General features: G+C 40.3%; 2 protein-coding genes across 2 annotated transcripts; both read left to right on the top strand.

Annotated features, from left to right (window-relative positions):
* The first annotated feature begins 20,001 nt into the window (after positions 1 to 20,001).
* TMEFF1 (transmembrane protein with EGF like and two follistatin like domains 1) lies at positions 20,002 to 110,785 on the top strand. Its single transcript, XM_061163533.1, has 10 exons — positions 20,002 to 20,191; positions 45,686 to 45,795; positions 54,964 to 55,093; positions 59,769 to 59,795; positions 61,944 to 62,040; positions 79,698 to 79,846; positions 81,581 to 81,646; positions 95,464 to 95,587; positions 105,559 to 105,717; positions 109,671 to 110,785. Exons 1-10 carry the CDS (start codon positions 20,002 to 20,004, stop codon positions 109,753 to 109,755), a joined length of 1,137 nt encoding a protein of 378 aa, XP_061019516.1. The 3' UTR covers positions 109,756 to 110,785.
* Positions 110,024 to 120,882, top strand: CAVIN4 (caveolae associated protein 4). The gene is made up of 3 exons (XM_061163534.1): positions 110,024 to 110,110; positions 111,259 to 111,708; positions 118,501 to 120,882. The coding sequence occupies exons 2-3, from the start codon at positions 111,301 to 111,303 to the stop codon at positions 119,176 to 119,178; spliced, it is 1,086 nt and encodes a 361-aa protein (XP_061019517.1). The 5' UTR covers positions 110,024 to 110,110; positions 111,259 to 111,300; the 3' UTR covers positions 119,179 to 120,882.
* The last annotated feature ends 4,108 nt before the right edge of the window (positions 120,883 to 124,990 follow it).

The raw sequence follows: 124,990 nt of genomic DNA, 5'->3' as shown, positions 1-124,990 counted from the left end.
GTCTAGATGATGATCAGACCACCTCCTTGACTATGATGCGGTCTGCACAGTCTTGGACAACGGCTGCTAACCTCGTAATTGTCTGTAGGACCTGAGTCGACAGGGAGCGTTTACTACAGTGGCTAAGCTTCCTTTCTTTCATAATTTTGGAATTTGGGTCTCAGGGTCTGTAAATTCAGTCAAGTACATATATGCTCATATATGCAGATGCACTGCATAAAACTTAAATGGGTATCAATTTATTATATGCACTGATCATATTTTAAATACCTTAGAGGAACCAGTTATTGAAGAGAACCCATGAAGACTAGTCTTTCAAAGGAAGGATGCTTTTGTAAGGATTTGTGTTCTTAGTTTTTTACCAAATGGACCCTTTAGAGAAGCAGCATCTGGAAAAAGTCTCAAGCTTCATGGATTTATGGGAGACAAATTAGGCCAGGGAATGGCAGGTCCTCAACACAGATGTGAACTGACAAAAGTTTGATTTGCTTCATCTATTGGTCCACTTGGAAATCTCCTTAATATGCCGATTCTGGCATGCGGCTTGAGACTGTGCATTTCTTACAAGCTCCCAGGTTATGCCAGTTCTGCTTGTCTGGTAACCATGATTCTGTGCAGCAAGGTTTTAGAAGACCCTGGTCTTAAAAAAAAAAAGCACCACCATTGGCTGAGGTCCCTTTTAGTATACAGCATTGTGCCATATATTATTATTCTCTCAGAATTTGCCACCTAATTTGTTCCACAAATAACAATGTGGAACAACACAAAAAGAGCTCACACATATAATGGAACTGTAAAAGCATCGAACTAATTCCTAACTGAACAAATAAAGGATAATTAAACCAGCAGGCTAAAGCACGTGTTCTACTGTTAATGGTATTTATGAGTTTATAACAGTTTTCAACCTTGAGTTGCATTAGAAACAGTGTTTTATAAAAAAATTTGTCTCAACGGGTTCCATTCCCGGGAGATTCAGTTTATCTGGTTTGAGGCCTGGTCTTCTATATTTTGGGAAGCTTTGCAAAGGATGATGATGCCCGATTGAGACTGAGACCCACTGGTCTACGAAGAGTTAAGAAACGTGTATCATTTGGTTCTTAGTCCTGTGAAGTCCAGCAGGAGTGAGGAAATAATGCTCAGAAGAAACACTTGCACCAGGCTGAAAGCTAGTGAATGGCAAAACAGGACCTCAGTGCTCGGTGTCTTGACTTGAAAACAAATAGCCCCACCTGCCTGCTCCCACCCCATCCCTCAAAAGCTCTGTCATGGATTTGCTTTATCCTGAGAGCCAGATGACATCTACAGCTTACTTGTAATGCCTCCACTTATGAACAGGTATATCCCAACATGTTCCACTTTTGAGCAGTTCTTTACCTGAGGTGGAAATGCAATAAACATCTCTTGGCAGGTGCTGTAGAGATTTGACAGGTTAATACTAATACATCCCCTGCCCTGCCAAATCGTGGACATAGCCCAGTAGGAGAGCTTGTACACAGCTGTTACGTATTTGATCAGTGCACGTCTTTTAGAGCATTTGTACTCAGCAGAGAGTGAAAAAGCTTGAAGGAAGGCCGCCTGGAGGAGGTAGCATTTGAGCTAAATCTTTAGAGTTGGTATTTTGGTAGGTGGAGATTCAGAAAGGAGAGGAAATTCACTAGATCTAAGATCCTGTTGAAGATTCCTGCAATGAGACATGTAATTGGGAGGACGTGGGGTAATTTCCAAATTCGGCAGTAACATGATCAAAACAGTGCTCCAGGAGGAAGATTAGAAGAGGGAACTGAGCTTAGAGAAGACAAGTCCAGAAGACAAGGGAGGAGGGTTTGGCTCTAGTTAGGATGAGATGATAGGAGGACCTAGAGTGCACCTACAGTGCAAAATGAGGGAGACCCATGTGAGGGGCAGGAGAGGGCTCACTCAGGCTTCACAGCAGATTTCTTTTGTTGAAGCGGATGACCAAGGTTTTGAAGTCGATGCCTGAAAGAATGATGCTGATGGAAATAAAGAAAAGATGCGTCTGGCTGACAGTGTCCTAGGAGAGGCCAGGACACAAACGAGTGCAGTTGCTGCCACTCAGCCTGGAACACCAGCTCCTCCTCCCGTCTCCTCTTTGGCGGTCACCTCTTTGCTCTGACTTCTGCCACTTCAGCTGCCCGTGCTGCCTCTTGCACCTGTTCAGCTGACATTGTAACCCCTCCCCGCTGGGTCCTCATCGTCCGACTCATTTGATGCTGTCTCTGCCATCAGTACCTCCCCTGCAGCTAGTGCATCTCTTATAAAATCTGCCTATAACTTTACAGTCAGCTCTCTGTATCTGCAATTCTGCATCTGGGGATTCAACCAACCGCAGATGGTGTCGTACTATGGTACCCAGCTATTGAAAACAAGTTGAGTGTGAGTGAACCTGCGCCGTTCAAACCTGTGTTGTTCAAGGGTCAACTGATTTCTTTGATCTTGGGCTTCAGTTCTCTCCTAGTTGGCACCCACAAATTTCAGGGTATTTTTTAAGTGTCCCTTGTTGTGTAAAGATGTGCTGACTGAGAGGCTAATTCCCACGTATGCCCATTACAGCCCCTTTACAATAATCAAACATAGAATCCTACCTTAGTTTGCATTAAAAATTAGGAAGCATTTTAGGAGCTTTTCAGGGAGAATCTTAAAATACATTGTTTTTATTTATTTATTTATTTTTAAGACAAGAGCCAACAGAAGGCAAGAGGCATGGTGGGGCAGTGTATTTGAGTTGTCAACAGCTTCTGCAGTGTCAGGTCGATTACATCAGCACTTGGCCTGGGCCAGGGGAGAGGAACGGTTCTGCCTCCCGGGAATGTCAGAAGGACCTGATAATTATATTTGGCAAAGCCATGAAGAGTGACTCTGTAATGTCATTGCAAAGAATTACTCTTTTAATAGCATCTCTAGATGTCCGAGCTGTCCAAATGGAATAGCTCACTTCTTTTCTGCTGCCGCTATCCTTTCTGTTGAGCTGTTTCCCAGCTGATCCTCTTCTTCTTCCTTGCCCTTTTCTATCTTCTGCCTTCCCAGCCCTATTTCTGCAGCCCCTCCGTCTGCACCCACGACAGTTTCCACTGACCCCTGTTTTAGAGTTGGAGTCACCTGTGAATGTGTGTGAGGGAGATACTTGCCAACACCCAGCATATTGAACATGTGGTATCAACAGGGTGAAGTGTGTAGCTTTAGCCTAGCCGTAATATCGACCATCTGCTTCCTTGCGGCATCCGCTCCTTCTGTGTTGGTGGAACTCAGATGTCACGGGAAAGGTCACCAGTGATTCATGACTGCAACAAATTCTTTTCCTAATTGTGCCATATGTTATGCCCTTCAACACAACTTACTAATCTCTGCCTCAGTTTCTCCATCTGTGACAGTGGTGTAATACTTATCTACCTCCCTTGAATGTTGTAAAGATTAGTCTCTGTGAGTAAAGCACTTTTGAAATAAAGAGTGATGTAAAGCGTTTTAACATTATTGTTGTCATTGTGACATGGATTCAACCCTGTAGAGATGCTACTCTGTAGGGGAAGAATCCCAAGGATACCATGCTTTAGGAATACCCACTAGAGAAAAGTTCCATAACAGATACCAGAGTGATTTTGGGGGGTATGTGAAAAATTTCACATTTCTTTAAACAGAGCTTTGGTTCATTTAAAATGAGATTTTATTATAGAAGAGTGATTTATGTAAGATTTTTAAAGAACATATCTATTGAACCTCTATTACCCAATATAATAATAGGGTTTGCAAGCTGATTATTAACCTAACAGTGCAGTTTATCATCATTAGGTGGAAAACTTCTATTTCTACATTCTCCAGATGCCCAGATTTTGTGCGTGAAGGTTTTTGACTGTCGCCACTGATTAGGGTAGACAGAATGGGGTTCCTGCTACTTATGAGTGAGGGGAACAACAGCTCCAGTTCCACTTGAAAAATATTTTCACAGCACTGCCAGTGTGGAGGGGAAGACTCACCATGTGTGTTCATCAGAGTGGGGGGTTCTCTAGCCATAAATTTGAGTTCCCTGTCATAACTCCCGGTAGCTGTCAAGAGATTTAATTAGGTTCTGGTCTGAGTTTTCTCTTTTATGGGTTTGTTGGGAGAAAAAAGTTACAAACCCCGCTGTTTAAGAAATTGGCTGATTTTAATCAAAAGAACCTGTTATAATGGAACTACTATAAGCAGCAGAAGTTAAGGTCCAAGGAAATCCCTGGTGGTCCAGTGGTTAGGATTCTACACTTCACTGCCTGGCACCTAGGCTTGATCCCTAGTGAAGGAACTAAGATCCCATAGGCTGTGCAGTGCAGAAAAAAGAAAAAACAAAAAGTTAAGGTTCCAGTTCTTTTTTCCCTCATCATCTGGTTTAGCTTCTAGAGCAACCAAGAAGGAAACTCAGACTGGTGCTCTGCTGGTGAGGTGCGTGTGGTTCTAGATTTCTATCCTTGAGCCTCAGAGAGTTTTTGGGGTGGGCTGGTGTTACACGTTCTGTAGGAATGGAAGGTGGTCACTCTAGTCACTCAGAAGTCTGGGGGCACTGCTGGGGTTGCTTGGAGCCCCAAGCTGCAGGGGTAGGAGCTGTCCAGGGGAAGCCCTTCTCATGGTGACAGCAGAAGGACGAGAGGGCAAGCCCACCTGGGAAAGCACATTTCAAGTGTCAGTGTGATAGCTGCCAATATCTCCTTGGCCAAGGCAAGTCATGTGATTGAGCCAAAAGACAGGGGGAGGGAAGCAGACGCCTCTTAAGCAGGTGAGGGGAGGATTCCCTGGTGGCTGAGATGATAAGGAATATGCCTGCAATGCAGGCAACCCAGGTTCAATCCCTGGGTCAAGAAGATCCCCTGGAGAAGAGAATGACAACCCACTCCATATTCTTGCCTGGAGAATTCCACGGACAGAGGAGCCTGGTGGGCTAAAGCCCACAGGGTTGCAGAGAGTCAGACATGACTGAGCAACTAAGCATGAAGCTGGTGAGGGGCCGCTGCTGCTGCTAAGTCGCTTCAGTCGTGTCCAACTCTGCGAGACCCCATAGACGGCAGCCCACCAGGCTCCCCCATCCCTGGGATTCTCCAGGCAAGAACACTGGTGACACAATACGCAGTGACACCAGTGGGGAGGCTATGAGTGGAATGCCAAGGAGTTGAGATTAGATGATGAACTGAGAACAGAGAATTTAGGGGGGAAATGCATCCCAGTTCCTTCTTCTTTTCCTTTTTTGGAGGGAGAGGCTTTAAAATAGGGTGGCTCAGATGGTAAAGTGTCTGCCTGGAATGTGGGAGACCCGGGTTCAACCTCTGGGTTGGGAAGATCCCGTGGAGAAGGAAATGGCAACCCACTCCAGTACTCTTGCCTGGAAAATTCCACGGACTGAGGAGCCTGGTAGGCTACAGTCCTTGGGGTGGCAAAGAGTTGGACACAACTGAGCAACTTTACTTACTTAATAATAGAATACATATCCTAGGGCTGTTGGATTAAATGAGTACTTGTATGTATTTAGAACAAAGCTTGGCACACAGACACTCTAAGTTTTAGTTGTTATTATTATTATTTTTTTTCCTCTTAAGGTCAGATGGCTTCTAAATTGGGCCAGAGAGATTTGAACCCAAGTGGCCTGGCTCTGGAGCTCATGCTTATAAGAATCAGAATACAGTCTTTCTATTCAGAGCCTGCATTCAAGTCTTTGCTTTACAAAGAACATGGCCTCCCGAATATGAGACCATCATCTGTAAAATACCTACTTCCCAAGATTGCCAAAATGATTACATGAGAATATAAAAATGAAAGGGCCACACAAACTACACAATGCCCCACCCCACCCCGCAAACCCTGCGCCTTTCTTCTGATATTCTGTGTCATAGAACAATCCAAGACTCTCTTCTTCCATCACGAAACTTCATCTTAATTTCTCCCTCCAGCCTTCCCACTCTGTGACAATCCCCGAACACACTCATCACCTCTCGGTTTCAGAGCCAGGCTCTGAGAAATTACTTCTGTTGATCCCTCTACCTGGAATGCTGTCAGCCTTTCTACAACCTCTCCCTATCACTTGCTGAAGTGTTACCCATCCTTCAAGGTCAAGTGACACCAGGACGCACTCCTGCAACCTGGGCTCTGGACCCACTCATCACTCTCTGGATTAGTATAATTCCCCTGTGTGTAAAATAAGGGTGTTGGAGGAGAGGATCTCTAAATTCCCTTCCCTTGTTCTAATTCATCTGATTCTGAAGTTAAACTGATCTTTTCAAGTTACTACATGTAGCACAAGTTTTCAATTTACCGTTCTCCTTAAAAGATAATGTGTATATGTGTAGGCGTGCAAAATTGCTTCAGTTGTATCCAACTCTTTGCGACCCTATGGACCGTAGCCTGGTAGGCTCCTCTGTCCATGGGATTCTCCAGGCAAGAACACTGAAGTGGATTGCCATGCCCTCCTCCAGGGGATCTTCCCCAGGCAGGAATCGAACCCGTGTCTCTTATGTCTCCTGCACTGGGAGACAGGTTCTTTACCACTAGGGCCACTTGGGATGCCCAATGTGTACGTAAATGGAATTCAGATCATCCATCCAAGTGGGTCAACTTCAAAGTTGAAAGTGCTATTTGTGAAAGTTATTGAATTAGCATAATGATTATACTTAAACTGTTTCTAAAATAAACCAAATACAAGCAATACAAGAATTTCTATATAAGGCGTACATAAAGGTTGTTGGTTCCCAAAATGTAATTTTCCCAATAAGATGTAATTAGCTGCTGTTTACTTTAGCTCTTTTAAATTGCCACTTCTATAGATTATAGAATCCTTCTATTTTACAAATTGCCCTGTTCTAAGGCAGTAATGTACCCAGAGTGTGTAGATTTTTGTATATGCTTTTAACACTTCATCAGTTGCTTTCAGTAGATGATATCTGTTGTGAACATCCAGGGCTGCCTGGAAACCTACTTCAAAGGATGGAAGTTAGCATTTGCTGAATATCTTTTATGGTCCCTAAGCATGTTAATATATTATTTTATTCTTAAAATACTCTGTAGGAGTAGGAATATTATCCATATTTTAAAGATAATGAAATGAAGTTTAGAGAGGTTAAGTGTCATTCAAAGTCAGATACCAAAAGTTTTACAGATGGTTACACAACAGTGTGAATGTACTTTACATCACTGAACTTTACACTTAAAAATGGCGAAGATGGTAACTTTTATGGTATTTTACTGCAATAAAAAATTGCATATTTAGCTCAACTAGATTTAGATCCTGAGTTAGTATGATTTGATTAGTCTGTTTATGGCTGGTTATGTTTATCAACATCTGTTAGGAATCTGTTAGCCAGAAACAAAATGAAGCAGAGAGAAGAGCTACACGAGATTAAAGGGAACAGCGGTGGCAAAGGTGGTACCCAGTTCTTCTGACAGCAAGCTGAGAATCAGTGACCAAGGCGAAAGAGAGGTCACACATCTGTCTTGTGGTGCTTCTCAAATGTTAACGTGCATTAGAATCACCTGGGCATCTTGTTGAAAATGTAGATTCCGATTCAGTCAGTCTGGAGTAGAGCCAGATTTTGCATTCCCAACAAGCTTCCAGGGGCTAGTGATGTTGCCAATCTATGGGCCAAACATTGAGTAGCAAGGATTTTAGATCACAGTAATTTCCATGGCAGGCTTCCCTGGTGGCTCAGTGGTAAAGAATCCGCCTGCCAATACAGGAGACACAGGTTCTACCCCTGGGTTGGGAAGATCCCCTGGAGAAGGAAATGGCAACCCCCTCCAGTTTTCTTGCCGGGAAAATCCCACGGACAGAGGAGCCTGTGGGGCTATTGACCATGTGGTCACAAAGAGTTGGACATGACTGAGCGACTCAACAACAACTACATCCTTGATGGCTTCCTAAGTGTTTCAGATCTCTTGCATCAGAGAATCTGGTGTGCTTCCCCAAAGCAAGTTCTGGACCAGTACCCAGACCTACTGAAATCGGAATCTCTGAGGGCAAGACTGGGAATCCATGCTTTTAACAAGCTTCCCTGTTGCTTGGTAGGTGTAATAAAGCTCAAGAACCATTGCTAACAGAACATCACAATAGTATGACTTCCATTCCTATTTCCAGTTTATAAAGTCTTTTCCTATCCTGTTTCTCCTATGCCTGGACCACAGGATGACAAAAGCAATATTATTACCCCTGCTTTGCAGATGAGGAAACAGACACCTCCACAGGTTAAGTGCTAGACACAAAGGTCTTCAACTCCCAGAGAGTTTTCTTTTTGTTATTTTGTGGCCCTCTCTCCCATTTTACCATATATTCACTTATACTCCTACACAAATTAGAAATTCTTTTATGTCTAAAAAGCTTTGCAGAGCATTTTTCTTGCTATGATGCTTTTCAAGATTTCTATCTAATTTAGCATACTAAGAAGCACAAAAAGCTATCCAAGGTCATGGCAAAAAAAATATGTTTGAAGTAATGAAATAAATTGCATTGAATTTTTTAAAAATCCTTTTTTTAATCCCTCACCTAGATTCACCAATTGTTAATAGTTTGCTTTTCTCGCTCTTTGAACCACTTGAAAATTGCAGACTTTGACACTTCCCCATTTAATTCTTCAGCGTGCTCCTACATCCACAATTCCATTATTACATGGAAGAAAATTAATATTAACTTAGTAATATCTTCTGAGTTACTACATAATATCTATATGTAGTCTACATTCACATTTCTCTAGTTGTCTTAAGAATGTCTTTTATTGCTGTTTATTTTCTCAGATCCAATCAAGGTTTATTGCATTTGGTTGTTTTGTGTCTTTAGCCTAATTTAATTTAGAAGAAACCTCTTTCCTTTATTATTTCTCCTGACATTAAATTCCTTTTAAAGTCCAGGCCTCATCAATGTGCCCCATGTTCTGGATTTATTTGATTACTTCCTCGTGATTAGATTCAGGTTAAACTTCTTTGGCAAGACTATCTTATAGATAATGTCACCTATCTCTCATTACATCCTTTCCAGAGCTGTGTGGTCAAAAGCCGCCCCACTGTTGGTGAGGCTAAATTTTATCACCTGGCAAAGGCAGCATCTACTATATTTTTCCATTATAAAGTTATCTCCTTTTGTTTATAGTTAATAAGTTATCTGTGGGGTGATATTTTAAGACTGCGTGAATATCCTGTCCCCTACAACCTTTCACCACAGTTTTAGCATCCGTTGGTGATCATTACTCAAATCAGTTATTTCATGGTGATTGCAAAATGGTGATTAAATCACTCTTGACCATTTGCCAGCATTTGAAATGGCAACCCACTCCAGTATTCTTGCCTGGAGAATCCCAGGGACAGCGGAGCCTGGCAGGCTACAGTCCATGGGGTAGAAAAGAGTCAGACACAACTGATTGACTATCACTTTCATTTCTATAGAATAGAAGGCATGCTAGATTGGAGAGAATCTGAATTTAGGTTACCTCGAGTCATACTGACTCGAGGGTCCACTTTGCCCAAACTTTCTTAAGAGACCATTTCCCTTAGAACTCTCATAAGTCAGTTTAAAGAAAAAGTAACTTTTTATGTAAGACTGAGAGGATGCAACTGATCACAGTAAAGATGGTGATGCAGACTGGAGTGGAGCAGCCTAGAGGGAGCTGATGGAGATTACCGTGGGGCCAAAGGTGCCTTCGGCTACCTTTGGATGCAGCAGTGCCCCCCACCCCCCTCCCCCCAAATCTCAGGCTGCACCTGCCCCCTTTCTTTTCAGAGAGACACTGAAGCCAAGATTCAGGATGTTCCTCTGTGTCTCAATACCATATCTGCGACCCCCATGTCACCCTCCACTCTTCTATCTTGTTTCAGAGAAGAAAGTGTCTTCCTCAAAAGTCAGTCCCTCCATCTGCGCTTTGAATTCCACACCTCCTTGTATTCTCAAGAAACTTACACTCCTGATTATCCTTTTTCCTGTGTTGTACAGTCAACTCCCCCACCCCAGGATCTTTGTCATTGTTTTCAGTATTTTACAGTCTCATCTCAAAAAGTCTCTCCTCCACCCAGTCACCTCTAGCTCTGTTTCTCTTCTTCTCTTCACAGTCAAGCTGTCCAAACGTTCTGTTTCTACTTCCTACTTCCTACTCATTTCTCAGAAGGCTCCAATCTGGATCCTGCCCCTACAATTTCACCAAATGGCTCTTGCTTAGATCACTGATGACTTCAAGTGACTATATCCATTGGACACTATTCAGGACTCATTTTGCTTGACCTTTCAGCAGCATTTGACTAGGTGGGCACGTCCTCCATCTTGAAACATTTTGTTCCTTGGTCACTGTGACCCTGTTCTTTCCTGGTTTCCTTCTAATTTTCTGGCAGTTCTTTCACAGTTCCCATCATTGGAGATCCTCAGGGATTCAGCCTAGACCCTCTTCTTTCTTTCTTTTTTTTTTAAATTAATTTTTAATGGAGTCTATAGTTGCTTTGTGACCCCATGGACTGTAGCCTGCCGGGCTCCTCTGCCCATGGGATTTTCCAGGCAAGAATACTTGAGTGGATTGCCATTTCCTTCTCCAGGGGATCTTCCCAACCCAGGGTTTGAACCTGGGTCTCCCGTGCTGCAGGCAGTCTCTTTACTTTCTGAGCCACCAGGGAAGCCTTGTAGCCTTTCCTTTCTCCAGGGGATCTTTCCAACCCAGGCATGGAACCCAGGTCTCTGGCACTGCAGGCGTGTTCTTTACCAACTGAGCTACCAGGGAAGGCCAATAATACTGGGGTGGGTAGCCTGTCCCTTCTCCAGCGGATCTTCCCGACCCAGGAATCAAACCGGAGTCTCCTGCATTGCAGGCGGATTCTTTACCAACTGAGCTATCAGAGAAGCCCTCTTTTTTTTTTTTTAATTAACTTTTATTGGAGTATATAGTTGCTTTACAACGTTGTGTTAGTTTCTGCTATAGAGCAAAGTGAATCAGCTACATGTATACATAAATCCCCTGATTTTTGGATTTCCTTCCTATTTCGGTCACCATAGAACATTGAGTAGATTTCCCTAGCCTGGGCCCTCTTCTAATTTTATAGTAAGTTTACCTTTGAACAACATGGGGGCTAGGGAGACTAACCCCCCTCACAGTTGAAAATCTGAATATAACTTTACAGTTGGCCCTCTGTATCCACAGCTCTGCGTTTAAGGAGTCAACCAACCTTTTACAGTGTAGTACGTGGTGGCTCAGAGGTTAAAGCATCTACCTCCAATGCAGGAGACCCGGGTTCGATCCCTGGGTAGGGAAGATCCCCTGGAGAAGGAAATGGTAACCCACTCCAGTATTCTTGCCTGGAGAATCCCATGAACGAAGGAGCCTGGTAGGCTACAGTCCACGGGGTCACAAAGAGTCGGAAATGACTGAGCGACTTCACTTTCACCATAGTACCATTTTATTAAAAAAAAAAAAACAACTGAGCGGACTCTTGTAGTTCAAAACCATGTTTTTCAAGGGTCAACTGTATCTTATACACTTTTAAGATGTCACACCGACTTCCATGACTTCAATAAATTTTTATTTGATGTCTTCCATACTTATGCGTTCCGTGTAAATCTCTCAGGAGCAACAGACTTATAAATCCAACTGGTACTCGATGTCCTAGTGATAGATACCTCACTGGCCCCTCAAACTCAATGTGCCTACAACTGAGCCCATCATCCTCTCTCCAAACCTGCTTCTTCTTCAGAGTTGGCCATTTTAGTAAATATCCTTGAACCTAGGGATAACCATGGCTTGACACTTTCTCTCCTTCACTCCCACGTCTAGTAAGTCACCAAATTCTGTTGATTTTACCCCCTTAAGCTAATTCCTTAATTAGGATAATTTACTTATCCTCATCTTCCCTAGTTTCAAGCCACCATGATCCCTTACCTAGACTACTGCAATTTTTCTCCTGTGGTTTTCTTGGGTACATTTTGCCTTTCCAATCCATATGCACACTACAGCCCAAGCTATTTTTCAACAGTGTCATTGAGATATAATTAACATACCTTACGGTTCATGCAGATAACCAAGTACTCATTTTTTGAAACCGAAGTATAGTTGATTTACAATGTTTCATAACCAAGTAATCTTTTAAAGACATAAATCTGAGCAGGATATTCTCCATTGGTAATCATAGGATCAAATATGAATCCTTACTCTGGCTTAAAAGGCCCTATGTGGTCTGGTCTCTAACTTCATCCTTTGTGTCATTTGCCTCCTCAGTCTTCAGGCTTCAACCACAGCTGTCTTTTCTGTTTCTTAAACGTGCCATATTCTTATCATTTACAGGTTGAACGTCCTTCAGAGAATACCGTCCCCTCTCTACTCCCTTTTAGCTCTTCATCAGTCTTCCAGGATTGGCTTAAATATCACTTCTTGGGGGAAGCTTTCCTTATACTAGTACCCAACCCCTTGGAGTTAGGGTCCCTGACTGATGCTTTCACACATCCTTCACAACATCCTTCATTATTGAAATTTGCCATCTAAAATCTGACTTCCTGTTAGACAGTAAGACCAGGACTGTGTCTATCTGGTTTACCTCTGCCTCCTCACTGCCTACCATGGCTGCTTGGCATGTAACGGGCAATCTCTCCATATTGTTGGATGGATGTTGGATGAATGGCATTACGTGTCCTTGCTCTCCATGCCCTACTCTGACCCCTGCTCCCACTGTTGTTGAAATCACCACTATCAGAGCTGCCCAAGGTCTCACCACTCTTGTTCTGCTTTGAGAGAAACAGCTTTAGTGTGTGGTCTTGCTGTTTTGCCTTTACAACTCCCGTCAGTAGGAGCCCAGACCAGGAGCCGAATCTAACTATGTTGATCCTGACGATGAGTTCCAAGGCCATCAGACTGTAGGGAGTAATTTTCAACTGGTTGCCAAGGGAGAACGAGAAAGAAAATCACTGACTTCATTCAAGCTCACATGTACATGTACTGCTGAGTTGCTCTATACAGTGATGTGTGCATGGATACACACATGTAAATGTGCGTGTGCAAACACAGGGTCCAGCTGTCACACTCAAATATGCAAGCATACACATTCCCAGAGGCAACCTTATATATACTCATTCCCTACATATGCACACAGAGAGTAAAAGGACATATGCTTGGCACTTATGCATATATACAGAGGCAAGCTGATATACACTCATTACATATATACACATAGCAAATGGCATATGCTCAGTACATATGTGTACATACAGAATCAAGCTGACATACTTAAACATACACAGTGGTAAAAGAGAATTATTTAGCTCCATTTGACTCACTCTAATTCCTCCATGTACTTAACTCCTTGCCTTACTTCTCTTTCATGAGTCTTAAGCCCAGTGGATGCTCTTCTCAAGTTTCCAGGCTCTTGTCCCTTCCCTTTGACCCACATGGCTAATTATCACAACCTTCCCTTCTAGTAGCTGGGCTGCCCCTGCCAGTCACCCGGCTGCCCTCTTGCAGGGCTCTCTAGCAGCCAGCCAGATCAGATGAGCTCTTTAGACTGCCAACTTTAAGGGTGACCATAGGCTTTGGAGTCAGACAGACCTCAGTTTGAGTCCCAAGTCCTACTGCCCACTAGCTGTGTGACCTTGGGCAAATAATTAATTTCTCCAAACCTCAGTTTTTTCATCTACAGAATGAGAATAATAAAAGCACCTTCCCCATTAGGTTTTTGGGAGTGTTACATTAGATAATACATGTGGAGCTCTTAGCCTAGAATGTAAATGCAGTTAATGGCTACTGCCACTGATAATAGCTAACATTTATTTGCTTATTATGCCATTACTACCTCTACCCAATTATTTATTAAATATTTACAATGTACTAAACATTGTTCTAAGCACTTTATCTATGCAAACCCATTTTATCCTTACCACAAGCCTATGAAGTAACTAAAAAATTTATTTCCGTGTTACAGATTATGAAACTGAGGCCCAGAGAATTGAAGTAACTTGCCCAAGGTCATTAAGCTTCCAAGCGGCAGAGTTGAGATGCAAAACCAGGCGGTTTGGTTTCAGAGCTTACACTCTTACTTACTATGCTATAACTCTTACTACAATTTATGGGTGACTGTCCGAGAAGCTATTTTTTTTGGTACAATCCTTTTATGAGTTAAACCTTTGGAGAAATTTTTGAATTGCAGCTGAAAATTTCCATTTGCCGAAAGATGAAGAAAATCTGCATTCTGTATTCAGAGCAATCATTCAGAGCACCTGAATGACAAGAAGACCTTCAGGACATACCCAGAGGTGGCTCCTCAGTCTCTTTACCCACTCAGAGGGACTGTTTGGGCGAGGAGCCTTTCAAATATACACAATTACAGCGGTGAAGCCTGTTCTCAAGGCAGAGTGACGCTACATCTGTGGATTCCCACAGCACTTTTTGTTCAAATATCTGTAACCCCGGCCTCCTTGGCTTCTGTCCATCTACAGAACTGAGGGCCATTAAGGCCATGTGGGTAACAAGAATGGTACCTTCAACTGGAGTTGTAATTATGAGCAATGTAATCACAATAATCACTGCTTATGATGACAAGAAGCCCTAACAAAAGTCTCCTGATGCCTGGCAGGGGGCCCAGGATGGCTTGTGCATACCTTTGTACACCCTGCAGTATTAGTGGTGCCAATCTTTGTGCCATCTTTTATCAGGTGATGATGCTTCTCCACCTGTTCATGCTTGTGATGTGATGGGGCTTTGGAGTCAGAGGGGCCAGGTGACTCCAATGTCCTAGCTTTGTGGTTTAGGTAGGTTACTTAACCTCATGAGCCTCAGTTTCCTCATCTATAAAATGGAAATAATACCTACCAACAGGGTAGATGGGAAAATTAGTGACAAGTAATAGGAAGTGCCTGGAAGTACCTGGGATGTAGCAGGTCTTCAGAGAATTATAGTTATTATTGTTATGGCTCAATCCAACAATTATTCTCTTCCACCAATGATATTATATCATATAGGTCTCTGCACTCGACTATAAGTTCCTTGAGAAGCAGTGACTTTGTTTCGTTCACTACCGTTTCTCAGCATCTAGAACAGTGTGTAATTTATAGTAGGTGCTCAGTAAATATTTGTTGAAGTTTACAACCAGTTCATCTTGTTCTCTGTCCCCACTATGCTGGCTGGCATTCAGATGAATTCACAGGCCCTTGTTCTGATTTTTCTTCTGCCTGGAACATTCCCCTCTTCACCTAGTTAACTCATCCTCCTGATCTAAGCACGAGTACAATTCTTTCAGAGAAACCCCTGACTTTCCTTTCCATAGCCTCTGTCAATACTGTTGCAATTTTAGTTTTATTTGTATAACTGTTTAATATTTGATTGTAAACTTCATAAGGAGAGGGACCTTATCAGTTGTACTCATCACTGTACATTTTCAGGGACCAGGAGTAGACCTTCAGTATAAATTTGCTGAATGAATGGATGACTTCCATTGTTGTTGGTTTTGTTTTTGACTGTACTGTGCAGTTTGTGGGTTCTCATTTCCCCCACCAGAGATTGAACCTGGTCCATGGCGGTGATAGCCCGAAATTCTAACCACTAGGCCACTAGGGAACTCCCTACTCTTTTCATTTTTTAAAAATACTCCTCTGTCCAGGAAGTGGTGTCCAATTTCTCGAGTTGGGTCAGAGGTCAATCCCAGGCTTGCATTGGTGCTATGCATGTCATTCCAGCGTTTTTGAACTGAACTCAAGTACTATGATTCTTTCTTACCAAGGCCAATTTGTCAGTCCCAGAGTTCTCATTACCGCTTATCGGGGCTTTATTATGCGGCTAGACCCTCTAGCAGGGGGTCTAGAAAAGTCAGAATTTTGGCTGGGTTGGGAGTGTGAAGTAGGATTTGCCATTTATTCCTCTTTCCCCCATCCCCCTCTATTTCTATCTAGCGTTTATCATACTGAGTTGTAATGATTAATTTTTTAGATATATCACCCTCTCATCCCCTAGCAAGGCAGGACTATCTCTTGCTTCCAGAGGCTTGAAAGAATGCAATGAGATTTCTTGAAGGAATGCAATGTTTTCCATGAATGAAGTTTTATTGAGGACAAAAATCAACTAAAAGGAGAGGGCATTACCTCTGTTTCTTTTTTTCCCTAAAAACCTGAGTCAATAAGTCTCTTTTTGTTTAATTTGGGTTCCGTTTTCTGTGACTTGGAACTGAAAACATTCTGATAGAGCATAATCCATGGTGTTCAGGTATAGAGTCTCTGACAGATCCTTGTTAAAAAATGTTTATTCCATAGTAACTCCTTCTTACCTCCCTAAGAAGAACAGACTTCTCTACCTCTTTGTCTCTGGGCTCAGCTATGAGACTTGTTTTAGCCAGTGGCATCATAGCAGACATGTACAAGAGGGGTGTGAAAAGTGTTTGCACAGTTGGTTATGCCCCTTGTACCTCTGCCACCTCCATAAAAACAGGTTCCCTCAGGTTCTGCCCCTTCAGCTGGGGCCCCAAAGTGCATATGCCTCGAGAAGATCAGAACTCAACCTGCACACAGGAGCCAAGCCCAGTTGAACCTGCAGTTTGGAGCCCAGCCAAGCTTATGGTCAACCCCCAGACCTATGAGAAATGTGTTTACTATGGCGCGTTGCTGCCATTTTGTAGTTGTTATGGAGCAATCACTGATTGATAGGCCAGGGGTTTCCAAACTGACAGTGTATGTGAATTACTTAGACGACTTTAAAGTAAATAAGGGATACTTGAGCTTCCCCCAGAATTCCTGGAGTCGTATTCAGAAATCTATATTCTTTTAAAACTTACTGGGTGATGTAAAAATATATATATATATTTGACTGCTTTGGGTCTTAGTTGCGGCATGCAGTAAGCAGGCTGAGTTGCTCTGCAGCATATGGGATCCCAGTTCCAAGACCAGGGATTGAATCTGCACCCTCCCCACACCCCCCACCTTCAGTGGGTTTCTAACCACTGAACCACCAGGGAAGTTTCCTCTGGGTGGTTTTTATGTAGTGAGTTCCCCACTCTTTTGCTGTCTGAGTAGGTCACCAAAGTTAAAGCATGTGATGGGGATTCTATTAGATGACCACTAAGATTTTTTTAACTTAAAAAATTTATTGGGGTATAGTTGATTTATGTGTTTCAAGTATATAACAGAGATTCAGAATTTTTATAGATTATATTTCATTTAAAGTTATTATAAAATGTTGGCTGTATTCCCTGTGCTGTTCAATATATCCTTGTAGCTTATTTATTTTATACATGGAAGTTTGTACCTCTTAAGATCTTTTTTCCTGAGACTGAATGATTGAAGTCAGAGGACTCCTGTTTCTGAAGTACAGTCCTTTTCAATTTGAAAACTTCTGAGAAATCTGTGTTAAATTTTTTTTACCTAATTTGGAGAAAGATGCAGAAATAAATGATCTGTGATTTCTGGCCATAGGGTTTTTGGTTTTATTTAAGGGTTGTCTCCTCGTAGTATTTCTTCCTGGACTATGGTTAGCAGTCAAATGAAAATTAAAAGCAGAAGACTGGCGTTCGGAGAGCCAAAACACATGGCAGGAAAAAAATCACTGGGGAGGTCATGTTTAATGGAGAAGCTGTTGAAGGAATGGTCTGAGAAGGAGCCTTTAGCTGTGGCTTGGCAGTCAGGAACCTGAGATCACACCTAATGCAGAAGCTAGTTGAATTTCAGCTGTAATAACTGCCATGCCACAGCCCAGTTTAGGTTTGAGGCAATCTTAGTAAAATGTTTCAAATGTGAATTTATATAAAAAGCATGATGAAAATATAATTTAAAAGAAAATAGCTTTCTAAAGTTTTAACAAAAATTTTCATTGAAAAAAACTCAAAAAACAAAGAAAAGTATAAAGGACAGGGGTCTTACTGATAAGCTTACTTTTTAGAGATAACCACTGCTAATATATCACTATATTCTTCTGATCTTTTTTCCTATGGATATGTACACACACATGTCTATTTCATAAAAATAAGATTTTCTTACACATACTCACTGGTATCCTTTTTTCCATTTCAGTAAACACTAACCTAATCATTGCTAAAGCTGCATAATACTCCATTGCAAAAAGAGGTACCATACTTTAGTTCCCACAGATGGACATTTAGATGATATTTACTATTATAAAAAGGCTGTGATGGATATTCATATAGACATTTTGTGCTATTGTCCAATTATTTCTTTAGGATACATTCCAATTCTTGGAATTGCTAGATTAAAGGATAAATGTTTTAAAGGTTTCTGATACACAGTTGAATTGCTCACCTCAAACTTAAATTAATAAAGCAAGGTTTTGTCATTTCTTTTGGGCTTCCCCTGTGGCCCAGATGGGTAAAGAATCCGCCTGCAATTCCGGAGGCCAGAATTCAATCCCTGGGTTGGGAAGATCCTCTAGAGAAGGGAAGGGCGATCCACTCCAGTATTCTGGCCTGGAGAATTCCATGGACTGTATAGTCCATGGGGTAGCAAAGAGTTGGACACGACTGAGCAGCTTTCACTTTGTCATTTCTTTTATCTCTTTTAGTCATCAACAGGAAAAGAAAGCTTGTCGGTTTAATCTGCCTTTTACTACTGCTGGGTTTAAATATCTTTTTTATATTTATTGTCTGTATTTAAATAATGTGAATAAGACGTTAGCGCCCCATTTTTATTTTTTTTTACTCTATCAACCTTTTATTCCTAATTTATATTGTGTTGTCTCCTATTTACATTGAAGAAATTATCCCTAGTGTGGTTTTGCCCGTGGCAGCTTTCCACACATTAAAAAATTTTACGAGTCAAATTCATCAGTTTTTCAACGAGATTTATAAATTCCTTCTGAGGTGAGAGGCAGCATAATAGAATGAAAAAAGTAGAGGAATTTCAAACAGTTCAGTCCATCATTTTATTGCTGTGGCTGGGTCTCACTCATTTCGCAGTGTGGTAGGAGGAGCACTGGGTTGGGAGTCGGATCACTTTTCCTCTCTGGCTCCCAACTTCCTCCTCTGTAGAAGAGGGATGAGAGTGAAAACTCCTTTGTAGGGCCGTCAGAAAGAACTGGAGGGAATTTGTCCAGGCCTTGTACGTATGAAAATTCTATCCAAATATTAGCTATTCTTAGTGGGAGAGGGCAATACAGAATTCTAAAAACTATTTTAAATTCAGTTGGTGTTTGTGGGAACAGGGTAAGGGTGAGGATCCCGGTAATTCAGCCATTTACCCCCATCTCTAAGAACGACAAAGCTGGAGTCGGAACGTGAGTTCTAATTCTGGGGTCCTGCCCGTCTTCCTCGTAGGTGACCTTGGACAAGTCACCTTCACTTCTCCGCGGCTGTTTCTTCACCTAGGAAATAGCTATCTAATAGCCCACCTGCCCTTTTCCCGGCCAAACTGCTGGGCCAAGGAAACGCTTCAAAAACGCTCACAAAAGGGCGGCAAAAACGTCTGTCAGGGTAACGCCCTCGGAGCCTGCTCGGCGCCCGCGGGCCCCGGGCGGCTGGACCGAAGGGCGGCCGCGCCCCCGAACCCCCGCCAGGGCCCCCGCCCCGCCGCAGGAACAATAGCTCCCCCGGAGGCGGCGCCGGCCGCGGGCGGGGGCGGAGCTGCGGGCGCGGGCGCTGGGGGTGTGCGCGGGGCGGGGTCGCAGCCACCCCTCCCGCCGGCGGCTCTGTCACGCGCCCCGCACCGGGCGGGCCGGGGTCTTTGTGACGCGGCGGCGACGGCCGCGGACACAAAGGGAAGGCGAGGAGTCGAGCGAGGGGCTGGGCCTGACCCTGCCCCGCGACCCCCGCCCGCCGCGCGCGCGCGCGCGCCCGCTCGTGCCCCGGCTTCGGTCTCCCCGCGCGGGCTCGCACGCTCGCGCGCACTCGCCGCGACCCTCCGACTCCGTCCCGAGCGCGGCTGGCCCGGGCCTGGCGGGCGCTGCGGGTGGGGCGGGGATGCTGAGGGGCCGCTCCCCGGCGCAGCGGCGCGGCTGCTAGGAGGCGCCGAGGCCGCGGCGGGGCTCCCGGCGCGCGGCTGGATGCCCCGGGCCTGCGGCTCCCTGCGCTTCCCGCCGTCCAGGGGCGCCAGCCATGGGCGCCGTGGCCGCTGAGGCGCCGCTCCGGCTGCCGGCCGCGCCCCCGCTCGCCTTCTGCTGCTACACGTCGGTGCTTCTGCTCTTCGCCTTCTCTCTGCCCGGGAGCCGCGCGTCCAACCAGCCCCCGGGTGGCGGCGGCGGCGGGGACTGTCCCGGCGGCAGAGGCAAGAGCATCAACTGCTCAGGTAGGATCGGCCGGAGCGCGCCTCTGCCGCCCCTCCTTCCTTCGCCCCCGCGCCTCCTCCCGCCTGGTCCCCGCGACGCGGCCCGGCCAGGCCGGGGCGTGGGGGGTCCCGGGAGCCGGGCCGAGCGTGAGCGAGGGCTCCGGGCGGGGCGCGAGCGCGCGATGCGGGCTTGGGGACCCGCGTGGGGCCGGGGAGTGGCCGTGCGTGCGTCCGTGTGTGCCAAGTGGCTGGGCGCGGGCGGCCGGGCGTGTGCGGAGGGGAGGAGGCCGGGCCGGCGAGTGGGAGGCAGCCGGCCGGGGCTCCCGGTGTGGTCGTGGGTGTGCACGCGGGAGCGCATGTTTGTGTTGTGGAGGCTCAGGGGAGGGAAGGGGCGGCCCGAGGCAGGGCTTCTCTGTTGCTTGTGTGACGACGAGGGGCCAGGGGAGTGACCGTGCGCTGGGGAGGTTCCTTCTTGGGGGGCACTGGGGTCTCTGAGGGGTCGTGTGGGGAAGGGGAGAGGCTGGCCCAGAGGTCGCAGGTCGGCGGTGGAGCGTGACTGTGGTGTGTCTTTTGGGTTGAGAGGTGGGCGCTCCGGGCTCGGAGTGACCCCGGGTCTGTGCATATGAGCCGGGCAAGTCCTGGGGCCATGGAAGTGACCCTCTGTTGTGTGCGATGTGCTGGGTGAAGCTCAGGGATGTGCCGGGGTATACATTGAGGAGGAAGGAAGGGGGTCCTGGTGTAAACCCCGTGTGTGTGGATTCAGAGGGAGGTTAGCTAGGGAATCATCATCCTGTGTAGGATGTGGGTAACAGAAAGAGGTAATTAGGTCTGTGCCTCTGTGTAGAAAGGTGTGCCCCGGCTTAAGGTGTGTGAAGAGCGAACCGGTTCCGAGGGAACGGTCCCGTGCGTGCGTTGGGCTGTTTTGCAGGAGGGCTTGGAGATTGGCAGCCATGGGAGCGAGGGACTGACCTCTCCCCTCTCTGCAAGGCCGCCTGCCCCCCACAGCTGTTGCAGACAAAGAGCTTGCTGGGGCCGTGATGGACTGCGGAGGAGGGGATCCTGGCGGTAAAGTTCCCTCTTCTTTCTCGACGGGTCCCAGAGGAGCCCTGGAGCGAGGAGAGGCTTCCAGGTCTCATTTAGGGGTGCCTAGGTCCTCCTGGAGCTGGCCTGGCAGATGCTGGTGATCATAAGCCACAGCCTGGCTAACTTGCCCTTCTATCAGTTCTCATTTTCCACTTGCGTTCTTTGAATCAAGGGTGGGAGAAGAGGCTTGGAGGTCGGGGGTGGGGCTGAAGAGAGAATGGACATCAGGTCACAGAGAATCCTTTGGTTAACCTGCCAGACAACCTTTGTACCCAAAGGGCTCTTGAAGGGGCATTGTTTCTGAGGGGAGTGAGGGAGCAAGGGAGCACAGATGTTTATACTACCCTAAATCAAGAAAACCTTTGGCCTGCTGTTTAGGTTTGAAGGTCTAAAATCTTTTAGTAATTTTCATAATGGCATATTTTATGATGGGGGAGGGGTTATGAGCACAGTAAACAATAGCATGTCCATTAAAAGCTTTTCCATCCGTGTAATAACTTTTACTTTATTTTTCTAATGTTAAGTGGAATATGGGATAATGCTTTAATACATAATCACACTTTAATGGTTAAGAATAAAAGTCATTAGTATGTTAGCATGCCCTTTTGTAACAAATATTGGCTATCAAACTTGTAAGTGATCACACCATGTCAAAATATTTTATGGGATAATGTGCTGTGGTTATTTGTTCTTGCTGAGCTAATTTGTCCTTAGCACAATAAAGTGTGTATTGATGGATGTTTTTTGGGTATGCTTGCTAATTCTGGTGGATAGTAGAAGTTTTAAAAAAAAGACACAGAGGGCTGAAAACCCAGATGGTGTAGAAAAAAAGGAACAATTTGGGGATTGTGGCCCTTGCTAGGCCACTATAGGATTTGGAGCAAGTTACTTAATTTTCTTAATTTCCTCTTTTATTAAAGGAATTTGGATTTAATAATATCTGAGCCTTATTTCAAGGGTATATTGATATTTCGATATGTATACAAATAAATTAAGCTTATTAAAGAAAATGTTTCTAATGCTAAGATATACTTGAATAACTCTGGGTCTAAAACTAAGAGTTTTAACTAAATGGTGTTTGTAGATTCTTGTCGTAAATGTTCCTAGGATGAAGATCTGGGAGTAATTCACATGGAAAATGAATTTTTTAGAGTTGATTAATTAGAGAGCTGTAGTACTGCAGTTTGGACATTTGTTGTTGCGGCCATTTAGTTCCTAGGTCTTGTCTGACTCTTTTGTGACTCCATGGGATCTCCCAGGCAGGAATACTGGAGTGGGTTACCATTTCCTTCTCTATGGGATCTTCCTGACCCAGGGATCAAACCCGTGTCTCCTTCATTGGCTGGCTGATTTTTTTACCACTGATCCACTAGGGAAGTCCAGTTTGGACATTCTGTTCAGTTCAGTCACTCAGTCGTGTCTTGACTCTTTGCAACCCTATTTTTGGACTGCAGCACGCCAGACATCCCTGTCCATCACTAACTCCCAGAGTTTACTCAAACTCATGTCCATTGAGTTGGTGATGCCATACAACCATCTCATCCTCTGTTGTCCCCTTCTCCTCCAGTCTTCAATCTTTGCCAGCTTCAGGGTCTTTTCCTGATGTCAACTCTTCGCATGAGGTGGCCAAAGTGTTGGAGTTGCAGCTTCAGCATCAGTCCTTCCAGTATTCAGGACTAATTTCCTTTAGGATGGACTGGTTGGATCTCTTTGCAGTGCAAGGGACTCTTAAGAGTTTTCTCCAACACCACAATTCTGAAGCATCAGTTCTTTGGCGCTCGGCTTTCTTTATAGTCCAATTCTCACATCCATACGTGACTACTGAAAAAACCAGAGCTTTGACTAGATGGACCTTTGTTGGCAAAGTAATGTCTCTGCTTTTTAATATGCTCTCTAGGTTGATCATAGCTTTTCTTCCAGGGAGCAAGCATTTTTTAATTTCATGGCTGCAGTCACCATCTGCAGTGTTTTTGGAACCCCCGAAAATAAAGTCTGTCACTGTTTCCAGTCAAACTACTGCACAATTGCACTCATCTCACATACTAGCAAAGTAATGCTCAAAATTTTTCAAGCCAGGCTTCAATAGTATGTGAACTGTGAACTTCCAGATGTTCAAGCTGGATTTAGAAAAGGCAGAGGAATCAGAGATCAAATTGCTGATATCCGTTGGATCATCGAGAAAGCAAGAGAGTTCCAGAAAAACATCTGCTTTATTGACTATGCCAAAGCCTTTGACTGTGTGGATTACAACAAACTGGAAAATTCTTAAAGAGATGTGAATACCAGACCACCTGACCCACCTCCTGAGAAATGTGTATGCAGATCAAGAAGCAACAGTTAGAACTGGACATGGAACAAAAGACTGGTTCCAAATGGGGAAAGGAATACATCAAGGCTGTATATTGTCACCTTGCTTATTTAACTTACATGCAGAGTACATCATGAGAAACGCTGGGCTGGGTGAAGCACTAGTTGGAATCAAGATTGCCGGGAGAAATATCAATAACCTCAGATATGCAGATGACACCGCCCTTACGGCAGAAAGTGAAGAAGAACTAAAGAGCCTCTTGGTGAAAGTGAAAGAGGAAAGTGAAAGTGTTGGTTTAAAGCTCAACATTCAGAAAACTAAGATCATGGCATCTGGTACCATCACTTCATGGGAAATAGATGGGGAAACAGTGGAAACAGTGGCAGACTTTATGTTTTGGGGGGCCCCAAAATCACTGCAGGTGGTTGCAGCCATGAAACTATAAAAGATGCTTGTTCCTTAGAAGAAAAGTTATGACCAACCTAGACAGCATGCTAAAAAGCAGAGACATTACTTTGCCAACAAAGGTCCGTCTAGTCAAAGCTATGGTTTTTCCAGTAGTTATGTATGATGTGAGAGTTGGTCTATGAAGAAAGCTGAGTGCTGAAGGATTGATGCTTTTGAACTGTGGTGTTGGGGAAGACTCTTGAGAGTCCCTTGGACAGCAAGGAGATCTAACCAGTCCATCCTAAAGGAGATCTATCCTGAATTTCATTGGAAGACCTGATGCTGAAGCTGAAACTCCAGTACTTTGGCCACCTGATGTGAAGAAGCGGCTCATTTGAAAAGACCCTGATGCTGGCAAAGATTGAAGATGGGAGGAGAACGGGACAAGAGAGGATGAGATGGTTGTATGGCATCACTTACTCAAGGGACATGAGTTTGAGTAAACTCCCGGAGTTGGTGATGGACAGGGAGGCTCTCATGCTGCAGTCCATGGGATTGCAAAGAGTTGGACACGACTGAGCGACTGAACTGAACTGTTTCCACTGTTTCCCCATCTATTTGCCATGAAGTGATGGAACCAGATGCCATGATCTTAGTTTTCTGAATATTGAGTTTTAAGCCAACCTTTTAACTCTCCTTTTCCACTTTCATCAAGAGGCTCTTTGGTTCTTCTTTGCTTTCTGCCATAAGGGTGGTGTCATCTGCATATCTGAGGTTACCGATATTTCTCCCAGCAATCTTGATTCCAGCATGTGCTTCATCCAGTGCAGCATTTCTCATGATGTATGCATCTATTAATGCAGTGTGAGGTTGTGCATTGATTTTTTTTTTTTTAGTAGCTTTTATTACCTAGGCATTTCCCACACAAACTGGTTTACTCCTTTACATGTTTGAGTTTTAAAATCTAAATACCAGCCTTGACTGCCTGTTAATTCTCATCTTAGGTTTTTGACCATTGTTTCAACCTATTCTGACCTTTCTGAAAACTGATTCTGTCAGGCTATGTGAGTTGGCTCACTCACAGTCCTGTGGCCCTTGTAAATGTAAGGAGAAAGTCTGCGGCTTCATTAAATTAATCATAGTTGTTTAGATCATGAAAAAGTATTGAATTCTGTGATATTTTACTGTGACTTCTTTCCAAATTGGTTGATGTTGATACATTAATCAGCCGGATGTTCAACCAGCTATGTATCTTCCTAGTTGTATATAACAGATTTTTGAGCTTCTGCTGTTCAACATTTTCCCAATTTGTTCACCAGTGTATCATTAAAAGATTCTGTCAGATTGTCTTGTTAGAATCAGTATATATATATCTGTACCATCCCTTTTCCATTTTTAGTAGTCGTATCAAAAAGCAAATGTCCTATAGTCAGCCTTAATTGAGAGCCCATGGTGGCTTTTTCTTTTTATTGTGTTAAAAAACTTATTGACCCATTCTAGAGCTTTTCAGTGGATATGTGGCAGCTTTACCTATGGATGTTTTTTCTGGGTTTGGTTTTTCTTTTTTGAAAACTGAGAATGCATTCTTTCCTTTCTGGTCTTCTGGCATCTTGTCAAGATAGCTTAGATAATCAGTAGTCAGATCTTAAAAGTTTTTTTTCAGCATTATGGAATGTGATTTGTTTGGATCAGAAGCAGATTCCTTTGAACTAGCTCACTATTCCATTACTGTCTGCTTTCCTTGCCGCTTCCCTTAGATGTTAGCTCCATTTTATCAGGGTCTGCCTTCCCAGTTTTTGAAGGTCATGTTCTTTGGTGAAGATTACTGAAGCAGAGAAGAAAGTGAAAGCGTCTGCATGTGCCTGTCGCCTCTTGATGTTACATCTTTCCTAAGCAATGAGCCCTTTGTTTATCTCTTCTTGTTCAGAACAACCCCCCACCCCCTTTTTTTTTTAAAGTTGTTCTCTTGTCTAAGCTTTCTACTCATTCTAGACTTTATACTTATCGATTGTTATCTTGTTTGTGCTTGCTATTTTTGATAATTTTTACTTATTTTTGGCCGCACTGGGTCTTGCTTGTTGCGCAGGCTTTTCTCTCGTTGTGGTGAGCTGTGGCTACTCACTGGTTGTGGCCTCTTACTGTGCTGACTTCTCTTGTTGCAGAGCACAGGCGCTGAGGTGTGCAGGCTTCAGTGGTTGCAGCTTGTGGGTTCAGTAGTTGCAGCTTCCTGGCTCTAGCACCGATTCAGTAGTTGTGGCGCACGGGCTTACTTGCTCCACAGCGTGTGGGATCTTCCCGGATCAGGAATTGAACCTGTGTTTCCTGTGTTAGCAGGCAGATTCTTTACCACTGAGCCACCAGGGAAGCCCTGTACTTATTATTTTAAAAAAATCTACCTTACCAGAGAGGTTTCATGTTCATGCAAAGAGAAAAATGTTTGGAAATACATGATTTATGTGAAGAAAAATTAACCTTGAGCCCAGGAGACCAGGTGACCTTAGCCATGCTGCCTTTTTTTTATTTGTAATGTGAAGATAATGATAACAGTCCTTTTTGGCTCTAGGGTGTTAGAGAAGAACAAATGAGGCTAAACATGTGAGACATTGCTATTTTAGGGAATGGGGTTAAAGAGAAAGAAAACGTTTAAAGAGATCAGCAAGCTGCATTGGCGAGAGATGTAAGGTGGAGAATTTGAGGTAGGTTTTTAAAATGTCGCAGAAATTAGAAGTGGATTCTCTGGATTGTGGTGTGGTTAAGAATGATATAAATGGATGATATAAACTTCATATTAAGAGAAGTTTCTCATTGAGAAATTAAGGAAACAATCCCATTTACCATCACATCAAAAATAATAAAAATACCTAGGAATAAATCTACCTAAGGAGACAAAAGACCTGTATTTCAAAACTCTAAGATGCTAATGAAAGAAATTGAACATGGCACAAACAGAGGGAAAGATAGTGTTCTTGGATTGGAAGAATCAATGTTGTTAAAATGACCATACTACCCAAGGCAATCTGCTGTCAAATTACCAATGGTATTTTTCACAAAAATGGAACAAAAATTTAAAAAGTCTATATGGAAGGACTTCCCTCGTGGTCCAGTGGTTGGGAATCTGCTTGCCAGTGCATGGGACACATGTTTAATCCCTGGTCTGGAACTGAAATCCCAGGTCCCTCGGGGCAGCTGAGCCCTTTGCACCTTAGACCCTGTGCTCCACAATAGGAGAAGCCACTACTGTGAGTAGCTTGTGCTTGCCCCAACTAGAGCAAGCCTGAGCACAGCGGTGAAGAGCCTGGAGGTTATAAGGACAACCCAGCACAGCCAAAAATAAATAAATAAATACATAAATACATAAATAAATAGGTGTTTAAAAAAATCTGTATGGAAACATAAAAAACCCCCAATAGCCAAAACAATGTTGAGAAACTGCGGGGGTGGAGAAAACCAGCTCCCTGACTTCAGACTGTATTACAAAGCTACAGTAATCAAAACTGTATGCTACTGGCACAAAAACAGACGTAGAGATACATGGAATAGGATAGAAAGCCCCAAAATAAACCCACACACTTACCGTCAAATAATCTAGGACAAAGGAGGCGAGAATATGCAGTGGAGAAGAGACAGTCATCTTCAGTAAGTGGTGCTGGGGAAACTGGACAGCTACATGGAAAAGAATGAAACTAGAGGGAATGTCCTGGTTTGTCCAGTGGTTAGGACTTGGCGCTTTAACTGCCAGGTCCTGGGTTTGATCCCTAGTCAGGGAACTAAGATCCTGCAAGATGATCTGCAGTGCTGCAAAAAAATAAATAAAAGAATGAAATTAGAACATTCTCTAATAACCATATACAAATTAAAAATGGATTAAAGACCTAAATGTAAGAGCAGATACTTTGATACTTATAGAGGAAAACATCAGCAGAACACTCTTTGACATAAATTGCAGCAGTGTTTTTTTGGATCCATCTCCTAGAGTAATGGAAATAAAAGCAAAAATAAACAAATAGGAACTAAGTGCCTTGTTAGTGGCAATTCAGGATTTTGGGGAATAAAAAGTGAGTTTTTTTGTAATTGGTATATTATTTTGATCAGGACACTTCTAAATCCCTGGTATGTAATATGTGAGTGTTGAACCTTGATTTAGTACCTGCTTAGTATGGTTTAATATACTAGATATTAAGGGAAATAGATTAGAGGTCATCCCTGCCTTCAAAGGCCTTATATTCCAACAGAAGTCGTTGGTTAACCTCTTAAAAATATATGCAGGAAATGTTTAGTACATCTGGGCTTTCTCCCCCTTTCCCCCACTCCCTCAATAATAAGCATTTATTGAACACTGACAGCAATGGAGTTTTTTAAAGGTGTACAGTTAAGGTGATTTTAAGTATAGTTACAAAGTCATACAACCATCACCACTATCTAATTCCAGAACATTTCACTCCCCCCAAATCCTGTACTTATTAACAGTGATTCCATATTCCTCTTCACCCGCCCTCCCCCAGTCCTTAACAACTACTAATCTTTCTGACCTTATGGATCTGCCTGTTTTGAACATTGCATGTAAAGGGAATCATATAGTATGTGGCCTTTTGTGATAGACTTCTTTCACTTAGCATGATTTTTTCAGGAGTCATCCATGTATCAGAACTTTATTCCCTTTTTATGGCTGAGTATATCCGTAGTACGGATATATGTGGCACCTTTTTGCTTTTCCATTAGCTAATGGACAGTGGGCTGTTTCCACATTTTGGCTGTTATGAATAATGCTGCTGTGAACATACATATGCAAGTGTTTTTTTGTGGACCTGTGTTTTCAATTCTCGTTTAACGTTTTGAGAAACTTGCAAACTGTTTCCCAAAGCAGCTGCAACCATTGGTAGATTTTCGTCAACAATATACAAGGGTTCCAATTTCTCCACATCCTCTCCAACACTTGTTACTATCTTTTTGATTATAGTTGTTCTAGTTGGAGTCCTAGTTGAAGTTGTGGATCAGTGAGGTTTTGATTTGTGTTTCCCTAATGACATCGAGCACATTTTTATGTGTTTAACGGCCATTTAGGTATTTTGTTTGGAGGAATGTCTCTTCAGATCCTTTGTTGGGCTTGATTTTAACCTTCTGTATTAAACATTCCCTTAGTGAACCGTATTATCCAAATCATACAGCATACAGATGCTCCAGTGGTCGTTTTGCTCTGATTTGTCTGTGTATTGTTTGATTTCTCTGCTTACCAAGAATCAGTTGTATTTGTTGTCAAGTTTATTTATACCAGTGGTATAATAAATATTACTCAATTAATAGGCACAGACGATACAGCAGTGAACAAAACAAATAAATATTAATAAATATTCAAATAGATGAAATGTGAATGCAAAAAGCAGCTGTTTTTATGAATTGCTTTGGAAAGACTTGATAAAGACATGAAGCTGAAAGAATTGCCTTTCAGTGAATTAAATTGTGGTCAGTTCAACCAAAACAGATTGGGGAAACCTTAAAAACCTGGGAGGATTCTACTCCTAGAAAACTTTGCAGATGTTTTTTAAGTCTTGTTCTGCTGTGAAAGGGAGGAGAATGGACATTGTAGATAATGGATTATGATTGTGGTTTTTCCAAGGAAGTGGGGAGTTGCATTTGGCAAACCCATACTCAAAGAAAAGGTCTTGATGCTATGATATATGGGGAAATGAATGTCTATTTATACGTTTGAAGTTTAAAATGGTTGTATATGTATATGCCATTTAAAAAATGATTCCTTGCTCTACCTGACTTTTATGGTTAATTGATCAGTGAAGGTTTCCACTATATGAGGTGTGCCCTAAGGAAGATATTGATACAGTATTAAGGGAATGAATAATTCCTATTTCTGGGAATCAAAAAATAATTCCTGTTTTCCCGAATAAGTGGCTCTTGAACTGGGCTTTACGGGCAGAGTAGAATGTCAGCCTGAAACACCAGCCACACTTTTGCCTGAGGCCTTTGTTGTTGACATTCCTTTTGCTTGGGACCTTCTTGTCCCAGTTATTTATCCCTTAGCTCCTTCTCATCTTCAACCTCACTTTCAAAATGATGCCTTAAAATTGCAACCTTTTCTACCTCCCACCCCTTCTTTGCCTTCTCATACCGGAATCCTCCTTTGTGCTTTTTTTCCTGTCTCCTAAGCACCTTTTTCTCTGAGACCTAATATGAAAAATTGTGTCAATCGCTCCGTTGTGTCCCACTCTTTGTGTGACCCCCGTGGATTGTAGCCCACTAGGCTCCTCTCTTCATGGAATTCTCCAGGCAAGAATACTGGCTTGTGTAGCCATTCCCTTCTCTAGGGGATCTTCCCAACCCAGGGATAGAACCCAGGTCTCCTGCATTGCAGGCAGATTCTTTACTGTCTGAGCCATGAGGGAGCCTGTGACCTATTATACATGTTATTCTCTGACGACTCTATGTAGATCCATGAGGGCAGGGATTTTTGTGTTTTTTTTTTTTTTTGGTTCACCACTGCATCACCTGTGCCTCGAACTATGTCTGACACAAAATTAGGTGCCCATCCTATATTTATTTGTGGAGTTAATGACTGAATGAACGTAGAACCTGAGGAGAGTTGGAAAGAGTGTTCGCTAGGCCTTTGGAATGGCACTGGAATCCAGCTACCAAGATGGGGCAGTGAGGGGACTATTTGGGGATACTGGGCTGTGGGGATGAAGGCAGGAGATGAGTCTGACACAGTTGCCCCTGTATTAGAGGAAGGCCTTGAAGGCTGAACTGAAGGTTTGACACTTGCTCTGAAGAGAAAGGAAAGCTTTTAAAGGATTTGAGTGACATTGTGGTTTTAGAAAACAAAGTCTGGAATTGAAAGAGAAGAGTCAGGGGGTGTGGTGAAAGATGACAGTGGAAATGGGGAGAACTCAGAGGATTTGTTTGGCTGCTCTTTATTTTTAGAAATTGCATTGGTTGTTAACCATTGAAGATCTTGAGGTGTCACTTAAAAATCTGGATTTTGGTCTGCTTTTTCTAAACTTATCAGGGCTTCCCTAGTGGCTCAGTTGGTAAAGAATCAACCTGGAATGCAGGAGATCCTGCTTCGATTCCTGCGTCGGGAAGCTCCGCTGGAGAAGGGATAGGCTACCCTCTGCAGTATTCTTGGGCTTCCTTTGTGGCTCAACTGGTAAAGAATCTGTGTGCAATGCAGGAGACCTGGGTTCAATCCCTGGGTTGGGAAGATCCCCTGGAGAAGGGAAAGGCTACCTACTCCAGTATTCTGGTCTGGAGAGTTCATGGACTGTATAGTCCATGGGGTCACAAAGAGTCCTGACACAACTGAGCAACTTTCACTTTCACTTTTTGAACTTGGAGGTATTGATAACATTAGGCTCTTTCCACGTGGCAAAAATTCTCCAGAGTTGTCTAATGGGGCATCAGCCCTTCAGCTTGTTAGACCCGACCCAGTCATCCTTTCACTGATCTTTTTCTCCGTTAGCTTCTAGATCACCTCCTATAGGAGGCAGGATGAATTGTGATGCTCTTGATACGGGGTGGAGAACCTGTTTGGAGGAGTGTCAAATTAGTGTGTAATCCTTCCTTCATTGCTGTTGCTCACAACCACCAAGTTGAATGTAAATCCTTTTTTCTGCAGTTTCCGGCCTTTCCAATCTGATCCCCTCTCCTGCCCGTAACTCCTTGCAACTTCTGCTTTATTCTTTCCTTTCCCTTCTTAAATCTTGCCTTGAATCCGCCTCCTACCTCTTCTATTTGAAAGCTACCCTACTATCATCTCTGACTGTTTACCAATTTCCTTGAAGTGTTCTCTAATGATATTTTTATCATATTTAGTTTTCCTTTATCAATTTTATATCTTAGTTTTAGCACTTCCTCTTTTTTACCTTTCCCTTTTTTTCTCTTCTAAATTCTTGAGGAAGAAACAAAACTTTGTTTCTATTTCCTTAAGACCACAGGCTTTTATGATAAACGTCCTCTCATCCTTGTTGTATAGCTTAGGAATTTAGATGTTACTGATAGATTGTGTTGTGGTTTTGCGTTGTAGCCTAGGAATGTGTTATGTAACTTTAGGTTTTCATATAAGAACTAGGTGGGGAATTCCCTGGTGGTCCAGTGTTAGGAGTCTATGCTTTCGGTGCTAAGAGCATGGCCTCAGTCCCTGAGAGCAAGGTCTGAGAGCAGGGTCTCGCAAGCAGACACAGCAAGGCCAAAACAACCAACCAGCCAAGCTAGAAATTAGGTGTGTCTCTGCATTCGAGTGTGAGAACACGTTTTGTGAATGATACTTATACTTCAGAAAAGAAAGTTTTATTTCCTTAGCTTCTTAGTCCCCTGTTATGTAGCTATTAATTTTGGTTAAAGTTTAAAACATTTTCTGAATTTCAAACTCAGTCATGTCCGACTCTTTGCAACCCCATGGACTGTAGCCCACCAGGCTCCTCTGTCCAACGGGGTTCTCCAGACAAGAATACTGAAGTGGGTTATCATGCCCTCCTCCAGGGGATCTTCTCAACCCAGGGATCGAACCCAGGTCTCCCTCATTGCAAGCGGATTCTTTACCATCTGAGCCACAAGGGAAGCCTGATATTTTATCTATATCTGTCTAAATCTTTCTTTTCTGAACCTGACTCTGCCAAGTTGGCCCCTACCAAAGGAAATGGTTTAATTTATGCTTTATATCAGTTTTATTCTTTTAGTACTTTATGTTGTCATCTATTCTAAATGAAACATTGAAGCCTCCAGTTATAATCAAAGTTTATTTTTGTGTCATTTTTGTATATTTTTGTTATGCTATTTGGGACATATACATTGAATAGCTTTTGTTTAATTTTTTTGTTGTAATTTTTATTTTTGTGTAAGGTAGATTTAAAGAATCTCCTGAACTCATAATATTGCCTATTTGGTTTTGGATTTGTGTTTGTCTTTTAAGTGTTGGGATTCATTTCACAGTGTAGATATAGACCATTCTGCTTTCATAGCCCATTTACATTAAGTGAAGTAATTATGATATTTGTGATGCCCTCTAGTATTGTGATTATCTTTTAAGATGTAAAATCCGGTTGTTTTTAGTATAACTGCAAAGTTGTGCAGCCGTCACCATGGTCAATTTTGGAACATTTTTGTCTTTTCCAAAGAAACCTCATGTTCTTTAGCAATCACTCCCCAAACGCCTCTCCCACAGCCCTAAGTTTAAGTTTAGTCGCTCAGTCTTGTCCGACTCTTTGCGACCCCATTGATTGTAGACTACCAGGCTCCTCCATCCATAGGATTTTCCAGGCAAGAGTACTGGAATGGGTTGCCATTTCCTTCTCCAGAGGATCTTCCCGACCTAGGGATCGAACCCGGGTCTCTCACATTGTAGACAGACACTTTACCGTCTGAGCCACCAGAGAAAGCCACGAATCTGTCTTTTGCTGTAGATTTAACAGTTTTGGACATTGCATATAAGTGGAATCATACAATATGTGGCGTTTTGTCATTGGCTTCTTTCACTTAGCATACTGTTTTCAAGATTCATCCATGTTGTGGCATGGATCAGAATGTCATTGATTTTTATGACCAAATACTATTCCATTGTATGGATAATACCATGTTTTGTTTATCCATTCATCAGCTGATGAACATTTGACTTGTTTCCACTTTCTAGCTATTACGAATAATGCTGCTATAAACATTCATGTACAAGCTTTCCTGTGGACAGATGTTTTCAATTTTCTTGGGTATATACCTAGGAGTATTAATAGAATTACTGGGTCACATGGTAAGTCTATGCTTAATATTTTGAGGAACTGCCAAGCTGTTTTCCAAAGTGCTGCATCATTTTACATTTTCAGCAGCAATGTCTGAGGATTCCAATTTCTCTACATTCTGACCAACACTTGTCATTGTCTTTATTATAACCAACCATCTTTTAAGTTCATATATATTATCCCTCATTTCCTTATGCATGTGATTTCCTTCGGTTTAGTTCAGTTGCTCAGTTGTGTCCGACTCTTTGTGACCCCATGGACTGCAGCATGCCAGGCCTCCATGTCCATTGCCAACTCCTGGAGTTTACTCAAACTCATGTCCCTTGAGTCGGTGATGCCATCCAACCATCTCGTCCTCTGTCGTCCCCTTCTCCTCCTGCCTTCAATCTTTCCCAGCATCAGGGTCTTTTCAAATGAGTCAGTGCTTTGCATCAGGTGGCCAAAGTATTGGAGTTTCGGCCTCAGCCTCAGTCCTTCCAAAAAATATTCAGGACATATTACCTTCAGGATGGACTGGCTGGATCTCCTTGCAGTCCAAGGGACTCTCAAGAGTCTTTTCCAACACCACAGTTCAAAAGCATCAATTCTTCGGCATTCAGATTTCTTTATAGTCCAACTCTCACATCCATACATGACTACTGGAAAAACCATAGCTTTGACTAGACAGACCTTTGATGGCAAAGTAGTGTCTCTGCTTTTTAATATGCTGTCTAGGTTGGTCATAACTTTTCTTCCAAGGAGTAAGTGTCTTTTAATTTCATGGCTGCAGTCACCATCTGTGGTGATTTTGGAGCCCCCCCGCCCCCCAAAATAAAGTCTGCCACTGTTTCCACTGTTTCCCCATCTATTTGTCATGAAGTGATGGGACCAGATGCCATGATCTTAGTTTTCTGAATGTTGAGTTTTAAGCCAACTTTTTCACTCTCCTTTTTCACTTTCATCAAGAGGCTCTTTAGTTCTTTGCTTTCTGCCATAAGGGTGGTATCATCTGCATATCTGAGGTTATTGATATTTCTCCCAGCAATCTTGATTCCAGGTTGTGCTTTATCCAGCCCAGTGTTTCTCATGATGTAGTCTGCATAGAAGTTAAATAAGCACCGTGACAGTATACAGCCTTGACATACTCCTTTCCCTATTTGGAACCAGTCTTTTGTTCCATGTCCAGTTCTAACTGTTGCTTCTTGATCTGCATACAGATTTCCCAGGAGGCGGGTCAGGTGGTCTGGTATTCCCATCTCTTTCACAATTTTCCAGCGTTTGTTGTAATCCACACAGTCAAAGGCTTTGGCATAGTCAATAAAGCAGAAGTAGATATTTTTCTGGAACTCTCTTACTTTAGTGATGATCCAAGGGATGCTGGCAGTTTGATCTCTGGTTCCTCTGCCTTTTCTAAAACCAGCTTGAACATCTGGAAGTTCACAGTTCATGTACTATTGAAGCCTGGCTTTGAGAATTTTGAGCATTACTTTACTAGCATGTGAGATGAGTGCAGCTGTGCAGTTGTTTGAACATTCTTTGGCATTGCCTTTCTTTGGGATTGGAATGAAAACTGACCTTTTCCAGTCCTGTGGCTACTGCTGAGTTTTCCAAATTTGCTGACATATTGAGTTCAGCACTTTCACAGCATCATCTTTTAGGATTTGAAATGCTCAACTGGAATTCCATCACCTACATTAGCTTTGTTCATAGTCATGCTTCCTGAGGCCCACTTGACTTCACATTCCAGGATATGTGGCTTTAGGTGAGTGATCACACCATTGTGATTATCTGGGTCGTGAAGATCTTTTTTGTATAGTTCTGTGTATTCTTGCCAGCTCTTCTTAATATCTTCTGCTTCCGTTAGGTCCATACCATTTCTGTCCTTTATTGAGCCCATCTTTGCATGAAATGTTCCCTTGGTATCTCTAATTTTCTTGAAGAGATCTCTAGACTTTCTTTAGTAGCATGTAAATTTCAGTTTTTATAAAAGCAGGTTTGGGAGATAACACCAACCCATTTACCTTCCCCTGCTCTCCCTCCCCTTTTTCTTGAATTGTTAGAAACATTGTTTTAACAGAACTGTTTTCATTATTCCTACTATTAGTTCCTTATTAGCTTCTCTCATGGGAGAACTGAAACGTTTAGCAGTTGGCATACTACTCTTCTTACACACTGTGAAATTCTGTGTTTAATTCTTAAAACTCTCCCACTATTTGCTTTTACTTTATTAGATGATTTACTGTTAATCTTTTGTTACTCTTTGAATCTATTCCTTTTTTACAAGTGTCATGTATTTTTCATGGCTCAGTAGTTTCATCATTTTTTGATAAGTCATTTCAGGTTCTAAAGTTCTTAACATATTCTTCTGCCTTCAGAAACTTTGGCAGGTATTATGTTCTCAACCATGACTCCATTCCTCCCATTTTTTTGTGCAAATACTCTCTGAGTCTTTTCCATGATTAAAAAAAGGAAAAGGAAAAAACCCCACACCTTTTTTTCTTTATTATAAAAGTAGTATTTGTTTGATGGAAGAAATTTGAGGAATATGATAAAAAGTACAGAGACATCTGTGATGATTGTCATTCTCCTCTTAATGTATCTTGTTAATGTTTGTGCTGAAATTATTTCATTTATGCCAAAAAAGTTTGAACTTTTTTCTTTTTTTTAAAAAAATATTTATTTTTATTTGGCTGCATAGGCTCTTAGTTGTGGCATGTGGGGTCTAGTTCCCTGACCAGGGATCGAACTCCGGCCCCCTGTATTGGGAGTGCAGTCTTAGCCACTGGACCACCAGGGAATCCCCTGAACTTTTTTCTCGATGTTAATGTTTGCTTTGGCATATTCTGTTTAACCGGGAGTCACTACTGTTCACAGATCAGATCTTTTGGAATTTTAAATTCAGCTTATTTTTTTGTCAGCTTTTGTATAATATTATTTTACAAGTGAATCTAAACTGATGATATTTCTGTTTCAGTTCTGTTGTTCATGGCCTTGTTGTATATTTAGCATCTCTATTGTTCACATGTCAGCTCAGTCTTTATTATTTTTTTTCATAGATTTTTTTCTCTCTCTAAAGTGGTTTGAGATGTTTCTTAGGCTGTGCAATTATATTTACTATTGTTTCCTTCAAGGTCAGACCATAAGTGCTTCCTGAGTTAGTGAAAGTCACTCAGTCGTGTCTGACTCTTTGCGACCCCATGGACTATACAGTCCATGGAATTCTCCAGGCCTGAATACTGGAGTGGGTAGTGTTTCCCTTCTCCAGGGGATCTTCACAACCCAGGGGTCGAACCCAGGCCTCCCACATAGCAGCCGGATTCTTTACCAGCTGAGCCACAAGGAAAGCCCGAGAATACAGGAGTGGGTAGCCTATCCCTTCTTCAGCGGATCTTCCTGACCCAGGAATTGATCTGGGGTCTCCTGCATTGCAGGTGGATTCTTTACCAACTGAGCTATGAGGGAAGCAAGTGCTTCCTAATTACCATTTAATTAAACTTAGTTTTTTAAAAAAGATTATTCACTGTTTTATAAAATGGGGTTTAAGGTTGGGGTTGTGTCAAAGTTTTGGTTTTGATGGTTTTACCCAATGGGGAAAAGTATCCTTGATAGTTTCCAGTGGTCTTTTGTAAAGATGTCTTTTAATCTTTTTTATCCTGCGAGGGATTATTATACCCATTTTTCCTCTAGGGAACTGGGGTTTCTCAGATTTAGTGCCTGGCCAATTTCGTGTAGTTACTTAATCGAATACTTAAAACTCCACATCTGGAACTCTTTCTGTTAATAATAATGTCCAGAGTTTGTGAAGTCCTTTTAAAATAGTTAAAATAGGCTCTTCAGTGATAACTTGCAGGTTCTTTTGTAGGTTTTTGTCTTTGTGGGTGACATCTGGGTTCTGGCTACCTCCCATTCCATTTGGTATTGCAGACACTAAGGAATAGTGGTTAGAAATAGAACTAGAAATGGGAATTACCTGGTGGTCCAGTAGTTAAGACTCAGTGCTTTTACTGCTTTGGGCCCAGGTTTGATCTCTCATAGTGAAACTAAAATCCCAGAAGCTATGCGGAGTAACAACAACAACAACAAAAGGAAATAGAAATAGAAGGGTGTTTTCTTGTGTTTAGATTTATTTGTTGATATTTCAAAATTTTTGATGTAGGAAATATACTGAATATACTTTCAAAAGTTAAAAATACTTACATAAACATGTATGCATTGCAAAATATAAATTACATTATAACTATATGGTTTTACTATATGGAAAATACAGAACTATATGGAAAATACAGAACAAGGTTACACGTAGTTCTACTATTAATTATATAGTTTTATAACCTTCTTTTTGCACTACACAATGGATCTCAGTCCTTCCATATCAGTATATGTATTTCTGTCACATACTTTCATGACTGCATAGTATTTCATCAATAATTTATGTAATTAATTCCCAACGGGTGGACACTTAGGTTGTTTTCCACTTTGCTATTATATAAAAAAGCTGACGTTATCAGTCTTGCAGGTACACTTTAGTATGTTTTGTCTTCTATCCCTATCATAATTTCCTAATAATAGAGTTGTGGGGTTAAGACATATAGACAGTTTAAATTTCCATATATATTGCTACATTTTCCTATGAGAGGTTCTGCCAGTTTATACTCTTAAAGCTGGTTTGAATGCTCATTTCCCCCATCTTCTCCAGAGCCTGGTGTTAATAAACAAACCAGCAAACACTTAACATAGCACTTCCGATGTGTCATGCACTGCTGAGTGCTCTTCCCGTCTTAATTTAATCCTTCATCAGCTTTATGAGTTGGGTGCTGTTGTTGTCCCCATTTTACAGATGAGGGAATGGAGGCTCAGAGTGGTAAATTACTAAGGTGTTATGTACCTGATAAGTGACAGAGGTAAGATGCTGATGTAGGAGGTCTGATTCTAGGGTCTGCCTGTTAAACAGCAAGTTATATTGCTCGTTCATCTTTTTAAAAATTTAGGTGACATGATTATTTTATCCGATTTTTGAAGTTTTTTATTCTTTATTGAGCTGTAATCCACATAACATAAAGGTCAGCATTTTAAAGTATACAACTCAGTGGTTTTTAATATATTTAGTGTGTTATGCAACCATCACTACTACTTACAATATAATTGCAAAGTGTTTCCATCGCTCCCAAAAGAATTTCCATACCTGTTAACAGCCCCAATACTCCTCTGTCCTTGTCCCCTGGCAGCTGTATGGAGGCTTCAGTTTGTGGATCTGTGAGAGGGAAGCACCCAGGTTTGCCAAGTTAGTCAAAAACAGGAGTAAGGGAGAGAGTGTCCAAATTTGAGATCTTTGGTAGGGCTAGAAAGACCCTGGGTACCATTAATACCGAGCTTGAGATCTGGGTATTTCTTTCTTATCCTGGAATAGGTTGTCCTCCCCATCACCTTGCCTGAAGCATCCTGACATACAGGCCTTTAGAACTGAAATAGGCAGCAGGGAATGACTGTAGGTGTTTGATTGGAGGACTGACATGATCAGAATGGCGTTTAACAAAGGGTGGTTTGGCAGTTGTGTGCAGAATTGGATGAAAAACATCAGAGTCAGATGAATTGTGTGGCACATGTGAATTTCTTTCATTTTATATAGCATAGAGATCTTTAGTCATCTCTTCTGTGAATACTGTTTAATATTAATGTAAACTGCTTTTGGTTTTATATCATGAAATATTGAGCACAGTTTATTTTCCCCCAATATCTTTGTAGCAGAAGATAACTAATGTAATATTGTTAATTTAGTAAACAAGTTGAGGAGAATTTAATTACTAGTTCATCTCACTTGCTGAGACTGAAGTCAACATTTACTAGATAGATCTGTTGTTTCAGTTTTCAATGACTTGTGTCATTCCAGGTATCTCTAAGGTTGGTCTGGGAAAGAAAAGGAAGTGAATCTTTATTGTATACCTTCTTGTTCTAGGCACTGTTGCTTTTTAATGCATTATCTCGTCTAATCATTACAACATCTAGGGAAGGTGATGTTACTCTAATATGTGAAGAACTAGCCTGTGAACCTGGCCTATATTGGCCCTCAAAATCATGCTTTGTCCTTTGTATGGCATACTGTCTGGGGTTGTTTGAAATCACATTGACTCTTTTCTCCCGTGCTTAATTGTGTCCAGCTCTTTGCGACCGCATGGACTGTAGCCAGCCAGGCTCCTTTGTGCATGGAACTTTCCAGGCAATACTGGAGTGGGTTGCCATTTCCTTTTCCAGGGAATCCTCCTGACCCAGGGATTGAACCTACATCTCTTGCATCTCCTGCATTGGCAGGCAGATTCTTTTTTAGATGAGCCACCAGAGAAGCCCCCCCTTCTTTAAATATAACTGGTATAAAAACTTGAAAAGAGAAAAAAAAATCCATATTCCACTGGTGCAAACACAGTTGGATTTTCCTATATGTTTTTTTATACATTATATTGGTGTATGTATAGCTTTATCTTCTACCTTACTTAACATTCATCAGCATATTTCCATATTGTTATGTAATATACACAACCTTTTAAATAGCTGTGTAATATTCCATGGCTGTGTCACACTATTTTCTGATGTGGGATATTTTAAGCGTTTAAATATTCTTAATATTTCCACTGTTTTCAGCGTAGAGATTGTGGAACTGTCATGTAGACAGTTGGACAGTGTCATGAACAAACAGGGCATCTTTTGGGAGTGAAACCATCCAGCAGGGGTCATGTCAGGTTGGATTGGGGTGTAGGTTTTCCTAAATACTATTAGCATCTAGGTAATGAGAATAAACCCACTGAAATTTTCAGTGAACGAAAATTTCAGTGAAATTTTCTTAAGAACATGGTACAAAGTTTGAACATGTCCTGAAAGACATTCAATAAGGAATCACCTAGAGATAAACTGAATATTTCCACATGTTGTAAAGTACTTAAAGAATACTTATCATTAAATCCTATTTAAGTATTAATTTATAGGACTTTGCTCAGCAGTGCTCTGAAGACTGGAAATAGCACTGGCAAAAGCAGATGAGATGGCTTTAATAAGGTTGGGGAAAACCAGCTCTGAAGACTTGAGTCATGGGAGTGGAAGAGAGTGCTGAGAGAAGAAGTAAGATGAGATACTACACTGGGATGGCTAAGGACAGAATATTTTTATACATAGTAGGAGCCCTCTTGTCTGAGTGCCGTAAGATTCTGGTAGTTGATTAATCAAGAAAGTTTTTAAAGTGAGGAGTCACAAAATGATTTGTAAATGTATGTAGCATTTTAACTTAAAAATATATATATTTATTAAACAATATTTTGAAAGAGAGCCCAGAGTTTTTCTTTGAGAATAACTGGAGTTTCCCGTTTCTTTAATAAACCACATTCATAATGCATTGAGTACACATTCCAATTTTAATGTCTTTAAAAAGGAATTTAAAGACTTGCAGATACAAAAACCTAGATTTTTATCTTGCCTTCACCTAAGGCAACAGCTGTTTTTAAAAAGGAACCTGTCCTAAGTCTTTCTGTAGCATCCAATTTTGTTTTCATAGAAAATTTATTTTCTTTCTTATGAAGAGTTAAAACCACATAATTACAGTAATGAATACAGTTGGTATACACAGACTGGATAACATACATAACTGACTCTTGAAGCACAAGAGCAACTCTCCTGGTTGGAGCTCAAGTACTCATGAATGTTCTAGAGAGTGACCTCGTAGCCTTGAAGATTCACTGAGCCATGGGCATTGGTTGGCATGTTTTACAGACAAAAGCACAGTTTGGTTAATCTGGAGCGTTGATTAAGTCGGGGATAAATTCTAAGAGTGACGTGGATTGAGCAGTAGGAGAGGGAAAAAGGAGTGACTGAGAAGTGGTCAGAGAGTTAGTTGGAGGAATAATTAAGATTACCAGGTTGGAATGGGGGAGGCCAGGTGTGTCAGCTCCAGTAGAGAGGTCAAGAAAAGAGCTGGATGACTTAAAAAGAAAGGTGTGGGATCTTTAGAATAGAGTGATTTTGACCTTTGATAGAATTTTGATATGAAAGGGGAAAGAAGCCAGGCTGCTGAGAGGGTAAGACATTCTTAAAGGAGGACACCCACTCTGAGCCTCCTGTTGCAGTGAAAAATAACTGTAGTAATGTGCAGAGACTTTGCAGATTGCTGCTGTTTGACTCATTTTCTTTATAATGATTGTGTTGGAGAATTAAACATGAAGCCTTTTATTTCATCTTTTACAGTGGATCTCGCCTGGTGGTGAATTTGTTCCCTAGGAGATGTTTTGTAGTGTTGAGACATTTTTGGTTGTTACAGCTGGTCCTACTGGCTTCTAGTGGGTGGAGGTCAGGGATGTTGCTGAGCATCCTGCAGTGAACAGGGTAACCCCCTGCAACAAAGAACTATCTAACCCAAAATGTCAGTAGTGCTGAGATGGAGAAACCCTCAATTCTGTCATAACGTCTTGCAAAGTTAATTCACTTTTTGGCTCCCATAATTACTAGCTAACTCATAACATCCCCCAGTTACCTTCTGTTTAATTGGAATGGTGGTAGGAAAGTCGCATCATTCTGGAATGCTAATGGATCTCATTTTGAACTGCAGCCTGAACCTAGTTAGTGGTGCCAAAAGTTGGGGGTTCTGGCAGTTCACGTTCATAGTAAGTAGGATTTCTTCCCTTATGGTATATTGTTTCCCAGCCTTGGAATGTTGATGAAAATCGAGACAAGTTTTACATTTAGAGAATTATATGATGGGCACATTTGCAACTAGAACTAAATATTTCTGTTTGAAATCCACTCTTCTGAGTGAATCTGTGTGTAAAATATTTCTGTTTGGAGAACTGATTTTTGGCCTTAGAAATGACTCATCCTTTCTGCTGAATTCCCACTTGGGGCTCAGAAAGGCAGGTGTGTTATCGTTATCGTTGATAGGTAATAGAGTGCCCTCCTGATGCCTGGTACTGAACAGAATACTTGAAATAACATTTAGAAGATGACCCCAGTTCAGAATTCCTTCTGTACTGATCTTGCATTAAGGTAGTAGTTCTCAAATTTGTGAGGAGTTGGGGCACTGGAAAGTCATGATACTCTTGATAAACTAATTTTTATCAAACTATGATGTAGCACCCAATTATTTAAGACTTTGCCTGGACTTCTCCTGTCCAACCAAGACATTGTTTATCAGGCTGAGCTTTTCTGTTTTACCTTGTAGTTTAGTTGCTAAGTTGTGTCCGACTTTTGTGACCCCATGGACTGTAGCCTGCCAGGCTGCTCTGTCAATGGGATTCTCCATTGACAGTTCTCCATTGGCAGGAATACTGGAGTGGGTTGCCATTTCCTTCTCCAGGGGATCTTCCCCACCTAGGAATTGAACCCAGGTCTCCTGCACTGTAGGTAGATTCTTTACCAACTGAGCTACGAGGGAAGCTTCACCTTAGTATGAATGATTATTCTCCCAAGGTGTTCTTTGGTCCGTCATGCAAACAGATGCGTGTGAAAATCTTTGTGGCAGGGAGGGTTTAGGCTCTTGATTGCAGTTCCATTGTGCTTTTAAAATACAACAGTTGAAATACTACAACTCAAAAGAATCTGAAGCCAAGATAGCAAGTCTTAAAGCATGATCCTGACCCATGGACAAAATAAAAATTTATTTATCATTTGATATGTCTGATTTCATTGGAACCCAGTGTGAACTTTAAAGCCACAAAGAAAAGTAAGAGAAATACACTAAAATTTATTTTTCAAATCATGCAATTCTTTTTATTTCTATGGTCCCTAAAATTGATTAAGCCTGTGGTTGAGCAGAGATGTCATGCTTTCTTATCTTCTTTTCCAGAGCAGTTCTTAATGAATATTTAGTTATGTTCCTTGGGTTCTAATGTGTACATAAGACAGTAACTGGAACCTGGAGATCTTGTGCGAGTTCCCTGCAGGAATATAGGTAGACAGAAAAAAACACCCCCCCCCCGCCCCAATTAGTATTGAGCCTCAGGAGCTAGTGTGAGTGTTTAAGGGGGGACAGGGAAGAATGAGTGAAAATTGGAAGATGAGGAAAACCAAGAACATAAAGCCTCCAGAGCCAAGGTGAAAGGAATCGAAGGATGATCATCTCTGCCTTGAATACTATGTGAAACATTGAGAGCGACAAAACAACTGCATTAGTTTCCTGTAGTTTTTGTTTCTGCTCATCTTCTAAAAAAATTTTTTTTACACATATGCTTGAACTTTAGAGCAATCCAATTCTGTGCACCACCCTAAATCCATTTAAGGAAAAGAAAAAAAAATTTTTTTGTAACCTATAGTTACATAGACATGCCTACTTTAGTGCAATGCTTAGTTCAGGGTGGTTACTCCAATAAGTACCCTGACTGTCCACTCCTTGGGTGTTTAGGTACTAGACTGTCAGTTCCTCAGAGGGTCAGCTGGGAGTGGGAGACCTGAGACACATGGCAGAGACATATTACAGAGCACTGAGGACAGTGGGGGCAGAGAGCGGCGGTGATGGTCAGCCAGGACGCGTTGCACTAGATAGAGAAATAGGGCCGCCTCCAGTCAGTCCACTGAGGCCTGCTTTGAAATCTAGAAGTAGAAAACAACCAGGGGTGAGGGACTGCAGGAGAAATGCTAGAGGAGAGATGCTTGCCAAGACCTCATCTCCATCTAGAGCTGCGGGCGGTCTTGTGCTCTTCCCAGAGCATCTCAGCTATTGAGCCACAGAGTCGGGAGCTAACTTGGGCTTCTCTGCTTCCAGACTCATGAATTCACCTCTTCACTGGGATGAGTTGTCTTTTTTTTTTTTTAAATAATGTTTGTTTATTTTTGGCTTTGTTGGATCTTCGTTGCTGTGTGGACTTTTCTCGAGTGGTCGTGAACTGGGGCTACTGTCTAGTTGTGGTATGTAGGCATCTCACTGTGTGGCTTCTCCTGTTGGGGAGCGCAGGCTCTAGGGGGTGCAAGCTTCAGCAGCTGCAGCGCACAGACTCTGTTGTGGTTCCCGGGCTCTGGAGCGCACAGACTCAGTAGTTGTGGCACACGGGCTCACTTGCTCTGCCGCACGTGGGATCTTCCTGGATCAGGGATCGAACCTGTGTCTCCTGCATTGGCAGGCGGATTCTTCACCACTGAGCCGTCAGGGAGGCCCTGGGATGAGTTTTTAAACAACCATTTGTTAATTGTTTATGTAAGTGCATTTGTTGTTGTAGCTCTCATTCCCAGTAGGGAGGATATGAAAATTGGCTTTGTAGTGGTTTTCACCCAGTTTCATGTGATTGGCAGCTTTTCTCTAACCTGGAAGCAATTTATTAGGTTTCCTAGAGAGATTATTTTGATCGTTCCAGAATAAGACTGACAGTCTTGGAACAAGCACAGAATGACTGCAGAATACTAGTATTGTTGATAGGCTCTGCTTCCTGTGGTAGTAAAATTACATCAATCATTTAAATATCTTAAATCTATGAAGATTTTGAACCTCTTTCTTTTCATGTAAATGCCCCATATATACCTATGGTGTGAAATACCGTATATATCTATTGTGTGAAATTCAAGCTTACTTTTATCATTCTTTTGTAATTGAAACTGTTTATCTGTCTAGAGTGATTAATGATCATCCAAAACTTATTCTGGGTATCAAAAAAGTCAAGATTTTTTTTTTTCAGTTATTCTTATTGGCTGCCCTTAAAAGTAACTCAGTCACTAGAAAAATAATCTAAATTATTAAGATAATAATAGTAAAAGGACTGTCTTAAGCTCTTGGCAGGCAAAATAAAAAAATTCTGTGGATTTCCCTTTTGAGAATTATGTGAAATCCTGAAATTTTGAGCTTTATTTTGCTTTGCTTTATGTGATTTTAGGCGCATTACCATGCACAGCTTTCTTTGGGGAATCTCGAACAGTTTGTGTCCTGTAGAACTTAATTTTTGTATGTTGTGACTTATACTTGTCCTTAAGGTATAAGGATTTTTTTTCTCTCATTTGTATATGCACATTTCGATAAAAGGGACACACACATATGTATATGAAACAATTTTTCCTCTTTTACAGAATTAAATGTGAGGGAATCTGATCTAAGAGTTTGTGATGAATCATCATGTAAATATGGAGGAGTCTGTAAAGAAGATGGAGATGGTTTGAAATGTGCATGTCAGTTTCAGGTAAGGAAATCAAACCTCTTTTCAAGACTTTTAACATTTGTCATATTTTGTAATTCTACATTTTTTTAAATTAAAAAACGTATTAAAACACCTTGAACCCTGCAAGAAATTTGGGTTCACAGCCCACTGATTCTTTCTTGTCAAATGAAACGCTACTGTTTGTACCTTCCATTCTTTTCTTGAATTATAAGGACAGACTGGCTCTCATAGGATGTGAAAATGCCTTGAAAAAAAATATTAAAAAGGTTTTATTCAAATGTAAGGTATAATTGTCACTGAAACGTACAGATTGCAGTTCAGTTCAGTTCAGTTGCTCAGTCGTGTCTGACTCTTTGCGACCCCATGAATCGCAGCACGTCAGGCCTCCCTGTCCATTGCCAACTCCCAGAGTTTACCCAAACCCATGTCCGTTGAGTCGGTGATGCCATCCAACCATCTTATCCTCTGTCATCCCCTTCTCCTCCTGCCCTCAATCTTTCCCAGCATTAGGGTCTTTTCCAGTGAGTCAGCTCTTCGAATCAGGTGGCCAAAGTATTCGAGTTTCAGCTTCAGCATCAGTCCTTCCAATGAACACTCAGGACTGATCTCTCTTAGGATGGACTGGTTGGATCTCCTTGCAGTCCAAGGAACTCTCAGATTGCAGTAGAGTCACTTATTTAAAATGTTGGTCTTTTTTTCCCCTTTCCTTCTCTTTCTGGTGTTTCTCTTTCCCTTATTTGCTTATTTCCCTTATTTTTCCCTTATTTGCTGCTGTCCCATCTTTTTTAGGCCAAAGAACATGACTGCCTCAGGTTAGATCCAAGTTACAGATGGACTAGAAAGGGGGAATCTCAAATGAAGAGTGCGAATATCTCTGTTTTTCAGATGCTCTTTTAGTTGTGAGTTTGTAGTCTAAAAAAGCAAAAAGAATGGAAGTGAAATGTGCTACATTTTTTTTTTTCTTTTGATTGTGTTGCACAGCTTGCGGGATCTTAGTTCCCCCGACCAGGGACCATTGTTCACAGAGTGGTCCCTTATTCAGAATTTCTGATGAGACAAAAAGGAACTAGAAATTTTAAAATTCATGATCTTATTCTAATTGTACCTACCATTTTGGATTTTAAAGGAAAGAAAGGGAACAGATTAGGAATAAAAGCATAGGATAGTCAGTATTTCTAGAAAGCCTATACAGCTTCAGGCATAATTGTTTTTGATCCATCTGAAAGTAGATAGCATATTTCCCACCCTTTCTTAGGATATTGTAATGAGAATCAGAATAAGAAAGAGACCTTGAATATGAAGCCTTTTTGAAAACTGTTAACTATCAAGATTATTTTCATTAAAAGAAGTAGAAAGTTTAAGTAAAGGAGGAAGGGGTTGGGAGTATGCTGATGACGAGCCAAAAATGTTCCCCTTGGTCAAAAGGGACTTTACAGTCCACGGTTTATTGACAATAGCTACCTTTGAAGTGGCTTAGCTAACCTTGTGCCCATCCCTCCATGGTTCCTCATGTACCAGTAGTCAGGCCAGTGTAACTACTGTTTATAAAATAAATAATCAACATGGACCCACTGTATGGGACAGGGAACCCTACTCAGTATTCTGTAATAACTTACATGGGAAAAGAATCTTAAAAGGAATGGATATATGCATATATAACTGAATCACTTTGTTGTACACCTGATTTAACACAGCATTGTAAATCAACTATAATATAAAATAAAAATTAAATTAAAAAAATAGGCAGTGTTATGTCTGCTTGCCTTCTTGCTCTCTAAACCTTCTTAAGAAGGACAGTAACTAAGGTGGGCTTCTTTGCTTAAAAGAAGGTGTTGATGTACATGGTATGTACCAAGTCCTCATGTACTTTTACTTCTTCTTGTTCTTCATGTTAGGTAAATTTTACTTACCTACATCAAGGTTCACTGATCTTTTTTTCTGTCATCACCATTCTGCCATTCAGTGAGTCTTTACTTTGAGATACTTTATTTTTAGAATTTATAGTTTCTGTTTGAGATTTCTTGTCTTTTCATTCCTTACAAGCTTATTTTCCTTGAGCATAGATATTGATGCTCTAAGAATCTTTGCCAGTTTCAACATCTGGGACATCTCAGGGATCATTTCTATTGATTTCCTTTTCATTTGAGAATGGATTGTGTTTTCTTTTTTTTTCCTGTTTATTCTGACTGTATCCTACACATTGTGAATGATATGTTTTCTCGTGTTTGAATTACGTTCCTCTGAGTATTGTCGTTTTTGAAACAGTTGAATTGACTGAAAAACAGCAGACTTTGTCCTTCCTGTTTGGGGAGCAACACAAGTATCGTTTATTTCAGTCTTAGCTGGTCCACTTGGAGTGTGCCCCATGAGTGCTTGGTTCAGAAGTCAGCCTCGGAATTTGGGCTCCCTGCTCTCTCTCTCCTTTTTGAGACTTTCTCGCTCACTTTCCAGTGGCTTTGGTTGCTCTGAATTCTATCCTCTGGGTCTTCATGCAACAAAGATTGCAGGTTTTTTGTGGGTATTTTAGCCATCCTGGGTGGGGAAAACCGGGGGTATTCCCCTCTTCCAACTGTTTTTTATTTCCTTAGGTTAAAGTCCTTGATGTGGAGTTGTCGGGCCAGTGGAATGTTTGTGTACAGATTAGCATTCTCACCAAGAGTGGTGTTACCAGGCTGCTTGTTTCCTTTCAGCCTCTTGGTAGTGAATTTTGTCAGTCCTTTTAAATTATATAAATCTGAAAGGCAAAGAAACTTTTTGCATTTGATTACTGGAGAAATTGGAAATGTGCCATAGATTTATTTACCATTTTTTGTGAATTAATATTTCATATTCTTTCTATTTCGGGGAGTATTTTCTTTTCCCTGTGTTGATCTGTAAAGATATGTGTGTATACTATATTAATAAAATATAATACGCTGTTTGTGTTGTTCTTATAATACTGCTTACTGTGCTGAGCATTTTATATCCATTAACTTCTAAATATTTTATACATATTTATATATAAAAGTTAACTTAAGCTCTTATGAAAACCTATGATGTAGGTATCATTGTGATACATTTTTTTAAAGTGTGGTATTTGCCATAGTAAACAACTTGAACATTATATAAGGAAAAAATGTCTTCCTTCCACTCCAGACTACCAGTTGCTTTTCTCAGAGGCAACATCCTGTTAATTCTTACATTTCCTTTTAAAAATATTCTGTATTTTACTAATACATCAGTATTTTACTTTAAGTACTAAGTCATTTATGCATGCATGCTAAGTCACTTCAGTCTTTTCTGACTCTTTGTGACCCTATGGACTGTATCCCACCAGGCTCCTCTGTCCATGGGATTCTCCAGGCAATAATACTGGAGTGGGACGCCATGCCCTCCTCCAGGGGATCTTCCCAACCCAGGGCTCAAACCCACATCTCTTATGTCTCCTGCATTGGCAGGCGGGTTCTTTACCGCTAGAGCCACCTGGAATATATGTAATCCATATAAACTAAAATACCTTAGAGATGGTTACTTTTTAGTTTATATAGATTATAAAGAAATCTCTATATATTTTAAAGACGTTATCCTAGTGTTATTTTAATTTTATGTTTTTTATATAAAGTTTTACATTTTCATTTTATATTTATCTTTGTCTTCATGATTCTGCTTTTCATCCTCAAACTCTTTCCTTGCAGCTCTAAGATTATAAAGCCTTTTGACCTTTTTAACATACTTGAACAGCTAGAGAACCTTCTCATGATCTGTCTGAATCCCTTGTATTCTTACCTTGTGGCAAAGCAAGAAAGAAAAAGAAAAGTTAGGGGTTTAGATCAGTAGACATTTACCCAGAGCTTACTTTGTGGTAGGTGCTGGGGATATAAAGATGTTTAAAGACAAATTACTTACTTTGCAGGAGCAAACTGCCTAAGGGTTTACAGCGTTACTTGATCCTGCTGCTGAGCGAAACTTTCTTTGACTCCTTTGCCTTCTTTATACGCTTTTAAGTCTCTTCAACTTAGACTTCCGTTCTTGCTGGTTTAAGAACAATGACCTCATGTGCCCATTAAACACTCTTCTGTGGATGCTTTAGCACTATCTTTCAATTCATTTAACAACCTTGCTTATGATTCATCATGCTTTCAGTGTCAAGCTTTCAGGGGGCATAATTGAAACACATTTTAACAGATAATAATAGGATTTTAAATTGTAAAATTGTTTTGTTTAGCCTGTTAATAGGAGCTATTACATCTTGCCACATACATAAACAAGATTGCTTTTATTAATTTTGAACAAAGAAAAATGATCAGTATTGCATCTTTTCTTTGAAACCTGGGTAATATGTAAAAAGGAATGCCCGTGGCTTTTCCTGTTTTCTTTCTTCCCCTTTGTTCTGACTGGAGTTCTCAGGCTGATATCTTTTTTCCTGAGTTTCATAGTATTTGCTCTAGCTAAGTACTCTGTCCTCTTATTAGACTTTTGTATTAGTCAGGATTCTCCTGAGAAACAGCCAACAAGGTATATTTAGAGAAAAGAGAGAAAGAAATTACCAGGAATGGGCTCACTCAGTTATGGGCACGAAGTCCCATGATCTGCAGTCCGCACGTTGGGGGCCCAAAAAGGCTAGTAATGTGGTTCCAATGTGGATCTGAAGGCCGGAGGGTCAGAGAACTGATATGTAAGTCTCAGTCTGAGTCCATAGGCCTGAGAACCAGGAGAAAACCAAGGTCCCCGCTCAACCAAGGTCAGGAGCTCATTCTCCCTTCATTTGCCTTTTTCTATTCAGGCCCTCAGTGGGTTGGATGATCCCACCCACATTGGAGAGGGTGTTTATCGGTTCACCAATTTAAATGCCAATGTCATCGAGAAATACCCTTGGCAGATACATACAGAAATAATATTTAATCTAGGCACCCTGGAGCCCAGTCAAGTTGATACTTAAAATTAACCATCACAGCCTTGTTAATATTATTGTATTCAGCACAGTTCTTGACACACAGTAGGTACATAATAAATGCTTGAATGGATGTGGCTGCAGAGTTGTACACTGCTGCATCTTTGTAAACTGCTTCAAATCACTCTTCCAGGTAAAGAGTAGGTATGGGGGAGAAATGGGGGAGAGTTCTTTCCCCCAGCAAGAGTGACAGTAAAGAGGAGGCACACCTTCAGTTAGAGTCATGCCCGAGTCAGAAGATGCATGTTGTTAAAATTGCCCAAATCATTTAATTTTTCTATAGCGTAATAAGAAGCTCCTAAAAGCCACTCCTGGAAACTGACTGACCAAGGAACTGCAGGTTTGCTTTTCCCATCGTGCTCACTCCTTGGTATGTGCTTGTTAGGTTGCATTTCAAGGACATCGCCTGTCTGTTTCGAGCTCCCTGCTCACTACCACCAAGTGACATATAGTGAGATCCTGCTGAAAAACTGGAGCGTGTAGTGGTTAGAAATTAGGAATTAGTTGTGATCCTAGACAATTACTTAAAACTCAGAAATGATAATGTCTATAGCAGAACCAGCAAATGTTTGTTGAAAATTTACTATGGCCAGATATAAATGCTAAAGATGGATTTCTCTTATTTAATCCTCATAACAGTTTTGTTAGGTAGATACTATTATAATTACCATTTTACAGATAGGGAAAAAAAATGGCATTGGTGCTAATCTGTAGTCACATGAATGGTTGACCCAAGATTTGAACTTAGCATCTGACTTCAGAGCTCTGGCTCTAAGCGCTGAGTACTGGAGTGGGTTGCCAATTCCTTCTCCACATGTGCTTTGCAGGATTGTTATATTTAAGTTAGTTTAGGACATTTAAAGTTGCAGCCAATATTTACTAGATAGAAACTCTTCGTTAAATGTTAGCTATTACCATATAGATTCTAAGCCCTATCAGACTTAATAACCCTTTTTTATAACCAATAATTTGTATTCCATTTCTTTTCTAAAATGAAATTTGTAGATAATGTAGCTTACATAAACACGTAATTAAAGAAATCAATATAATGTATAATTGAAATGTAAAGGAGAAATAAAAGGAATTTATAATAAAATAAGTATTTCAAAATGTAAATGCTGGGACATGATTATACCAGAAGACAATGTAGGAGTCCATTGCTGATATCTACTTAAATGAATATTTGGGTTTTTAAAAAGATCATCATCAGCACTTTCGTACCAGTAGTGCTTGAAAACAAAAAGTAGAAGTATGGTGAGTGCTAGAATAAAAACTACTAGGAGAAGCTAGAGCAGTCTTATTTGTTTATGATATTACCATAGCTCCTACGTGAATGGCTGGAGATGCATTCAGAGATTGTATGGTGTATAAAAAAAAGAAATTTTCTGGTGTGTATGTTGTATGGAACTGCCCTTTCCTTTATGGTACTTTGAGCACTCTTAGAATCCATCTGCTAAATGACAGTAATGACCTCTTGTCATCAGTTCAGTTCAGTCACTCAGTCGTGTCCAATTCTTTGCAACCCCATGGACTGCAGCATGCCAGGCCTCCCTGTGTATCACCAACTCCCGGAGTTTACTCAAACTCATGTCCATCGAGTCGGTGATGCCATCCAACCATCTCATCCTCTGTCGTCCCCTTCTCCTCCTGCCTTCAATCTTTCCCAGCATCAGGGTCTTTTCCAGTGAGTCAGTTCTTCACATCAGGTGGCCAGAGTATTGGAGTTTCAGCTTCAGCATCAGTCCTTCCAATGAATATTCAGGACTGATCTCCTTTAGGATGGACTGGTTGGATCTCCTTGCAGTCCAAGGGACTCTCAAGAGTCTTCTCCAACACCACAGTTCAAAAGCATCAATTCTTTGGCGCTCAGCTTTCTTTATAGTCCAACTCTCACATCCTTACATGACCACTGGAAAAACCAAAGCTTTGACTAGATGGACCATTGTTGGCAAAGTAATGTCTCTGCTTTTTAATAATGCTGTTTAGGTTGTTCATAACTTTTCTTCCAAGGAGCAAGTGTCTTAATTTCATGGCTGCAGTCACCATCTGGAGTGATTTTGGAACCCCCCAAAATAAAGTCTGCCACTGTTTCCATTGTTTCCCCATCTATTTGCCATGAACCGTTGGGACTGGATGCCTTGATCTTAGCTTTCTGGCTGTTGAGTTTTAAGCCAACTTTTTCACTCTCCTCTTTCACTTTCATTTGTCATGGTGACAACCAAAAATGCCTCCATGGGGCACCCACCGCTAGGGAGCATGAGCACCTTTGTGAGCACTGTATTAGAAAGTTGTTAAGCATTGCTGAGTGAAGAGTTAGTTGGCTTGAAAAATCCATAGACTTGTATTTGACATCTTGGAGCTTATGGTCTTTTTTGTTGTGTTGTTGCTAAATATACCTTGTATAATTACAGAGTAACATTGACTCCTGCAGACATCATGTAAGCTTTATTGTGTACATGTTAGGGGAAGAGAGTAAAGGAATGTGATCCTTGGAAGAATTGGAGGAATATAGGAAGGCATCCTAAAATAAAATTTGAGTTTTAACTAAAGTTCATGTAGGAGTCTGGTGATAGTGTATAGCAAGTCAACTTGGTTATAAAATATTTTATTAAAAATTGTTTTTACCAGTGCTTTACCTGAGGTAGCATGCCAAATTTATGGTTCATAAAGTAAGTTGACCACTTTTTAAAAAGTAAATGAATGATGAAAGTAAGCCTTGCTCATTGCAGAAAAATGGAGAAAAACAGAAAATCCTAAACTTGGAAATAAAAAAATATGGTGACAAGTAATGTGAAAAATTTATTGATATTTTCTTCCAGGATTTACTCTCTGAATATTTATTTTTCTAAATAATTCAGATATATATATAATTTATCTTCTTGCTACATTTTTATTTTATATTATCATATTATTTAAGAAATTTGCATTCAGTTTTGTGAACTAGATACTGCATTTAAAAATGGCACAAAATTCTCAGAAGTTATATACTTGGTATTATCACCTGCTTTTCACCTAACATCATCTTTTTATGTCACACAGTATTCTTATAAAGGGCAATGCTCAATGACTCTTTGAATATATATAGCGTGCTTTAAAATAAACATTACCTTATTGGATACTTAGATTTTTTCTTGTATGTTTTTGATATGAATACATTTCTATTTGAAATGACTGTAATAAATTTTCATCTATTGTACTTTCCTTCAGATAGATCCTTAAATGTGTAATTCTAGATCAAAAGCCTCATTGCTTTTTTAGAACTCTTAAAATGTGTTGTTAAATTGTATTCTTAAAAGATTGAGCCAGTTTAAATTATAGCAGGGCTATTGGTTTGCAACTAAATTGAGTTTTTTGTTTGTCTAATAGCCAGTTTTATAAGGTTAAAGTAACATCTTATTTTCGTGTGCAACTCTGTTAGTAAAGGTCAGCATTTTTAATATACTAATTGACCATTTGTTATCTTTCTGTAAATTTGTCTTTTGTCCATTTTGTATTAATTGGTGCTCTGTTTCAGTGATGATAACTTGTATCATGTTATACTATTATCTCCCAGATTTTAAAACGTTAATCCTTTATATTTTTGAAATATAGAAGTTTTAAAGTTTTTTAAACATACTAATTCAGTGTCATTTCTCAAACCTGTATCATTTTTTTTCTTTTCATCTACTAATTCTTCAAGGTCCAGTTCACGTTTCACTTTCTCTGAGGAGGCTTTCTTAAATACCTTATGTCTTACAGTAATACGTGTTAGATATTATACTTATCTGTACTTTTGATTTGGTACACGATCATATATATATACACACATACATATATTTCATATTTATTTGGCTCTCTAATAAGATTGTAAAGTCTCAGAGAACAGAGCTCATGTGTCTTCCATAGCATTTACTTTGAGACCTTTTATACTAGAGGTGTTGAATAAGTGAATTTGGATAGTTTACATCATTAGTGCTTATTCCAAACATTGGGAAGAATCTCCTCTTATACTATCTCCTTGGATCGCTAGCAAATGATGTAGATAGGATAGAGATTTTCATTCTCATTTTTATGGATAGTTGATAGTTAAAATATTTTCATTATAAATGTGAAAAAAGGTATGAGAAAGTAGCATAGGTCTTCTTTTTAAAAACCAAATAAAAGAACAAACTTCTCTAGTAGAAGTGTGTTACAATACTATGGCATTGCATTCATGAATATGAAATGAACTGTTAGTATTCATGCCTCGTTCTGAGAATTTATTTTTGTTTCTTTTGCAGTGCCATACGAATTACATTCCTGTCTGTGGATCAAATGGGGACACGTACCAAAATGAATGCTTTCTCAGAAGGGCTGCTTGTAAGCATCAGAAAGAGATAACAGTAGTAGCAAGAGGCCCATGCTACTCTGGTATGTGTGATACTCTTCTGAAGAAATGTTAGAAATGGTTCCGCCATACTAAGATGAAGTTTCCAGTCAGAGGTTTATACCCAAGACTGCTGTGTGGATTGGGATGATTATGTGGGAAGTGGGCAGGGCTTCTTTTAGCCCCCATTTCATGTTGTTTTTTAACCCCAGGTGGTCTCTCTCATTACTTCTGTGTTACTTCTTAGGATGTTTTTAATGTTTAATACTATTTTTGGTGGAGACTTTGCTTATCAATTTTGCCTTATAGTTTGAACATTAGGCAGAATAAGATTTGGGGGAGGGTAAATGCTATGAGATCCGTTTTGTTAATTTTTATTTTGGTGGGAGGTGGAGTGGGGAATATGGTAGAAACTCATTAGTGGCATCCCAGGAAGTGTTTGTCCAAGCTCTTCTCTTTGTATCTTTTCTGTTTGCCAGCCTTTGTTACCAACCTCCTTCCAGTTTTTGTATTTACTTCTTTTTTCCTTACTGAATTATTTGTTGTTGTTGTTACTAAGTGGTGTCTGACTCTTTGTGACACCAAGAACTGCTGCATGCCAGGCTTCCCTGTGCTTTACTGTCTCCCGGAGTTTGCTCAAATTCATGTTTATTGAGTCAGTAGTGCTATCTAACCATTTCATCCTCTGTCGTCCCCTTCTCCTCCTGTCTTCAATCTTTCCAGCATCAGGGTCTTTTCTCACGAGTCAGCTCTTCGCATCAGGTGGCCAAAGTATTGGAGCTTCAACTTCAGCATCAGTCCTTCCTATAAATATTCAGGGTTGATTTCCTTTAGGATTGACTGGTTAGATCTCCTTTCTGTCAAGGGATTCTCAAGAGTCTTCTACAGCATCACAATTCAAAAGCATGAATTCTTCAATGCTCAGCCTTCTTTATGTCTTCCTAAATTGGTAGTAGTCAATTTTGGAGGGCATTACTGTAAGAAACCAACAGTAATGCCTTGGTTTCTTATTTGTGTTTGTATGTGGGAGCAGGGATGCTGGTGAGATATTATAATAGAATTATTGTATGAAGGTTAGCAGTAAATGTGGAGACTGTTCTGTATATGATTACCCCATTTCCTTTTTTTTCCTATATACTACAGTGCCTGTGTTCAGAGTTTTTATTGGGGCTCTATTACATAAGCATGACTGATTGATTGTCCGTGTGGTTGATCTCAAACTTGGTCCACTAATACCAGGTGACTCAACGCCTCCGCTCTGAGCTGTGTGGTTGGTCTTTCTGGTGTGAGTCAGCCCCCACTCTAAGAACACTGAGCGTGGCCAGCCCCACCCTAAGATCTGATGTGGTCAGCCTCCTTCCTAAACATCAGTTAGTTGCCTTCTAGAAGCTGCGGGCCAAGGTCAGATCTCTCTTTGGGAAAGGCCAAATTCTTTTCCATACACTAAATAATTAGGTTCCCTTAAGCCAGTAGACTGTCATTTGATATGGTTCTCACATACTTTTCTAGGTACATTATATTTCACAGACTTGATTTAGAAACTAAAAAGGAATATGGAGTTCTTTATAATCCCAAATTAATTATGCATCATTTATGAGGAGTTTAAGATGCCAACTGCCTTGATAAACAATGAATGTTAAACAAGGGGAGGCAGAGTGTTAGGCTGGAAAGAGCGCTGCGCTAGGCTTAAAAAGTCTAACTTAAATTAACTCCAGCTCTGGTTTGCTGAATGACCTTGCACAAATCACTTAGCTGCTCTGAGGCCCAGTTACATACCCACATGGTTTAGATGGTTATCGTCTCCTGCAGTTAAGTGAGGGTTGAATGAGCTGAGCTATAAGGTGCTGCATTGATCTTGTTATCTGCTGGGTGGGGTTTCTGTTCTGTTATCTAGTCTGGTGTAGGTCCTGTTTGCTGTGCTAGAAATAACATTCTCCTTTGCTTATTTGAGAACTCCTTTTTTTTAATGCTTTAATATTGAGCTTAAGTCTTTTCTCCCCTCTGAAATCTTTCTTTGGCATCTCCTGGCAGGATTTGTTCATGCTTTGTGCATATGTCTGTGTACATATCATACTTCATTTCATTTATCCAACACAGATAAATGTGTTTATCCTTTAGCCAGATCCTGTTTCTGAACAGGAAAGTAGTATGTCTTGCCCAGGGAGGATGTCATAATTCCAGGGTTGGAGTGGGGGAAGGTGTGTGCCTAGTGAAAATCTAATCTACAGAAAGAACTCAACCTCATTATCAGAGTAGTCACAATATATTTATTTCAAAATTTTAAATGACCCTAATGGAAGGCGGTGAAATATTATATTTATTAAAATTGGACATTGGTTGAAAAAAAGGTTGGTAGTGAGTATCTCCTGCACTGGGTGTGTCTTATTTATCAGTTTGTACCTATTCCTTTTACTTTGTTGTCTAACACATAATATGTACCTAGTCAATGTATATGGAATAGAAGGGAAAGAGAGTTTTCCTGAGAAAAATTTGGTAATAAAAATAAGTCAAGTTCCCTTCTTGTCTTTTTTCCTGCTCTTTCATCCTTTCTTTTCCTCTACTTAGAGAAGATATTTTTCATGGTTGATCAGTCCATGAATACACTGTAAGACTTTGTATAAAATCCCATGAAGTGTTCAAGTTCAGTTCAGTTCAGTTACTCAGTCGTGTTCAACTCTTTGCGACCCCATGGACCGCAGCACGCCAGGCTTCCCTGTCCATCACCAACTCCTGGAGTTTACTCAAACTCATGTCCATTGAGTTGGTGATGCTGTCCAGCCATCTCATCCTCTATTGTCCCCTTCTCCTCCTGCCCTCAATCTTTCCCAGCATCAGGGTCTTTTAAATGAGTCAGCTCTTTGCATCAGGTGGCCAAAGTATTGAAGTTTCAGCTTTAACATCAGTCCTTCCAATGAACACTCAGGACTGATTTCTCTTAGGATGGACTGGTTGGATCTCCTTGCAGTCCAAGGGACTCTCAAGAGTCTTCTCCAATGCCACAGTTCAAAAGCATCAATTCTTTGGCGCTCAGCCTTCTTTACAGTCCAACTCTCACATCCATACATGACTAGTTGGAAAAGCCATAGCCTTGACTAGACGGACCTTTGTTGACAAAGTAACGTCTCTGCTTTTTAATATGCTGTCTAGGTTGGTCATAACTTTCCTTCCAAGGAGTAAGCGTCTTTTAATTTCATGGCTGCAATCATTATCTGCAGTGATCTTGGAGCCCCTCAAAATAAAGTCAGCCACTGTTTCCACTGTTTCCCCATCTATTTGCCATGAAGTGATGGGACCAGATACCATGATCTTAGTTTTCTGAATGTTGAGCTTTAAGCCAACTTTTTCACTCTCCTCTTTCACTTTCATCAAGAGACTCTTTAGTTCTTCTTCACTTTCTGTCATATGGGTGGTGTCATTTGCTATCTGAGGTTATTGATATTTCTCCCGGCAATCTTGATTCCAGCTTGTGCTTCATCCAGCCCAGCATTTCTCATGATGTACTCTGCTTATAAGTTAAATAAGCAGGGTAACAATATACAGTCTTGACATACTCCTTTTCCTATATGGAACCAGTCTGTTGTTCCATGTCCAGTTCTAACTGTTGCTTCTTAACCTTCGTACAGATTTCTCAAGAGGCAGGTCAGGTGGTCTGGTATTCCCATCTTTTTCAGAATTTTCCACAGTTTATTGTGATCCACACAGTCACAGGCTTTGGCATAGTCAATAAAGCAGAAATAGTGTTGAAATGGGTGATATCTAAAATGTGTATTTTTTCCAGTCCCTCTTGTTTCTACCATGATTGGGACTTTGATTATTGTCTTTGGGAGATTGAGGGTGAGGGGGGATGGGAGTGATATTGTGAAGGAAGTCCGCTATTCTCGAAAGCTATCTGACAGACTGAAATGCATTTTTCTGGTAAATTCTCCCTAGAAAGTGCTGGATAGAGTGTCAAGTTCACCACTTGCCATCTCGGCTCCAGGCTGATGATGCTACAGTCTTGCCCTCTTTTCAACATGCTCTGTGCCATATGTTGGTTCTTTCAGGATTATAAAATACATATTTTAAATTAATTACATTTTACACTGGTTTCTTGCCTGGTAACTTTGAGGGAGGTTCTTTAATTTGATTAGTAACAAGTTTTTCACTGACACCTTGGTGAGATTCTTTCTGGTAAGGTTTCCTGGAGGAAGTTAATTTCATCAGTATTAAGAAAACCTCAACCTTGAGGTTCTTTTCTTCTAAACCTTAGGTTTATTCATATCTTTTGGCCTTTATCCACAGATTTAATTAAGATTTTTGGAGCAAGACCCAAAGCTTTTCCTCCCTTTTTATTAAAAGTAGTTTATTTATTATTCCTTTAAAGCTTTAGCAAAATTAAACATTTCTTCTACCTTTTAAGTGAGTTCATTAAAATTATTTTTATTTAGCCATTTACTTTATAATATTTATTGATTTTCACTCTGTACAAAGCACCTGGGTATTTTCTGAATGGGCTACAAGAAAGATTATGAGGTATAGATTATGTATCCAAGGAATTTATATTTGGAGAAAGGTACAAAAGAAGTATGTAAGAATAAATTGTTGGATTTCGAAAAAAATGAGAAAAGGGACTATCTGAGAATGGATATCACAGTTTGATTTTTGATAAGAAATTTTACTATTTGGTAAGATGAGATTCTGGGAAAAGTGTTCATACTCATTCTTTATTTTTCTTCTTAGATAATGGCTCTGGATCTGGAGAAGGAGGTAAGTTTCAAATACGCTTTAAAAGACCTTTTCTTCTTTTGCGTTTTAAAAATGGTTTTACTGAGGTAAAATTCACATACCATACAATTTGCCCATCGAAAGTGTATAATTCAGTGGCTTTTAGTGTATTCACAGAGTTGTACATTAATCACCACAGCCAACTTTAGAACATTTTCATTACCCCAGAAAGAAACCCTGTACCCCTCAGCCATCATCCCAACCCCTCAGTTCCCCTTTTTTTTCCTGCATTTATTTTTCATTTTAGATTTGTTGTCAGACAAAGGGGAAACGATTGAAGTTACACCAAAGGGCCCTCTCCATAGGATCATCCCCAGGTGATTTTTAGCTCGGATCAGAGTATTTGTGACTCTCTTCTGTCCTTTGCTTACACATTTTTGTTCATAAGGAATTTTCAAGGCACAAAATTAAAAAAACTAATATTTGGTAGTAGCGTATAACAGAGTTTACTCTGAATTATTAGCATTGATTTAGAACAGATACTATACTTGATCTCAGCCACAAACCCGAGAAATGATGAATTATTAGAATTGAGAATGACTAAACTATTTCATAGTCTAATGAGACTAATTCTTAATGAGTATCCACTAAATGCAAAATAATGTTTCAGGTGCTCTGTGGATGCACTAAAAGAAAAAATATCTTTGGTAAAATTCACATGTATGCAAATGAAAATCACAATTATGATCCTTCTAGCACAGTCTGAAACCTTACTCCATCTCCCTATGTTTCATAGAACCCTCAAATTGTAGAGTTGGAAGGGAGTTTAAAGGTCACCTAAGAGAGTAGAACTGTCCTGAGGAAGACATTCAAGGATGATGGTTTTAGCTTTAAAAAAAAAAAAAAGATTAGAAGCTGTCTAACAATAGAATTTAAATGGACATGTTCAAACAGAAACTTCGTGATCATGTGTGAAGGATGAGATCATTAATTCTAGATCTTAGAACTGGAAAGGACTTTAAAGGACCATATAGTCTAACCCCTGTGGTCAGATACTCAGTTATGAAACTCATTGTTACTATATGAAAGAAATGGAAGTTGGTCTGCATATTTGCTTTTATGGTACAAGTATTGGATGTCTTGCCCTGAGAATGTTGGTTGTTGGTAATTTTTTTTTTTTTTTTAGGGAGTATGAATTAGGCTAAGTGGTTTGCTCAGATTAACACACAGATTCTAGTGAGCTCATAGTGGCTGTGTGAATTTTAGATCTCATGGTATTTCTGAGGCTTAGAAATACTTAAGATTATGCTCCCTGGAGTTGTTTGGGAGTATGCATGAGAGTTTGGGTAAAGTGTAGGTAGATATCCAAAATGGCAAGTGTAGAAATAGTACCAAACAGGCACTTAGGTCTGTGTGCTTTCCTTCTAACACCTTCTCTGTTCCAAACCAGACTGGGATATCCTCTGAGTAAACCATTATCCCTAAATTGGCTTCAGAACTCATCTCCCTGCCCAGTTTGAGATTACCATGATCAGATCCACTGTAGCTGAGACCCACAGATACGAGGTTCCATAACTGAAGTATGAGCTGATTTGAGGGCTGGTGGTATGCACTGATCTTGTGCTGGATCATAGGAGACCCATACACTTCAGCATTCTTGGTATTATTGGCAAGGCTAGGTGGCAAAGTAGAAAAGGGTAAGTACTTTGTAAATAGACTCCTTTCCTTTTTAAAATTTGGAGACAGTTTTTAAGGCAGGTGTGAAACTGATTAGACTCTGCTGTGTTGAATAACTTATTTGTTGAATCATTACTGCTAGTAGGACTGCACAGACTGTTTCAGTAGGGTAATCACGGACTGAATTTATTGCTCATGTTTATTTCCCCTCTCTTATTTCATGTTATGGTAATTCTTTTTAAGAATTAGTGAGACCTGGCTTATTGTTCCATGATACTTAGGCTAAGGGATTATTTTTCTGGCCCCAATACTTGTTTTTTTCCAGAGTATATGTTATACTCTGTATTGACAGCATTTTTGGACTCAAGCATCAGTAGCTTTTTGGAACTGATTGTTTTCAAGAGCCTTGCATACATTTTCCCCAGAAATAGGATAATGGCTGCTGAAAACATGAAGCAGGTCTGGAAAGGATCCCAGCTTTTGGTTGAAAATTTAATTTTTCTTTTTAAACAGAAGAGGAAGGATCAGGGGCAGAAGTTCACAGAAAACACTCCAAGTGTGGACCCTGCAAATATAAAGCTGAGTGTGATGAAGATGCAGAAAATGTTGGGTGAGTTGATTGAGGGAAAGGGATAAACTTATTTGGAGGTTAATTGTCAGCATTATTATGTTATAGAAAGCTATCTTTTAACCTGCTTTGGTGTATATTGTGTGTGCCTTCTTTATTTTTTGTTTAATGTTAATCTATTGACTTTTAGGTTGATATGATACTATAGCTGTTTAAGTCAGTTTAAGTGTTTTAGAATGGAAATCCATTTGTAACTTTTTTTTTTTCATTTTACCACTCCCTTTCTTCACTGATAGTTTTATACTGTTATAAAACTGATATATTTTATACCAAGTGCTAATTTTATTCATCAGAATTACTCTTATTTGAATTATCTTACTTTATATTTTCAACTAGAATCGTGATAAACAGTTTTTCCTGCATTTTTATACACAAACTTTTTTAAAATATAAATTTACTTATTTTAATTGGAGGTTAATTACTTTACAATATTGTATTCGTTTTGCCATACATTGACGTGAATCCACCATGGGTGTACATGTGTTCCCCATCCTGATCCCCCCTCCCACCTCCCTCCCCATCCCAGCCCTCTGGGTCATCCCAGTGCACCAGCCCCAAGCACCCTGCCTCATGCATCGAACCTGGACTGGCGATTCATTTCACATGTGATAATCTACATGTTTCAATGCCATGCTCCCAAACCATCCCACCCTCGCCCTCTCCCACAGAGTCCAAAAGACTGTTCTGTACATCTGTGTCTCTTTTGCTGTCTCGCATACAGGGTTATCGTTACCATCTTTTTATTTATTTATTTATTTTCATTTATTTTTGTTAGTTGGAGGCTAATTACTTTACAATATTGTAGTGGTTTTTGTCATACACTGACATGAATCAGCCATGGATTTGTTACCATCTTTTAAAATTCCATATATATGTGTTAGTATACTGTATTGGTGTTTTTCTTTCTGGCTTACTTCACTCTGTATAATAGGCTCCAGTTTCATCCACCTCATTAGAACTGGTTCAAATGTATTCTTTTTAATGGCTGAGTAACACTCCATTGTGTATATGTACCACAGCTTTCTTATCCATTCCTCTGCTGATGGGCGTCTAGGTTGCTTCCATGTCTTGGCTATTATAAACAGTGTTGCGATGAACTTTGGGGTACATGTGTCTCTTTCAATTCTGGTTTCCTTGGTGTGTATGCCCAGCATACACAAACTTTAAATGTATTTCAATGTGTTAAGAAAATCCAAAACTTTCAAAATTTTAAAGATAGTAAATATGATAAGTAAAAATTATTTCTGGAAAACTCAGCTGGACAGACTGACGTTTTGTTTTCTCGTCTCACTCATGTTCAGCTTTCACCAAGGTAGGTTTTGTGGCTGAACTGTATTGTCCATCCAATTTCCCGTGCACTCCCTCTGAAAAGGGTGCAGAGTAGTAACAATATAGACCTCATGAATATAGTCGTGTTTGTTCAGCAGGTTCCTGTTTGTTTATCCCCAGGCTCAGCCTTCCTTCATTTCCCTGTGGTGCTTGCTTTTTGCACAGTTGATTCTAAAAACCTGAATGCTGTCTTTAGGGCACAAATGGGTCCTCTTCACTTGCTCAATTTCCCCTTAGTGCGTAGTTTGAAACACTTATTTTATAGAGATTTGCACTTTCTTTCTTACTCATGTGTATTTTCACTGTGCATTTCTATGTTTTAGTCAGTCCTTAAATGCATATTTGAGCTTTTACTGATCAATGGTAATATGGTTTAATTAGCATTTATGCCTGGAGTGACTTTTACAAATCAGGGTCCCTGTGTTTGATACAGAATTTTGATACAGAATCAGCTATTTGTCTGGCACTTGGTAAAATTAAATGTCTGACAATTTACTTGATATGTATTTCAAAGTAGGTGAGAATTGGCAAAAGACAAGTTCAATAAAAAGTTGAACAACTCAGCAAACCCTGTGTTTGCTCTGTTTGTGCATACGAGTCGTGTGTTGACATGTCCATCTGTTTCAATCAGAGTGGATTGATTTGTGAGAAGATGTTTCCCAAAGTAGATTTTGGCCTGTAGAACAGGAGAGAAATGATAGCAATGTGGACTTGCAGAGAGGACAGGTAATAGATGTATGTTCTTTTTCTCTGTTTTTGTACTAATGGTATGATGAAACACCTGTGTGTATATATGCGTCATGTGTGCGTAATTTTGTAGGTATTTAGTGCTTTCCTGTGTTTTTCCTCAGTACTGTTCTGAAATCGTGTTCAGAGTCAGAATAGCTGTCAGTGATTGATCGACTTGGTCTGCTGATCTTTTGTTACTCTGTTGACAGTACCTCTCTTCAGTCCTCTTTTACACATTTCTTTGCTATCATTTTTCATCCCTTAATTGAAAGAGAGGGATGCTCTTTCAATTTTGCTTGGAAGTAGAACGGATTCTGTGACATCTCAGAGGTAGCCTTAAGTATGACATTGGTACAAAATGCACATCATTCTGTGTACACCTTCTCTTGATATGATGTGTAGTTTCTCCTCAGTCAGAGCATGTCTGTTGTATGAAAACACACTAAATTCATTTTGTGTGTGTCTACTTGAGAACTTGTAACTGCTATCCTTGCAGGTACATGATCTAAGCAAAAGAAAGGGAGTGTAGACAAGGGAAGGGCTTACCAATAAAAGGAGCAGGCAGGCTGAGGAGCCTCCTCGGGAGCCCTTGGATAGATTGGGACAGGCAGCCAAGACCAGGCCAGGAAATTGATGCAATAATAGAAGAACATTAAGGAAGTAATTTGTGCCTTTACCTAGAAAGCAAGTGCATATATACATAGTAATAACAGATATTAAGTAAAACAAAATCCTATAATACTTAACTTTTGCTAAAAATAATGTTCTCTAATATTTCCTATGGTGATTATGACTTACAGTTTAAAAAATATTGCTCTATAATATAACTCTAATAGATAGTTTATTTCATGTTACATTTTTAGTTATGGGTATTCATTTAAAAAATATTTTGGGGGCTTCCTTGGTGATTCAGTGGTAAGGAGTCTGCCTGCCAATGCAGAAGACGTGGGTTCGATCCCTGATCTGGGAAGATCCCACATGCTTGGGAGAAACTAAGCCCATTCACCCCAACTATTGAGCCTGTACTGTAGAGCCTGGGAGCCAAAACCCCTGAAGCCCCCGAGCCCTTGCTCTGCAGCAAGAGAAGCCTGCGCCCCACAGCTGGAGAGCTGCCCCTGCTCTCCGCAATTGGAGAAAGGCCCACGCGGCAGTGAAGACCCAGAACAGCCAAAAATAAAAAATAAATTAAAAATTATTTTTAAAATAAATAGAACAAGTATTTTTTATCTTCTGTCATTTTGAAATGTCTTTCCTGTCAGATGAAATGCTGTATATCAATATAATCTATCTGGTTTCCAGAGGGCAGCTAATCCTTTTTTTTCCCCTTTTGTACTTGGCTAATTTATTCTTATTTTTAAAATTTCTTGTTTTATTGAAGTATGGTTGATTTACAGTGTTGTGTTAGGTTCAGGTGTATAGCAAAGTGAGTCAGTTATACATATATATGTATTCTTTATCAGATGCTAAAACCTTTCTCTTGCTTTAAAAGCTCTTTGTTTCTTTGCTAATAGGGAAAGAAATTTGACCATTTGTGGGAAGGGATAAATGATACCATGTAAGTTAATTTTCTGTTATTAGGAGAGGTGCTAGCGTTTTATTTAGCCATTTAAATGGAAATTGATTTAAATAGATTGTCTTCTTAAACAGACTATACAGAACATATTCTAACATATTCTTAAAGTCATATATTGTATAGTGTGTTACAGTTTTCAAACATTGTTACCTAAATTATTTTGTTCAGCTCTTTATGGCAGTATGTCTGGTTGGTAAGGTGAGGATTTATTACTCTGATTTTACAGGTGGAGGTGAGCTCAGAAGAGGCTGAGTAGCTTGTGATTAAGAACAGAACCAGAACCCAGGTCTCATGACAAGGGATTTGTCTATCATGTTGTGCATGCCTGTGTGTAACACCATGGTGTTTTCAGAGGACCCTGATGTTCTTAATGCTAGTTGTCCCACCCCTACTTAAGGGTCCGTTCTGCCTTGTGTTTGGGGCTCTACATCTGTTTATAAAAATGATTTTTCTTCTCCCACGTCAGGTTGTTCCCTTGCCTCTGGGTGCTATCAGTATGCATAGTCAGTGATTCTGACTGTAGATGATTCCAGCTTATTAATTGTTTCTCTGCTTCCCCAAAATAGGAAACCATGTGCTTACAGGAACTGTATCTAAGGTAGGAATAAATTCTAAATGTAAAATCAGAGTAAGTAGGTTCTTAGTGAAGTGCATGAACTTCATATATTGTATGACTGTTTTCTCTCTTATCTGCTCAGTGGCTATTTTAATTATAATTGAAATTAGTTTTGCTTGTGAGAGGCTTTTTTCTTCTTTCTTCCTGAAGCACAGTGTGACTCTCTAATGGCCTTGGGGGCTTTTGCGTGGGTTTGTGATGTCTGTCTTCACTAATGCCTGCCCTTTGAATTTATACCTAGAGCTAGATAGTTGAGGTTCCAAGAAATTTGATGCCCCCATGGACAGGTTTCAGTATTCCATTGTGACTTTTGAAATATAGTGGCTAGATTTTCTTAGTCTTAAAACTTGGGAACAGTACCTGCTTTACAGAAAATTATATTTCTCCATATTCTTAGCAACTGAACTCCCTCTTCATCTAAATACTATCTCTTAAAAAAAAAAAAAACCCAACCCAATATCTCTCATCTGTCCAAGGCTGAGCTTATTGCTCTAAGATAGTTCTCAACTGTTGGTCTGTACAGTGGGACCAAATAATCATAGAACTCCTTCAGCCAGGCAGACCTTTTATATACCTGACTTAAACCCCTGCCGTGAACGATTTGAGGAGTTTGTAGAATCATCTGGCATGACATCAATACAGGCAAGCTCTAAGAACCCTGCAGTTATTCCTTTGAACTTTGTCTGCCACGTGCTTTGTGGAAATCGTCCCTGCTCTTCTGCCTTTTTGATGTCAGTCACTTTGGAGATGGTGTTTCCCTTCTCCCCCGAGGGACATAAGCTCTCAGAGTTGCTCAGAGAAAGAGTCAGGTAGGTGTGCAGTGTGACCGACAATTCGAGAAGCAGGAATCAGTAATTCACCTGATGGACGTCTTTGTCGTTACACCACCGTTTTCTGTTTGGAGAGTTGTTGGCGACGGTCACGAGCTGATGCGTGTCCCCCTCAGAATGTGCAGCGGCATCTCTCCCCTCATTTAAGGAGAAAGAATGATGCTCTGTGTCTCTGTTCCCCATCATGTCCTTTCTGGAAACTGCACATAGTTGGGTTTTTTTTTTTTAAAAAAAAACAACCAAAGAAGTATTTTCCTACTATTATCTTCTCCCCACCTCTGATTTCCTCCTAATCAGAGATGACAGTAATTTTTGTCATTTAACATGGCCTAACTATGGATATTTAGAATAGTAGACTTTTTAAGCTATTTAGGTTTAATAAATTTCTACCATGGCCCCTTAGACTATAATGGAAAAATAACTGTATGTTGTCTGTTTTCCTCTGATAATGGGAAATAAAGACTATTAAACATTATTCTGTACTGAGTATAACCCAGCTGTTAGCAATGACAGGCTCCTTTATCCAGAAATATCTTCCTGTATTTCTGTACAGCTGCCAGTAATGGTTTCTTTTGAGAGGTTAGATGTTAAAATGTAGAACACAGTATTCTCCGTGGCCTCCTGCAGTTTTCTGAACGCTCTGTTGCTCTTTGATAATTTGCCTCTGTTGTTCTCTCTGCCTAGAGTCCCACCCCTGTATGTCTGTTTGTTTAATGCCTACTCTTCCTTTCAGCTTGGGTATAAGCACGACTTCAGCACCTCTTCCTAGCAGCATGCTTTGCTCTTTATCCAGTCCCTGTGAGATAGGTGACTAACGCTTGTGTTCAGACAGCCTCCACATAGCCCTCACATTGTTGGGGCTGCTGACAGATTGTGGATGCCCTGAGGACAGGGTCTTTGTCTTGCTGGTTTCTACAGTGGCTGAACTTGCCATGAGGTTGTCTATCTTAGGTTCCCTCTGTAGGTCTTGTTGAACTCCTGGCAGTTCACACAGGGCTTTCTTATTCACTTGGAGCTGCACAAGGGGTCATAGTAATGGTTTAACATGTGTGAGAAGGACTAGTAATATTGTGAGGAACTTGGAGCAGGTGAATTTGTTGCAGGCTTTGTTAGGTGTTTGTGAAATCTACATAACTTCACCTGATTTAGTTTAAAATGCCAATGATCATAAAACTTAACCATATCTTGAAGGAATGACACTTTATATGTACAGTAAGTAGGAAGAAAGAGATAGGATAGATATTTTTCAATAATATCTTTCAGATGTACATAGTATTTGATGATTTCAAAGGGCTTTTTTTACAAAAGCTTATTTGATTCTGTCACCAGCGTTTGAGGTATTATCCCTATTATTAAAGACTCAGAGTTGTGATTTGCCAAAATCCTCAAACTAAATCAGAGAAGTCATTGAATGTATTCATTTATTTATGTATGTATGTCTGCATTCATGCCTTTGAAATTCAGTGTTAGAAATTCAAAAGCTTTAAAAGGCTTTACAGGTAAGTTCTGTTTTCCACCCCAGTCCTCAGCTACCCAGTTGTCTTCACTAGAGGCAGTCACTGTGATCTGTTTCTTAATCTCCCAGAGGTATTTTTCTCATATACAAACAAGTATGCACACGTATTCGTTCTTTCCTTTTTATAAAGTAAAGGCAGCCCACTACACATACTGATCTTCAGTTTAGTTCAGCCACTCAGTCTTGTCCGACTCTTTGTGACTCCATGGACTGCAGCACGCCAGGCCTCCCTGTCCATCACCAACTCCTGGAGTTCACTCAGACTCATGTCCATTGAGTCGGTGATGCCATCCTACTGTCTTATCCTCTGTCATCCCCTTCTCCTCCTGCCTTCAATCTTTCCCAGCATCAGGGTATTTTCAAATGAGTCAGTCAGTTCTTCGCATCAGGTGGCCAAAGAATTGGAGTTTCAACTTTAGCATCTGTCCTTACAATGAATATTCAGGACTGATTTCCTTTGGGATGGACTGGTTGGATCTCCTTGCAGTCCAAGGGACTCTCAAGAGTCTTCTCCAACACCACAGTTCAGAAACATCAGTTCTTTGGTGCTCATCTTTCTTTATAGTCCAACTCTCACATCCATACATGACTACTAGAAAAACTAAGGGTTTGACTAGACAGACCATTGTTGGCAAAGTAATATCTCTGCTTTTTAATAATGCAGTCTAGGTTGGTCATAACTTTTCTTCCAAGGAGCAAGTGTCTTTTAATTTCATGGCAGCAGTCACCATCTGGAGTGATTTTGGAGCCCCCCAAAATAAAGTCTGCCACTGTTTCCACTGTTTCTCCATCTATTTGCCATGAAGTGATGGGACCAGATGCCATGATTTTGGTTTTCTGAACGTTGAGTTTTAAGCCAACTTTTTCACTCTCCTCTTTCACTTTCATCAAGAGTCTCTTTAGTTCTTCTTCACTTTTTGCCATAAGTGTGGTGTCATCTGCATATCTGAGGTTATTGATATTTCTCCCGGCAATCTTGATCCCAGCTTGTGCATCTTCCAGCCCAGCGTTTCTCATGATGTACTCTGTATATGAGTTAAATAAGCAGGGTGACAATATACAGCCTTGTATACTCCTTTTCCTATGTGGAACCAGTCTGTTGTTCCATGTCCAATTCTAACTGTTGCTTCCTGACATGCGTACAGATTTCTCAAGAGGCAGGTCAGGTAGTCTGGTATTCCCATCTCTTTCAGAATTTTCCACAGTTTGTTGTGACCCACACAGTCACAGGCTTTGGCATAGTCAATAAAGCAGAGCTAGATGTTTTTCTGGAACTCTCTTGCTTTCTCAATGATCCAGCAGAGGTTGGCAATTTGATCTCTGGTTCCTCTGCCTTTTCTAAAACCAGCTTGAACTTCTGGAAGTTCACAGTTCACGTACTGTTGAAGCCTGGCTTGGAGAATTTTGAGCGTTACTTTACTAGCGTGTGAGATGAGTGCAGTTATGCAGTAGTTTGAACATTCTTTGGCATTGCCTTTGGGATTAGAATGAAAACTGATCTTTTCCAGTCCTGTGGCCACTGCTGAGTTTTCCAAATTTGCTGGCATATTGAATGCAGCACTTTCACAGCATCGTCTTTTAGGATTTGAAAGAGCTCAACTGGAATTCCATCACCTCCAGTTGTTTTGTTCGTAGTAATGCTTCCTAAGGCCCAGTTGACTTCACATTCCAGGATGTCTGGCTCTAGGAAAGTGATCACACCACTGTGATTATCTGGGTCATGAAGATCTTTTTTGTATAGTGCTTCTGTGCATTCTTGCCACCTCTTCTTAATATCTTCTGCTTCTGTTAGGTCCATACCATTTCTGTCCTTTATTGAGCCCATCTTTGCATGAAATGTTCCCTTCGTACCTCTAATTTTCTTGAGGACATCTCTAGTCTTTCGCATTTTATTGTTTTCCTTTGATGAAGGCTTTCTTATCTCTCCTTGCTATTCTTTGAAACTCTGCATTCAAATGGGTATATCTTTCCTTTTCTCCTTTGTTTTTCGCTTCTCTTCTTTTCACAGCTATTTGTAAGGCCTCCTCAGACAACCATTTTGCTTTTTTGCATTTCTTTTTCTTGGGGATGGTCTTGTTCCCTGTCTCCTGTACAGTGTCACAAACCTCCATCCATAGTTCATCAGGCACTCAGTCTATCAGATCTAATCCCTTAAATCTATTTCTCAGTTCTACTGTATAATCGTAAGGGATTTGATTTAGGTCATACCTGAATGGTCTAGTGGTTTTCCCTACTTTCTTCAATATATGTCTGAATTTGGCAATAAGGAATTCATGATCTGAGCCCCAGTCAGCTCCTGGTCTTGTTTTGCTGACTGCATAGAGCTTCTCCGTCTTTGGCTGCAAAGAATATAATTCATCTGATTTCATTGTTGACCATCTGGTGATGTCCATGTGTAGAGTCTTTTCTTGTATTGTTGGAAGAAGGTGTTTGGTATGATCAGGGCGTTCTCTTGGCAAAACTCTATTAGCCTTTGCCCTGCTTCGTTCTGTACTCCAAGGCCAAATTTGCCTGTTACTCCAGGTATTTCTTGACTTCCTACTTTTGCATTCCAGTCCCCTATAATGAAACATACTGCTCTACTCTTTATTTAAGACTTTTTTTTTTTTTTGGTGAAAAGTACATTTTGCATACATATGTGTTTAAAATAGAAACTTGCAGTTTAGAGAATACTTCACGTAAGTACCTAACACCTAGGGTACAAGATAGAGTATTGTCAAATTCATAGTACCGGGCATCAACCTAGCTGGCACTCACTGTTGGATGAAGTCTTACAGAAAAAGACACGTTGAACAGTCTCTGTCAGAGTCTGGCTTTTGGCTTCCTTGTTGATAAGATTCCCTTCTGGGGCAGTCGGTAGGCCAGACCCTGAATAAGTTATCAGGAATGTCATAGGAGTCGTAGTTGAGATGTCTGGCGGGATTCTAGTGTCACCAAGTATGGATGATTGGCAGAAATGTCATCTCAGAGCGGACTGCTCTGTATTTTGTACTTCCAGTCTCACTGTAGCTGACCTACAGTTCTCAGGACTATGTCAGTTAAATGAGCGCGCTCGCTTGGTTCAGGCCATTGCAGGAACTTCATCACAGCAAGTACAGATAAGAATCTGAGCCAGACTTACTGGGCATTCTGTCCTCTGGCTGAAAAGAGGGCAGTAGGCATCCTGGTAGTGGCAGCCAGCAGTATGACTGTCCACAGAGGGAAACTGTTTCAGTGCGAACTGGTTGCCCTCTTCATATAGCTGTCATCTTGCAATCTCACTTCAATGTTGTGTCTTTTCCCACCAGTCAGTTCTCCAGTTTTCCTGCCCTAGCTGAGTGTCCTACAGTTCAGTTCTCTTATTCCTTACTTGGAGTCAGCACAGACCCCACAGGTCTTAGACCTGCAAATTGCCCCCTGCTTTAGGACACCAGCTGCAAATGAGGTAGGTTCCTTGTACTTCTGCCCAGGATACTGCTAATCTGGAGGTTCCTAAGACCTCCTTTAAGGTTCCATAGTTTGCTAAAATGACTTAGAATTAAGGAAGGAGCGGAGTATCTCATTAGCACACAAAAGCCTGTTATCTCTCAAAGTTAGAAGGGTTTTAGGAGCTCTGCCAGAAACAGACTAAATAACGTTTTTTGTTAAACTATACACATCATCCTAGAAATTCCTTTACCTCTCTCCTCCATAGCATAGTGTTGTTTTCTTTTTTTTTTTAACCTTCTCCCATTTTAGTATATCTTCCAGTAGCTTCTTGAGAAAGGGTACAAGGTGAGACCTTATTTTTTATTTTTGATAATTTGTTTTATTCGCTTTTGGTTGCACTGGGTCTTTGTTGCTCTGCGCAGACGTTCTCTAGCTGTGGTGATGAGCGTGGTCTGCTCTGCTCGCGGTGCGTGGGCTTCTCACCGCGGTAGCTTCTCTTGTGGGGCACAGGCTTCAGTAGCTGCACATGCAGGCTCAATAGTTTACAGTGTACTGGCTTAGTTGCTCTGCGGCAGGTAGAATCTTCCCCGACCAGGAATCAGCCTATGTCCCCTCCATTGGCGGCGGATTCTTATCCACTCTACCACCAGCGAAATCTGAGACCTTATGTTTAAGGTGTATTTATCCTACACCTAATACTTGACTTACAACTTGGTGAGTGCATACTTCTAAGTGTGAGAGAATGTTCCCTCAGAACTGTGAAAGCATTGCTATATTGTCTTCTGGCTTCCAGTTGAAGTCTGAAGCCACTCTGATTTCTGGTCCTTTGTATACTGTTTGTTTTCTCTCTCTCGAAGCCTGTAGAACCTCCTTTTGGTCCTCGGTATAATGAAATTTCACAGTTCCCAGAAACTTGCTGACTTCCGATTTGAGAAATTTTCTTCAATTAGTTCCTTGATGACTTCCTTTCCTCTCTTTTCTAATTTTGGTATTTCTGTCATTTGGATGTTGGGCATTCTGGACTAGTCCTTTAATTTTCTTGTCTCTCTTAGTTTGTATTAAAAAAACTTTTTTTTGCTGTTCTTTCTGAGAGATTTCTTGAACTTTTATTTTCCAGTCCTTTTTTGAGTTTGTCATTTCTCGTATACTTTTTATGGTGCTCCTTTAAAAGAAAATTTATAGCATTCTGTTTTTGTTTTATGACTGTAATACCTTTTTGTGCCTGTTTATTATTGGGATTCTGTCTGCTGTAAGGATGAGATTTTCTTTTATTCATTTTTATTCAGCGAGTTTTAATCTTTTATTTTTTGCAGTTATATGGCCTTATAAAATGAATTAGAGAATGTTCTTTCTGGTCTCTGGATGATTTTGTGTAAGAATAGAATTATCTGTTTATTGAATGACTGGAATGAATGTGTTCATGAATTCTTTTTTAAAAAATCACCTGGATCTGATACTGTCTTGGATGGATATTTTTAAAACTGATTTTGTTTCTTCAATGAATGTAGTACCATTCAGCTTCTGTTTCTTGTTTCATCAAATTTTAATAGTTAATTTTTTGTTATTCATTTCACTTAAGTTTTCAAATTTGCCGACATAAAGTTGTTCACAATAAAATTTTATTATCTTTTAAATCACAATCTGTAGTCTTTTTTAGTTTACTTTTTTTTTTCTTTTTCTCATCCTGCCTTGTTGATTTGAAAGTTAATTGTTGATTCTTTCTTTTTTCTTCTTTTTGTCTTTGTTTTTTTGGTCACACCACATAGCTTGTGGGGTCAGAGATTGAACTCAGGCCCTCAGCAGTGAAGGCATGGAATTCTAACCTCTGGACCACCAAGGAATTCCCTGAAGGTCTTTTCAGAGGACCACCTTTTAGCTTTATTGATCTTCTCTGTTGTAATTTTGTTTTCTATTTCTGCTGAGATGTATCTATAAATCTAATATTAATATCCATGTCCTCCATATGTCCCCCTTCTTTTTTTTGTTTTCACTGGGTTTATTCATTGCTCTTTTTCTAATTTCTTAAATGGATGTTTAGTAATTTAACTTTCTACTGTTCCTTCAAGACCTGAGACAAAACTTGAAAACGGTGAGGAATTAAACTAAGTGGTTGTTTGAGGGAAAAGTGTTTCAGGAAGAGGGGAAGCCCTGAGGCAGGAGTGTCCCTGGTGAGTTTTAGAGAAAAGCAGGGCCGATTTAGTGAAAAGATTTTTCATGATATAAATGTGGAAAATAACTACTTACCTCCTTTCATCTGTGCTTTGCCTGCTGAGATGTCTGTTTTATGAGACAGCTGTGATGAGTGGAGAGAACACCCTCTCAGTCACTCGTTAGGTTTGTGATCTTAGGCTTTTCAACTTCTTTCATAGTCAACTTCCCTGTTCATAATTTGCTGTCCCAATTAAAGAGGCAAATATGACTATCCCCGCACAGTAGGTGCAGAATGAATGGTTGTTAAGTGTCTTGAATTTGGCATGTTTGCTGAAGCGATTTCTTTCCATGTTAGTGCACTCCTGGGCTTGGGCGTCCCGCCCTCTGCCGCCGCCGCCAGCCTGCAGACCCCAGGGACCACTCTAATCAATAGTGTTAGTGGCCTCTAGGGGCTAATGCTGTTCTCCCCTGCTCATGGTTTCACTGAGCGGACATTCCTTAAGACGGGCATTTCATTTCCACGTGCTGTTGCAAGCAGTAGCGGTGGTTGTACTCACAGCTCTTGTCTTACATGCGGTGTTAGCATCCACTGTGGAGCGGACCTTTCCCGCGTGTGATCAGGCCGGTTCCTGATGGGCTGGCTCCCTGGTGGCTGTGTGGTAAAGAACCCACTTGCAGCACAGAGGTGTGAGCGTGAGCCCTGGGTCGGGAAGATCCCCTGGAGAAGGAAACGGCAGCCCACTCCAGTGTTCTTGCCTGGGAAATCCCGTGGACAGAGGATCGTGGACGGACTGTGGTCCACGGGGCTGCGAAGGGTCAGACACAGCTTAGTGACTGGGCACGAGCCTCGGCTGAGGCCCTTGTTTCTCCTCACTTGATTGGTATGGTATCCTGCCTTTGTGGCTTAGCCTTTTCTCTATTATTCTTTGTTTTGTTGGCCACTATTTCTGTTTAATTGCCATCCCAATTTTGCCTACTTTTATTCCTTAAACCTGGAGTTGGCAGTGTTTTTCTATAAAGGACTAGATGGTAAATATTTTATATTTTGAGGGCCCCATACTGTCTCTGTCACATATTCTTAGTACCCCATCCCTTTAAAAATTGTAAGAGCCATTTTTGACTTGTTAGTAAATATTCAAAGTTTTTTTTTTAATTTTTAAATTATGAAACAGAGCATATATTGAAAAGCTTATGAAAACATATACATTTAGTTTAACATACAAAAATGAAATAAATTGTGATTCCTACGTCCCAAACCAGGAGATCCAGGGTACTGTCAGTACTTTAGAACTGCTTCCCATGATCCTCCCCCATTGTATGTTTCTTTGTTCTGCCTGCTCAGCTGCATTTTGTGAAAATGATTCCTTTTTTTTCCTTTATAGTTCTATCACGTGATAACCCTCCTAACAATAAATTGGATTGGCCAAAAAGTTTCTGTGAGATGTTATGGAAAAACATGAATGAACTTTTTGATCAACCCAGTATTATTTGGCTTTTGTTTAATTTTGAATTTTGCATAAGTGGAATCATACTATGTGTACCTTCTTTTGCTCAGAATTATGTTTCTGAGGTTTGTTTGTGTTGATGCTCATAGCTGCGTCATTGAATTCAGTTGCTTGACTGTTCCACATCCCTTTATCGCCTATTTTAATGTTAATGGACATTTGGATTGTTTGCAGTCTTCTGTTCTCATGAATAATGCTCTGTGACCATTCTTATGCATGTCGTCTGGTACACATGTGTAAGAGACTTTCGAGAGCCTCACTCAGTAGTGGGATTATTGGACATGTGCAAGTCTAGCTTTCCTGGTAATGCTTGTTTTCCAAAGTGGTTGTACCAGTAAGTTCTCCCTCCAGCAGAAGGTGAGAATTCCCTTTGCTTCTCATCCTTGTCAACACTTTGTATTGTTCTCTTAATTTTTGCTGTTTAGTGAATGTGATGGTGTCTCGTGGATTTCATTTACATTTTCTTGATTATTGAACAGTTTGAACACTTTTTTACATATATTCTTATATGCTTCCAAGTCCTATATCTTTTTTCAAGTTAATTTTTATGTATATTTTGCATATAAGTTTAACATGTTTATTCAATTTATCACAGTCTGAAGTTCATCAATATTTCTGTTCTTCTTAAAACACTGTAATCTCAGTCCCTTCCAATTTGTATGCTATTATTAATATTTTAATTTACTGTTTTTTTAAAAATTAGCAGCACAGAGCTTTGATGTCATTGTTTTTATATTGTCAGTATTTTGTTAATATTGCTTTTGTATTTATACTTTTGTTCTTCATTTCTGTTTTCATATCAGGTCTTTCTTGTAGGATCATTTTTCTACTGCTTTTATAATTGCTTTACTGACAGTCAGCAGGTGACAAACTCTAAATTTTTACTTCTTCCAGATTACTTTTATTTTACATTTAATCATGAAAGATAGTTCTTTTTTATATAAACTCTATTTTATCTCAGCACATTGCAGGTATTATTTCACTGTCTTTTGGCTATAAGTAAACAGTTTGGCTTCTGTACTACTTTTGAAGACACCTGTCTCTCTTGATTCTTTGAAGGTAATCTTTTCTTTTTGGTTGCTTTTTAAAATATTATTTTGTTGCTTTGTTACAGAAATTCCACAGTGATATTTCACTATCTAGATTATTTTTTAATAATCCTGTTTAGAATTTATTAGGCTTCTTGGATATTTAGATTAGTATATTTCTTTGGTTTTAGAAAGTGTGAGAAACTGAAGATATTATCCCTGCCTTATTCTTTTAACTCGTCTGAAACTCCAATCAGATTTTTATTAGATCTTGTGACTGTCTTCCATGTCTCTGAATCTTTTTTTTTAAATATGTTCTGTCTTTTCAACTCTGCTGTGGTCTGGGCATTTTCTCCTGACCTGTCTTCCAGTTCATGGATTCACCTTTAGTTTATCTAATCTCCTTTTAAATCTGCCCAGTGAGTTTTTTATTTCTAATAATACATTCTTTATTTATTAGAAGCTTTTTTTGGTTCATTTCCACATCAGCTAGCTCTGCCCATGGTGTTTTATTTTCTTGTCTATTGTGGGTGTGGGAGTGAGTGAACATGTGTGTGATCTGTTTTTCTCAGAACTGTATCTTGCAAAATGTTTGAGGTCTAAGATAATAAAGTTGAGTTTCTCCAGAGAGGATTGCTTTTACTTTTGTTAGTTGCTTAGGGCCCATTCCAGTCATTGACTCTTAAAATAAATTCTGGGCTTGATTTTTTTCAGAACATCCAAGTAGTATTTTAAATTGTAATTACTCATGTGAGGACTGGCTTGTAGTTCTCAGGGAGATGTTTTTTTACCCTCTCTTCAGTACTGTGGCTCAGGGGAAGATTTTTTTCCCCCTTTAAACAGTCCCCTTGGAATATGGCAACTCATTTCTCCTCTGCCCTCATGCCTTTTTTCCAGGGTCTTCAGACTCTCCACCTTAGGTAGGTCAGTATTCTTTGTCTTCTGTTCTCAGAGGCCTGCAAAGTCAAAAAGTTGATAATTGAATTTACCTAGTTTGGCAAATACCTTCAAGGTGAAAATCAGCTGTGGCAAACTTAATTGATCTTTTTCTATTATTGTCTTCATTTAACTTTTGTCTTGAATATTCCTTGTTTCTTGACATCTTACAGGTGCATTTGAGAATGTTTTAAAATATTTGTCATTTTCATTAGAAGGATTAGCACAGGTTCCGAGTCTACCATATTGGTGGAAAACAGAGTCTCTCTATGGTTTTCAGTTTTATATTCCCAGTTAGATTTTACTGTCCTTGAGAGGAGTGACCATGCCTTGTACTTTCTTGGCCTTCTCTAGAAGGCAGTGAGTGTTCAGTGGACACTCAGTTATACAGGTGGATGTGTAACTCAGAAACACTTTTGAAGGACTTCTATTTTACATGTTTTATATCTATTTTTTTTTAATCTTCCCCATTGTTTGGTAAGGTTAGGTGTATATATATATATATATATATATATATATGTTTTTTCCATTTATTTTTATTAGTTGGAGGCTAATTACAATATTGTAGTGGTTTTTGCCATACATTGACATGAATCAGGCATGGATTTACATGTATTCCCCATCCCGATCCCCCCTCCCACCTCCCTCTCCACCCGATCCCTCTGGGTCTTCCCAGTGCACTAGGCCCGAGCACTTGTCTCATGCATCCAACCTGGGCTGGTTATCTGTTTCACCCTTGATAATATTCATGTTTCGATGCTGTTCTCTCGAAACATCCCACCCTTGCCTTCTCGCACAGAGTCCAAAAGTCTGTTCTGTATTTCTGTGTCTCTTTTTCTGTTTTGCATATAGGGTTATCATTACCATCTTTCTAAATTCCATATATATGTGTTAGTATACTGTATTGGTGTTTATCTTTCTGGCTTGCTTCACTCTGTATAATGGGCTCCAGTTTCATCCATCTCATTAGAACTGATTCAAATGAATTCTTTTTAATGGCTGAGTAATATTCCATGGTGTATATGCACCACAGCTTCCTTATCCATTCATCTGCTGATGGGCATCTAGGTTGCTTCCATGTCCTGGCTATTATAAACAGTGCTGCGATGAGCATTGCGGTGCACGTGTCTCTTTCAGATCTGGTTTCCTCAGTGTGTATGCCCAGAAGTGGGATTGCTGGGTCATATGGTTAGGTATATTATTACTACTTCTGTTTTATGGATCAGTAAACTGAGACTTAGCGGGAGGATGTGGACACAGATCTGGCTATTCGTTGGTCTAAGATTTAGATTCATGACTTTTGACTCATAATTCTCTGTCCTTTCTGCTCTACTGTGTTGCTTTTTAACTAATATTGTTGACATTTGACATTTCTTGATTATTATCTCTAGATATGAAAGTTCTAAAGAAGCGACTGCATTAGTAATAATGGATGAAATTATCTCTGGATTGAGGGCAGGAGGAGAAGGGGATGACAGAGGATGAGACAGTTGGATGGCATCACCGACTCAATGGACATGGGTTTAGGTGGACTCTGGGAGTTGGTGATGGACAGGGAGGCCTGGCGTGCTGCTGTTCGTGGGGTCGCAAAGAGTCAGAAACGACTGAGCGACTGAACTGAGCTGATCTCTCGATTCTCACCTGAAAGAAATTGTTGGCTGAGCATTCACTTTGCTTATTAAACTTTTATCAGTGACTTAAAATAATGTATTGACTTCTGTTACAGAAAGCAAAAAAAAAAAGAGAACTGCTTACAAACTACTATATAAGATAAATAAGCTGCAAGGATATGTTGTACAGCACAGAAAATACAGCCAATATTATATAATAGCTTGAAATGAAGTGTAATGAAAGTATTAAATCACTGCATTGTACACCTGAAACTAATATAATCTTGTAAATCAACTATACTTCAATAAAAATGCTTAAAAGTTAAAAAAAATTGCTCAGTTTTGCTGTGGCAGCATTGTGAAATACTTTTGTTGTAAAATATAAATAATTTTTGTTTTTTCCAACAGGTGTGTGTGTAATATAGATTGCAGTGGATACAGTTTTAATCCTGTGTGTGCTTCTGATGGGAGTTCCTATAACAATCCCTGTTTTGTTCGAGAAGCATCTTGTATAAAACAAGAACAAATTGATATAAGGCATCTTGGTCATTGCACAGGTATAATTCATTCTAGCGACCTGTCTTTAATATCACATGTCTACAGTCTTATTTGTATATTTTGGTAGTATTCTGAATTTGTAAAATGAAAAATCTCTGATGCTTTATTTTTTATTATTATATATTTTAGAACTTCTTTGTTCTGTTACTAACTTAGCTTTTTAAAAATTTGTTTTCACTGTCTCAAGACACAAAACAATGCTTCTTCATTGTTTATTTTGTTACTAAGCTGATCCTAAGATGAACTTGTAGCTATATTTATAGTTCTTAAAAATTGTCTCAAATTTGTAATGATTATAGTTGTTTAGAAACAAGTTTATTTTAATTATAGTAAAACTATAGATATTACCATGTTTTCATCTTTTTTTCTAGAGCATAATAGTTGACTTTGTTTTCATGTTTTCTCTGTAGTTTTTGCCCCTACATATTTTATACTGTTAGAGATTTTGGCGTGAAGTTATAGAATGTAAGGAAAAAGTATTATTTTCGGTTTGAAATTCTTTTCCCTTTCTTGCTTTTTGCCGTAGTTTAGGAGCCAGGATATCAACTAAGAATGAGTTTTTGTCTTCTGTTCCTACTAGAAATACCTGGTCACTAGAGGCAGAGGTTTTCAATCTTTTGTCCTAGTAAGACACATATAGGCTAGCATAATGTGTGATTTCCCAATAGCAAACAAGGGCCAGACACTTGCTGATGGCCTAGGGTTATGCATCTTTGCTGCCACTAGGTCTAACTGCCCTCTGTTCTGACCACTTCCCCTCCCCTTTTTTGCATTTATTAAAGGGCTATGTTTTCATGAGCTTAGGGAAAACGTAGCTAAGGGGAAAAAGTTACAAGCCAGAGTTTGCTGCCTTAAACTGATAACAAGCTATTTGTGAAATACTGAACAACTGATTGCGATGTCTGTGGTCTAAGCTACTGAAGAATGCCCAAGAAACTATTCAGAGGATATCTAGGTGAGAGTCAGGTGTGTGCATGGCAGAGGAAACTGGTTACTGACAGAGACCCCTTATAGGTGGAAGAAGTAGTGTGGTTTGCTTTTCTTTCTTGGGGTGGCATTTCTAGCGTAGGTTAAAGAGTATTGCTGAGAAAGAATATCTTTTCTGAGGAACTGGTATATGGTTGAATGGTACTACCTGGAATTTCAAGCTTGAGGATTTTGTTAATTGAAATTCATGCTTTTAGAATCCTGTGGAGTTGTTTATCTTGGTCCCCATTTATACCTGACTGTATCTTTCCCCACTGTGTACTGGGAAACTGAAGCTTATGCTTCCAAGCAGGTGTTTATGGTTTATGTAGTCCTCCTGTCCTGATATGATTTACCAGTAAGGTGTCATTTTTATAATAAATTTTGTCTGATAACACAGTTGATATCCCACATTTATTTTAATCTGATTTATTTCCAAGGAAACAGTGGTGGGAGAAGGTAAATCTTGAAACCATTGTCCCTTGGAGAACGGGCTAATCCTTTCTATTCAGGGTCTGTGTGATTTCGGTTTCACAGGGAAGACTTTTTAAGGAGATGATATTTTGGCTGAAGTTTCAGTGAAGTTAGACTGTTCATCATGCAGAACGCATTTATATCTGAGGCCTGAGATAGATCAAGAGAGTGGTGGAGCAGGAAAAGTGGACAGAGAGTTGGACAGGACTTGGAGCATTTAGAATATTTAGGGGTTTCATGGTATGACTTAAACATCATATATATCTTAATTTTCAAATCATTTTCTCTTACAGATACAGATGACACTAGTTTGTTGGGAAAGAAAGATGATGGACTACAGTATCGACCAGATGTGAAAGGTAGTGAATCACAATTTCCTAAATTTTGGCCAGCTGTTGAAATATGGTTTCTCACTGTCCTTAGTAGTTCTATTTCCATTATAATGGCCTTTCCAGCTTTGCTCTGTAGCAGTATACATTATGCAGCTGAATTTTAGTAATAATATTGACTGAAATAGTTAAGGTGCTTCTCAGTTTACAGAGTACTGTCATGTCTGTGTTTTTTTAATTGAAATTTTTATTGTGAGAATTGTAGATTAACGTGCATTTGTAAGAAATTATATAGAAAGATCTCTCACCTTTGCTTTTAAAATCCTCTTTACCTCTCTAGAATCTACTGTTAACACTTAACCTCTGTGCATGGGTCTTTGAACCTAGTTCCCTTTGCCTGGAATTCTTCTTTGCCTAGGAGTCATCCTTTCAGTCACCTTAGAAGTTATTTCCTTTTGGGAACTATCCCTTGACTCTTAAATCTAGATTGGGTGCCTCTCTTATATCCTCTGATGACCAAGCCCTTAACCTGCTCTAAGTATAATTGTCTGTTCTATTCATCTGCATCCCTCTCCGGACTGTGAGTTCTGCCATGTTCACTTTGAGATTCCTAACACTTAGCAGAACGTCTGGCACTTACATAGGGGCTCCATGCCTGTCAGAAGAATGCATATAGCTCAAAGAAACTGTAGGATTTATTTGTACAAAGTCTTTTATTTTAAGGTCAGATCAGAGATTGGATTCTAGTTCCCTTGGCTGCAAGTCCAGTGCACTTTCCTTGCTCATTTTCATATTCATTATGTCATTTGGTTGTTGCAACTACTCTGAGGGGTAAGGACCAGTGAAAACATTGAGGCTCATTGAGGTTATAGCTAGTGAACTGAAGCAGGTCTCGATCTTAGGATCCTAGACCAGGGTTTCTGTATATTTGCTTTCACACACATGTATCTTCTGCGCCATTTGTTTGGTTATACAAATGGGCAGTTTTTTAAAAAGATGTGTGATCTACCTTTTAGGCCTAATTTCTAAAAAATACATAAAATGAGAAGAACAGGCCGTATCTCATAGAGTATCAAAGGTTAAATGAGATAATGCATGTCAAGTGCTTTGAATAGTATCTGACATACTCCTAAGTGTTAAGAAGTGGTAGCTGTTATTATCATTGAATAATTTGTTATTTCTGTCACTTGAATCATATTAAACCTGAATCAGTTATATCCCATGAGCCCCTGAAATATCAGTTTCCTATGTTGATACAAAGTGCTGTGTTTAAAATAGGAACTCTTTGTGTTCCCATAGGAGATATAATAGATCAGTGTTAGTTTTATTCTTCAGACTGATAGTACATGACCAGAATAGGAAAGTTCTTTTTCAGTAGGTAGAAGCTCCTGCTCAAGGCAATTTGGGGAATTGTGTATACCCAAAATACTTGTCTGTCTTCGATAATTTTACAGGGATAATTTAGTGCCTAAGCCATTTTTGAGATACTGAACATTCTTTACACATAAGAATTTGTCTATAATGCAAATGAAATTATCATAATCAGTAGATGTAATTTATTAAGTGCCTATTTTATGCTGGTTATTTTACTAGAAACTGTTGGTGGATAGAAAGATATGTAATACATGACATCCATCTTTAAAGAGCTTGTGACACAATAAGAAATTAACATAACCTACTTCTAACAGAGTAAAAGTTGGTTATTGTCATAAATGTAGTGCTCTGAAAAAGTTAGGATGAGAACTCAGAAAAAAATTACTATAAAAATTACTATTATTTTGTAAAGTAATTAGCCTCCAACTAATAAAAATAAATGGAAAAAAATTACTATTACTAAAAATTACTATTTGGTGGGGAATGGTGATGTAGCTGGACGTGCAGGTTTGATCCCTGGGTCAATAAGATCCCCTTGAGTAGGAAATAGCAACTCACTCCAGTATTCTTGCCTGAAAATTCCATGGACAGAGGAGCCTGACAGGCTGCAGTCCATGGAGTTGCAAAGAATCGGACATGACTGAGCATGCATGCAGGAGAGTGGGGAGAATGGTGAAGATCTAAGAAACACATAGAAGAGGTCTTATTTGAGCTGAACCTTGAAGGGTGGTTAGGATTTGAACAGAGGTCAAAGGATATTTAAGGAGGATAGAAGAGCATCAGCGGAAGGGTGGATGCAAACTTTGTGATAGAATGTATTGGAGAATGATGAGGATTCCTTTTTGGCTGGAGAGAAGGGGTTTAAAAGGCAGAAATGGAAGGCAAGTGTGGAAAGGTAGCTTGGGGCCAGATTGTGTACAGTCCTTTTTTTGTCTGAGTCTTCACCACTGGACTGCCAGAGAATTCCCACATGTACAATCTTGAATGCTCTGTTATCCTAGGGCATTGAAACTTCACTTGTAGGCAGTGGGGAAATCATAATATATTTGAAAAGGAAAGGCTACAGGATTAACCAGCTGAATGCATTATACCAGGCAGGACTTGTGCTTATTATGCACTTTGGGCTAGAGACAGAGAGATCAGTTAATTAGGCTCAAAAGGAATAGATTCTTACTTAAGATATGGAAGATAAAAGAGTTAAAACTAGAATGACTTAGATGATGGATTCTGTTTATTGAACTAAGAATATTGGGAGGGGAAAGGTGTTTGGGGTAAGTAAGAAGGGAGTTGATGGTGGAGATGATTAATTTTACTTTGGGGTTTGAGTTGCTTGTGGAACTCACCTGGGCGACTTTGTTTTTAGCATAAATTTACGAGTTAGTCCTTGGATATCTAGGTGGTAACTGAAGTCATGAGAATGAGTGAGAGAGATTATAGAACTGCATTGTCTAGTAGAGTAGCCACTGGCCACATGTGACTATTTAAATTTAAATTGATTAAAATGAAATAAAATTGAAGGTTTTTGTTTCTCAGTCATACTAGCCATATTTTAAATCTTTGGTAGTCCCATGTGACCCATGGTTACCATATTGGCCAGCACAGATATAGAACATATCAAGAGCTGCAGAAAGTTCTGTTGGATAGCACTCTTATTTATAAAGGAGAGGAGGCTAGGATGAAGTAGAAAAAAGATCCAGAGGAAAAGCATTACAAAGAGTACAGTGGCACAGAAGTTGAAATAGAAAGACTGACTGCTAGTTTAAAATGCTGCATAAAGAAATTAGAGGACAAGCCTTGAATTTGAAGATGTCAGAAATGTAAAGTCGAACTCTTGGAAAAATGTGCTTTCAAGATGGAGCATTTGAATGTCCAGTATGGTGGTGAGTTAGTGCTTTTCTTGGGCTCTTGGAAAACCTGTGGTAAATATTGAAATTGCAGTGTTAGAAGCTTTGTTGTAGATGTTGAAGCCATAAAGGATATGGTGGCTGAGCATGAGGTGTATGGGCTTCCCTGGTAGCGTAGCTGGTAAAGACCACCTGCAATGCAGGAGATGCCGGTTCAATTCCTGGATCAGGAAGATCCCCTGGAGAAGGGATAGGCTACCTACTCCAATCTTCGGCTTACCTGGTGACTCAGATGGTATAGAATCAGCCTGCAATGCGGGAGACCTGGGTTTGATCCCTGGGTTAGCAAGATCCCTCGGAGGAGGGCATGGCAACCCACTCTAGTATTCTTGCCTGGAGAATCTCCATGGACAGGGGAGCCTGGTGGGCTGCAGTCCATGGGGTCACAAAGAGTCAGACATGACTGAATGGCTAAGCGTGTGCGTGTGCATGCATGCGTGTGTGCAAACACACACACACGAGGTGTGTGGGAGCTGGGTATGTGACATTTTAAAAACTTGATTGCAGAAAATTTCAGACACGAACGAACAGGGTAGTATAGTGAACCCTTACATACTCAACCACTATCAACAGTGAGCAGCATTCTGTCATCCTTGTTTTGTCTGTATACCTCTACCCAGTGGATTATCATTATTCTTATTTTACAGATTTTTTGAACTGTAATTTATATACATGGAAATGCACGAATGTTAGCTGTCAGTTTTGACAAATGGATAGACCCCATCTGTACTATACCTTATCACAGTCTTTGTAACATTTCCATCTACCCAGAAAGTTCCTTTGTGGCAAATGACATTTTAATGTGGCCATTTTTATCCAAGGATATTTTCATACAGCCTGAAATCCACCGTAACACCTTTTAATTGCCAACACATTCTCACTCCACTCCTGAGCATCACCTCACCCCAACCGTCACCCCACCTTCAATTTCGTCCTCTCGGTCTCTCCTCCTGCTGATCCAGGATACCAGAGACACCACGATATCAATATTGTTGGTTCCATTATTTGGTGATTGATGTTTATATATTTTAATACAGCTCATTTGATATGCCCTTTGAAAAATGGTCTTGATAAATTTGCCTTATCAAAAGGTAAGCCTGAGCCAGTTGCTGCAGTCACTGGAGGAGGGGGAGAGCCTCTGCTGCGGAGTGTGGAGGAGAATCACAGTGAAGATGGTGAGGAGGTGTAGGTGGGTGGCAGAGAACCCTGCGGGAGGAAGGTGGTTGAGGGATGAGAGTGGGATGCCGATCTAGAGGTGACAGGTGGTGAGCACAGCAGGGGAGGGGAGGAGGGAAGGGTGTAGGAGTAATGTGATTTTGTTCCACCAGGGAGACGAAGGGAGTGCTTCCTAAGGGAGCCGCTGAAGACGTGGATGAGTTTACGTGCATCAGAAAAGGTGTTTCACTGGGCAGAGTGGAAAGACTAGCAAGGAAAGAAGCCGGGTTAGGGTTGGTCATATCTACTGCCTAGACATGAGAGAGGGTAGCGGGTGTTGGGGAATAGGCGGGAATTTCTGCCTAGGTAAATGATTCTCTGTTGGGGTCTGAGGAGACTTGGGTTAAAGAAGGATGTGTTAGTGATGAAGCTTGGAGTGAAGGTTGGTATAGGGGAAGCAGGAAAGAGTATATTGAATTTTTGGATTCAGTATATTGGCTCTGTGAAAATAAAGAGCCCTCGAGTTATTGATGCAGTATTGATGTTGTTGTGGCCTCTGTAGTGCTTTCTAGGTGCATGTCCTGGTTGTTAACAGCGATTCCTGGTGCTTTATTTGGGTGGAACATGGATGGACCAAGACAGAGTCAGTGAAACTTGGCTTTGCAGATAAGCCATCTGGAATCTTACCACATCATCACTTAGAACCATACTCTCCTTTGTATTTGAAAACACTGCCGCTGGTGGCAAATTGGTTTCTGAATGCCTCTGTAGGGTGGAAGGCACTGCTGGGTGTCTGAGCTTTTTATATTGTGTGTGTGTGCACGCACACACACGCACACATTGTTCAGAGACTCGCAGTTGCAGCTGTTATTCATGGAGCCTGTCACCACTTGCCTGAGGGCATTGTTTGTACAGAACGGTGCCCAGTTCTTGCTGCGCAAGGCTACATCTCTGCTCTGGTTTCGGAAACTGTGCTTCATTATATCTGTAAAGCCTTTTAATCTTTGCTTTTTGAAGTTATCTAATTTACGTGGCCTGGAGAGCAAGTGCTTGAATATTCCACTTTTGTCTGTTCCCCACCCACTTCCCAGGGTAGCATGGTGAAGTCATGTGATGGTTAAGAACTTGTGCTCTGAAGTCAGAAGTGGTCCATGCTAAAAGGCAGTGTGGCCTGATTTCTCTGAGCCTCAGTGATCACATCTGTGAAGCAGGGGCAGTAATACCTACTGCCTAGGATTACTTTGAGCGTTAAATGCTGTCACTAAATTCGTTATCGATGTTATTATGGTGCTTTTCCCTAATTTGCCTGGCTGTGCTAAAGGTTCTTACCATTGGTAAGTCTTCCTGTCCAGCTTATGAGTAACAGTAGGCTGTTCATCCTTTCAACAATTTTTAATCAAGTGTGCTACTGTGTGCCAGTTGCTGTCAGATATTTAATCCTTATCACAATCATGTTACCATCGTTTTGCAGATGAAGAAGCTGAAACTGTGGGAGTTTGTGGCTCATGTAGAATGGCAGAGCAGCGACCAGAATTCAGACTTCCTGACCCTAAGCCCTGGTGCTCTTTCTTCTTCATGACAACTATTCCAGAATTCTGTTTTCTTGCATGCTGTCTTCAATTTTCTTCAGAATATTTAATCTACTCTCAGCTACCACCTTGGTGAACACTTATACTCTAGCTTTACTCTTTCTCTGAGAACTAGGTTCATATATTCAGCTACCTGTGGGTCTTTACACCTACATTTAGCTGTATTGCCTTTGCCTGAACTTCCAGGAACTACTGTCTTGCCTGGGACATGATAAGTGCTTAATAAATACCTTTTGGAGGACTGGAGATCTCAATTTGAACTCAGTTTACTACATTCTCTCTTCTGAGCCTCCTGTCATTAGGCTCATAAAGAGCTTTTCTTTTAGTTTTTGAAGTTGTGAAATATATATAACAACACCACGTGCTATCTTAACCATTTTTTAAGTGTACGGGTCTGGTGGTATTTGATAAATTCTTGATGTTGTGCCACCATCACAGCATCCATCTCTCGAAATCTTTTCATCCTGTGAAACTGGAGCTATAGCCATTAAGCAATAACTCTTCATTTCCCCCTCCCCTCTGCCCTTATAACCACCATTCTGCTGATTGTTGCTATAATTTTGACTCTTCTACATAACTCATATAAGTAGAAATTATACAGTATTTGTCTTTTGGTCACTGGCTTCAGTTAACATAATGTCCTCAAGGTTTGTTTGTGTCATAGCATATGTTGGAATTAATTTCCTTCCTTTTTAAGGCTGAATATTTCCTAGTGTGTAGAATATTCCCTACAACTTGTCCATTTTGTTTATCCATTAATGGACCCTTGGGTTGCTTCCATGTTTTAGCTATTGTGAGTAGTGCTGCCATGAGTAAAGGTATATAGCTGTCTCTGGGAGACCTTGCTTTCCATTTTTGGGAGGAGTATATACCCAGATGGATCGTACGGTATATCTACTTTTAATTTTTTGAGGAAGCTCCATACAGTTTTGCCTAGTGGCCATACTGTTACACATTCTCACCAGCCATGCCCAAAGGTTACCATTTCTTCTTACCATTGCCAATACTTGTTATTTTCTGGTGTGGGGATAGTAGTCATCCTTTTGGGTGTAAGGTGCTATCTTGTTTTGATTCGTATTTCCTGAGTGATGAATGGCTGCCCAGGTGGCACAGTGGTAAAGAATCTGCCTACCAATGCAGGAGACGCAAGAGATGTGGGTTAGATCCCTGGGTTGGGAAGATCACCTGGAGAAGGAAATGGCAACCCACTCCAGTATTCTTGCCTGCAAAATGCCATAGACAGAGGGTCCTGGTAGGCTTCAGTCCATGGAGTTGCAAAGAGTCCGACACGACTGAGTACGGATGCATGATGCAATCATTAATGATGTTGAACATATTTTCATGTGTTTATTGACATTTTGTTGATTCTTTTTGAAGTAAAATTGTTTTACACAATTCTGTATTGAGCCATCTTTTTAGCAAAGAGGACAGTTCTGTTCTATTAAACACTTAAATGTTAGTGGGTTGGTTGTTGGCAAACTATATAAATGGTAAAACTAGGGAAGTTTGACATTAAGAAAAAAATCAGTGGGCAGTGAGGTAGGTGGTGAACAGACATGGGGAAATCCACACAAAGATAATGAAAGAGAGATTTCATTCAACATAAAGAAAACTTGATAATATTGGAATTAACTATATTATATTGAAGAACATAAAGAATAGCAAGGAGAGATAAGAAAGCCTGCCTCAGCCATCAGTGCAAAGAAATAGAGGAAACAATAGAATGGGAAAAACTAGAGATCTCTTCAAGAAAATTAGAGATACCAAGGGAACATTTCATGCCACGATGGGCACAATAAAGGACAGAAATCATATGGACCTAACAGAAGCAGAAGATACTAAGAAGAAGTGGCAAGAATACACAGAAGAACTATACAAAAAAGATCTTCATGATAACCACGATGGTGTGTTCACTCACCTAGAACAAGACATCCTGGAACGTGAAGTTAAGTGGGCCTTAGGAAGCATCACTACGAACAAAGCTAGTGGAGGTGATGGAATTCCAGTTGAGCTATTTCAGATCTTGAAAGATGATGCTGTGAAAGTGCTGAACTCAATATGCCAGCAAATTTGGAAAACTCAGCAGTGGCCACAGGACTGGAAAAGGTCAGTTTTCATTCCAATCCCAAAGAAAGGCAAGGCCAAAGAATGCTCAAACTTCTGCACAATCGCACTCATCTTACACGCTAGTAAAGTAATCCTCAAAATTTTCCAAGCCAGGCTTCAACAGTACATGAACTGTGAATTTGCAGATGTTCAAGCTGGTTTTAGAAAAGGCAGAGGAACCAGAGATCAAATTGCCAACATCTGCTGGATCATCGAAAAAGCAAGGGAGTTCCAGTAAAACATCTATTTCTGCTTTATTGACTATGCCAAAGCCTGTGACTGTGTGGGTCACAACAAACTGTGGAAAATTCTTCAAGAGATGGGAATACCAGACCACCTGACCTGCCTCTTGAGAAATCTGTACGCATGTCTGGAAGCAACAGTTAGAACCGGACATGGAACAACAGACTGGTTCCATATAGGAAAAGGAGTACGTCAAGGCTGTATATTGTCACCCTGCTTATTTAACTTATATGCAGACTACATCATGAGAAACGCTGGGCTGGATGAAGCACAAGCTGGATTCAAGATTGCTGGGAGAAATATCAATCACCTCAGATATGCAGATGACACCACCCTTATGGCAGAAAGTGAAGAGGAACTAAAGAGCCTCTTGATGAAAGTGAAAGAGGAAAGGGGAAAAGTTGGCTTAAAACTCAACATTCAGAAAACTAAGATCATGGCATCTGGTCCCATCACTTCATGGCAAATAGATGGGGAAACAATGGAAACAGTGTCAGACTTTATTTTTTTGGGCTCCACAATCATTCCAGATGGTGACTGCAGCCATGAAATTAAAAGACGCTTGCTCCTTGGAAGAGAAGTTTTGCTCAATCTAGATAGCATATTAAAAAGCAGAGATGTTACTTTGCCAACAGAGATCCGTCTAGTCAAAGCTATGGCTTTTCCAGTAGTTATGTATGGATGTGAGAGTTGCACTATATAGAAAGCTGAATGCCGAAGAATTGATGTTTTTGAACTGTGGTTTTGGAAAGGCTCTTGAGAGTCCCTTGGACTGCAAGGAGATCCAACCAGTCTATCCTAAAGGAAATCAGTCCTGAATATTCACTGGAAGGACCGATGCTGAAGCTGAAACTCCAATCCTTTGGCCACCTGATGCGAAGAGCTGACTCATTTGAAAATACCCTGATGCTGGGAAAGATTAAAGGTGGGAGGAGAAGGGGACGACAGAGGATGAGATGGTTGGATGGCATCACTGACTCAATGGACATGAGTTTGAGTAAACTCCGGGAGTTGGTAATGGACAGGGAGGCCTGACGTGCTCCATTCTATGGGGCTGCAAAGAGTCGGACACGACTGAGTGACTGAACTGAACTGATACTATATTGAGTTCCTTATCTCTGAATGTGTTTAAGTAGAAACAGGATCATGGGGTTGTAACTAAAGAAATTCCTTCGTTAGACCAATGACCTCCAAAGATCCTTACACATCTGAGTTTCTGGTTTCATTTACTTTCTAAAGCATGTTGACACTGTATTTTTTTTTTTTCTTTCTGTGTTTCTATTATCTGTTCCTACTGTTGAGCTCAGACTTAACCAGTGCCACAGTTTGGATTGTGTAGTAACCTCTTAATTGGTCATCCTATCTTCCTTTTGTCTTCTAATTAATTTCAATAACTTTTTAAGATAATTTACATACCATTAAGTTCACCTGTTTAAATAATGTAATTCAGTGGGTTTTTTTTTTTTTTTTCTTTTAGTATATTTACAGGATTGTACTAGCATCACATCATAGTCTAGTTTTAGATCATTTTCATTATCCTGAAAATAAACCTCACATCTGTGTCACTCCCCATTCCCCCCTGACCGTCAGCCCTAGCCCTAGGTAACCACTCTCAGTTAACTTCTTATGTAAAACATGGCTTTGCTTCTGTTGCTTTCCAACTGGGTCCTCCTTGTCCATATGATTAAGAAAATGTTTCTCACCTGAGGTTTAAATTTTTCCATGCTCTGACTTCAACTTATTTTTCCAACTTTGACTTAAACCCTTGCATAGTCTAAATGTACAGTTATTGCTAGGTGCACTTACCTCTTGTTCTTGAGAGTGAGAACAAGTGCCTTATACCTGTTTTTTGGTTTCCAGCGTTCAACTTTCTGAATCTGTCCATGCTTTGAGACCTAACTTGAGTGCTACCTTCTCTATGAGTCCTTCCCTGGGTTATTCTGCCTAAAATGAAGTTCTCATTTGAACGTGAACTTCCGTAGCACCTAGTATTATAAAACTTTCTTTTGGTGTTTTATTGTAGGCTATCATGTGGGAACTCTTCTCTTTGTGTTGTTCAGCTTTTTGTGTGTGTATGTTGATGATAAACTTCTTGAGGGCAGGGTCTGTGACCACTTTTCCCTTACCCCCTCTGTAGCTTAGCTGAGCATATGGATGTTCACAGAAACAGTATGTAAGTGTAATGGAATGAATAGTGTTGGCATTGAGCAAAATGCTGAATTTGGACTCTTTGACAGAGATTTCAAAGTCTTAATAGACACGTCCACTTTTATATGGCTTTGCTTTGTCTAGAGCTTGATACCACATTCTTTCATTAATCATTCAGTGAATGCTATTGGTATTGTACTCTTTATTCATTTCTCATAACCCATTCCTAATTTTCTTAGCTATCATGCATCTGAATTCTCTGATCACTTTCAGCTCTGCATTATTTTGCTGTGTTTAGGACTTTCTTATGGTAGGTTAGTACATTACCAGAGGTTTTGTGGACCAGTGTGGTCTGTTTGTTATATACTTTATGCAACTTTATTTCTGTTGGTTGGTACCTAACCTCAGTCTCTATAGTCCCATTATTATATATTTCATGGTATGTCACAACCTGAAAATATCATGTTTTGAGAAGTTGCAGGATGATAAGCACTATGGGAGACAGTTGCATTCCTCAAGTCACCTCATGGCTTGATTGCAAAGGTCGAATACTACTCTTGGTTTGAAACCATAGCAAGAACATTACTATGTTCTAAGTGTCAGGAGTTATACAGAAATGGACAATACAGGCATCTAGATCCTCAGGGAGTTCATGGTCTCGTGGCAGAGACCAATTTAAATACCTAAATAGTTATGACAGTGTTGTGAGTATTATAGCACAGAAGTGGGTGCTCAGGGTTGTAGCAGCCCAGAAGAAGGCTTGATTTCTTTGCCACAGCGTAATTATGGTTTGGGAGCTGGAGGATCCCCTGTAAGCCCTTTGAGGACAGGATATATCTTAACTGTTTTTTTATCCCAGCACCTAGCAGAGTCCCTGGCATATGGAAGGTGATGAATACATGATAAATGAGTAAGCCACCTATTCTGTGCTATCTAGCATGATGGCTACTAGCCACATGTGACTATTGAGTATTTGGAATGTGACCAGTTGGAACTGAGGTGTCCTGTGTGAAGTGCTCTCCAGATTTTGTAGACCTATTTAAGAAAAAGGAATATAAACTATCATAATTTATCTGAATATATGTTTAAATGCTATTTATTTGATATATTAGGTTAAATAAAATATATGATTAAAATTATCTTGTTTACTTTTTGAAAATATGACTACTAGAAAATAAAAGATTATGTCTTGTGTTATACATCTTTTTTATTATCAGCATTTTGTTTGGTTTATTAAAAAAAATTATTTATTTTTGGCTGTGCTGGTCTTCATTTCTCCTCATGGGCTTTCTCTAGTTGTGGTGGGCTAGCTTCTCACTGCAGTGGCCTCTCTTGTTTTGGAGCACTGGCTCTGGGGTGCATAGGCATCAGTAGTTGTGGTATTCACCTCAGCATGTGGAATATTCCTGAACCAGGGATCGAACATAGGCATTGGTAAGCGGATTCTTAACACTGGACCACCAGGGAAGACCACTGTATTATACTACTGATAGACTTTGCTGATCTCATTCAGCTCTCTTAGAAGAAATTATTTGATTAAAGGTTACACAAAATAGCAGAGATACCCTTAAAATTGAGATCTTGTCTGTTGGATTTCTCCTTAGTTTAATTCTCTTTCTATGCATAAATTTGCACATTGTAAATACATAAAATTTGAGGTAAAGTGGCATGAATTTGGTCTTGTTAAGGATGACATACCCTCTTGGCTGTAGTTATACTATCTTTGAACTTAATAATCATTAAGATTAATAGTCAAAAAGATTCTCCTTTCATGTGTAAATTTTGATCTCCAGAAAAACCTGCATTTTCATTTCTCAGTTTTTTCACACTTGGTACACCTGTTCCCAGTTCTCCCTTCCTTATTGGTATCTATATATACACATAGTCTTTTATTGCATTCCTTCTTAGTTTGTTTCTATTAATAATTATTCAGATTATATTAACACTTTGTGTATATTTGGGGGAGATAAGTCTTGGCTGGTGCATAATGTGTTACATAGAGAGCTGGTGGGTTTAGTGGCCTGTACATGCATTAATTATCTCACATAATACAGTTGTGAGAACTCAGGCTTAGAGAGGGTGGTATGCTCAAGGTCACATGAGATTATTATTAGTAAGAATCTATAATTCACAGAATAATACACAGAATTTGTAAACTGGAATTTTATAAAATGGCAGGAAACTTGGGAGTTTTTCCTATACATGGACAGGCCTGTAAACATTGGGGAACTCTGGGTTCATAGAGCTGAGGACTAATGTATTAGGTAAACGCCATAAAAAAAGTAAAAAAAAAAATTCATCCTAGCTTGTGCAAATATGTAAATGAGTATGTGCATATGTAAGTGTATGGAGGTAATAAAGGACAGGGAAGCCTGGCATGCTGCAGTTTGTGGGGTCACAAAGAGTCTAACACGACTTAGCGACTAAACGACAAGTATATGGGAAAAAGAGACATAGGATTAGAGAATGAATTAATGAAAGAATATCGTTGCTTTTGAAGACTAGATCCCTATGCCTTCTTTCCTGCCCTTTTCTAACTTTGCTTCCTGACTCTTCCCGTTTTTGGTAGTGGAATTACTTACCACCCTTCTGTTTTCTTCAGTCCAACCCAGTTCAGTTCAAGTCAGTATACCTAAGTCCAAACAGATACTCATTAACGTGTTTACAATGGTTCTCTTTGGATAGAGAGATTTGGGGTGGTTTTAAATTTCTTTTTTATTTGTCCTCTGTATCATTTGAATTTTTTTTTTTTTTTTACAGAAACATATACTAAGAAAAGCAATTTAAAAAGAACAGAAAACTATTTTCACTTGGGAAAAAATCAATATGCTTGATAGTTTTCATGCCAAAGTAAACCTTTCACCCTAAAATTTCAGAATCTCACACTTGTTCTCTGCCTTACCAATGTCCTTTGGCCTCAATTTCATAGCCTCAAGGTGAATGGCTAGAGTAAGTCAGTTCCCCAAAAGCCAGTGCTACATACCCCATCTCTCTGTCACAGAGGCAAGATTTCTTCTGGAAGTAATATTTATTTTTATAGCAAAGGTGTTGAGTTTTTTTTTTTTTTTTTCTGATTGTTTTTACACATCAGTTGCTCACAGTGGTCACATCCAGCAAATATTTTTAAATGCTTTGAATCTAAACAGTCTACCTGCTGTGTTTGTGGCATAATGAGACCTTGGTTCTTGTCCAGCCTCCTATCTGATAAATTTCCTTCCCAAATTACCCAGCGAGGGGTGAATTTATTTGTTGTCTTAGAACCTTTGAAAAATCCATGCTTTTCAATTTGCTTTTCATTATTTATTGACCTGGTTTATGTTCTTTTAAGATGCTAGTGATCAAAGGGAAGATGTTTATATTGGAAACCACATGCCTTGCCCTGAAAACCTCAATGGTTACTGCATCCATGGAAAATGTGAATTCATTTATTCTACTCAGAAGGCTTCTTGTAGGTAAGTCAAGAGTACCTCCAGATGAGAGGTGAGACCTTTTTTCCATCTTTGGTCACTGCTCTGTAGCAGGCAATGAAATGTGGACTAAAAATATCACTAAAAGGTAGTATTTATTTGCAGTTGAGTTAAAAAAAAAATACATTAGCAGCATCATTTGGAAAAAGCTGGCAAGTAATATGCAAAAAAACCCCATAGATGTTTATTAGGGTTTTGAGATAGGCTTAACCTGTTTAATATTATGCTATGTATTTTTTAATATAGAACTATACCATAGACCAACATTATTTTGATTTTTAGGCAGTCTGTCACAGAGTGGTTTGACGGACTAGAGAGTGTGTTAAGAACTGAGAATGTTCTTAAAATAAACTTTATGGTCAAGTTTCAAATGAGGTTTATAATACATTTCTCAAAATAAGGGGATGGGAACTAGAATCAGGTGTAATATGAGGGGTGGAGACAGAAAGGTTGTGATTCAACTTCAACTGTGTGATTCCAGAGAGGCTGTGTAAATAGAGCTGAGACAAAACTAGATCTCGGGTTTCCTGATACCCTGTGTTTGTGGCATAATGAGACCTTGGTTCTTGTCCAGCCTCCTAGCTGATAAATTTCCTTCCTTCATTTCCTTCACCCTCGTGGCCTTAGTGCTTCTGCTATTCCGTGTCTGTGCTGATAACACTTCTTGCTGCTGCTTCTGGGAGCTTGTCTTCCAGCTCAGGTTGGTCTAGATGTCAGGGGAGTGTTTGCAAACACAGGGCGATTGCTCACTCCTGCCCCCTGCAGTTTGACCAGTGAATCTTTCTCTCAAGAAGTAAAAGAAAGCTCGTGAAATCAAGTCTCCTGGTTTCTGTTTCTTTAACTCCATTCCCCTGACTTCTCCCCAACCCCGTTCCCTCTCATTCTCCTCCTACTTAAAAAATAAAACAAAACACTGTAAACTGTTTTAATGGTCATTAAGAGTTCTTTGTTAAGCTTTAGCTTCCTTCTATTTGAATGATTTCCTTGTCTTTGAAGGAGCTAATACCAGCCTTACCCCCCACCCTACCCCTTTGCCTGTACATTAAAAAAAAAAAAATTATAATACAGCCATGCAAGGGAGAACAAAATAAAATCATACAGTGGATTCCTTATGCTTGTCTCATAGTGACATACATACCTCAATAGAAGTTCAGATCATGTTGTCCTCTGAGCGTGGGGTGTCTTTTAAGATACCTAAAAGGGAGGGATAAGAGAGATTGGTGTCCAAGCCTCATGAACCTATTTGCAGGGCAGCAATGGAGAGGCGGACATAGAGAATAGACCTGTGGACACAGTGGGGGAAGGTGAGGATGGGATGCATTGAGAGAATAGCATGGAAACATATACATTACCATGTGTGAAATAGATAGCACGGGGAAGTTTGCTGGGCGACACAGGGAGCCCAACCCAGTGCTCTGTGACAGCCTAGAGGGGTGGGATGGAAGGGGAGACGGGAGGAGGGGGTAGAGGGGTTCAGGAGGGAGCGGACATATGGATACCTGTGGCTGATGCATGTTGATGTATGGCAGAGGCCAACACAATATTGCAAAGCAGTTATCCTCCAATTTAAAAAAATGATAATGGTTCTTATTTCCTGGTGTTGTTAATATATGCAAACTACTTACCACAGTGCTTGTTACACAATGTGTATCTAATAAATAGCAATGGATATTGAAATTGACAATATTGATCTTACTAGGCTATACACACTGTTAGGTTAGGAACTCTGTTTTGCTAACCATTGTCTCCCCAGTGCCTGGCATAGGGCCTCTCCCAGTAGCTACACAGTGAATATTTTTTGAATGACATGTGATGGTGGCCAGCTTTTCCCTCTTCTTTAGACCAGAGGTGTTTCTTAAATGCTACAGAATCTCTTTTCTGCATATTGTAACTCCAAAAAGCAGTTGATCTTTGTCTTCTGTCTAAGCATCTACAGTGTCCACAAGAACCAGGCCTTGGCATCACATGGATTTCTACTGGTCGGTGTATTTGTTTAGTAGCAGTAAACAGGCAGGGATGAACACCCTTTAGCTACAGTCCTGTTATTAGGTTAAAATCTTTTAGCATTATATCACCATTAGTTTGTTTATTTATTGCATTTGTTGTTGTTCAGTCACTACTCCGTGTCTGACTCTGCCTACTTTGTACCAAATCCTACATGGCCCTGGGGTCTCAAGTTCAAATATGACAGAGATCCAACCTTCAAAAAAACTTACAGTCTGGTGGCAGCAACTGATAAATAATAATTTAAATGTAATACTGTATGAAAAATGCTATCATACATAGATATACATGAGATGATTTGACACTTCAAGAAAGCTCTTCCACCTTAAGTGGGAGGAGGGGCAGGTCTTATGGGGACATTTGTGCCATACCAGGAGATTGTCCTTTAATTAATTAATTAATTTGGCCACACTGCATGGCTTGTGAGATCTTAGTTCCCCAACCAGAGATGGAACACAGGCCCATACAGGAGGCACAGAGTCCTAACCGCTGGACCTCCAGGGAATTCCCATGTCCTTTATTTTAAAGACAGAAACCATTTAAGGAATTAAATGAGAAAGATATGGGCAGATCTGAAAGCCATCAAGGTAGCTAGGTGAAAAACGGATTAGAAGACTGAAGGTCAGGAGCCTGTCTATTAGTGAGGAGCGAGAGCCTGAACCAGGTAAAGGTCTCACAGTGGGACTGAGATGAGGACTGAGTTGTAGAGAGAGAATAGGTGGTGATTCTAGAGGTTTTGGTGACTGGTTGGGTATGAGGATGGGCATGTGGGAGTTGGTGGAGGGTCATGGGAAGGAAGAGTCAAGAGAGTCTGCTGGGTTTCTAGCTGATACAGAATTGAGGAGGGAAAGGAAATAGGGGGAGGGGAATGGAGGTTGGGGGGTCATGATGTACTGAGCTTAATAATGCTTGATCTCAAGTGTCTGTGGGGCATCCACTTATCTAGTAGGCTCCTGGGTATCTGTGGTTTTGGAATTCATGAGACAGGTGCACTTTGAAGATGTGTTTGGGAATCATTCCATCTTTAGCGTTGTTGTTCGGTTGCTTAGTCGTGTCCGACTCTTTGCGACACCATGGACTGTAGCACGCCAGGCTTCCCTGTCCTTCACCATCTCCCAGAGCTTGCTCAAACTCTCGTATCCATTGAGTTGGTGATGCCATCCAACTGTCTCATCCTCTGTCATCCCCTTCTCCTCCTGCCTTCAGTCTTTCCTAGCATCAGGGTCTTTTCTAGTGAGTCAACTCTTTTCATCAGCTGGCAAACATATTGGAGCGTCAGCTTCAGCATCAGTCCCTCCAATGAATATTCAGGATTGATTTCCTTTAGGACTGACTGGTTTGATCTCCTTGCAGTCCAAGGGACTCTCAAGAGTCTTCCCCAACACCAGAGTTCAGAAGCATCAATTCTTTGGCACTCAGCCTTCTTTATGGTCCAACTCTCATCCGTACATGACTGCTGGAAGAACCCATAGTTTTGACTATATGGGCCTTTGTTGGCAGAGGTCTTTAGCGTATCCCATCTAATTCCTACAGCAGTCCTTCCACCCACTGGGCCTCCAGTTGATTAATCTCTCACCTTTTCAGTGCATATCCTCATTGCCTCCTTCCTCAGCTTAATTCTGTGGTCAATCCTTGTAGTCCCTCCCTTGCTTCATCATACACGCACTTGACACAACTATAATCCTGGTTCGTTCCAGCCTCCCGCCTGCCGCGTACCCACACCCATCAGGCTTTAACTGGTCTTCTGCACCTTTATACTCAGTGGGCCCTGCATGCTGCCGGCAGTCACTCTGTAGCTGCGGTCCTTCATCCTCCTCTCCTAGATAAAGTGACTGCTTTTACCATCCACCCTCTCTTCAGACTGTCAACACCTCCTCTCATCCTCACTCTCAGTTAATGATCTTGTTTTCAAGTTCAATGAGAAAACTGAAGAGAACATTCACAGGCTTTTTACTATCACTGCCAGCAGTGCTCCCCATTTTTCTCCTTACCATATATTGTTTTATTCATATATTTTTATTCATTTATAAGTTACTTTTTATTTCTTTTATCTTGAAAGGTATTTCTCATTGTCACGTCTACCAGCTATGGTCCCATTTCTGTCCTTCCCTTTGTAGAAGAACTGGAAGTCTGTAGTCTGTCTGCAGTTTCTCACTTCCTATCTCATGAATTCACCCCAGTGAGCTTTTGCACCCCAGCGCTTCACTGAGACTGTTCTTGTTGCTAAATTCATCAGTCAGTTTCTCAGTCTCAAGTGACTTTTGAATGATCAGTGGCGTCCAACCTCCTGCGTGACAGACCTTCTTCACTTGGTTAAGGGATTACTGCTCTCCTCGTTTTCTCCTTCCTCATTGGCTGCTTGCTTCTCTTTCAGCCCTCTTGCCTGGCTCCTCTTTTGCTTCCCAGTCTCTCAATGTTGGCGTGCTGCCAGGGTCCAGCCCTGGTCCTCTTCCTCAGCGACTCCGGCCAGCATCAGGGCTTTGCATGATGTATGCTGATGAGCCCCAGGCCACTCTCTTAACTTGGGACTCTCCCTCACTACCCTTTTTCACACGAGCATCTGACACCTTAAGCTCAATAGAACCTAAGCTAATCTCCGGATCTGCCCTCCCTCTCCTAAACCTGTTCTGCCTCTACCTTCTCCATCTCAGTTGATGCTGACGCCATCTTTTCTTTGGTGTAGACAAAACACCTCTGAGATGACTTTGACTTGTCTCTCTGTCATACTCCACATTTAGTCATTTCAGGTGTCCTGTTAGCTCCGTTTCAGGAAATATCCAGCATTTGGTTACTTCGCATCGTCACTGCTACTCCTAGTCCAGGCACCATTTTCCCCTCCGGCATTATGCATTAGCCTTCCTGATTGTATCCTAAATAGTCCATATTTGGCACAGCAGCCAGGGGAGACTTTAAAAGTCAGCTCTTGTCTTTTCTTTGCTGATGCCCTTCCCGTGGCTCTGCCGTCTCCTGAGTGAGGAGCCCTTGGCAGGCGGGCCCCTTCACGTCTCTGTGTCTGTCCTCTCCTTCCCTTTGGCTGGCCTGTTCCAGCCACACTTGCTTGGACACACCGTGCACTCATGCACACACCTCAGGGCCTTTGCACTGGTTCTTCTTTTGCCTGTTATGCTGTCCTCACACTTGTCCACACAGCAGACTCCCTGACCCCCTTCACATCTTTACTCACTTGTCTCTTCCTGAAGCTTGCCTTGACCATCTTCCTTAAAGTTGCAGGGCTCCCTTCCTGGCCCATATCTGGCACTCATAATACCCCTTAATTCTTTCTCTTTGTTCTCTTTTAATTCTGCCTTCTAACATAACCATTTAATTTGCTTATCGTGTTTATTGACCCTCCCTCCCCTACTAGAGGATAAACAGGCCAGGGATCTTTGTTCCCTGATGTATCCCAAATGCCCACCTCAGTACTTGGCACATGTGCTCAGTAAGTAGGTTAAATGTATGAGTGAATGAGTCAGACCATGAGGCTGTGGGCATGATGAGATTACCATGGAGGGTGTGGACATGAAAGAACAGGCAAGAGAGAACCAGATGCCTGGATGTGCCTTTAATCAGCCACAGAGGAAGTAGTGCTAACCTGGAATTTAATACTCCAGGTATTTGGAGAGTATAACCCAATAGTCAGGTGCAGGAATGATGTCCAGGGGGAACTGCATGAGTGAAACATGGTCTATACATTCTTTTTGATACTCTGATCTTTAATTTTTGAATTAAGCTTAATTGTCAACTGCGTATCTAGGACATTGTTATAGCTCCCTGTGGAACTATTTTTATTTCACTGAGCTTTGACTTTGGGCTGTTAGCCTGCCATGGAGTACATTCTTTTAAAAATCCTATGAGACTTCATTATATTGTTGAATTTATTATAGCTGTATTGTTGAGGATGATGCTCTCTGGATGAGAAAATACCCTTTCTGGGGGTGGGGGGCCAGGCTGTGTCACTTGTGGGGTTCTTAGTTTCCCGACCAGGGGTTGAACTCAGGCCAGCAAAAGCCCCGAGTCTTAACTACTGGACTGCAAGGAAATTCCCGGAAAGTACCCTCTTTATATGAGGACTTATGAGATAAAGTTCCCTTAAATTTAATAAAAATAGCAACTGATTTGTTTTTTAAAAATGAAATATAGTTGATTTATAGTATTAGTTTTGAGTATACAACATAGTGATTCAGTATTTTTATAGATTATACTCCATTAAAAGTTGTTACAAAATAATGGCTATAATTCTCTGTACAGTATACTTGTTGCGTGTCTATTTTATATATAGTAGCTTGTCTCTCTTAATCCTATACCCCTATCTCACTCTTCTTTTCTTCTGTCTCCCCACTGGTAACCACTGTTTGTTTCCTATATCTGTGAATTTGTTTCTTTTTTGCTATATACATTCTTTGTTTTAATTTTTAGATTTCACAAAAAAGTGGTATTATAAAGTATTTGTCTGACATTTTGCTACACGTAATATTTTCTAGGTCCATCTATGTTGCTGCAGATGGCAGAATTTCATTATTTTTTATTGCTGAGGGATATTCCATTGTGTATATGTGTGTTTATCCATTTGTCTGTTAGTGGACACTTGGGTTTCTTCAGTAGCTCGGCTATTGTAAATGATGCTGCCCTGAACATTGGGATGTATGTGTCTTTTCAAGTTGGTGTTTTTGTTTTTTCTATATGCCCAGGAGTGGAATTTCTGGGTCATTTCGTAGATCTGTTTTCAGTTTTTTGAGGAATCTTACTGGTTTCCATAGTGACTACACCAGTTTACATTCCAACAGTAGTAGTATACAAGGGTTCCCTTTTGTTGAATTCTTGCCAGCATTTGTGATTTGTGAACTTTTTGATGATAACCATTCTGACAGCTATGAAGTGATATCTTAGTAAAATGTTGAGCATCTTTTCATTAGCCATCTCTGTATATATTCTTTGAAAAAGAAATGTCTATTCAGGTCTTCTGCCTATTTTTTGTTTGGGTGGTTTTTTTGATATTGAGTTATATGAGCTGTTTATATATTTTGGATATTAACTGCTTATCGGTAATACCATTTGCAAATATTTTCTTCCATTCAGTAGGTTGTCTTTTTGTTTGGTCTATGGTTTCTTTTGCTGTGCAAAAGATTTTAAGTTGAATTAGATCCCATTTGTTTAGTTCTGCTTTTATTTTTTGCCTTGGGAGACAGATAAAAAAAATATTGGTATTATTTATGTCAAAGCATGTTCTACCTGTGTTCACTTCTGGGTGTTTCATGGTTTTCAAGTCTTACATTTAGTTTTGGTCCGTTTTAAGTTTATTTTTGTGTATGGTGTGAAGAAATACTCTGGTCTCATCCTGGTACATGTGTTTGTCCAGTTACTGTTATTCTTTTGAGCAACTGGCTTGATTTCGTTTTGTGGAGATTGTATTTTATATCAGTGATTTTATCTCTTTTCCTTTCCCCCTCACCTCTCATCTCCTGTCCCACTTCTTTATTCAATGGTTTTTAGTATATTCATGGAGTTGTGCAGTCACTACAGTGTTTTACATTTCATCACCCTGAGGAAACTATACCCTTTACTCCCAAATCTCCCCGTCTTCCTGAGCCTTAGACAGCCACTAATACTCTTTGTCTCTATAGATTTATCTATTCTGGACATTTCATTTCAGTAGATTATATTCATACAGTATGTGGTCTTCTGTGTCTGTCTTTGACTTAGCATACTGTTAAACGATTTATTCATGTTGTGGCGTGTATCAATATTTTTGTTCCTTTTTGTGGCTGAACAATATTTCATTAGATGGGTAATACCACATTTTTTAATCCACTTACCAGTTGAAAAATAATTAGATTGTTTCCACTTTAGGCTATTATGGATCATGCTCCCTTGAATAATTGTTCGCAAGTTTTTGTGTGGACATGTGTTTTCATTTCCACTGGTTAAATGCCTCAGAGTTGCTCAGCCAAATGCTAACTCTGTATTTAACTTTTTGAGGAACTGCCAGAGTGTTTTTAAAAGTGGCTGCATCATTTTTATGTTCCCTACAGAATCCTTGCCAACACTTGTCATTTTCTGACTTTCTGATTCCTAGTGGGTATGCTAGACATTTCATCTTATTGTGGTTTTGATTTGCATTTCCATGACAACTAAAGATATTAGTGCTTATTTGTCATTTATATATCTTTTTTGGAGAAATGTCTGTTCAGATCTTTTGTCTATTTTGTACTTTTTCTCTCTTTTTGTTAATGAGTTGTGATAGTTTTTTATATATTTTAGATACAAATCTCTTATCAGATACATACTTTGCAGAAATTTTCTCCTGTGGGTTATCTTTTCACTTTCTTTCTTGATAGTGTCCTTATGTACAAAAGATTTAATTTTGATTTAGCCCAGTTTAACTTTGTTATTGTTTGTGCTTCTGATGGTGTATGAAGAAATCACACCTCATCTAAGGTCATGAATATTTACTTTTCTCCCCGCCCAAGAGTTTTATAGTTTTAGTTCTTGCATTTAGATCTGTGATCCATTTGAGTTAATTTTTGTGTATGCTATGAGGAAGAGGTCCAACTCTTATCCTTTTGTGTGTGGATATCCAGTTGTCCCAGCACCATTTGTTGAAAAGACGGTTGTTCTTCTCCCATCAAGTTATCTTAGCTCCCTTTCCAAATATCAGTTAACCATAGATGTAAAGGTGTATTTCTGGGCTCTCAGTTATGTTTATGATCTATGTATCTACCAAACTGCTATTTTTTGTCTGCTAGGAAGCTTAGAACCAGTATGAAAACCTCTGGCAGGTGTCTGGGACCCCCAAGGGTAGGATTTGTGGACTCACATCCCTCTGGCTTCCTCTGTTTCTGTGCTTTCAGATTTCTATCTTATTATGTGTATGTGTGTGTTAGTTGCTTAGTCAGATCCGACTGTTTGCAGTCCTATGGACTATAGCCCACCAGGTTCTTCTGTCCATGGGATTCTCCAGGCAAGAATACTGGAGTGGGTTGCCGTTCCTTCTCCAGGGGAACTTCCCAACGCAGGGATTGAACCCAGGTTTCCTGCATAGCAGGCGGATTCTTTTTTTTTTTTTTTTTCACTGTCTGAGCCACCAGGGAAGCCCCTTGCTATGTGTCTTTTTATTAAAAATTATTTCTCTGTAATGAAATGTGGGACATTAATAAGTACTCTATCCTTAGACTTCTAATGTTTTATTAATCATTTGTAACCAAAGGCTGGCGAATTTATACATTTCACTTCTGTCCTTGTGTCAACTAAAAAATGTGCGTTTTCTGTTAAGTATCTTAAATGTTTCTCCCTGTCAAATTATCATCAGCTGATGTTGTTGCCTTTTTATTTACTCTTAATTGGAATTCAGATAATTTCTAAGATTTGTACTTACTTGACTGCTTAGCCCTGTTTCTGTCATTAATAACTTATTTTCATCTCTCCCCTTGTGCTTTAAATGATTATATTATGTACACTGAGAAGTGTCCTGAATATAATTTGGTGTTATGTTCAGAGAACTGTAAATGTCTATAAAACTATTTATTCAATAATCCACTTCAAGTATCTAGCCTAAGGGGTAACACTAAATGTAGAATGCACAGTCATCATAATATCCACCACACCTAACTCATAATTCTGAAAAATGGAAAATAACTGATATGTCTAAGAGCAAGGAATAGGTAAGTTTGCTGTATTTTAGTCGCTGATTGGGATATTATGAATCCATTTTTAAATGGCAGTAACAAAGACTACTTAGCAGTTTTTAAATTAAAGTGATATAATGATAAGAAGCACTTTGTAAAATAGTTGTATCCAAAAGAGTATAAGGAAATACAATAATGACAGTGTTTTTTCAGATGGTGGGAGAGTGCCTGATTTGCTGTTTCTTTTGTGTGTTTTCATTTTAAAACCTGGAATTACTGAAATTTATAAATCTCATAGGAGTCCTTTTTTTTCTTTTTCCCCCTTTTCAGATGTGAATCTGGTTACACTGGACAGCACTGTGAAAAGACAGACTTTAGTATTCTCTATGTAGTGCCAAGTAGGCAAAAGCTCACTCATGTTCTTATTGCAGCAATTATTGGAGCTGTACAGATTGCCATTATAGTAGCAATCGTCATGTGCATAACCAGGTAGGTAATGGCCTACAAAATACCAACTTTCAATTAGAGGTGGGTGGCTACTGAAGAATCCTGAAGCACTCAAAATAATGGGGACTTGGCATCTATCAGTATATTAGGAAGAAATCCTAGAATTAGTTCTCTAAGGTATCCATGTAGGTCTGACCTCTCCTCATCGTGCTGCTTTAGAATTTGGTCAAGAACTCATTCCCAGGGTTACAGGCAGATCTAGGCTCAGGCAGGGGGAGCCTGAGGGTATTTAGTGGCATAAAGGAATTTTGAGATCTTAGAACTGTGTGTCCACTTTAAGCATTGCTTTCAGGGACAATGATGGTAGCAGGATGGTCTGCATATGCATTGAAGGGCCAGGCAGGAACTTTCTAAGTCTTGCAGAACTGATTGGGTCTTGTGCCCTAAGAATATACTTTATCCATAGTAAATACAAGAAGGGAAGAAATCAGAGGTTAAAGAAAACTGCTTTTTTTTAATATGTTGTCTTAGCATTACTTCATTTTCTAGAATACAGTCATAAGTAGTAAACTTTAAAATACTCTAACTAAAACCATTGGGAGTTTATCATAACTGAACCCCAAAGTAAAGGGCATACTTGGAGTGCAGTTGGCCTAAAAAGAGGTGTTTTCCAGGCTGAGTGGAAATATGTAAGTCAGAACTGAACTGGACCTTGGAGAACTCAAAGAAGATTAAGTTTTCATCTTGTTCATCTTTATGCTTCTGGGGCTCAGGTCTTTTCTTCTCATTTACCTCTTCCTACCTCCTTTCAGTTTGGTTCAGACTCCCATAAACAACATCTCTATACATTTCTGCATTATTCTGGGCTGAGGGTTGGACTATATCAAGTGCAGATATTGGCAGGCCATAATGGATTTATGGCTCTTCTATCTGAAGTCTGGGGAGAAGCCAGACCTTCTGTGGTCTTAGCCATCTGGAGCTAAAATGATGAATCTAGAAATGATGAAAAACTCTTTTCTGAATAACATATTTTTCATAAATTACAAGTGCTAAAAGCCAGTGGACTTTATTCTATAGAACAGATGATCTGCCCTTAGGCAAGACTACTGAATATGAAATTGGACAGTAGATTAAAGTAGGGACATAATGTTATAAAAAATAATGACAGCAGAAAGAGAATATAGAAAAAACAGACCCACCGTGTAACAGCAGAGCTGCCTGTGGCTGTTTAACATGGGCTCGGAGGTGAAGCATTTGCCTGTGGTCCTCCAGCTAGTAAGTGAAAGGGTCTGGATTTGGATTCGGTGCTGCCTGATTACTAAACCATTCCTCTTGCCGCTGAACCACCAAGAGGAGGGGGGTTCATGTTAAGTCATCTTGGGAAATATATTTGCTAAGTATGATCCTCCTGTGGGAGTGCAATTCAGACTTGATTTTGTAGCAGTTCAGGGTTTTGCAACAGGGGTGGGACTTGGTGTGAATCATTTTCCCAGAGCATTAGTTCTGTGTGTCATCTGAAAAATTTATTGGAGAGAAAATGTGAGGTTTTGGAAGACCATTTAGGATGTTATTAGAGTAAAGCAGGAGTGGAATAAAAGATGATTTGGAAGGTGAATGAAAGAAATAAGGTAATAAGATAAAGTCAAGGGAAGATTTTGAGGCCCAGTGATTTTTAGTTCCTTAAAGATTGAAGGATGTTAGAGTCAGCAAGAAGTTACTTTGTATTCAACCCCTTCATTCTAGAGAAGTGAGGAAATTGGTGCCCTAGGTTCGGAAAACTTCACCCAAGAGTAGAGAGATAGTTAAGCCCTTTTATAAATCCTCTCCAGCCTTTTGTCCAGCTCTTTGCCTCAATTCTCACTGTGCCATAATCCTCAGCTACTAAATTAAAATTACCTTGCAGGTAGTTTTCAAATTAGTGGTGGTTGTGGTTTAGTCGCTAAGTCGTGTCTGTTTCTTGTGACCCCATGGACTGTAGCCCACCAGGCTCCTCTGTCCATGGGATTCTCCAGGCAAGAATATTGGAGTGCGGCATTTCCTTCTCCAGGGGATCTTCCTGACCCAGGGGTTAGACCTGGTCTCCTGCCTTGCAGGCAGATTATTTACCAACTAAGCTACCAGAGAATTCAAGTTAGTAACCTCTAGTTTATATCCCATCACTCCAGTACTCTTGCCTGGAAAATCCCATGGATGGAGGAGCCTGGTAGGCTGCAGTCCATGGGGTCGCTAAGAATCGGACACGACTGAGCGACTTCACTTTCATCTTTCATTTTCATGCATTGGAGATGCAAATGGCAACCCACTCCAGTGTTCTTGCCTGGAGAATCCCAGGGACGTGGGAGCCTGGTGGGCTGCCGTCTGTGGGGTCACACAGAGTTGGACACGACTGAAGCGACTTAGCAGCAGCAGCAGCAGCAGTTTATATCCCAAGTCCATTTGCTGCCTTCACAGACACATAGGCGTTGCCTTATATTTATTTTTAACTGTTACAGTGTCTTCACTACCCTCTGTCTCTATGTCTGAAGGGTCATCTCATTGAATTTATCATAAATCTCTTCCTGAGGCCTTTTTATTATGGCATTTTCACCCCTAGAATGTCTTACTCCCTTGGCTTGAGGATATTATAATTATGCACGTGGGCTGACCTGCACTGCATTTTTAAGGAGTGCCTCTCCCACACAGTCCATTGTGACAGCTGTTCACTTATCCTGTGGTGACTGTTACATGTGAGGAATCTTCCTCTAAAGGGATGTTCCCACTGGCACATTTGTGAAGACTGCAGGAGTGAAATGTTCTTCTCTTATGCTTGGCATCTTCTTTCATGTTGAATATCACCTTGCCCAAACCCCCTTATTGTGTAGATGAAAAAAAACCCTGTTCTCAGGAACTTGTCTAGTTTCATGGTGAGTTTGTGACAATTGAAGATTGCCATCCCTCCCAGTCAGTGTTCCCATGTGAGAAATGGAGTTGATTCCAGCCCTGTCTACCTCCAAGTGTTTTTATGAGGATAAGTAAGGTAAACTTTGTGAAAAACAGTATGTAAACTGGAAGTGTTACCATCAAGGCTTTTACATCAAGACAAAGTCGTGCTCTTGGAAAATGGGTAAAAAACCTGGAACTTTAGGGTAGACGTTCTCATTGTCTCAAGACTTTCTTACCATTAGATTATAAAGTTCTTGCTGGAGGAGATTTTCGAGGTTAGTCCAACTCTTAATATTTTGCTTATAGAAAAAGGGGGGTTGCACAGCTAGTTTCGAGCAGAGCCTAAACTCAGAATTACTGGAGCTCATCCAGCCTCCTTTATTCCGCGTTGTGTAGTATGTAGCACTTTGTCCACAGTGAGAGCTGGTCACGTCTACATTCCAGTGGGCAGGCACATGGCATGACAGGCTTTAAAGCACCGCAGAGAAACACGCCCAGAACCCTACGAGCAGGCTGAGAAGTAGCTCTTATCCCCAGTTCTGTCCTGGCTTTTGTGGTTTGTCCCAGCAGGGTGTTGAACGACTTCTTCTGAGTTACCATCTAAAATAACTAGGCATTTCCTGTATTTTCTGATTTGAGGTTAATAAGCACATTTCTCCCTGATTTCTCCTTCACCTAAGCTGTCCTTGTCATTTTGAGGGTGTTGTCGTGCTCAGAGAAAGTACATAAGCAAGGATCCTTTCTACTATCACAGGTTTACATGTTACCAGTCTCTGTGGTTTGGTGATTGCCAGGCCAGAAGAAGGGTGGCAATTCCTCTTGGGGATGCACACGCAGTGGGAGACCCTGGGAGTGAGTTTCGTTTGTGTTCATACCTGCCTTGCGTGTCTAATCCTGTCGCCTCCCAGCTTTGTAGGAAGGACGGCAGTCTGACATGATGGTCTGTTGTCAAGTAGCATCTGTTTCCCTTTCATGTGGTCATATGCAATATGGCTTTATGTGTGGAATGTGTATTAACCTGGAAACATCTGAAGTATCCTAAACAAAATGACATTTTCCTTTTTTCTTAACAGAAAATGCCCTAAAAATAATAGAGGACGACGACAGAAGCAAAACCTAGGTCATTTTACTTCAGATACATCATCCAGAATGGTTTGAACTGGTGACTTTTATATGTACACTGACCATGTGATGTACATTTATTATGTCTTTTTTTAAAGAATGGAAATATTTATTTCAGAGGCCTTATTTTTGGACATTTTTAGTGTAGTACTGTTGGCTCGTATTTAGAATATTCAGCTACAACAGTTTTGGACTGTTTAGTAGTCTTTGTTTTATGTTTTTAAATACAGAAATTGATTTCACAAATTTGTACCACATGGTAATTCTAAGACTTGTTCTTTACCCATGGAATGTAATATTTTTGCAAAGATGGACCACTTCACAAATGGTTACAAAGTCATACCCACTTCTTCCACAATGACCACAGCAAATGACCAAGCATGAACTAAAGGTAAAGATGTTTACAGATTACTTTTCTTACAAAAAAAAAATCTAGAAGACACTGTGTTTAGACATTTCAATGTTTTTGAGATTTATTAACTGATTTTTTAGACACTGCCTATCGCATGAACTATAAAGTTGTGTGTGTTAGATGTAAAATATTTATAAGATGTATGGACTGGAATTTGATCATTTCTCTCTTTGAAAAAATAATTCTGAATTAATTTTTAAAAGTACATGGTAGCAATGATGAAATGGATCACTGAAAAGTAGACTTAGATGTTGTGAAAATAGTCTGTTCAACAAACAGATTGGAATAAAGCCTACTCTATCATTTAAACTACTTTAATACACATTCATTTTTAAAGAGAGTATTTGTTTTAACATAAATAAACCAATGGTATCAGTGTTTGTGAATAAAATGCAAAAATGATTGTTAACAATTGGTGCTCTTTGTGTGAGCTTAAAAATCATCTCAGACCTCTATCCAAATTTGTTCTGTAGTAATAGCTATACTAATAGATTGTTGATGTTTAAAGATCTGAAGTGTGAATAGAATGTGTTCAGCTGTTTAACATGTAGTTTAGGTATTCAGAAGTATGCATGTAGAATTTAAGAATATGTTCAAAATATTAATTTTAATATTTGGTTTGGAAAAGCATGTTATAATATAATGTTTTCACTATATGGCCTCTGTTTTGGTGTGTTTATTTACTGCATTCTTTGATGTTGATATATCAGTACATTTAATATGTGAGATTAATGGAAAAAACAGATTTTTGTTCAGAATTCCCATTTGCTTTTTATAAATAATGCTTGAAATTGTCTAAAGGCAAAAGGCTTCACCCATCACTTAAAGTTTGCTTTATTTAGTTATTTGGCTTCTAGGCTTAATATCAGTAACATGGTGGCTTTAGGGAACTTTTCTTTTTAAGAAGCTTCCCTCTTCTACCCACACAGTCTTATTTGAGCCCTTTAGTCAGTCAGTAAGCATGTTTGGAACAGCACCCAGTGCTTTGGGAGGGTTCATATTGCAGAACAGTCATGTATGGGTATTTGTAGTTACAAATACTTGACCAGCCTCCAGGGGTGGGGCTTCCAACCCTTTAAGCAACCCTGTTGCCCGTTATCAAGATAACTTTTTGCTCTCGGTGCCAGAATTGATTGTGGTAAGACATCTTTCACTGAGAAATAATTAAAATGGAGCATGATGGGTCGGCTTCAAATGCTGATAAAATCCACCAGAATCGCCTGTCGAATGTGACGGAAGATGAAGACCAAGATGCCGCTCTCACCATTGTGACCGTGCTGGACAAAGTCGCTGCCATTGTGGACAGCGTGCAGGCCAGCCAGAAGAGGATAGAGGAAAGACACAGGGTCATGGAGAATGCCATCAAGTCCGTCCAGATTGACCTGCTCAAGTTTTCACAGTCTCACAGCAACACGGGCTATGTCATTAACAAGTTGTTTGAGAAAACCCGAAAGGTCAGTGCTCACATTAAAGACGTGAAGGCCCGGGTGGAGAAGCAACAAACTCACGTTAAAAAAGTTGAAGCTAAGCAAGAAGAAATAATGAAGAAGAACAAATTCCGTGTGGTCATATTCCAGGTAAGCTGTGTGTTTAACTTGATGACTGCAATCTTTTGCATCCTTTAATGGCCAGCATGTCTTATCCGAGTTTCCAGTGTCACATGGTTACTGTTGTATACCTGTGTGTGGTGGAGTTCTGTATCAGCAGGGATCTCAGGATAAAGCCATTTCTCTGTTAACTGGTGTACTATCTTGTCAGTGTTTTGAGCTTCTCAGCCATTCCATGTAATATGAACTGTGGATCATAGCTGAGTCTATTTCTTGCCTTTGAAACTTAATATTGGTAATCCGCTTTGGGGATATTAGCCATATTAGCATGGTGCCCTCTCATAGCCTTTGAGAAAGTTAGAACTAGAAGATAGCTAAGAAGCCTCCAGTTTAAAACACCTCTTAGTTGTATGGGAAAAAAAAAGAAACTGAGGACCTGTAGCCCCTCAATATGGTTCTTCCCCTTGCTCTGGAGAGCCTGGAAAGCCCTAAACAGTAAAATGTAAACTTTGCAGAAATTAATTTTTCTATTGAATTATTTGTATATAATAATGTGTAAGTCACAGTTATAAGTAAAACAGTATTTCTTAATGAACAATCAGACAGTTCTTTTTTTTCTTATAGTTATACAAGCATAGGTGTCACATAAGTAATTCCTTGTATTTGATTCTAAAGTCTCTTAGCTGATTTTATATGGTAGTTTCTATGTGACATTGTGTGTTGAGCTTGTAAGTTCCTGTCTTACCCTGCACTTAACCCTCATGTTTTTTGAAATAGGATTGCATCCATGGCAAATGCCTAAAACCTACTATATGTTTTGAAACTCTTACAAATCAAAAGGGAAACGCTTGAACTCTCATGGTAGAAAAATTGGAAAGTCATCATCAGTCAGTTCACAGAAGACCAAATAAATGAGCAAAATTCCACTTTCACTTATTTAAATATTTATAGTTACTGAGACATATTCTGAGTTTAAGAATAGGAAATAACAAGCACTTTCATTTTCTGCTAGTAGAATATTAATTGGTACATTTCTGGAGGGTGGTTTTGGTAGTGTGTGTTAGGAACCTTAAAAATTTACAAACCTTTTGGCCTCAAAATTTCACGTCAAAGAACTCGCTGGATGCGTAAAATCAGGAATGTGCAGGGATGTTCACTGGTGCATGTAGTGTTACCATGCTGTATTTTTTAAATGGATGGATGCCCATAGGCATAGGGGAAAAGCCTAGAAGAATAAAAACAAATTGAAATAGGAACACAGTTGGATTATGTGGGTGGGTATTTGTAAGATACAAGGGATGTGGGCCATTAATGCCCCAGGAGATTCTTTACACTTTAGTCAGTTCTCTGTAGCCCACTGTTGACTGATGAGGTTACACTGGCATGGTAAGTGGTATTTTGGATTTGTTGTGAAGAGCCTGTTGGTTATTTAGGAGAAAGAATGAGAAGAGAAGGTTGCTGATTTCAGAGGTAGGCAGGTTGGACTATGCCATCTGAAGGGCTTTGCCATTTCTTCCCACCTCCCCACCCCCCAAGTCCCTGAAAGTTCTTCTCCAGACTTTTTTTGGGAACACACACACACGCGCACACCTGTCATCTTACTGTCGGAAGCCTTTAGCAGTGTATGTGATGGGTCTAGATTTAGTATGAGAATATAGTCTTCATTCTTGAATTCACTATTCCAAGGGCATTAACAGTCATGGGTGTATCTCATGCTCCACTTGCATGGGGCATGCCAGGAAACATTCTTGGTGTCCAGCATTTCTCCTGAGAACCTTTGTGTGAAGAGTAGACCTGGTAACAGTCAAGGTTTACAGGGGCTTAATGAAACGAGTTTCTGAAAAGTCCTGATTGTCTCTTGTGTGTCTGCTGACATACAATTCTTTTTTTAAAAAGTTGTTTCTATATTTACCTGTTTATTCCCTGAAACTTGCTATTTTTTTCTTTTCTTTGAGCCCTAGCAGTTACTAGAATGAATAAAAGATGGTATGAAAAAGCAACTGAGAGGCATAATGCTACAAAGAGTCTGTGAAATTAAGTTGTGCAGAGTAAGCAGCCCTTTATCAATAAGCAGTGGCTATCTCATGTAATTGGAAGTGCTTGTGAAGAAAAGATACAGGCAACTACCAATGGATTTGGGGATTCTTAGATGTTGGAACACAGCATACAGCATTCATATGGTTCTTCGTAGCAGTTAAAATTCTTATAATTTTTTTTGGCTGCTCCGCTTGTGGGATCTCAGTTCTGTGTGCCACGGCAGTGAAAGAGCCAAATCTTAACCACTAGACCACCAGAGAATTCCCAAAATTCTTAAAATTTATTCTCATAGTTAATATATGTATATATATACATAATACATGTGTATATATATACACACACACACATGTCTTTATTGAGACTGTGCCTTCTACTAAAATTAACTTGAAGCTGAGTAATTTAGCTGTAACATGCTTACCTTTCCATTTGGGTTTTTCCTCAAAAAGATTTTGCTGGATATATCTTTCGGTGGCAGACTTTATTGGTACTTTATCTCCCACAGTTGTGTACAGTGGAGCTTTTACCTAATCCTGGACATTGGCTTTGAAAAAAAGTATCTGTTCTGTATTATACAATTATGATTTCTTTTTGAACATGCTTTCACCTTGGTGACCTTGTCACCATGAAAGCCAGGAAGGAGGATTATCATACCTTCTAACAATTTTGCTTACTAACCACATGCCTTTGCTTCCCAAATGAGGTATTAGGCCTTTCCCTAATGATAAGTTCTGGACTTGTAAATATTCAGAATTCTCCTAGCTATATTACTTTCATAATCACAGCTACTATACTCCGATTCATAGTACTTGTTTTGTTACAAAAATCATCTTCTTACCTAGAATTTTACATGAAAAGATGCATAATAATTATACTTGGAAATCAACTATAATTCAACCCTAATTGTTTTCAATTATTATTATAGTGTATTCACCACTAACTCATGGTATCTCCGATGCATGGGTGTTACAACAAATAGATTTAGTGGACAGGTGCTTTCTCTGACTTCACCTCTGTTTTGTTTTTAAGCCTGATTTTGTAGAGTTTGTTGTGCAGTTGAAGAAGGGTTTGTGATTCCTGAGTTGAGCCAGGTCTGATTTCTTTACAGTAGGATTGTGAAGGTTTTTCTCACCAAACAGTAATGATTCTTCAGCTCCGTTCCTAATACCTCCTCAGTCTACACCCACACACTCAGGGCTGCTAAAGCTGCTCCCCATAGCAGGTGGTCAGGAACGGAGAGGAATAAAGTTTCAGCTTCTAACTGATTCATCAGAGAGCTATCAGATACCCACCCTGACTTTTTTTTTTTAAGCTCCTAGACTGTCCAATCCTATAGCCAAATAATTAAATTTTAAGTAAGTATCCAAAGAAATAGAGTTCCGGGGAAACCTTCTTGACTATCAGGCTGATAGATTTTGGAATGTATATGAATATATTTCTTACATAGTAAATTTTTTTGGTTGAAGATTTAATCTGGATCTCAAAGTAAGGTTACATTTTTTTGTTTGTTTTGTTGTAGATTTATTTATTCATTTTTTTCTCTGTGTTAGGTCTTCCTTGCTACACAGGGCTTTTTTTAGTTGTGGCCAGCGGGGACTAATGTGTAGCTGTACTATGCTACAAAGTGGCTTTTCTTGTTGGGGAGCACAGGCTCTAGTGTGTGTGGGCATCAGTAGTTGTCACACATGGGCTCCGGCTCGGCATTTGCAACTTGTGGGCTTTAGAGCGTGGGCTGAGTAGTTGTGATGCATGGACTTAGTTGTGGACCAGTGGTTGAACCAATGTGTCCCCTGCATTACAAGGCGGATCCTTAACCACTGGACCCCCAGGGAAGCCTGGGAGCATAGTTTCTTTTAAAAAAATTCACGGGTTCATGATTTTAAAGATGAGGTCTCATGATCTTTAAAGCTTTTCTGGTTTAGTTTTAAAAGCAGCCTGTAAATAGTGAATTGAGGTCCTTTAGCAGCTGTGTTTTTGGGCTCCTTCTCAAGGTTACTAGTGTCTGCCACTTCAATCCAGTTCTCATCCTTACCCTTTGACACATTGACATAGTTGTTCCCTCTCTCTTTTCTTCTCTTTGCACATTTGTGGTCCTCCCTTACTTCTTAAAACTTCTTTTCCCTGGGCTTCTTGGGGTGTCCCTCTCTCTTGGGTTTCCTCCTGCCTCCCTGGCTGATATTTTTCCATTTTGATTCTTTCTCATCTCTTCCTTCTTATCTTTAGGTCCAAAATCCATTTATCTGTCTATAACACCAAAATTCAAGAATTTCTAAAAATAAATTTTTTGTAACTTATTTGGCAGCAAGACCTAACTTGACCTGAACTAATTTGAAGGCAAAACCCAACCTCAGGTAGCATGGGGCTATTTGTACTCTTTTTGCCACCCTGGAGTGAATGTTCATATTTTTTTTCTTCCCAAGATCTCACTGGGAATATTATATATTATTTTCCCAAATCTGAAATATTCTGATTTTTAAAAGGTATGTTGGTTCCAAGGAGTTTTGAGTAATGGAGTGTAGACTCACTCACTCAATCTCTTGGTGGTCTCTTTCAACTGGTCATGATTTTTAGTTTCATCTTAATGTTAATGACTCCTAGAGATATAAATCTTTAGTCCAGACCTCTCCTGAATTCCAGACTTATATATTCAACTGCCTACTCATCGTCTCTGCATGGATATATAGTGGGCATCAAAGTCGGCATGTTCAGCATCTTAGTCAGTATCCTTTCCCTCCAGTCTCTGCCTCCCACTGTCTTCCCAATCTTAGTGAAATGCAAATCTGTCCTTCATTTGCTCAGGCCCTGGACTTGAGAATCATCACCCTTGACGTCTCCACATCTCAGTCTAGCAGTAGATCCCATTGACTCCTACCTTCACAGTGGATCTGGAATCAGACCGCTTCTCACCACCACCTCTGCCAACACCCTGACTGTCTCTCACCTGATTGATCTCAGTGGTCTCTGCCTGCTCTCCCTACTTCTCATTACCCTCGACTGCCTCATTTCAACAGGGTAACCCTTTCACAGCATGAGTCAAATCATGTCACTGTTTTCTGCAAAACATTTCAGAAGGCTTCCTATCACACTCGGAATAAGAGCCACAAGCATTATTGGCTACAGAGCCTTCGGTGCGCTGGCCATCTTGCTCCCTCTCTTACCCTCTCTCCTTCTTTTGACCCTTGACCATTCTGCTTCAGTCACGATGCCTCTTTTGCTTTCTCTTTTCCTCCCTGGGATATGCTTCACCTTTAGGTCTAGGCTTGGATGTCACCTTCTTAGACCTTTCTGAGCATCTTCCCCAGTGTATCCCCACTCCCCATTTTATTTTTCATCTTAACATTTATACCGTCGAACATATATATAGATAACTTGTTTATTTCTCTTTCTGAGAATATAGTTTCTTTTACTGTTTTACTCACAGGAGGTTCTCCGTGCCTAGAATATTGACTGGTACATTGTGGGTGCTTAGTAACAATTTGTTGAATGAAGGCGTGTGTTTCTTTGTTCCAATAGTCATTTGTTGAGCATACCTACTGTGTGCAAGGCACTCTGATAGATGGTGGGCATAAATCATAAATAAGATACACCTTGGCTTTCATGGAACCTATTATTTAGTGAAGGCCCCAGGGAGGCATACATAAATGAGTAGAGCTCCAGTTCAATTCAGATTGTGAAAAATATTGTTAAGTAGAAGATGGTTGGATGGCATCACCGACTTAATGCATATGAACCTGAGCAAACTTGAAGTACAGGGAAGCCTGGCGTGCTGCATTCCATGGGGTCACAAAGAGTCGGACACGACTTATTGAGTGAACAACAACAAGAAGTACTTTTGTGTCATTTGGATATAAATTGGAGACAGAATTGGTCTCTTGGGGAGGTTGGGCATGTTTGACTCAAAGAAAGATTTTGTTTACAAAGTTGAAAAGAGCATTTAAAGGTATTTAATTAAGGTAGCAAAAACCATGTATACGAAGCTGTGGAGGGATGAAAAGAGCATGTGTTGAAGGGGCTCAGAGTGTGTGTGTGGCTGGACTGGAGGACTGGGAAAGCAGGTGTAGTTCAAACCTAAGAGCCATCTCATTATACTAAAGAATTTGAACTCTTTGTCTTTTGAGTATTGATGAGCTCCCAAATATTTTAAAGTAGAGGAAGGATGTGATCAGATTATGTTTTAGGAACATTTCACAGGAAATACTTAGGTGATATGGTGGTGAAGCTATTTCATAAATTCAGGCCTGAGATTACAGAGCTTGAATTAAGACACTGGTAGAGGCAAGAAGGAAGGAGGAGGGAACAGAGGAATTATTAGTTGTTAAGCAGTGTTACCGACAGCGCTTGGTGACCAGTTGGATGTTGGATGAGAGCAGGGAATATTTGGGACAGTGATTCTGAGGTTTCTGTCTGGATGACACTTGGAGGTATTAGTGCTGAGAGATCCAGGAAAGGATGATGGTTAGGCCTTGATTTTTGGATAAGTTAAGTTAGAGGTGCCTGCGTTACATCTAGGTGAAGAAATCTGCCTGCCAGTTGGAAATGAGTCTTCATCTTAGGGGAAGGGGAGAGGTGAAGGGAAGATTTGTGAGTCTGCTTGCCATTGGATTTGAAGGTAGAGCAGTGCATAACGTTGCTCAGGATGAGCTTGGGAGATGAAGAAAAAGAAACCTTGAGAAACACCAGCATTTAAGGAGCGGGTGGAGGATAAACAACCCGTGGAGGAGATTGAAAAGGTGTGACCGGAAGGTCCAAGAACCCATGACTAACAAGCTTGCTTTCTCTCTCCTTCAGGAGGAGGTTCAGTGTCCGACGTCCCTGTCTGTCGTGAAAGACAGAAGCTTGATTGAGAGTCCAGGGGAGGAGGACGAAGTCTTCGATACCCCAGTTGATCTGTCTTCGGACGAAGAATATTTTGTTGAAGAGAGCAGGTCTGCCAGGCTTAGAAAGTCAGGCAAGGAGCGCATTGATAACATCAAAAAGGCCTTTTCCAAAGAAAACATGCAGAAGACACGGCAGAATTTTGACAAGAAAGTAAACAGAATTAGGACTAGAATAGTGACCCCAGAGAGGAGAGAGCGGCTGAGGCAGTCGGGGGAGAGACTGAGGCAGTCGGGGGAGAGACTGAGGCAGTCCGGGGAGAGGTTTAAGAAATCTATTTACAACGCTGCTCCCTCAAGGGAAGCTTTTAAGATGCGTGGCCTTCGGAAAACCAAAGACAGCGCAGTGGCTGAGGGTCCAGAAGAGGTCAGGGAGATGGGGGTGGACATCATTGCCAGGGGTGAGGCTCCGGGCCGCATTGGTGAGCTCTACCCCGAGGCGCTCAGTGAAACAGACCCTGAGGAGGCCAGTGCCACGCATCCTCCCCAAGAAGGTGGGGAGATCTCGACCCCCGAGCCTCTAAAAGTTACTTTTAAACCCCAGGTGAAAGTAGAGGATGATGAATCTCTTTTGCTAGATTTAAAGCAGTAATTATAAAGAGGAATTCAGTATATTATAATCATAGGTCTCCTTAATCACACAATCTTAGTTTAATTAGTATAGTCACTTACATGTATATGCCATGTAGGAAAACATCAATGATATGCTTGCTTCATTTCTTAGGTTTAAAATCTTCAAGATAATAAGTTATTAATATACATTTCCTTGTAACTTCCTGGGGAATTCTTTTTTTTTTTCCCCTCCCCTGGAGAACTTTTTTTTAAATCTCTCCTCCCCCAGGGCTTATTTGATTCTGTCAGCTTTCTCTCTTAGATCACTGTCATGGCAGCTGTGGATTTTTAAGTTCCTTTATCTTGCCCATCAAAAAAAAAAATAGTTTCTTAGTGAGGGCCAATTAGGTGTTTGCTAGTCTACAACAAATGAAGGGCAAATTTGTGGCCATGATTTATTTGCAAGTCAACTCTTGATTTTGGTCTAGATTAATACAACGGGAATAACTCATGTATGGATTTTATCTATCTGTTCAAATCAATAGATCTGTCAGTAAGTTAGTGGTCACACCCCTTTTTGGTGCCTTTGCATAAAAACACTGAAGTCCTGGACTCGATCACTCGGTTCTGGCATCAGAGCCTTGCTTATAGCGAGCCACTTGGCAAGTCATCTGCTAATTGTCTGGTCAGTGAAATGAAGAGAGTTCACCTGTCCTGCCCACTCCAGAAGACTGCTGTGAAGATTAATGAAATGTTACACATTCTGGGGGGAGCCAGAACCATTTCCAGAGAAAAGAAACCCCACTGGTTCCTCAAAAACAGAATGGAAGTCATTACATCTTCTGAAAAAGCCCTGAGCTCCAAGCAGCGAGGACCTAGGTGGGACAGACACTAAAGTTGGTTTTCCTTTTCACAGAATCAGGAATGAAAAATAAAGGTTTGGGAGACATCTTTTTCATCAGAGACTAAATTCAGACCTTGGGTTTGAGTTGGGTCTTAAAACATTTCCTGGAAAATTCTTCTCTGATTATCTTCTGCACAGATCTCTGCTGGACTAGAGCAGCATGTTTGAGCATCATGAACTCTGCAACTGTGGCTGTAGCTTCAAGAGGCCTCTCTAAAGTCAGTCCTTGTGCAGTGTTTGGAAATGACCTCATATGTTTCTGATTTCTGGAGTGAACACCTCAAGGGCCCACCTGTCTAAAACAGTGTTCAGGGAGTTCATCACAGCTGCTTTGGGAGGAAGCCAGATTCTACCTGTCAGTTAGCTGTAAATCTGACTGATCAGCTAACTAGCTGATCCAGAAGTAGATGTTATTGTTAAAGAGAAAAATGGTCATACTGGTTCTTCAATTATGTATGTTTAAATCTTTTGATTTGAGAAAGAGAAGAAATGAAATTATGGAATTTGAGGAATTTGAAGAGTTTTGGACAACAGCTTTCAGATCAGTTTTAGATGCTCTGGTAGTAACTAAAAATTGTACACGCACACACACAAATCAGCTTTAAAATATTTAACTGAGTTACCCAGCCATTTGGGTTTGGGAGTTTGATTCGGTATCATTTCCTCTTCACTGTGCATACATAAAATCATGAATTGTTCATCTCATTATGTTTTTATAAAGTGTATACAGCTTTGAATAATACTTCAAAAGGAATAATTTTTAAAATGTTATGGTTTAGCAAAAGCTTGGATGCCTAATCAAATATTTCCTTAAAGCCATAATAAATTTGAATTAAAAAAGATACTAATACAAAGTTTGATGTCATTGTCCTATTTGTAAATATTTTTGCTGATAATGAAAGCAAACAATATGGCATGAATTTGATATAGTAACCCTGCTTACAATAGATATGTTTCTAGGTTAAGCAGAATGTAAAGAAGTTATAGGCTATGTTTTTTCTGGCACTATGCAGAGTAATGGAGAAGGAAATGGCAACCCACTCCTTATTCATGCCTGGAAAATTCCATGGACAGAGGAGCCTGGTGGGCTGCAGTCCATGGGGTCGCAGAGAGTTGGCTGTGACTGAGCACATCAGTATAGTATGCAGAGTAAATATCAACTGAACTAACTTTTTTTTTGTTTTTTGCAGATACCACTGTCAAGTAATTTTTGCCATGTCCTTTTGCTTAGTGACTCATAGAACCAGGCTTTACATGTTAATGGAATGTTTCCCACATAGGGACATCTGAAATTTTGATGTAGAAGACATTTTACCTGGTCAACTCTTCATCATGGTGGACTTGGAACAATTTCCATGTTCCCAGAGGTTCATTGTAACTTTTAAAATTTATTTTAGGCTGTGCTAGGTCTTCCTTGATCGACGGGCTTTCTCTAGTTGTGGCAAGTGGGGGCTACCACTCTCTAGTTGGGGGGTGAGTCTTCTTGTGGTGGCTTCTCCTGCTGCAGAGCACCAGCTTTAAGCACGTGGGCTCATGTTGGGGCGCACAGGCTTGCTCCATGGCATGTGTGATCTTCCCAGAACCAGGATTCGAACCCATGTCCCCTGCATCAGCAGGCAGATTCCTAACCACTGGACCACCAGGGCAGTCTGGTTCATCCTACTTTACAGTGCTTGTTTGGTACTAGGATTTTCCTTTCTGTGTTCCTTCTGTCTCTCAACATGTCCTCCCATGTTTAGAGCACTCCTCAATTCCATGTTCATCATTTTTCCTTTTACCCTGTTCTCTTGACACAAAGAATGTCTGTTTATTATATAGACTGCAAAATAATATATCTTCATTTAATGCAAGGAGTAGTGTAGTCAATATTTTCTCTTCTTAAAGTTTCAGACAACACAGACCAGATTTTGTGCTTATTGTCCTCTTCTGTGTTTTTGAAATTTTCATTAGATTTTAAACCATTTATTGAAATAAAATCATTGGCAGGATGTATCCCCTTTTCTTTCCGTGGGGGAGAACAGTGCATCATCCATAGACACTCGGGGCCTGGAGCCCTCTCTCAGGCTCTTCTACAGAACAGACAGGAGAGAGGAGGGGAGTGCAGCTCTGTCTTCTGCATGAAATGGATCCAGAGGCTTTTGTCTCAGGGTCTGCATGGCCTGGGTCTAGCTTAGAGTTTAGTAGAAAAGGCCCAGTGAGAAAAAGTGGTAAGAGGAGCATGATAATTAGCCTGCTGAGCATGTGTTTGTGGTGTGTGTAAGCTCCCTTGAGCAAGTTTTCATAAATTTAAAATACAAACTAAACTGCAGTATTTTCATTTTGGCTTTATTCTTTGCCTTCCATGTACTTAAAAGGGTTTGGTTCAGAGCAGTCCGAAATTCATGGCGATTTAGCTGAAGAGCAGGCCTTGTTATGTAAAAGATTTCACAGAATCAGTGTGAACTTTGTAATTCCCCTTGCATGAAATTACTGGGGCTGTTTTTCTTATGAGACATGTTTCCTACAGCTTTTGTTGAACCCTGCTAAAGATATTATAAGTCCCAATCCCCAGATAATTGCCTGGCCTATCTGAGTCAAGACCAGGGGGAATGACCACTGTGGTCTCTTGTTGAGTTCTGTTGGAATTGGGGGCATGCTAGTTAATCTGTAGTGGAGGAAAATGAAGAAGCCCGAGTGAGTTTTGTGTATCATTCCTGTGACCACTTCTGAGTGTTGTGATTTCTGAGGATTTACAGCTGTCCTTAGCAAGTCCAAGTCCTTCTGTGAATTTCATGGGTCGATAGGAGATGGAGGCTAACTAGCTCTTCGGGCGCGTCTCTTAGGATGGCCGAGGATCCCCGAGAGGACAGAAGAGTGGCAGAATATCCTCAGGCTTTGAATTTACTTTGGGCATCTTCCCCAAATTAACTGCTCGTCGAGGGCTCTCCCAGACTGCCCTGCCACTTGATGCCTTTGCTCATGCTGTTCATTTCCCTTTCGACCTGGGAGATGAGTTTCAAGTTCAGCAATAATGTCCATCCATGTCCTACTTTTAGCTTTCCATGGTTACCTCCCACCCCTTAGGAAGGGCATGATTATTTACTCCATATATCCAATATACATAGCTCCTTTGATCTGCCAGATTCTGTGTGAGGCACAGAGGATTCGAAGGTGAACAGAATGCGGTCCTTAGCCCCTCTGCTCCCCTGCCCCTCCCCTTTCTCAGCCCTTATTTCAGCCTCACTGTTTTCTAGGAGACTGTCAAACAAAAATTTAGCAACGTGACTGCTACTGCTAAGTCACTTTAGTCGTGTCTGACTCTGTGTGACCCCATAGACATCAGCCCACCAGGCTTCCCCATCCCTGGGATTCTCCAGGCAAGAACACTGGAGTGGGTTGCCATTTCCTTCTCCAATGCATGCAAGTGAAAAGTGAAAGTGAAGTCGCTCAGTCGTGTCCGACTCCTGGCGACCCCATGGACCACAGCCCACCAGGCTCCTCCATCCATGGGATTTTCCAGGAAAGAGTACTGGAGCAACGTGACTAGGGCTGTGTATAAAACGATGAAACTATAGAGTTGGAAGCTGTCGATATAGAATTTTGATGATATGTCTGTCATACAACTTATCACTGTGTTTTAGTTCATTTGTGTGACTGTCTCCTGGACTAGACAGTACTTCTCAGGGGCAGGAGCTCTATTCTGCTCTTCTTTGGGTCCACAGCATATTTCCTGTCTGGAGCCTCCTAAGTGCTAGCCATCATTGTTGTTCAGTTGCTAAGTTGTGTCCAATTCTTTGCGACCCCAAGGACTGCAGCACACCAGTCTCCCCTATCTTTCACCATTTCCCTGAGTTTGCTCAGACTCATGTCCATTGCGGAGAAGGAAATGGCAACCCACTCCACTATTCTTGCCTGGAGAATCCTATGGACAGGGGATCCTGGTGGGCTGCTGTCTATGGGATCGCACAGAGTCAGACACGACTGAAGTGACTTAGCATGCATGCATGCATTGGAGAGGGAAGTGGCAACCCACTCCAGTATTCTTGCCTGGAGAATCCCAGGGACGGAGGAGCCTGGTGGGCTGCTGTCCATGGGGTCACACAGAGTCGGACATGACTGAAGCGACTTAGCAGCAGCAGCATGTCCATTGAGTCAGTGATGCCATCCAGCCATCTCATCCTCTGTCATCCCCTTCTCCTCCTGCCTTCAGTCTTTTCCAGCATGAAGGTCTTTTCCAGTGAGTCGGGTCTTCACATCAGGTGGCCAAAGTGTTGGAGCTTCAGCTTCAGCATCGGTCCTTCCAATGAATAGTCAGGGTTGATTTCCTTTAGGATTGACTGGTTTGGTCTCCTTGCTGTCCAAGGGACTCTTTAAGACTCCTCTCTAACACCACAGATTGAAAGCATCCATTCTTCAGTGCTCAGCCTTCTTTATGGTCCTACTTCTTCATCTGTACATGACTATTGGAAAAACCATAGCTTTGACTATATGAACTTTTGTTGGCTAAGTGATGTCTCTGCTTTTTCATACACTGTCGAGGTTTGTCATAGCTTTTTTTCCCCAAGGAACAAGCATCTTTTTAAAAATTTCATGGCTGCAGTCATTTGGTATCACGAATCCAGGGATGGACTCCCTGTACCTCAGGAGCTTTTTCCTGGTGAAGAAGATAGACATGGAATCCAGCATCATTGCAGAGTGTGATTGGAGCCTCAGCTTTAAGAAAGGATGGTGGGAGCACAGAGGAAGCTCACAAACTGGGGATGGCATGTCAGGGAAGGCTGGAGAAAATGGTGCATCACTTAGCATTTGAAGACCAGTCGAGATTCAGCTCAGTAACAGAATTCAAGGCAAGATGCTGCTAGAGAGGTGGTATGAAGGTGTTTTGGGTTTTATGTCAGAGGCCATAGAAAGCCATTGAGATTTTAAGCCGTGGTAATGCGACGACTGATGCTTGTGGAAGGATATTCTG

This window comes from Dama dama, chromosome 16 (assembly GCF_033118175.1).
Source record: "Dama dama isolate Ldn47 chromosome 16, ASM3311817v1, whole genome shotgun sequence".
In the NCBI taxonomy this organism is placed as follows: Eukaryota; Metazoa; Chordata; class Mammalia; order Artiodactyla; family Cervidae; genus Dama; species Dama dama.
Note: the sequence above shows the minus strand (reverse complement) of the source record. Positions and strands in the feature narration are given on the sequence as shown.

What these genes read in the sequence shown, in the direction of transcription:
- TMEFF1 (XM_061163533.1), top strand. Translation starts at nt 20,002, where the DNA reads ATGGGCGCCGTGGCCGCTGAGGCGCCGCTCCGGCTGCCGGCCGCGCCC. An exon ending in GAAGATGCAGAAAATGTTGG is followed by an intron (nt 62,041 to 79,697) that starts GTGAGTTGATTG and finishes TTTTTCCAACAG; the next exon opens with GTGTGTGTGTAATATAGATT. An exon ending in GCATCTTGGTCATTGCACAG is followed by an intron (nt 79,847 to 81,580) that starts GTATAATTCATT and finishes TTTCTCTTACAG; the next exon opens with ATACAGATGACACTAGTTTG.
- CAVIN4 (XM_061163534.1), top strand. Translation starts at nt 111,301, where the DNA reads ATGGAGCATGATGGGTCGGCTTCAAATGCTGATAAAATCCACCAGAAT. An exon ending in TCCGTGTGGTCATATTCCAG is followed by an intron (nt 111,709 to 118,500) that starts GTAAGCTGTGTG and finishes TCTCTCCTTCAG; the next exon opens with GAGGAGGTTCAGTGTCCGAC.